This window comes from Oenanthe melanoleuca, chromosome 2 (assembly GCF_029582105.1).
Source record: "Oenanthe melanoleuca isolate GR-GAL-2019-014 chromosome 2, OMel1.0, whole genome shotgun sequence".
NCBI classification, from domain to species: Eukaryota; Metazoa; Chordata; class Aves; order Passeriformes; family Muscicapidae; genus Oenanthe; species Oenanthe melanoleuca.
In genome coordinates this window covers 53447170-53591348 of record NC_079335.1, presented here as the reverse complement: position 1 = coordinate 53591348, position 144179 = coordinate 53447170, and the positions used below count along the sequence as shown (strand labels likewise).

The window sequence follows — 144179 nt, the reverse complement described above, 5'->3', positions numbered from 1 at the left end:
AAGGAAAGTCAAGGCCAGCAGCTAGTAAGTTAATTATCTGAACACGTCAGACATTTATTAAAATACCCAGAACACAAGACTTGCAAAAACCACAGCTTATTTTTCCTCTTTCACCTCCTAAATCAGAGTTCACAAGATTTTGATACATCACAGAGCAGATTCTATCCTTTTTTTAATTGCTAAAAATGTGAAGTAAGTATATTGGTTTGAATGGGGGAGCTTACTTTACTGAGATTTTTAATCATGAAATGTATAGTGATTTGGGGTTCTCTTTCATCTCCTCTCTCTCTCTAATGTTGAATGCAAAGCTCTTTTGGGAAATCCAGCTGATCTACAGAAGATTATTTCAAGTAACAACAAAAATACCATATGTCACTTGCTGCTGTGCTGACAAAAGCAAATTCTAGTCAGAAAAGCGAGGAGCTTAACAAAGGAAAGGCCAGCTACATGATCAAAGGGTTAGTGCAGTTAAATTAATTTTAGTCCCTTCTAATACAGTGCAATATAGTGCAAATCCAGTTTCCACATTCAGCAAATGGGTATATACCTCCTGCTACATAATCCTGGAAAAAAAAATGTTTTTCGTAGAGTAATTGCATCTATTTCTGTGGAATTATAGAGAAAATACAGTAGATAAAATAAATAGAATGCCTTATTTGGTGGAGAAGGATTTCCAGCTCGGCAAATATTACATGATCCCCATTAATATAATCCCCTTTTACTTTCACCTCTTCAAGTAGAGCTTTTGAGCAGCTATCACAGTGGAACTGGAAACTGGCAAACATAAGATGAATCAGGTCACAGTTATGCTTTTATAATGGTGCTGACAATGCTTTTGACCTTCATGTATTGGCAGGTAGTTTATTTTCACTGCTACTCAGAGCTTTTATTGTCAACAATTGTAAGTAAAATCTCGGTTCATTGTGCATTTTTAGGGCATAGGTAATTTCAGTGGGGTACCAATGGAAGAAAAAGGATACTCATAATTCAATTTATAAATAATGGTATAGAAAAAATGGTCCTTAAATATTCTTATGATTTATAAAATCAAAAATAGTAATTAGACACCAGGCTAAAGAGAAATCTAAATCTTTATAAAGACCTCAGGTGCAAACAGAACAATTAGCCTTTATCATGAATATAATAATAGTATTATAATTCAAGGCATTAGAAGAATAAAATGCTTTTATTTCACTTTGTCAGCAGTGACATTTATTGTGAAATAATCTATATTTTTCATGTTTTCAGATTAACCAAGAAAAACCAAAATCCAAAAATAACTTATTTTCTAGTATTACTAATACTGGTCAAATGAAACAGAAAAACAATTGATTAAAAGCATAGAATGTAATTCTAATTTAAAATTTTCACAGCAATGGAAAAATTATCTTTTCCCCATTGCTTTGTAAACTATATTTCTTTTAATTTCGCCAAAAAAAAATTGGGTGTTTGTTTTGTTGCTTTTTTAATGGGCCCAGGAAGGTATATTTAAAACAGAAAAATAGTCTTACTTCTACATAATTTGTACGAATCATCAAGGAATGAGGAGGAGTAAAGTCTCTTGTTTTGTGTTTCATCATTGACAAATATGAAACTGAGAGCACAAAAACTTTCCAGCTTTGATAGCTAAGCTCTGAGTGTTGGGGCAAGGGAAAGAGTGGGTGTTTAAGAACTATCTCACCTAACTTGTGATTCATTGTCTATGCTGTTTGCCCCCAGTAGGCAGCTGAACATGTACTGCTCTTGGCTAGGGTGGATTTAATTTGTTTCATAACCAGCATTTTGGTGCTGTTTCAAACTTGTGACCATACCAGTGTTTTAATTACTGATGAGTAGTGCTTGAACAATATTTCACTCTCCTCCCCTTCAAAGTGAAGAAGAAGTGGGAGGGGACACATCAGGACAGCTAACTCCAGCTGACCAAAGGGACATTCCTTGCCCTATGGTGTTCAGCAATAAAATTGAAGGAGAGTTTTTCTAGAAAAGTAACTGCTCACAGGTTGTGGGGACATGATGCTGGTTTGCAAGTGAGATGTATTGAGTGATCACTGTGGGGTTGTGTTTTCTTTTATTTTGCTGGTTTTCTAGCTTAATATCTTGCCTTTGTCTCTGGCCATGAGTTTTTCTTGCTTTTGCCCTTTTGAGTCACTCTCCCATTTTTCTGAATGAGAGTGCATCAGTGTGTGTGAGAGCTTTCCCACTGGCTGGAGTCAGTCCACCACTGTATAAAAAAAAAATTAATCCTCTTCTGGGAAGCTCTAAAAAAGGCTCGAGTCTATGCAGTCACATCAGCATCGTCTTCATCATATCTCTTTAGATTTTTACAGACAGGGCAATGATTCATTTTCAGATGTCAAAATAACCTTCGTTTTTGCATTGAAAGAACATGGTCACCCAAGCCATCATTTTTACTCATCACTGCTTACAGAAAAGAGAGACTCACAGAAGAGGTGTAATTAATAAGCCCTAGAAAAGTCAAATAGATTGTGCTAGATCAGCTACGTCAACATGAAAGCAACTACCAGCAGAGCATTTTCACCCCAAGAAAAGAAAGTTGTGATATACTACACATATTAGATAGAAGTTAAAGGCAAATGCTAACTTGAAGTTAAGTGGCTAAACAATAGGTTTAGCACCCTTTCAGAGATCCTTACAGGGTCTGGTATAAATGATGGAAAAACTCCAGAAAATCTCAAGTTGGAGTATCAAGTATAAACTAGGTAGTTTTAAAATGTTAAAAATAGCTTGAGACACTTTCTTTTTGACACTCAAACCTCTTCCTAAGTGCTGCTCATTGCATTTAAATTCCAGGGTTTCCATTTCACAAAAAAAAAATCAAAGCAATAAGGGCTTTCTGCATGGATTTCTGCGTGTCTTTTTCCGTGTAAGATTGCAAGAGCTGGGAGCATGTTAGTCTCATTACACTCAACGTACAAAGTATTTCACATAGAGGACAAGGGGAAACCAAGCAGCACAGAGTCTTTCTTGAGGTCACACTCCACTTGTATCTCCTCCAGTGAGACCATGCCCTGCCTCTTCCACCAGAGCTTCCAGAAGAACTGTGAGTCAATGCACAGCTTGAAAACATAGATACGGTCACAACTAACATTTCCACAGTCTCAGAAAGCTTTGCTGCATACCTAATTACACAAACACTTTATTATGTATTAATGAGTGATTAAATACTTTACATGCTTTTGGCAGGTTCTATTTTAAAGAAAAACTTGTGAAGATAAATACTTAATTTAAGTATTATTTACCATATCAACTAGAGAGCATTGTAGTTATATACATTGCTACAGGACTAGGAAAAAGAGGTTTTCATTGTAATTTGCACCAGTGTGTAGTCACTGCCTCAAGAAAACCTTAAAAAGAATACATAAAGTATTCATATTTTTACTTAAAATAACATTAAAAATTAATGCATTCTTATTACATTGGTTCATTAATATTTTCAATTTATTCACACTGTATTCTCAGTCTTATTTTTAGCTTACATTTTATTATTTAATAACACCATACCACGCCTGAAGTTTCCTTTTACCCATCTAAAATTTAATGCAGTTGATGAGCAGATGAGATTGAAAATACCTTTAATCAAACATGCCTCTCATGTTCTCCAGGAAGAGTTATACATTAAAATCTATAAATTCTTAACCTACTGCAATTTAATGTGTAACTGGGTTTAGATATACTTCAACAAAGTTTAACACATTTTGCTTTTTGTCAAAACTTCCTCGGCATATTATAGATACATAGTTTTTAAATCAGCTGGTGAATTATGTGATTTATTCCCTAGAGTCATGGCATTTTATGCTGGTTAGGTAAAAACAATCTAAAAGTAAAGAGTGTCTGTAAGCAGCTCTGGCATTTAGCTGACCTGAAATATATAAAGTAAGCAAACAGGAAAATTATGAGATTTGAGCCCAGTCCTAAGATTTCTTTAAAAAGGGAAAATGTCCAATATTCCCCATCAGAGGAGCAAAAATGCAATCTTACTTGGGCAAATTCCATAGAGATTTCTTCCATTTTCTTCCTCAGATTTTAGTCTTAGAAATGTTTTCTCAAATTCTTTTGCATACTAAGAGCTCAATACAGAGGCAGAGTTACAGTCAGTTTACTTGCAGAATGCTAGAGTACACCTGACTTTAGTCAAAATTAATTTCATTTTTGTTGACAATAGTCAATTTAAAATCTCTAAAAAAAACCCCAAAGGAAAATATAAATAAAAATATTTGCAAATTATTTGTCCAATACTATGTCAAACATGTTTCTATTTAATTGCCTGCTAACTTGAGATCTGATGTAATTTAGAATGGAAAATTAGTTCATTCAAAACCAATAAGAATAATTCTATTTCACGTAATTTATTAAACTTGTACTACTTTGTGCTGAAACCTTTCATCTGCCATCAAACTTCCATCCAAGGTTCTCTAGAAAAGATAGAGGTTCACCAACTCATTATCTGATTTTAAGATGAATTTGAATGCCACTCAGGAGAGTTTGGTACTTTGCAAATTCAGGATATACAGAATTTTATGTTATGAAAGCAATGCTGTCTAAGGAAGCTCAGACTAAGATATGCTCTCAAAAATAGAATTTAAAGAAAATATGCATTTTTAATACATATTGTATGTGGAAATTTATGCACGAGAATTCTGACATAGGCTGAGATTCAAACTAAAGAAGAATGTTTAACGCACATTTAGGGATCCCTTATTATCTAGCTTAGTTTCAGAAACACTGAAACATTTGAATCATAGAGGCATCACAAATAGTCACTGAGAAATTATTTTGAACCTGATAGCTGAATTTTGTGGGTTGGGGCTGCTCACATGACAGTAATGAAAACATCTTCTTACGTGTGACTGACAGAGTCTCAGACCTGTTCCCTTTGTCACAGAATATATGTGTTTTATATATATATATACACACACATATATACATATATATATATGTATGTATGTATATAACATATATATTGTATTTATATATATCATTTATATTGTATATATGATATAATATATAACATGTGTATGTATCATTCACATTCTTGTAAATGTCTGTATAAATTTCCTTTGTGTGGTATTCTATATTTTACATATATTGTAAAGGAACATTGACATCAAAGTATATCCATTATTCCATATCTTTTAAAATGTATTTACTACTATGACTACTACTACTACTGCTTTGGTATCCAGGATTAATTCCATTTTCACTATAGCTCTCCTCCAACAGTAAAATCATATCCCAGTTTTGCTAGATTTATGCTAGCTCTTATTAGTTGTTATGCCATGACAGCATTTCTTCCTTGTTTAATTTCCTTTTTTTTTTTTTTTTTGCCTGTAGCAGTTATTTTCAAAAGTGTCATCTGGAATTTTTGGTTTCATTTGATTTACTCTCACCGGTTAATTTCCAGCTGTTTCCATATTTCATGTTTCATTTGTGCCTTTGATAGCTGCCTTCAGAGCTTATACATTTTGCATTTTTCTTATTGATGTGTCTCTCCTAAATATGGGTATGGACTTTTTTTTTCCCTTCCTTTTTGCAAAAATTCATACTATTTAATTCCAGAGTTACAAAACATTCAAAATAGAAGTATATATAAAATTACCTTTAAAACTTACTTTAAACATTACAAGTATAAGGATTTCATTCAGGTTCTCCTAAAACTCAATAAAAAAATTTAAATTTTTGAGAATATCCAGCTCAATTTATCTGTAAAAAATTTTATTCAATAGTTTTAAATAATCATAAGGAGGGTTTTTCATATGCCCTTCATGTACATCTTATAGTTCTGGGTTTTACATTATTTCCTCTTAAATTCACACTGTATAAATGCAGAGAATGTGGAAGCTAATGTTACAATGAAATCCACTGTGCTGTTTTTCTAAGAAAGATCATTTGACATTTGAATTAGAGTTTTATATTTTATACAACACATTACATTAATCTATGAAAATCAAAATTAATCCATTGCTATCAAAGAAAAGTTCCTGATATTTTGAAAGATTTTAGCTCTAAATTTGTATCCTTCCTTAGCTTTTCTGTTTTAGAACCTGTCTGCAATCTTCAACAATTGTTAAGTCTAAAGATGCTCTATTTCCATAAAAACAAAACAAAACACAAAGGCATCAGTAACAAAAACTGGTGTTGGTTTTAAAATATGACTGCTTTTATGTGTTCTAAAGCACTCAGGTTTCTCTGCTTGAAATCCTGTTACCTGCTGGAATTATAACTTCATACTTCATAAAGTTTATCTTTTGAAGTGAGGAAAAAATACTAAATTTTCTAAATCCACTGTACGTACAGGCCTAATAATGAACATTTCTGTGGAGGGAAATGAAGGAGAAGGTGGCCTGAAAAATTGAAGGCAAAGAGAAAAGTTATGAAACTATGTACAAAACAGTGGGAAAAGTCTTAATTGTGGCTTCATAGCCTGGACAAAACTCAAGCATCAAAACCCTAAATATAATTATATACACAGAGAAAAAGAATGATGAAAACATTATCACTTTCAGAAGACCTCTACAAGCAGAGTGACCCTTTTAACATTTCAATTGTTCTCTGACTGCCTGCTTGTTTCAAATAAAGTGACAATAGCCTAACAAACCCCCACACACAAATTAAACCAAATATTTAGATTGACTTTTCACAAAATCTCCAAACAAGAAAAATTTCTTTGTGCCACTGGAAGATACATTTCTACATTTTTCATTTGCATGGATTACACCAGCTATGGTGATCAGCTGATCCTGTTTTCCATTTCTTTAGGCCATAAACTACCAGCAAGCAAGTTTAATAGTAATTGTTTTATTTTGGAATTATTTAGCTGGATCATTTTTTGCTGCAGGGTCAGATAACCAAAATAATCTGATTGGGAAAACAAATAGAACAAGAGAGAAAAGGGGGTTTGAGGTAAGTTTCAAGCCATTGCTTCAGCTTAGGCATCTCAAAGACTCTTGTTCTTCCACCATTTCACTGTTCTATGAAAGCAACAGCAGTTTTAAATCAGGTGAGGATGCAAAGGTGTATGTTTTAAACACCTGGATTACAACAAGCCTCACTTTTCAATCTGCAGCCTCTCCAGTTGCCAGGTCATTGTGTCAAACATAAAGTGGCACTGCCTTTAACCTGCTCTGACCTGTGCTGGATCTTTGCAGAAGGCCATTAGGAGGTTGTACAGGTTGTACCTGCTACTTGAACAATGGCAATCATGCTGGGTAGAGCACTTAACTGAGCTCTCATGTCTGATAATCATTAAAGAGAACCCTGTAAAAAACTTGCTGAAAGTATACTGGTAGAAAAATACAACTGTAATATGCCCACAGAAAAGGAAGGTAAAAGGTCAATTTTATATAGTTAAATCTGAGGTTTTGATTGTGCCTCTCCATTCTGAAATTGAAAAGTGGGAGAAAAGGCCCTCCAAAACACAGAAGTGGAAGAATGTTAAGTCAATTTCAGCAGCATTCTGGAACTGCTAAGTCTTGGAGAATCAAGCAATCAATGGGAGTTTGGAATGGATATGCATCTTTGCAGAAAATCTGAGAGAACAGGAGCCATCAGATTCTGGCAGTACAATCAGCTCAACAAGATTTGTGGAACTGTGATTATACAGGGTATTTTTGAAGACAAACAACACAGTTTAAGAGTCCTTTGCATCAGATTTTTCAATCTCACCTTTGTATGCCTTTTGTTCCTGCATCATCACAGCTATTCAAGAAACTTTTAATGAAACAGAATCAAAAAATAATTATCCTAGAAAACTATATCCCTCAATTTCTGGTTCTGGGTCACTTTTCAACTAATTTTTTTGTGCCAGTACAACAAAAACTGTTATAAGATGTAGTGAAAAGATGATTTTATAAATGTATTACCCTCAATCTCATCTCAAGAAAACTTCACTTGACTGCATTCTTGTTTTGCTTCTTCCAGCATTATCCCAAGTCCTGTCAAGTATACTAGAACTAACATATTTCTTTTTTTTTTTTTTTCCTTTAAAATTGGCTTGCATTTTTAGGGGATTTTCTCATCAGTAGTGAAACACTTCATTTATCTTTATCTCTCTAAACTTCATGTGTGTGTATTCTAAGAAGAGCTAAACTATCTTTCATCCAAATAAATATTTAAGGTGCTTGTAAATTCTTAAACTCTTTAAAATTTTCCCAGCCTCAAATACTAGTTCTCTGCTTGCTTAAAAGTAGAATTTATCTGCTAATCTTCCTGCAACTAATAACCTTTCATTATGTTTTATTATTCTGGGTATTTAACTAGTATCAGAATTAATGTCACACAAAAGTAAACTAACCTGAGAAGTTATGTATCCCTGTTAAGACATCTGAAATTCTACATTCACTCAGATTGTCTTTTGCCTAGATTATGTAATACAGGGATGTTACAGCTACCAAATGTCTCTTCAATGGCATACTTGGTTCAGTCTTATAGTAGCTCTTAAATCTATCCCAACTTTAATGGTATGCACAGAAGATTTTTTTCTTTATCCTAAGAAAATGGAGATACTCTGTGACTTCAGTATTAGGTGAGACAATATTTTAATTTTGTCAAGTTAAAATCTAGTCTCAGTTTAGCTTCTAAACCTAAAATAAATAGCTGCCAAGGCTCAAAACGTGAAGTAAAACTCAAGGTACAGGGTCCTAGCCTCAAAACATTTAAAAAATTGATTATTGTTTTCAGTTTAGGAGTTTTGTTATTATATTTGGTAGCTTATAATTGAACCTTTACCTAGTTGAAACCTGAGAGGAGAACAAATGCTTTTTCAATTCCACTTGAGTAACTGGGAAGAGAAGATCAGAAAATAAGTGAGTTGAAAAATTTCATTTTGGGAATTTCTCAGAAGTTAGAGGATGAGTGTAAGTCTGCTCATTTTACTCTTGAGCCCTGGACAATGGCTTTTGTGCCCTGGACCTTTAGATGACATTCAAAGGAGAGCTCATGTCACAGGCCAGCTCAGGAGGTCTCCAGTCCAACCTCCTGCCCACAGCTGGGCCACCTCTGAGGTCAGACCTCCAGGGGCTCAGGACTTTGTCCCGCTGGGTCTAGAAAGCCTTCAAGGATGGAGATTGTACAGCACCCCTGGGCAGGCTGCTAAGCTATTCTCAGAGGTTAAATTTCCTTAGATCTAGCCTGAACACCTTTTTAATCAATTTATACCCATTGTCTCTCCAGCTTACCTAGGTCCCTCTGCATAGCAGGCCTGCCTTTAAGTGTATTGACATACTCTGTGAGACTCTCAATAATTATCTGTATTATAGGTATATATCATCTCAAGCAGAAGCTTGAGGTTTTCTGCATGCATAAATTTCATCTATTTTGCACAATATAAGTAAAAATTTTTACCTAGTCTGTAGAATATTCAAAACACTTTTAGTATCATCACCACACTTTCCTTAAAAGACACTTTCCTTCCAAATGTCTTACAATTTAATTCATTTTTTCTTCATATTCCTTTAACAGGCTTAAAATCAGGAATTTGGAAGACCTATGCAGAAGCCCAGTATAAAAATAACTTTTTCCTGTTTAAAGTAACCAAGCCTCTTCCAGATTTTTTGGGCCAGTTTGTAAGATTTGCAAAGCTCTGATTAAGACATGAGTTGAGATTTCACCTCAATTATTGTTTGCCAACATTTCTTTCTCTCTGATATATTTTCACAAATTACAAAGCTAAATCCAACAAAAATCTTTTGCTTCCCCCCCAAATAAGGAAGGGTCATGGTTGCAATTTTTCATTCATGCTTTAAACTCAAAGGTTAAAATACAATGTTTAAATGGTGACAGGAAAGTCTCAATGAAGAAATTGGGGTCTTTGACCTCAATCTCTGCTGCTTGGAGTGGGAGGTGGAAGAATCATTCTGTGTTTGCTAGCTGAACTACAGTAACCTGCACCTGACAATTCAACCTATTAGGTTTTGAGCATTTTTCAGATCAGATCAAAAGCATCAAAGTCTGTGTAAATAACACATTGCATAAAATTTTCTCTCACTTAAAACTAAAAGCAGAAAAACACCAACTATTTAATTACAAAATGAAGTACATAGACTGAGCAAAATCACACATTATGTAATTTTTTAATAGTTTATTCTCCTACTCCTCGATGAGTTTTACTCTACTTCCATCTTAGATTTGCATTCAACCTGTATGTCATGGGAGATCAGGCAGAGTAGGTTTTGTTATCAGAGGAGTAGGCAAGTATAGGACAAGATGAGAGGAAGAAGGGATCACAAGAGGGAAGTACAAGTAAAAACCATTGACTTGAGAACTACTTACAATCCTATTAAAACTGTGCAAAAGGTTTGGCTTTTTTAATGCTATTGTTTAGTGTGTATTGTCTGAAGTGTGTCTGGTCAATACACAGAAGTAAATAGATAACCTTAAGACAGGTTCTCTTTTCTAATATACTAAATTACTGTGCCTGATTTCGCAGTCCAACTTGATAAACTATGAATCAGAAAAAGAAGAGGAAAGTCAGGCATTTATTAATTCCTACATTTTCTTCCAGATATAATGAAATATATACTCAGATGCTAGTGATGTAATTTTTTTTTCCCCAGAAAAAAAAATATTAACTTCAAGAAGATTATTTCAACAAACAGCTTAAAAGTTTTCTGAATCCTAAGCTTCCTTTACAAGCCCTCATGACACCTCTAAATTAAAATTTGTCTTTTGAGTTAGACAAATGGTAATTCCCATAGCAAATGACTTGTTGAAATTCTTCCCTGCATTAACAAGAATTGCAGGCAAATCTGTAGAAAAGACAGTTACCTAATTTACTCCATTTTCTACAGATTTTCTTGGAAAGGTCAAAATTAAATATATATTGTGATACAATAAGAAGTCATATTTTATCACTAGTAAGTCCTGCTTCAAGGCTTTCTACAGCTGTAGGTAAGAGTTGGTACATATAAGGAAGGGATGTCTTTTTTGTTCTAGCATCTCTTCCAAATTATAACTATTCTGTCACAAGTTTATTTGTGAAGAATTCAAGAAGTTCCTTTTTTGCTTCCAACAATTCATTCATACTTCCTGAACAGTCCAGAGATTAGTAGGTGGGGACACAATAGATTATAAAACAAGAAAGAATTGCAGGAGCTGGGCACCTTAAGAAAGTTCTGTTACTGGAGTAACTGGAAAATCAATACCACAAGCAAAGAGTTGGGTTTTTTCCTGTTGTACAAGTATTGGTTGAAAAAGCTACTTTTTGTTATGTTTTCAAATTAAAACTTGTTTGAATTATCAATACTTCAAGAATAACATCCCTTACTTTTCTGCCTTACAGAATGCTGTCACAGTTCTGCTTATCTCCTTTGCTTATATAAAAGAGTCATTTTGCACTTTTGGTGTCTTTCTCTTGGAGTCATCATCTTAATAAAATTATAAACCCAACATTTTAAAATAGCATAGCATAAAGCAGCATAATATTTTAAAGATTGTTTTCTAGCTTCAAGCATAATTAGGAATTAATGCATGAACACCTACTTCCTTTGTTCTAAAATTCTCTGACAATGCAATCACATATTCATCAAGGTTATACAAGGGACTTTCAAAATGTGTATCATGGATTTTATTTAAGAAATGAAAACAGAGAGGGGTCACAGTTCAAATATAGCTAGACAGATAATAATATGATCAGCATTTGTTTTGATGAACACTTTTTCAAGGAAGAGGGAAGCAGAAAGGGCAGCAGAAAGAGGAGTAGAATGGAGTTGAAGAAGACCCAAACCAGCAAAGTAGGCATAATTTCTACACAATGTACAGGGTTTGAGAGAGAAGAGAAATAGAAGAACATGAAAGCACAAGTTATTCAACATATGGGAAAAACATGAGAAAGAGAAGAAAATGGGAAAGACAGAAAGAAAGGAGAGAAAGGAGAAGCTAAGTCTAGGATAGTGGAAGTTGTACGTAAAAGAATCAATAACTAATTGAAAAACATATCCTTTTCTTTTAAACTTTACACTGCATTGGATTGCAACATTTTTTCAGCCAAAATTCCCTATAATTATAAAATTCCTGGGGTTTTTTTTCCAAATTTCTTTATTATTCCATCTCACAGGAGTCACGTATGAGCACTGATGTGGCTCATCTAACTAGTTATTTTAATCACTGAAGATAGCAAAATGTCTTAGAGGCATGACAATATTCCTTTTCCTTGGCTAAAAGGAAAAAAGGAAATAATCTACTCTGTATTGCAACAATGTTGCTCCACACAGTCATTCAAGATATGGAATTCAAATTCATAAGTCTGCCTGCCAGGGCTTATCCATGGTGTGATTTTATTCTTCAATTAGAGAAGAGAAATAAGTGCATAACATGAAGGTCAGAATCTAGAGCATTCAGTTGAGATGGACTTGTTTGAAATATTTTTTAATGTTAGCCATGTCAGTCTTTCAAGAGAAAGAATTTGTTCAAATTTTAAAATTAAAAGAAAACCAACTAAAATATAGAATTTGAATCCAAGGGGCAAATCTGAGATGTAAAGAGCAGTACTGTACTATTTTACTGAGCAATCTATAGTTCGATATCTCTGATTTAAGTATGGAGAACTTTTGCTTATAACAAGTTGCCAATGATTTCTAATTAATAAATACCTTTTTATATTTTAATACCTTCTACTTGTCACCAATGTAGATTTTATTTCATGGCTTTTTTCTTCTGTTTTTATGTGATAAATTATAATTTGCATATATTGGTGAGCATAGGAGGATTAAAATAGCTAGACTAAAACATTGAGACAATGAACCACACATATTAACAAAAGAATTGATTAACCCAGTCAAGAGTCCTCTGTAGACATATTTTATTTCACCAGGTGCAATATACTGTCTAAGGTAGTGGTGAAGAATGACAGCTCTACAGAGAGTAGCCAGGGCATTGCCTGTTTTGCATAGCAAATTCCCTCAAAGGTTGGTAGAGACAATTATTTGATCCAGCTAGGTAAGTTCATCAGAATGCTTTGCATGCATTCCAGATGGCATAAAGCATCACACTGATATGTAATTTGTTCTTCCCATGTTTCTCTTTGACAAAAGAAGCTCAAAAAAAGAGATTTCTTTTGGCATCACAAGATTTCCCCAATGTGCAAAGATCAATGGATTACATTCATGCGCTAATTTGCTCAGTTAACAATGAGAGTCTGAGAATAAGAAGCAACCAAAGGGAACTTAAATAATTGCCAATGGATTGTTAAATAAATAGAAGTTTTTAAACTATGTGTGCTGGAAATGAAATTTGGGGATTAAAATAAGGACTTCACTGACTTGAAGATTAATTCAGAGAGGGAAGAAGTAACAGGGAAGTTGGCAGAACATTTTGAAGACCAGACAGTAAGCAAAAACTTTATGATCTCAGTAACATAGAGAACTACTATCAGATCATGAAGATAGTATCAGATCAGATCAATTTTAGAAGAGACTGAGAAATGTTTGGATTCAAAATTTTATGTATCTTTACTTAAAAGAAGATAAAAATATTGCAAGAAAAGGCTCTGAATGAATAATTGTCCCAGAAAAGAGCAGTTTAATCATTGTCAGAGAAGAAAAACTTTAAAAAGATGCAGAAAAATAAGAAAAGCTGACTAGCAAAGCAGACCTATTTAGAAGCCCCCTTCACCAAGAGAAAAATAAACATAAGACTGAATAATCAAAAACTATCAAAGAAAGTAAAAAGTGTTTTAGACAAAAATTCAAAAAATGAGAAAAGAATACATAGGATTAGAATGACAGTAATGAAAATAAAGGTTTAAAAATATTTGTATTAGAGAGAATCTAGGTATAATTCAAAGAAACAAATCAAGTAACTATTTGTGTTCAGGATTCAGAAGAAACAAATAAAAAATATGAAACTTTTTGTAATTTACATAAATCTGTCTTACTGTGACCAAAGACTGTAAGAGGAAATTGTCCCAGATTTGTAAAGTGGGAAACATAATACATGAAAATTAAGGCACATTAGTTTAACATTATTAATATGCATAAATTCAAAATACTAAAATTTTAGAAAAGATTTCAAAGAGTAGAACAATTAAAGGCACAGACATAAATGGAATGTAGAATAAAATACAATATGGTTTTATCAAAGAATGCTACCCCTAGATTAATTTAGCAATTTTTCTTTCATTAGAAAATAATATTTTAATCTGAGCTAATTTTGCACGGAATTGAACATTGCCACATATGAAAAGAAACAATAGATTTTGAGAATTTAAAAAAATTCATAAGGTCAAGAGTAAACATTAAGCAGGGAAGTTGCGGTTTGCTGTAAAATCCCTCTGAATCTTTCTTTATTAATTTTTTTTTAAATGGCTATGAAATAAATAAATAGAATGAGTAGATGAAATCTGGTCAACAAACAACCACAGGAGGAATGTTTCTCCAATGCAAAAGGAGTCTGGGATATCACCAGAGAAAAGCAATGTCAAAGAAAACCTTGATATGCAATCGAATGAAGATTAATTTCAAGAACACAAAGCAACTCTGGACAATAAGTTAAGGCAGAGCAGCCCTGGCAGAACTCAAAGCTTGCAGTCCACAACACTGATTAAATTAATGATATTAATATTATCTGGATGCCATCATTATCAGATGATAAGTAGACAGAAAGCATTTTCAAGATTTTCCAGAAAAACTTAACTGAGATTGTGATTAATTTGTAGTTCTCATCTACAAGAGTGAAAATAACAGTTTTTAATATATATGACTTTTGATCTTATATGAGACAGCTTGTGTGGCTCTCTTGCTATTTCTTTTTCTATAGATAACACTTCAATTTGGTTTATGACAGAAATAGTCTCATAAAAAAAGTCCTGTTCCACTATCCCAATGGCTGCTAATGCCTCAGTGATTTCTCTTTATACACTCCTCATTAAAAATATCTTTTAAAAGGTAAAATTATGACATATGCTACCTATATTGCAAAACTAGAAACCTGTTTCATTTTTATGATTTGGAGGTCCTCAATCTAGACATATTTATACTCTCTTGGAAAGGCTAAAGCAAGCTGGTTGCATTGAGAGATTAATATTTCCTTTTCTTGCCCAATACCTTTTGCTTAAACATCACCAAAAATAGTATTGTTCATTGTACAATGAATATTTGATAAGCAGTTCTACTTTTACTGAGCCATAAATGGAAATGAGCTAGTGAGAAAGAAAATGATCAGATTTTACATATCTAAATTATATCATCAAAGTGCCCCTTTCAGCACAACCCATTTGATTCTAGGTTTGGGGAAGAAAGAAAAAAGTTAATGAGCTTGAGTACTATCTGAAACATGTGAACATTACAGAAAAGGTCTTAAATTTATATCCAAAACTTCACAGTCATTTGGTACTTTCTTTCCAAAACTATTATGTTGGCATTAAGAACTCTTTCTTTTATTTAATAGACTAAAATTTAATAATAAAAGTTCGTTACCATGCAGAGGCTGCCACACTAAAATCTAATGCAGCATTAGCATTTCAGCAAGCCAATATACCTGCTACTGAATAGATGAATAGGAAACTTTAATATATTCAAATGCATCATTCCTCCTAAGTGCCATAAAGTGCTTCATAGAGTTTTTTTACAGAATTAAAACCTTAAGCTCTCTTATCAAAAATTCATACTTTTTTCTTTATTAAAATGTCTTTCCAGAGTGACAAAGATTTTTTTTATATCAACAAATAAGACAAATTTATAATAATATATAATAAATTAGAACAAAACACATGATATCACATGAAAATGGGTAAATAATAATCAAGAAAAAAAAAAAAAAAAAAAAAACAAAAACAGCCCTGAGGTGTTCTTTAATTAGAATGAGGGTATTTTTTCCCAGCTTCTTTTTATATAATCTGAAAATTAATAAATATTTGTAGAATATAGTGCAACAATATACTTCTTTAATCAGGAAAAGGTTTCTCATTTCCTCCCTAGTAGGTGATTTTATTAAAAAAAAAAAAAACTCAAGTATTCGTCATTCTACCTTGAGTTAAATTGTAATTTTTTATGCATTGTTCCAGTAAGACAAATGCTTCCAGTTACTGTGATTCGTATTAACCCTGTTTCTACTCTCTTTTGAATGGATGATGGTGTGAAAACTTAAATAATGTCTGAGAAATTAATTCATTCTACTTTCAATATGTGTAAAATGTCCAAGGTTATTTTTTTATTGATAAAAGGAGACTTGTCTGCCTATGCTCAATTCCATGAGGCAAGAACCACTTCCATGAAATAGCTAAACAATTTTCAATTCAATTCATGTGAATAAATCTATGGATCATGACACAGGAAGTAAAATATCACAGAGAGATGTTTCCAAAAGGAAAAGTAACATATAGGAACAAACATTACAACCTAGTTACCAAAAATGATGGCTCACGATAATGACCATTCACATCCAGGCTACCCCTGTTTAACTAAGATGGGGTAATTTAAAAAGTTCCTCTCTATTAAAGAATAAAGTCTTCTTGATAGTGTTTTCAAATATATTTTGTATCTTAAAATTTTTGATACAGTTGAAGACTGAGTATTTTAGCATTTGTTTTACCATCGAACATTAAACCAATACTTATTTAAGGAAAAACATTTTTAATATAACATTTTCTATAGCAATATATAGTGATTATATAGGAATACAGTAAAAATATCTATACTACTAGTTGCCAAGTTCAGCATTAAACTTTAAAGTGGAGAAAACAGTAGACTCCATCAAGAAATTCCTTACAGTTTCTAACATATTGGAAAGAACATGTTTAATGTTTCACAGATCTTTTTTTTCTCCAAATCTAAATTACTAGACATAAAAATAATGGAACTGGTTATAAGTTTTCAGATTCACTCTTTTTCCTTTGAAATTAACCAAGCTGTAAGCCCCTATGCTTTCCACTTGAATTGTGCTTTATTAAGACTATACATTAAAATTTTTATAAATATAAATATTAATAATATAAATACTTGTCTATTTTATTTTTAGTTGCAAAGACTCAATTTCAACGTTTATTGTAAATAAAATACAGTCATTAATATAAATTTGAATAAAATTTAAAAACCAGCAAATTTTTGACCACAAAAAAAATTTTAATTACTGTATTTAATTTAAAATATTTTATTTGGAATTAATATTATAATTATGGACCCACACAGTCATACAAAATAATACAAAATAATCACCAAAACAACAAACAAATTAACAGGGTAGGAAAAGACCCATCCAAGAACTACTTTGTATGCTGACACAAATTTACTCTGCTGCTCGAATTCTTCCTATACTTTCTTTCATAAAAAAATTTTAAACTTATTTTGGCCAGCAGCATATTTTTTATTAAATATATGACCAAAAGTCACAGGGTCTCCATAACTAAAAATAACAATAAACACCTCGACAGAAATCATTAATTCACATTTATCTATAAGATAGAATATCCTTAAGACAACTTTTTCTATGTGTTTGGAGTTCTTGCCTGACCTATTTCAGCTATTTTAGGAAGTAGTAAATAATATGTTTGGAGGAGAATACTTTCAACTTATTTATTTCATCCAGAAGTGTAACTTGGATCCTTGATGTTCCATTTTAGTTACAAAGAAGCTTCCATGTTTCTGGATGAATGAAAAAGAAAAGAAGTGGAGAGAATGAATATGTTTGTGGGAGAGAGATTCTTAAGTGTTTTTTTCAATGCAAATGATTAAAGTCCTGAAGTCATCTAAAGAAATTCAATGCATACTATGTAAGTGTTTTCCTGTTCTTTCAGTAACTGCAAAAACATATTCATTTTTAAAACATAGTATTTTAGTTTTTAGTTTTTTCCCCTCACAAAACAAGTTTCATATTCCTCCTCAATGGTGTTTTATTTAACTTTGCTTAAATAAAAATCACTCCTATAAAATACATTTCTTATAGAAGATGAATGGTAGTTGTTTTTTAATATGTACCCTATGTTGAAAACCATGGATGTATGGTTCATAACAGGTAACACTCTTAAAGTAACCAAGTATATAAATGGCTTTATACCACCTAGATTCGTATTTCATGACTGGAGATGGCTTCATTACTTGTGAATGCAGTAGGTATTAAATATTTGCTGGAAACAGCACTTTGTTTTAACATTTTTATACGCTTTTTAAATCTGAGAATTTTAACAATGCCTCTTTTGTGGTGACAAATCTGAAGTCTTCTAGAGGATATTGAAGAGGTTGGTGTGTCTGAGAAAAGCTGCTGAACTGGAGCAGCTGGAGCAAACTTTCCTTCATGCAGGTTTGCCTGTCAGGGGAAGCAATGCCACAGCCACTCCCTCTTGCAGAGCCAATGCTCTGTGCAATCATACCTAAAGCACCAAGACATTTCACCAGGTATCACTGCAGCTGTGAAATGCAGCCCTCTGATGCATGGCCACCTCTGCCAATGTGGGAAGTGGGGCATCTTTGGAGGCAGGTTCATAGCAGAAAACAGATGTGAGGTTCAGTGCCATGAAAACAACTGAGATACTATTTTGATTTCAAAATATTCAGTTTGACTTAATCTATCTTGACTGTACACAGAGTTTAAAAATTTCACTTTCTCCCTCTGTGTAATAAACTCACAATATGGAATTATTGACTTTCTTCAATATCCCACTTTAGGAAAGCTTTGTAGCCACCATTAATCTACATAACAGTCATGTTTGATTTTGTAATCCCATTAAAAGAGGCATTCCTTCTTTAAGTTCTCTTATCTTCCATATTTCTTTCTGCATAGTATAGTGCCATGCAGTGCACTGAAATATAATGGACAATTATATTTCAGAATTCAATTTTTGGCAACAAATATTACTTGGATATACATTTTGTCATGCTTTTAAATATATCTGGATAAAATCCCTGGGAAACACTTAGAACTGAAGCTGATTAAGAACATAATTTTCCAAATGTTGAAATTAAAAGCAAAAAATGAAAACTGGAAGATAGTACATTTCTTTTTATGGCATTCCTAAGTATAAAATCAGCATGTAATATATAGCACTAGTCATAATTTTGCCATATCTCTGAGCAGGATGTATTGTAAACAGCAAGCATAACAAGGCAATATTAAAAACAGTATGCATTTTATTGAAGGACATGAAGACAGTTGGCTGCAGGGCTGAAATTTTTCATGCTAGTGCATTAAAAGCAAAATAATTTGTTCACTAGAAAAGTAACCAATGTCACCTACTAAATTTTATTCCTTTTATTCAGTCTAGGAATTAGTTGCCATAATTATGATGGTCTGGTATATAGCAGCAAATGTTGACTTTATTAATAGTAACTAATAAAAAATTTCAAATCAAAATACTTATGCTACCCTGCTCTTCTCTGCTAGTAATATTATGAATAAAAAGGTGAGTTTAAAGCTACTGAAACAGTAAGTTATTTTTTTAATAATTTTGCTGTAGGGCAGCACAAATGCCAACAGATAAAATAAAAATGCAAAGATGAATCAGAAGCAAACAGGGAAATTCTCATTCTCTGCAAACTCACTGTGGCCAGCCTTCCCACTCTGTATAACTTGCATACTAATGTCTTCCCTCCGCCAAAAGACAGTTTCAGAAATAGCTAGGAAATTAATGACATACCCTTCTGTTCTGCAACACTGAGAAGGAGCCTGGGTTGGGCACATATCTGGGACCTATGTGACCTCAGACATACCAGTTTCAGCAGCTCTTGTTAGCTGACTTCAGCCTAAATCTGAGGATTTGAGTTGCCCAGCAACTCAGCTTTGGATTCAGATTTCCTTCCAGAAGCACAGAATGTTGGAGGTGTCATTCCTGCCTCAGTTTTAACAATCTTTGTTACCCAGGAAGTGACACAAAGTTCCTCTCATCAAGCTGTATATGTCATTTGTTTTCTCTTGGTGTACAATTAATTCAAGTAGTTTGTGTTGTTTCTCTTACTCTCCAAATGTTACACATGTAGAGCCAAATGGAAAACAAAAAATCATCTCATACTGTTGTATACAGCTAGCTGATTCAAGAGGGGAGCATATATAAATAACAAACAATTATTAAAAATCTTAGGTGTCTGAGAGTGCAAAATGTATGTAGCAGAATCATAGAAAAATTCAGGTCAAAAGGGGCCTCCAGAAGTGGTCATCATCATCAAAATGATTCTTTGCTTAAAGCAAGTATAATCAAACCAAATTTCTCAAACTTCTGTCCAGCTAAACTCTGAACATCCCCAGGGCTGGAGACAAAAATTGTATAGGTTCTTGTTCAAATATTTTACTACCCTAAAGATAAAATAAACATGCAAACAAATAAATAAATACTTCCAAATATATATTATAGGAATTTCACACGTCGGTTTCTCTCCATGGCCCTTTTTCTTATTACTTTGGGAAGAGTCTGCTCTGATCCTGTTTGAGCCCATGGCTGAAGTAGTTATAATAATAATAAAATCTCCCAAAGTTATCTGTTCTGCTGTCTATACTGGTCTCAGTGATTCCTTATATGCCAGCTGCTTCAGCTCTCTGACCAGCTTTGGGGCACTCCACTGGGTTCATTTCTCTACGTAAGTCTTTCTCCTGGTGGGGAGTCTAAAACTGGAGGGAGATCTTCAGATAACAGCCCCAAATGAAACACTATGTACATCTAAATCATTTAATAATTGGAATTCATGGAACTAAAAATAATCTTGAAATGCCTTCAGTTTGGCTTTGAAAAATGTAATGTTTCCAGCACTGTAGATGTCAAAGCAATTTCACTGGCTGATTCAGCTTCAATTTTGGCACAATCAGCAGACTGGCATCTTGAGCACTCAGAACTCAACCAGAATATGAAGAAAGAACAGCTTGTTAAGCAAAGAGAATTCAAGGGCAAACAAGGTCTGGTGAGGCAAGAAATGTTTTAAAATTGAAACTGAACCTGCATGGATAACAATAGAGCACGCTGAAAAAGCTAGAAAATGTGCTGACCCATCTCAATGTTAGTGTTTAGGTATGTGGAAAATTATTTGTCCTTTGAAGACCAATAAGAAATATCCACGAAGATGATCAGGGGGCTGGAACACTTCTCCTATGAAGACAGACCAAGAATTGTGCAGTCTAGAGAAGAGAAAGCTCCGAAGACTCCTTACTGCAGCTTTCAATATATGAAGGGAGATTACAAGCAAGATAAAGAGACTTTTTAACAGGGCCTGTAGTGACAGGGCAAGTGGCAATGGTTTTAAGCTAAAAGAGGGTAATTTAGAACGGGCATAAGGAAGAAATTTTACAGTAAGGTTTTTGAGACACTAAAAAAATTACCCAGAGAAATTGTGGATTGTCTGTGATTGGAAGCATTCAAGGTCAGGCTGGATGCAGCTATGAGCAACCTGGTCAAGTAGAAGAGGTCCCTGCCTATGGCAGGAGTGTTGGAACTCAATGAATTTTAAGGTCCCTCTCAATAAGCTCTGTAGAAAGCAATCTGTGAAAACATAAAAAGGTTCTCACTGATTCATAAAGGTCATTTAGATTCAAGTGCTTTAAATAAATGGATTAGCATAAATGGATTAGTTAGCCAAGGTTTACAGACTACTTTGAAGATATATAGGCTTCATACTTGTTCCTAAATGGCCTGCATAAGTCATGCAGAAAGTATTGTTCTCTGAGTCAGTTAACTAATGAGATACGACTTGGTTCTTGAGTACCAAATACTTTTGAGTTAGATATTATATGAATCTTGTGTCCATATGTGCCTAAGTTTATAGGTTTGTTTGTGTTGATTATATATTTACATAAATTTTGTGATTAATTTGCTAGCATCTTTAGTTATAGTTATCTTCATCTGCTAACAGATAGATATTTAAATTAATAAGCAGACCTTCAGTAAGATTAATTTTCGCAATGTTTCCAATTAGCATGAATCAACTGGTTAGTTGGAAATGTCCAACTCCACGCACATAGTGGAATTGTTTCATATTTGTCAAAGATAATGCACTAATGTGATCATGCAATGAAAAAAGATTGCACACTTCAATGAGATTAAAGATATACCCGGAGAATTCTGAGTAACTCAATGCCTTCTGTAGAAAAAAAGCAGAGCTCCTTAGTTCCTCAGATAAAGACCAAATGAAGAGTATTTGCTGTTTCATTTCTTGTGAATTTCCTTAGAAGGTATTCTTGCAGACTTTTTTCAACTTATTTGATCCTCCTCTGTAGCAAAGCTTTCCAACAGCAAGAGCATATTTAGTAGAAAATTCCTGAGCAAAGTATTCTCTGTGTATCTAATCTTCATTTCGTGCTTTGTGTGCCATTGACTTTGACCTTGTAACTAATGGTAATAAATGCCAATAGTTCTCTTTCACTGCATCATATTTCAGTGCATATTCTCCAACAGAATGTCTAAGAAGAACATTACCAGTATATTATGGGACATATTCTTATGCCTCTATTAGCCATTACAGAGAAGGGAGTGAAATTGGACTCTGGGGAACAGTTTAACCATTGTCAGAGAGTTGTACTGGTGAGCAAACACCTTACAGGGCCTCAGGGTTCATGCTGAGGGGACAAGGCACCTAGGAGACAATAATGTGACACTCTGCAAGAATGCAAATTCTGTTACATCAGTGACAACGGCTGAAGATTTATAAGTTCTACTTTGATTCTGGTGTCTGAATTGAATCCACTCCTGCATAATACCCCCACAGATTTTTTTTTAATCTAATATTATTAGTGGGCCTCATTCTGATGATATGCTGCAGTGATAAGGCATCAGTGTGCTGCTGCTCTGATGAGCAGTTGCTTCACCATGCCATTGAATCTGTCATGCAAATGATGTATTAATGTGGCATACTGATAGTGTGTTCTGCAAAAGATGGCACTGCCCAGAAAAAAAAGGTTCAGGAATGCATTCAGTAAGATTGCAAGACTGAAAATCAGTCAGCACAGTGTGCTAAGAGCTGCCTCCCCAGCTGCACTAAAGGAATTTATTTTTCTGAACTACTTATCTTGATATTTTTTAGGAATCCTAACTTGCAGGAAAGAGGCAGGAGAAAACAATTTTGTAAAGTACTACTTCAGTTGAGATGAAACAACCAGTATAAAAAACAGTTTCCTGCCTTTTATCAGGCGTGAGATATTAATTTCACTCTACAAAAAACAGGGCAGAAGGGAAAGTACAGAAACACATTAGTTTAGTTCTATGATATAACCCTATTAAAAGGAGTAGAAAGCCACTTTAATAGATAGGTAGGCACCTTACATGCACATTTAACATTTTCCATAAGTAATCATCACAAGACCAAATTTTTTGCTGTGTCCCTTAAACTATGTCCATAGTATAAGTAATATGACAAGAAATCTCTTAACAAATGATCATATCTCCCTCCCTATCCTCTATTTTAATCCAGATGGAAGAGAAGAAAATGCCTTAACTAACAATAAAATAAATCTGTGATCTTTGTAAGCACGTTCCCAAGTATTAAATTAAGAGGACAATTTAAAGGCCATAGAACATTTCAATTTTCAGCCTATCTTGGCTTTTTTACTTGAAAAAGTAAGTCTTTGAATATGAGATACCTTTGAATTCTAAAGCTTTTGGATACTTTCTAACAGACCATACTAATTGAATCATGTCTTTAAAGAAATAAAACAAAATTTAAAAAATTATAAATTTCACTCTAAAGTTCCTGAAATCTAAATTAGGAATCTTTTAATCTAATTTGGGAAAGCACTTTATAGAAATTTGAACTAACAAAAATTTATGTGACACAGTATTTCAGCAGTCTTTAGATTATCCAATTCAATTTTCCAGAAGAAAATGAAAAAGCCCATTAACTTACATTGAACACAAATCTGCTATATTGTCAAAAAGTATTGAGTATTATATCCACATATAATATTATGGGTGAAAAGCACATATTTTGTATTGCAGGTAATACAAGATTGAAAAATTGTGATAAGATTTGTTTGTACCATGATTATGCAACTAGTGGTGCAGAATGGTGCTATGTCATGTATTTGCAAATAGGATAAAATGTTTTCCAACTACCAGCATTTGGAATGCATTAGTAACACATAAGTAAAAATAATTGCCATTATTTTTTCAAGAGACTACTGCCTGCTAGTGATAACTATAAGTTTATTCTTCCCTCTTTCTTATATTATTTATTGTGTTTATTGGTTCATTTTTCTGCCAATTTGACAGTTTTTAGAAAAGACAGAAGAAAAAAGTTTAGCATGAAAAATCTGTATGTCTAGCTCTTGTTTATTGCTTTAAATTACATCTTTTCACTGCAGCATCAGAAATAAATACAGAGAAAAATCGGAAAGAAAAACAAATAAACTAAAATAAATCCTTGACATCAAACAGTAACGTTTTAGAGTAATGTTTGCAAAATGTTTTGAATATTGAAATCGTTGCTACTTCTGTTGTTGAAGTGTGCTTGCCTATCAATGTTAAATACTCTCTGTCTGAATGCTGAACACTTTTTTTTTTTTTTTGCAAGTACTATGTTTGACTATGTTTATGTTTTCCAGGAAATAAATCAATATCAAATTACAACAAAGACAGGCCTAAAGTAAAAATTGGTTTTGCCTGGCCATAGGCTAGACAGCTCAGTGGTGAACATTTAAAAACATAAACTATCCTTGCAACGTATAATTCTATGAGAAACTTAGCAATTCATAATAATGATTTTCTGAAACTATCCAAATTCTGACATTTAGAAGGAATAGTCATTTCTTTGAAAGGTCTGCCATTTTACCTCTTTTTCTGGACAGTATAATTTAAAATATTTTTTGACATTATAGCATAAAATCAATACAAAGACACTAAAATATCCAAGAAACTTTCTTCCCAATATAAATATTTACTACTTCCTTAATATCTAATACAGTAAATCAAAAGGAATATGAATTATCAGAGGAACTAGCACCGAGAATAACTTAAAATCTAAAATACAGAAAGAATCTGAAACTAGTTTTAAAGGGAAATGGTCTTAAACAAATTAAAATGTAAATTTCTTCTTAAGGAGTCTAAAAGAATGCTTTGACACTTTTAAACTTTCTTTTTTTTTCACTGAGTTTTTGATCAAGGCAATATCTTTCTGGGAATTATTTCAGTTTTGACAATTCATTTACTGTCAGAAACATTCCAGTAAAAAATTTCCAATCAATCACCCCATAAGCTGTCTTCTAAATGCTAGCATCTAATTTCCCCATAATATGGTGTCCATCAAAAATGTAAATGTAGTTTCTCTCTTTAAATATAGACCTTTTTTTCTCCTAATAGAACTGTCAAGATTGGATGAAGAATCCCTGAAAGAAGATGGTTTGCTCATTTTTCATGGCAGACTCCATCCAAGATTTGGATTGCTGTTTTCCTTGTGACAAGATCCATATGAAATTTCTGGGTAAAAAAAAAATACTGCTGTCATTGATCCTGCCTCTTGACATCATTTCTGGATGGATGGCTTCTTGATCTTCTTTTTGATTTATGAAGGTTTATGAGGTTCTTCTGATAGCACTTTGTTTTCCTAGTCCCCGAGGCAGAATTCCAAAAGTTTCCTCTTCAGAAAAACCTGATGACTCTATCCCATCTCTCCTTCCTATGAAAGAAAGGGGGGAAAGAGAGAAAAAAGTGCAAGTCTTTGCAAGTCTTATTTCTGTAATCATCTGAGTGACAGCTGATCTTTTTCTGAAACTGAATTCAGGGGAGATATTTCTATATTCCTTTTAGCTGATGAAATGGATACTTGAAGGATCATAACTAGTGTGTAGCCTGGCTCCAACTGTCAGAGAGTGTAAAAGGAGATTTGAGAAAAGATCAGCAGCTTCTCTCCACCAGAAGTATTTTGCATAGCCATGGAAGCATTAAATGCTTCTGCTTTCCTCTTCATTCTTGAAAGCATTCTGAGTAACTCTTAGGATTTTTTAGGACTTTTGCACCAGAGGGAAAGCCCACTACCAAGGAAAGAGAAAAAAAACAAAAACCATCTGTCAATAATATTTAGGAGGAAATTAGAATTTTTGGAATTAATCACACCATAACATTAAGAAAGTGGACTACAAAATCATCAATCCGAGTTCCTTTAGTTACAATATTCCAAAATCTGGGTAGAAAAATTCCTATTTTCTAAGAGTAAATTTCAAGAATATATCTGAAAAGGACATTGGAGACTGATGTCTAAAAAAACATGAGTAATTTTTTTAAAACAACGGCATAAAATTCTTTATATAGATTAATCTCTAGGGCACTTGACTCTGGCTTTTTTCCCATCATTGTTGACAGATACAGTGTATCTGGCCAATATTCTGTAGACAGCTTCGACATTATTTCAAGAAATGAATTATTTGTTTTTTCGTGTTCTGCAAACAGCAAAAACAAATAAATGTGGACACTTTTTTTGTAATTGTCAAAGTAGGGCAACATTAACTCCTAAAATGCTATTTTTGATAACCAACACCAAAATCAGCCTCCAATGAGAAAGATTCACATTTACTGAATAAGAGCCACCTACAGTATCAAGTGCAACCAATAATTTATTATCTTAGAATGTCTGTCTTATGCATTCATAACAATATTTTAAGTATTGCTTAAATATAAATGGTTTCCATTATTAGTGCATAAAGGAAAAGATTGTTGAAGACTGCTGATTCTATGGCAACCAATTTTTCTCCTAATTAAAATGTTTAAATGTATTAATTTAATGTTTAAATGTATTTAATGATTTAAAAATACTCCTCTCCTCTCCTCTCCTCTCCTCTCCTCTCCTCTCCTCTCCTCTCCTCTCCTCTCCTCTCCTCTCCTCTCCTCTCCTCTCCTCTCCTCTCCTCTCCTCTCCTCTCCTCTCCTCTCCTCTCCTCTCCTCTCCTCTCCTCTCCTCTCCTCTCCTCTCCTCTCCTCTCCTCTCCTCTCCTCTCCTCTCCTCTCCTCTCCTCTCCTCTCCTCTCCTCTCCTCTCCTCTCCTCTCCTCTCCTCTCCTCTCCTCTCCTCTCCTCTCCTCTCCTCATTGGAATGGAAGTGTTTGGCAATATTATGCTAACTAGTAGGCAGTGAGCCACTATGAGATGCCTCTATGATGTAATCTGTAGCTCACAATTTACAGCTTATCTTTCTATGAATATTCCCTGCAGCAAAAACATACAATTCTATTTATCATACAGTAAAATATTAGTTTAAAAAAATATTCTGCCTGCATCCCTTAGTATAGAATGCATTTGTTTTGATTGATCACTACTGCAAGCCTGGAATTCAGGTTTCATTCTGTGCTAATCTTCTTCCTTTTCTACTCAGATGAAGCTTGAACTATTAGCATGACTCTGACAAAGATGCTGACATGAAGTGATTGAAACAAAAGTTTTTGAATTATTAATGAAACTACAAGGACAAAATCAAATGATTCAATGGAAGCTGGGATCTTAAAAAGACCAATAATGGGTACTAAATTTTAATGGAGTTCCTGAGAAACACTGAAATGCACCATTTCATTTGCCATTAACCTTTTTGATATGCTGCTCTTTGGACTTTAAGATCTTTTAAACAGGATGTCTGTTAGTGATAAGGGCAGGTGACTGTTCCATTTAAGTGAACATGCTTAACTGGAACATGGCAGAGGAGTTAAAATCAGTGTGGGCTAAATATGAAGGGATATTGCAGCTTTAGAGACAGAAAGTGGAAGAAGGAGCTGTACAAAATAGATAGCACCTGATGGCCCCCCCAAAAAAAGAATAATTCAGAAACAAAACAAGTGTAACTTTAATATAACTTAATATAGAGGTCTGTATGTCTCCTCTGAAGAGGTGCTAAGGAATATCATTCTTAGAGCTCATCATGCACAAAAAGGTCTAATCCTAATGGAGGAAGAGACCACACAATCTAATGTCACTTGAAGCCTTGAGGATGAGCATTAATCTCATGCTGTGATGCAGGACCTGCATCTACAGAATCACAGAATCACAGAATATGCTGAATATGAATATGTTGGAAGGGACCTACAAGGTTCATGGAGTCCAGCTCGTGGCCCTGCACAGCACCATCTTCGAGAGACACACCATGTCCCCACAAATGTTGTCCAAACACTTCCTGAACTGTGTCAGGCTTGGTGCTGGGACCACTTCCATGGGGAACCTGTTCTACTGCCCAACCACCCCATGGATGAAGAATATTTTCTTAATATCCAATCTAAGCCTCCCCTGGAACAGCTTCAGACCATTCCCTTGGGTCCTGTCGCTGGTCATCACAGAGAAGAGATCAGTGCCTGCCCCTCCTCTTCCTCTCATGGGGAAGTTGTAGGCTGCCATGAGATCTCATCTCATCTCATCTCATCTCGTCTCGTCTCATCTCATGTCAGTCTTCACTTCTCCAGGCTGTGACCAAGTGACTCAACTGCTTCTCATAAGGCTTCAGCTCCAGAAACTCCACCATCCTCGTGCCTCTCCTTTGGATATTCTCTAGTAGTTTAATATTTTTCTTATATTGCAGGGCCGAAAACTGCACAAAATATTCAAGGCAAGGCTGCACTACTGCAGAGCAGAGTGGGACAATCCCTTCCCTATTGCTGGATTTCTCTCTTACTGAATGAATCCAACTTGGTTAAGTTTTTAAAGCTAAACTGTAGGGATGCTAATGAAATTTTATAAGTGAAATAATTTTATAGATTAAGTGATAAAGAACATTTCAACAGTAGTCAGAAAAATGTAGAGTCTTCATTGACTGAAGTTTTCCTGAACAAAAAAAATCACCTAAAGTTCCTTCTGCTCTCAAAGAGGCTGTTTTATAGTCTTCTGATTTCTACTGAGAAGTTTGTTGAGTCTGTAATTTGGGAACTTTTGGGATGTTACTTTTCTTGATGATGAGAAAGGAAAGAAGAACTGACTGATGAGAGACTGTTAGGAGGTATCTTACCTGATACTGACCTTTATCCTTCAAAAATTTACCCACTACAGGAGACTTTCTTCTGTTCTTTCAAACCATAAGCACATATACATAGCTGCAACCAGCAGTCACAAAAGCAGCTTATTTTCATTTTTTAATCACAGGCTTCGAAAATACCCCACCATTAAATTGTGTTATCACCTTATTAAAATAATATTTTGTATTCATTCAATTCATCTCCAAAACTTTTTTATCTGTGATCTTTGAGGGAAACTTTTAAAACTGTTTTAAAACCATATTTTTTGACTCCTCTAACTCAGCAATAATGCCAGGATTGTGGGCTCATGTAGGGGTCACTCACTTAAGGGCTGGACTCAATGGCTGTTGTGTGTCCCTTCAGACTCAGAATATTCTGTGATTATATGTCCAGACAAGAGTTAGCATTATTCCTTCTTTAATTGCCAGGTTTTTATTAGGTTTTTTTTGTTGTTTTTTTTCCCTTTTCTTTTTTCAGTTTGTTTTTTTTTGGTTGGTGGTTTTGAGATTTTTTTTGTGTGTGTGTGTGCATGTGTGTATAATCCATATTTCCTATTTCTTCATTTTGACAAACTTCAAGATACAGAAGAAAGTTATACTGGAACAGTCTCTGACTAAACTGCTAAGAAATTATGTTCAGTTTTTATTTTCTCTTTTTCATTCTCTAATTTCAGCCTTTCTGCCTTTGGAAAATCATAAACTCTTGACCTATATTGTTTATATACTTCATAGCCTCATTGAAGGGTTTGAAAAATGTAGTTACTCAAAAGAGGCAAATAATATTAAATTTTCTACAGCAGATGTGATTAAAAATAATCTCGGTTTTGACATGTGTAAAATCCTTACTCAATATGAATGAGGAGAAATAAGAATACCAAGGAAGAGAATCTCTGCTGCACCTGTGTGGGGAGATTGAAAGAAAAATTACTATGAGAGGCATTTGGAAATAAGAGTTACCAAAGCTTCTGTTTCCTGAAGTCTCCTCTCTGTGATTCCCTTTTTAATAGTAGATCCAATAGTGTGCCTGGAGATGAGAAGCTGTCTGCTTTGTATTAGTGTGTGTTAAAAAGGGAGAGGCTATGAGTTCAGATGCTGACCAGAGGAAGGATTCAGTATCAAATATGGATTTATCTTGGCTTAAAACCACTACCCACTCTATTCAAGATGTCTCTTGAAAGTGTTTTGTTTTTTAAAAATAATTCTGAACAGTTGTTAATTAGGACAGATCTGATACAAAATCTGCATAGATTTCTGCTCCAGACCTACCACTGTTAATACATAAAGTAAGTGTTTTTTGTCAGTAGTGACATAAATATTCCTTGCTAGAACTTATCACAGCACTCAGACACAGGAAACTTTTTTACTGTAATAAGAGCTGGTGCCATCTTATAAGAAATTCATCTTCCTCACATCACTTTTACTGTGCTGCAGAGCAGAATGGGTTAAATGACAAGAGCAGCACAGCTGATTTGTCAAAGCTTGTGCAGCAGCAATTTTGAAGCTAATGGTGTGACATGAACCATGTCCTAAAAGAAGAAACATCACATCCTGTTCATGCATGCAGTGCAACCTCAGCATGCTCATTTCACCAGGTGAGCACAGCAACATGTGACCAATAAGCATTAAGTGGAGAATCTTATCTCAGCTTTGGAAAATATAAAAAGAAGCACTTAAAACCAGTAAAAGTCTTTGCATCAACACTGCAGAGTTCGTGCCTTATTCCACTGGCATTACAGGACATAAATATTTAAATCTTTTCATGGTATCCCCTCTGTTGTATATCATATGAGCCTTATCTCTTCAAGATAAGAAGAAAACCTTCAATTTTGGTTCAATGACTATGAGCATGAGAACTGCTGTTAAGAAACAGCTTAACATTCATAGCTTCCACACATTTGGTAGGAAACTGTCTTGTGAGACTAGAAATATAACAAATAATAAATATAAGAAAAACCTCTCTAAAACATGTCTCTAGTCAAATACAAGCTCTTCTATTTTGCAAAAATATATTTGATTCCTTGTAGCCATATCAAATTAGAAATGATTTTCTAGCAGTGCTTACAGCAGGAGGTGACAAGTAGGTGTAAATAAAGTGGGATTATAACTGATAAAAAGTCCAAGAGATTATACTCTCTTGTCCCTAAACATATGTTCTGCATCTTGCAAATGGAAACTGAGTTATTTACAAGATGAATTGCAATGCTTACATCCAGGTTTCTCATATTATTATTTTTTATTTCTTGCAACTAGAAAAAGCAAGCCTTTCTTGCCAGCCTTCAGTTATTTAAAATATTTGCTTAATTTTTTTTGCACCTAAAATCTGTCATTGTCAACATAACTACTGCATGAGATCATGTAGGAGGATTGCTACTTGTTAAAAGGAGGGCCAGCTGCAAAACTGATGAAGGGATCAGGCAGTTCACAAATAAGATTTGCAGTCTTGGGCTCCTACCTGTATTTACTCTCCCAAAAAATTAGCCTGCTTTGCAAAATTTTTGAATCCCAAGGATTTTGTTGGGAAGTAAAAGAAACTTTTTAATCTTCATTTCCATTGACGATTAGCATTCTTCCCATACCTCTTACAGAAAGCTAAACACATTTTTAGTAATTCTGTATTCAACAAGGGTTTCTCCATACTCATCTGTAAGACCTCTTCAATATTTATCTCTGACAAAGGAAATACCTTTTTCTCTTCCATATCTTTAGGGGTGCAACAAAATATTCAGTAGTTACCTGCTTTGTGTGATAGGATATGTAAATATACAAAATGAGATTACTTAAAACTCTTGTTTGGGAAAATAAATTACTGAGCTCTTTATGTCTTTATTTCTTCCTAACCCAACATTGCAGCAAATATTCTCCCATATTAATAAATTTTAGAAAGTAATACTAAACTGTGATTTATAAGTTGGTGCCCAAAGAGGTCAGTAATGTTCTTTCAGTGTCTCTAGGGCTTCTAAAGACTTATACATTCAAGAGAGATTTGATTGCTTGGCAAAAATAATGATAAAAAGGACTTGAAAAACTTGCAGAAAAAAAAGATCAAGCTATGAAAGAGGAAATTTGGTACAAAACATACCTGCCACATTTTCTTCCTAGCTACAGCACCTTCAAAAGTATGAATTTTCTATGTATGATGTGAAGGGAAATGCACAAAAAAAATCAATAGCTTGTTAAGAAAATTGTTGGGATGACAGCTCACAAAAGGATATTTCTTTTTTAAGGATTTTGTGAATGACAGCTGTACCTCTCACCAGTAACTGATGAAAAGGAGGTGACTGCTCACAGAATAGTAATGGCAATATGAGGGGCAAAGGAAGAAATGTGACAAAATGTCCAAGTAATGTAATACTTGGCAATCAGAAGAAGAAAAAGGTGGTAAATATACTAATTATTGCTCAGATTTTTTATTCTTATGTTACTTTATCAGCAAAATAAAGCAAGGTGTCAGATTAAATACCAAGTAGAATTCCATTTAGTAATTTAAAACTAGGGATAAAAATAAATTTAAAATGATGAAGCGTCCTCAGGTTTTTTGACAGTAAACATTGAATTCACTATTGAGCAGAGGCTTGTCCTTATCAAGTTCATTATAATTCATAGAAGCATACATGACTTTAGGTTCAGCTAACCAAGCCTTCTACTGAAAGCAGGGTTAAATTCAAACTGAGATCAAATTGCTCATAGTCTTGTCCACCTGAATTTGGAATAACTGTCAATAATGATAGCTGGACTGGGAAATTCCAAACCAATAAACATGAATTTCAACAGCTTGAGCTAAAAAGCCAATCTTTTGGCAAGTCTTATGTACTTATATACATTCATATTTTTTGTGAATTGAGGGAGGTTGAGTGCTAAGCCCATATTCACCAGTCTGCTATACTGTAACTCATCTCTAAAAGAGATTAGGTTAGCTCCAGCCTGTACTATGAAATAAAAAGTCTTGTGCAGTACAACTTGGGCTTGTAATGCTGGCAGTTATGCTGACGAGGGCAACTTTAAGTGTGTCTGTACCTGACACAATATACAAAAGAAATAAAAGCCCAGCAGCATACCAGCTGATTGGAGGAAATGCTCTGACTCAGAAGGAAGTTTCAGAAATAAATTAAAGGAATCAAAGGTGAGCAGAAAGTAGTTTACATTTTAAAAGTGAGGAAGACCTGATGAGGCAGCAAATATCCACTAGAGGAAATTCATTGCTCTAACATCTCAAAAGGAAGACATAGAGGATAAGCTATTGCTAAGGAATGCTCCATATTCTGAATTCAACACAGGCATAGCTTTAACATTAGAAACAGCTGGGGAAGTTATTGTCTATATAAGAAAAAAACTCACCTATTATTATTATTATTGAAAGTATTATTAAAATGAAAAGGCTCAATAGGGTATTCTTTCCATGTTCCATCCATGCATTTTGCCCCAACCTGCCCTAGGGCAGTTCTTAAGATATCTTAGGTAAAAATCACTCCTCCTTGTTCTGAAGACTGAAATACCTTTCCTACTTCTCCTATGTCTGCCATTCTTTTCTGCCTGAGAGAAATCAAGTCCAAATGCCCTAAAACCAATAAACAGTAACAAAAGTTAATTTTAGAGTGCATTTGGATGAAGGCCTTTCCACATTTGTTAATTCCCAAGGATTATCATTATCCCAGCTTGTTTGACTCATCTGGTATATAACAGTGGCCTACACCACTGGCCTACAAGCATTTACTCTTACAGATGAGTCCTCCAAAAGTTATGTGAAGGACCATTCAAGAGGGAATAGCCAGGGACATAAGAAGCCAGGGGAAGGTGTATGAATGCTGATAGTCACAACCAGTCTGGCCTTATTCTGAATTCAGATGCAAAGTGGTGGTGGGTTCAAAAGTTTCATTTTCACAAATACACTATTTTTTTCTAGATTAGAATATTACTTGTCATGGCAGTCCTGTCTCACCTTTATACACTAAGTTTTGTGTTCAAAAAGTGCTGGGTTCTCTGCATACATTTTAATTTCAGAAAAAATATTTTGATTTTCAGTTGCTAAAATCCTATCTGGAAATAGAAGAAGTGAACAGTGGTTTCTGAAAGCATGGAGGAGAGATTTTGGGGTTTTTTTTCCTTGTATTCTTGTAATAAGATAAAAGTATGTTTGCTATAAAAAACTTCATGAAATATAGCTTCCCAGAAAGCTTCTGTTTTTCCATTTGTGACTTTCCTGGAAGTGGGGATCGCTAGGGTGAGATGATGCTCAACAACAGTGCTGTCCTTGCTCTGTCCCCACAGCCCTGCCTTGGGCACCAACAAGACAGAGGTGCCTGATGCCAGGGGCTGGAGCTGCCCCAGTGCCCTCCTGGCTGGAGAGATGGGATGGGTCCTGGCTGCCTTCTCCTGGCTGGAGAGATGGGATGGGTCCTGGCTGCCTTCTCCTGGCTGGAGAGATGGGATGGGTCCTGGCTGCCTTCTCCTGGCTGGAGAGATGGGATGGGTCCTGGCTGCCTTCTCCTGGCTGGATGGTGGGATGAGCCCTGGCTGCTTTCTCCTGGCTGGATGGTGGGATGGGTCCTGGCTGCCTTCTCCTGGCTGGATGGTGGGATGGGCCCTGGCTGCCTTCTCCTGGCTGGAGAGATGGGATGGGCCCTGGCTGCCTTCTCCTGGCTGGAATTATGGGATGGGTCCTGGCTGCCTTCTCCTGGCTGGAGTGATGGGTTGGGCCCTGGCTGCCTTCTCCTGGCTGGATGGTGGGATGGGTCCTGGCTGCCTTCTCCTGGCTGGAGTGGTGGGATGGGTCCTGACTGCCTTCTCCTGGCTGGAGAGATGGGATGGGTCCTGGCTGCCTTCTCCTGGCTGGATGGTGGGATGGGTCCTGGCTGCCTTCTCCTTCCTGGAGTGATGGGATGGGTCCTGGCTGCCTTCTCCTGGCTGGAAAGGTGGGATGGGCCCTGGCTGCCTTCTCCTGGCTGGAGAGATGGGATGGGTCCTGGCTGCCTTCTCCTGGCTGGAGAGATGGGATGGGTCCTGGCTGCCTTCTCCTTCCTGGAGTGGTGGGATGGGTCCTGGGTTCCCACACGTGTTCAGCCTGTGTATGAGCTTACTATAGTAGTATAATAAAAATTAAATAAACACTGAACAGGAACAAGAAAATGAGAAGTCCTTAATTATTTTCGATTAATTTTAATTGCTGACATTTTAAGCAGCAATTTAGTTACCTGAGTTCTTCCCTTGCCTGTCTCTGGATGACATGGTGGCTTCTGCTACTTTTTATTGTTTTGAGTTCCCTCAGTGCTGTTTAAAAAAGAAGAACTTTAACAGGTGAAAAGTTTAAAATCCATTTCAGTCAGGTGACTGCACGGAGACAGGATAGCATTTGAAAGCTTAGCAGTTTATTTCAAGGAGAGAAAAGGGATAAAAGGAGGCAGCTCATCAGCAGTAGACTGAAATCCATCCCACCAGTTTTGTGTATTTGTTTTATATATAGCCACTGCTGCCACACACACATCACGCACTGCAGAAAAACAGCCTTTGGAACCATTTGGACCAATAAAAAGAAAGAGGTCTTTCTGACATAAAAATGGGCTTGGTTGTTTTTTTATTTTGGTTTGGCTGGTGCTGCTGTTGCTAAAATAGGACAAACATTTTAAGGTAAATCTTATTAAACAAGATGGAAGAAGACCAGCAGCCCAAACTGACAATAAAAGGCATATGGAGTTTTAGATACCATAATCCATTTATAAGTACAGTCATTTTTCAGATGAATATTTCCTAAGATGCCATTTGCAAACACTTGCAAAACTCCCTGCAGTTGTCAGCTAGATTTGTCCTGCATACTTTCCTATCCTTCACTGTGTAAATGCTGACACCATGCTCTTTTCTTAAATCCACAAGCCATTAATTACTGACAACTTGCCTTCTGCCTCTGAGGTACCTTAGTGACTATTAGATCTATTCCAGGTTCAAAGTTAACCATCTTATGCTATGTCAGGGGTTTGCTGCTGCTGCGGTTGTTTGCAGATAAATAATTGAAGTGTTCCAGCTATCTCTTCTGAATCAATGTCTCTGTCTTATTCTACCTGTGCAGCTCACACCACTGACAGACTTCTTGGTGCCAGTGTTTCCAGCATTATAGCCTGCATAGCTGTTTTTTATGCACATTAGCCATTATGATCGAAAACTTTGATAATCTGCTTGTTTCCTGTCAAGACATACTGCAAAAAAAAAAACAAAACTCTATAGCCCTCATGGTCAAAAATCACTAAATGATCAGTGATGTGTTCAGTGAAAATGGGAATGAGTCAGATTGATTTTCCTGAAAGGCAGAATTTTTATGTATTTTGAATAAATAATTAAAAATTCCTATAACTTAATCCTGCATTTTAACAATTAAAATATGCTTCCACTAAATGTCCATATTTATAGAAAATGGTTACATATTGTACTTAGATAAAGGTGCAGCTGGATCTTTATGAGGCACCAGTTTTCTATAAATATAAAAATTTGGTAATTATCACTGTTGTGCAGCAGTAATAAGCACAGCTGGGGAATGCTGCTGCAGTTGTTTCTTTGGCTACAAAGCTAAATTTCAGACTTGCAGGTTCTCTCTAGTTTTCATCTGCTTTTTTTATTCTACATGGAATAAAACAGCTCCATCATATCAGACATAAAGCTGTGCCTGGTCCATACATCTGGCTGTCAATGGCATGTTCCTAGGCAGTGAAAATGGAGTTAGTATGACTGCCTCTGTGCCTGTGGATCAAGTCACAGACATCCTTCAGAAGTGAATTACTGACATATCTAAGCAAAAGATGAAATTAAAAACAACAGCACACTTGCCTCCCTCTCCACCCTCCTCTGTTGTAAATTTCTTAGTTGTTACAATAAAAATCTGGAATCATCTCTTAACCCTTTCATGCTTTCTTCCTACCTTTGTCTCTTTCCTTTTCTCCTTCTCTATTTTTTATTGAGCAATAAAAGACTGGTGATGCTTACACTAATGGGCAGTATGGAAGAATGCTAACTATGCAATGATAGACAGCTAAGCTGAACTAATATTCAGGAGGCTCTAATTACTTTGAAATTATCTAGAGACATAGGCACCTGGTTGCTAACATTCTAAATTGTCACCTGCTAATTAAATGCGAGACATTCACGTACAGACTTCATTTATAGCTTGTAGAGCTTGAACTACCTGACTTGGTAGAAATTGCAGTTGTTTTCCTTGTTTTTTTAAGCAAATAGGCAATTAATTGAGGTACTTCTTTTTACTTACTGTCACTTTGTATTCCTGGACCCAATATGGAGCTGTTTCGTCTAGTCCTTCCAACATAAGAGGGTCAGACAGCCTTATACAATTATTCTTCATATAGAATATTTATAGAATATTCTATAGAATATAGAACATTATCTCTGCATCTCCCTTTGGAAACAAGATATCCCCAAAAGCTGATTGGAAGAGTATCCTTTGTTGCCTCTCTGCACTGGCCTTCCAAGCTGGCTGGCAATGCAGAAGACAACTGCATTTCATACTGTGAAAGCCATTGTAGGTGTACTTAATTCCTCATCATTTTCTGGTTTCATAACCAAGAAGCAAATCTTATTCCTCGAGTCTATGCCTTTGATACAATTCAAATTTTTTCCAAATTACATTGGTAGAGAAGTCATGTAACAACCAAGTCAAACTAACCACTGAACCTTTACTGAATTTCACAGGATTTTCAAGAGTTCAAGGTCTATGAAGTAGAAAAAGCCAGAGCAAATCGTATACTCTTGACAGAAGGCACTTGTTTAATTTCTGTTAAAGAACACATTTTCAAAACTTATACATAGTCTGGCTGTTCTTCAGCTTCTGGCAATCTTTCTTTTAAACCTCTATGGCTGTAAAGTACTGTCTGTAAAACAAATTTTAGGGATTGCATCCTGATTAGTTATTTGAGTTGCTTGAGGGTGGTTGTCTATTTTGTCTTGGTCTTGTTTTGTTTTCAGCTCATGCAGAAGGAAAATATTTGATGAAATAGAAAATAGAAACAAAACAAAACCAGAGAAGATAGGAAGTAATGTCATAACTTAGTTGAAAAATTGTAGGAAAATGTAGTGCAGACCTCATGGGAGAGAAAGATTATTTTATTAAAAATTAAATAAATAAATAAATAAATAAATAAATAAATAAACCCAATTACATTAGCTTACATTGACACCCATGCTCACATACTCACAGGTCCCTAGATTTCTGTAGTTTAGCATCCTCAGGTTCCAAAGAGCATCAACTCATCACCTCCTCAGTTTTCTTAGGTGAGTGACTTACTTGATCATTTTTCATGTGTCTGTTGGACTCTTCAGAGATTAATCTCTCCATTTTGTTCAATCTCTACAGTCCTTCAGAATTTACTCATTTATCTGTCTATTGAATCAGATGTTTTGCAAATCAATGCTACATCCTATCAGCACATGCTATTCTTATAGGCTTAGTTTTCTGCTTTTTCTTCCATTGCTTCTATAGCAGAAAAATCCTGTTAATTCTCAGTTTACAGCAATCCTAGTGATTTTACTGCAGTTCCATAGTAATGAAAATTGCAGAACCAATTTCCTCTTAACTAATCGTGTCAACTAATAGACTAAAGTCATCTTTCAAAGTGCAATAGCCTGTTTTTTCACAGTTTGCAAGCAAACTGTGCCAATAAGTAAGCATTATTCCTGGTCAGATATGACAGCTGAGGAATATGCATAAACTCATAATGGGCCTTGGTTCTCTGATGAGTAAACTTATCATTACCAAACAATATGAAGTCCCTGAAGTATGTTTATACAACAATGGGTAGTTTGTTTTGAAGAAAACAAAGTATGAGTGGGATAAAAGGCAGGAAGAACATAAATGCCTAGAGATGTGAAAGCACTTTCCATTCTTGACTTTCACCTGGGTAGTACAGACTAGGACATGCCGTATGCCTTGTGTCCTGGAAATACAATTCCCATCTCAAGCCTAGGAAAGGTTGTTGAGAACTTTCAGCACATAATCTACTTGCTGAGTTTCTTCTAAACCAATTTTTCACTTTTGGCTACAGGGCCTTTATTCTGAGCTATAGCCATTCTTAACATTTTTATTGAACTTTATCTCATCTACGTCCTAACATACCAGATTTTCAAGGTTTTCTTGAATGATATCTTCTTATCCAAAAGGCTGATATAGTATTAGAAATTATTCACATAATTATGTTGCAAAATCTCAAAATTACAGCAGAACCTGGATATTTTATATTTGCTGCAGTTTCATCCAAACTGTGGTTATTACCACATATGAGTAAGACTGTGTGAGGGGGAAGGAAAACATAAATCATGGATGATTACTCTCCATTATAGTGCTGAAAAGCAGCCAGTTACCTCCTTCTTTGCTGTAGACCTCTACTTTCAATCTGTGAACAAAAAATGTAAGTATGAATGAGAAACAGAGAGTTGATCATACCTTGTAAAAGGTTTTGTGGGACCATATGCAATAACAAACCCTGTTGAAATTGCAAACCTGCAGTCCTTCATCATCACTTCCTTTGAGTATTTGACAAATTGATTAAGGTGCAACAAAATGTATTCAAAGACTATAAAAGAATAACAGATCTTTTAATTAGATGTTGTATAATCATTCCATGTATTCTTTGATGTTTTTGTCCCCTAGCACTCTGAACAAAGTACTAACAGGTACATTACAGCACCCCGAAATAATGCAGAAGGAGTCTAGTTTTCTAAGTATGTGTACAGGTTTTAAATAGGACTTTTGAAGAGATGAGTAAGTAGTATTTTATACAGGTATGCCACAAAAATGTAATTTTAAATTGATTTGAATGCATTGGTAATCCATTGGAAAATTTTATACAGTTTGAATATTTTGCCACCTGTCTGAATTCACAATTAAAAAATGCTTAATGCTATTGCAAATACTGGGAAAAAAAGTGAGTACTTATGAAAATGCATGTGTTACTTCTTATTCTGTATTTTCTCACTTAAATATTGATCATAAGGAAAGACTCTTCCCTGTCTTTCTTGGTCTGATTCCACAGTGCCTTAGGTAATCACTATCTTGTGTGCAGAGAAATGTGAGCATGATCAGAATAGTAGCATTTTACATGCAAACTGAAAAGCTATAAGAAATTACAGAGGCTTCAGGCAGTAAAAAATTGGATTCCCTGACTGTGTTGGATTGTACACTGCTGGCTGGAGCCCAGTTTTGCAAAGGTAAAAGATGCACAGAAGATTTATAGACAGCTGTTCTGTCAGGCAGTGAAACTTTAAATCCTTACTTCCTCTTGCTCCTCCTGGTTTCTTACCAACTTATTTTTATTCTTGTTTTAACTAACATACAGAACCACAGATCACCCTACAGGAAGCATATATAGAGTTTGTCAGAAGACTGAACTTATTTTCCTGACTAACTTTTGCTAGGAATAATTAATAAAGCCTATGTCAAGAAAAAAAATCACCTAAAATAACTAACTGCTGGTGTTACAAAAGTTATAGTTCTGAATGTCTTTCTGCACTGACTCATCCCTTGAAAGTTACACCTGCTTTGGGGAATTACTGTTCAGAAAAGCACATTGTGTTACCTCGGAAACAGCTGCGACTGCATGTGTATATTTAGATAGAAGGTATTTCACTTCCTTCACATTTCTGTCTGATATGCCATTTACTTTGTATTTAAGCTCTTAATGCAGTCAGTCCTTTGCTATCACATCTGCTTTCTTTTAGTCTTAAATCTACCCAGCTGTAAAAGATGGTCTTATAAGTATGTACCTCTTCTGACACTGCCACATTTCTGTTATTTCCAAATTTTCTACAGAAGAAAGAGTAACAGAATATTATTAACATATTTAGGACCAGAAAGATAAATTCTATGCACCATCTTTAGAGGGTTCAATATTTCATTAAGACAGGTCATCTAATAAAATCACACAAGGTGACTTCATTTCCTTTCATTTCACTTCACAATTGAGAACAAGGGTACCTGTCTGTAAGACAGATGCTTGGCAGAAATGAAGTATAGCTAGGTATAAAGGAGATTAGAATTATGGAATCTTATTTTTGTTACTGGAATTGAATTGTTGTGTGGCCTTGAGTAAGTCATTTAAATTGCCTGTGCCCTCATTCTTAGTTTTCTGCATCAACAGAGTTTTAATAGTTGGCTAAATGCTACTGAGCTTCAAAAATACTTTGAATTCTGCACACACAGCCAATAATATATATCTGAAATATTTTCATTATAATTTTTATTTTTGTTCTACACTGACCTTTCCCTAATTAGGGGAAACAGATGCATTACTGATTTAAATGCAGCATGATTCTGCTGTGAGTGAATCTAATATTTTAAGTCATTCTGCTTTCTATATATAAATGATATTTGCTTCAAAAATATTTATTGCATAAAGCTGATATGTAAAAATTAGTGTTTTAAAATAGATAACAAAATAATTGAGAAAATATATTCAGCAATTTCCTGCTATTGTCTTGTCATGATAGAGCAGAAAAAGTAGCAAAGAAAAATATTAAGAAAAATTTAATATCATCATACAAATCTGTTCCCAAACTAGTCTGCATTTTTTTTTTTGCATTTAAATATAGTAGTAAGTATTAAAAATATAATTTTCTTCTTCCTTAATTTGCCTTTTTTTCTCCCTAATCTAAGAAAACCCATTTTTCTTTTTTCCTCATTTCTCTTTTAGTGTCCAGTCAACAAAAATACTGCACATGTCTTCTGGACTTCTTGCTCTTTTCTGTTCAGTGATATATATAGAGCAGCATCAGTCATGATAACTTAGTGATGAAGACTCCTGTGTGCAAATATCATGAGGCTATTCCTGCCAGCCTGAGCTGTCTTTTCCCAATTAACTACTAGGAAAGCAATCTTGAGTGACATACAGTAGAGGAGTGATAACAGATAGTTTCAGATATCCAGCCAGAAATGAGAGAAACTGGAAAAGGTAAGTTTCAGTAAAGAGAAAAACAAACAAAACAAACAAAACAAACAAAACAAACAAAACAAACAAAACAAACAAAACAAACAAAACAAACAAACCAAACAAACAAACAAAAAAAAAAAAAAAAAGAAAATTCAGAGCAGCTTAACTAAAACCAGTGATTATAGAGGTATAAACATTTACAGTGTTTAAGGCACTCTAACTTCTAGAATTTTGTTCCTTGCAATGTCAAAATTGTAAATTTCAGAATGTTACTTTTAGGCCCCATCAAACAAGAATTGCACAAATTGGGATATTACTTCTGTAATCATGTTGGAAAAAAAAAAAGTCAGTAACATAGCTTAAATAAATGCAAACAAGTAAGGGAAGAGTACTTGCATGGGAAACAGAGGTTGATGCTCTCCAGTCGTAGATTGAATGGCATCTTCTTGGAAAGGCACTGGAAAACCTAAACTCAAAAGTCATAATAGCATATTCTTTCAACCAACTGGAGATTTCAGTATTTCTACATCAAATCAATAGCTACAAAAATGCACAGAAATAAACCTGAGAATATCAAGGACATTGACACTGTCCTAGATTACAGGAAGAATATGAGCATTTGTCAGATGAAACTACCTAGGTAAGGAGATTGAAGCAAATTAGAACAAATTTTCAATGTTTTCTGAGAGTCAGTCTTCAATTTCTTCCTGACTATTACTTTAACGATTCATGATGATCACTTCAGCATCTAAGTATGAAATACCATGTGGACACAAACAATTATCAGTATTTCTAGACCTACTTTTGAAACTGTACTGTAGTCAGTGATCAGTCTGCAAATGCTTTTTGGGAAGAGTGAAAGATGGAACACCAAAGGAAAAGCAAATTTATTTGTCTGGGATGCAGTCTTGTTGACATGTAAATTGCATGTAGTATCAAAAAGCAGGACTGGCATTTTTGTTCAATTAAAGACTTATGTTTATTTCAACAACCTTTGAAAATTTACTTGAACACATTAATTTAATTGAGTTTAATACATATAATCTTTCATAATGAGAATTAGGATTTTTGTTTTATATAATTTTTTTTCCTCTAATCTTTTCAACCTCAGTGTTAGAGCCAAAATCATTAGAAAAACTATCCCAGGACCTTACATAGAAACACTTTTCTGATTATGATGACAACATTATTCATGACCATATGAGATGAGATATATAGGCATTGTCTTCTAAGGCAGATCATTCTTATCCTACTTCCATATTCACACTTGAAGAAGGTAATCTTCACTCCACATGTTTTACTATCTCTTCTAACATGAATTCCTAGGGATTTTTCCATTTTCCCAGTCATCCTTACCATCTTTTTCTGCGTTAAATTCAGGTAAATTTTATCCTTATCAGCTGAGCAATATTGTATATAATATTCTGAGTAGGATCATGACAATATGTTCCAAAATAAGAGTAATATTTCCCTATCTGTAATGAGAATTCCTTGTTTGATGCACTTCAGGATATTATTATTTTCACAGCCATGTCACAGTAATCCTGGTACTTAGTGATGTATTCAAGCTTTCCTTTCTTGCATACAGTGAATGTAGTTTACATTTATAGGCTCAAATTCTCATTAATTATAAGTATTTATCTTTAGAATTTGTATTATACATACAGAGTGAATCTACTGTGCTAGATAATAATTTTATAACTTAATCAAGGGTCCAAAGAGTTCCATAGATTTGGCAGTTTTTTCTCTAAAACGTGTTCTAGAACATTATACAGCACTGAGGCCTGTTATGTGCATATGTCTGATGTACTTACAGAGCTGTATTTTCTTCTCTTCATTCAGAGAGCATTTCCATCATTCATTCATAGTACTGGACTTTCAATTTCAAATTATGATTCTTTAAAGGACTAGATTCTTCAAGACAGACACTAAGGGACTATTCTGATCTTCTTTAGAATTTGAAATCTAAGTTTTTACTCCATTTCATATATTCTTATTTTTGCCACATAGTACTTTTTTGTTGTCATTTCCTTGGTATGGGTTTTTAAAATTATAATTGCTTGTTATTATTTTTCTGTATAGCAGTTGCATTGAAAAAAAAAGTCTGTGGCAAAATTATTCCTTTGGCAATTGGAATAGATTAACATTGACCTTTTCTCCTTTCTAAGCATGTATTAGTATCACTTTTCTTGTTTCCTTTTCCTGCTGACCCTTTTCTATTTTTATCTTTGTGACGGATAGATGTAATTTTTTTTAAAAGACTTAGCTTAACTGTATTCTGGTTATTTTCACTTTTTTTCTGTACTTCCTTGAAATTTTGTCATAGGAAATTTATTGGAGAATCTTTTTCCATACTTTGTCATTAATTTCCTAATAATTGCTTGGACATAATTTATGTTGTTTTGTGTTCGTTTTCGTTTCATTCAGTAAGACCGACACTTCTTCCAAATAAATGGCCTCCTGCTTTGACTGAAAGATCATATTCAAATTTGCCCTTTTTACAGAAAGTAATTCTTTGCTCACTCCATTCCGATACTTGTGTGCATCATTCAAGCTAATCATCATCCTCAATTAGGAATAAAAAGTCAGAGGCTAATGTTGATCTTATATTTCAATATATCAGATTACTTTCTGTGGATATCTCTGTTTTAAATATGCTTTCTGATCTAAAATAATTTATTTCTCTGCTTCATTTCATCACTTGGTAGTGATATCTGCCCTCTCCATGTGCAAGAATCTTTTGTCCCTAAAGTTATTGTGGTATCTATTTTTAAATATATGCCTAGAGAATAATAGTGTTTCAGACTTGTTTTACTTGTTTCTTCCAGAATTTTACTGAGCTTATTACACAGTGAGCTTCTGCAATTTCTTATAGCTGAGAGGAAAAAAAAAACAAGGAAAAAGGAAGACTGTAACTTTATCAAAACTTGGATTTAAAGTCTATTTAAACACATATCTCATTTAATGATTACTTTTGACATGATTTGAGCATAACTGGTGATTTGAAAGTTGAGCATGGTAGGATATTAAACATCAGGAGGTTTTATCACTGACCTTAACCTGAATTATCTTTGCTTAGTCAACAATCTTCTTTTGTTTCCAATGCTATAAGAAAAGTGCTGAATAAACAGTTCATTAACATCTAAAGCTTTCTTGTTTTTGCTCTGTGACAGCTAATACAGCTGGTGTGACTAAAGAAAAAGGCCTGAAGGAAACATTTTGTAATCAGAGAGAGGGGTATTTTACTCTGTGTTTAGTTCTTTTTTGTCTTTACTGAGGTTGCTGGAAAAGTTGTTAAAATAATGGTCAGCAGTTATGTGAGGACTTACACTCTATGACCTAGTTTCTAAACAAAATGCATTTGACATAGGCTTCCTGATTGCCATCTGAGTGTAATGTAATGCCTTTCAAATATTATTGACTAGCAACTCCTTCCTACTCAAAACCCAGTTCTTATAGGTTCTTATAGAAATGAGGTTTTTCTTCACCATTAACTTCCTGAGGCAAGAAGTCCATGGTCTTACTCCATCCTTATGTTATGTAGTGTCACAGCTACTCGAAAAGCTTTCAGTTTTTAATTCATAGAATATGAATATATTATATTCATGTGTACATATATTCATAGAATACACATGCAGAGGAAGAAAACATAAGGCAGCATATTGGGTTTATGTCTTTTGCCTGCCCTTTATAAAAAAAGGAAAAGTTCTGACCATGTGTAAATAGTGGTAAAGAAATTTGTTGAAGGTGGATTTAGAAGGCAGCACTACTGGAAGCACTGATTACAAAACCCTTTCCTGAAATCCAATTTTGTAACTCAAATAGTGAGAGTGCCTGGTATATCTTATCCTTTTAGAGATTGAGAGTTGAATAACAAAGCAAATTTATTAAAGGAAAAAATAAGTGACGGGGAATAAGAAGAGAGAAATAACAGAAGAAAGTGAAGGATTATGGCTTTAACAGAAGCCTGTAAAATCATGTGAAAAGTAATTTATTTTCAAGCTCCAAGCATGACTAACCTCCATAAAACTGGTGTACTATCATTGCTAAATACCTTTAAATTGTATGCTAATATTATATTTTGTGTATATTTTAGAAAGAGGAGAAGGTTAAATTTATTTTCTTGCAGTCTATAATTTATATATTTATCCTTTCAAGTTCAATTGCACTTTCTGAAGTGCTCTAAGTTTAATAATTCATACCTAACAGCTCTCTGATGAATACACTCAGTTGTAAACAAGATGTGCTGTTTCTAAGCTGGTTAAGTTGCATTCTTTTAACCTAACATCATGTCGTCTTGTACACACTCAGTCTTCTGCCTGTTAGATGTAAATAACACTTCTCTGTGTCCTTGGACAATATATATAAAACCCATAACATTTGCTGTCTGTCTTGTAATGCAAAAGTCAATTTGATCTCGCTTATAAAAAAAGCATTTAAAAAATAAAAATAATAAGTTGTTTCAGTTACAGTTTTATCCTAAGTCCATGTAGTTTGCTAATTTTTGAAACACAGGGTACTCTGATTTATGCATCTGTTCATATTGTCAAAAAATTAGATTTTATAAAAGACTGAATAGTAAAAAAAAAGAGCTTTATTTCTGTATGGTTCTTCATCCAGCACATGGAGTGCACTGGTTTAATGCTGCCTGGGTGCAAGGTGCCCACCAAAGTTGCTTTATTACTTGACCCCCAAAACTGGTCAGAGGAGAGAAAATGTAGGAAAAGGTTCAGGAGTAAAGGGCTGGGATTCACTCTCTGGTTTCAGTCATGGGCAAAGCAGAATCAGCTTGAGGATATTAATGGAATTTATTGCCAACAAAATCAGAGCAGGATGATGACAAGTAAAACAAATCTTAAAAACACCTTTCCCCCACCCCTCCCTCCTTCCCAGCTCTACTTCCTCCCACCCAATTCTGCAGGGAAACAGGTAATGGAGGTTATGGTCATTTCATCACACCTTGTTTCTGCTGCTGTGTGGGGAGACAAATCTTTCAACATAAACTTCTCCATTGTAAATCCTTCTCACAGGCTACAATTCTTCTCCTACTGTAATTACAGAGAGTCCTCTTTGAGAACTTTGAATGCACGTCTTATGCTTCTCTGGGTATTGTTTTTATTTTTTTGTTCTCTTAAGCATGTTGAAAGCAAACAATAGAACACGTTTTGTGAGATCCCACTCAGTTCAGAAAATTAATTTGTTGTCAGAGTATTGGCATCATTTTTAATTCACTCTGAAAAAGTACAAGGAGTCCAGATTTATTGGCCTGAATCTTGATGAATTATTTCACACATTATTTTTGGACAGCATGGCCACCTTTAAATCTAATAATGTGTTAATTTCTTCTGTATCAATTGGTTTACATAATTTCCATTCACCAAAAAATTACAGAAATAAAGTGATAGGCAAAATCTTGTTTTTCTACTGAAGTTGATAAGAGCTTACCTGAACTGCCTCCACTTTGGTTTTCTAAGAGAGTAGTGATTTTGCTTTTCTAACCTGATGATTCCTTAGGCACATAGCAGATTAATCTTAGAGATATCATTTGGTGAGGTAGTCTGTTCAAGGCCATTAGCTCTTCTCACATATTGCTTTGCCAATAAAACTTGCTAGTAAGGGAGCCTTTAATTTCTTTAATTTCTGATTTCCAGAGAGGACAGATTTTCAAATTTACAAAGCCATTGGGTTTTCTTATGATTAAATGGCAAGAAAGATTAATTAATTATCTCTCCTCAGGCAGAGCTTCCATATCAATAAAGTTGGTTTTTTTTAGTCATATTAGTTAAACCATAAGGTTATAAATATAGATGTTTTACTTTAGGATTGGGTAGTAACAAGCTTCAGCTATTGAAATAAGTTAGCTGAGGATAAAATACATTCCTAAAACCTTTCTGGTTACTTGCAAATATGTCTTCTTTCATATTAAAACATCAATCAAGTATTTGTCTTTTCCTCCTTGTATACTCAACAGAAGGCTATGTAGCTTCATTTTACTTCAGTACAAAGTATACTAGTCTTATAAAATATTTGTATGCTAATATTTCATTGGGGATTGGAGAGAATGATTACTTCAACAACAGAATGACTAAGCAAATTAATTTAATGGCTCTTTCTTTGAAACTCTATGAATAATAAAAAGTATGAAATCAAAGTATTGGAAACCATTTTGTGTGCTTTTTTTTGTTGTTTCTTTTTTTGCTTTTTTTTTTTTTTTTTTTTTTTTTAGGGCATTCCATCCCATTGGTGTGACTATCACATTGCATTTGTATGCCCTCTTGATGCCAAATATTTTTCAATAGTTATTTTTTTTCTGAAGCTTCCTGGCCATCCTATATACAGCATTGAAATTACATTGTTGCTGACATTGGCTAGGGAATAGTTTACTCCAGACTTATGCCAGAAATGAAATAAGTTAATAAAAAACAGAAAACCAGTTACATGAAGGCTGCCATATTACATTCATTCTCCAAAATATTGAAAGTGCTCTGTTCCTCTTTGGGTCTTTTTGTCAACAGGTGCCAAAAATGGGTCAACCAGTGCCACAAATCAGATCACTGACAAAGCTGGGTAGATAACTTGATATTCTGATTCCAAGACCAACAACGTCTCATTGTTATTAGTAGTATGAATAATGTCAGTACTGCTGTTCTGTTTTTATGGTTTAATCAACATCTGTGGTCAGTGATATGAGCCACCATACCCAGGGAATTCACAGTTACAGCTCTCCTTTTAGAAATATCAGCTAGAGAAAGATGAGCAGTGGAAGGATGAAGAGTGAGGCATCAAGACATTTTCATTCATTGTAGGGAAAAGACTGAGGCAAAAATTAAAGAAAACCAGGAAGTTGTAACAGCACGAAAAGAATAGAGGGGAAGTGCAGTTGCTGCTCCTTGGATGGAATGTGGTACACACACCAGATTTCCCACACACAATATATGCATGTGGGAAGGGAGGGATGAAACTGACAGTGTGAAGCAGCAGAGTGAAGAAACAGTGACCAAGCTCAGTTGAAATCCTTGCAGAGGGAACTCAATGATTCTTTTTAACTTATATGCCACTTATTAGCTGCCTACCAGGGGAGATAAAAAGAGGTGTCTTGCTGTTGAACCAGAAAACAGGGAGAAATCACTCTTGTCATGTATAATTCTGATGCCCATCTCCATCCCAATGTTACCACAGATGTAATACTGATCCTCAACTCCATCCCAAAGCTGCCTGTCTCCAGGGTATGATCACCCCTCTTTGAGCATGATGGATGCCTAGAGTCACTCAAACTCCACCCAGACACAAAGAAATATTATAAAAATTAGTTAATAATTGGGAGCAGTAAGGGAAGACTCCATGATAACTGCCAGGACCTGTTGACAAGTGAACATGTCTTCTCCCCCATGGGATTCCATTGGGTAAGAATCAAACTCTATGCACACTGAATTATTACTTCTAGCTAACTCTTCCAGGGAATTGGAGCTCATTCATATATTGCTTTGAATACATTTTTGCAGTCAAATACTATCATCAGCAACCTCTGGACTTGTTAAAATGTTCTGTTGTGCTAATAATATTATTCTGTAAATTGTTCATGTGAGTCCTTCAAGGGTGCTGGCACTCACTGGCAGTTGGTAACACTCCAGACTGCAGGAATCTGGGAGGGGTGTCCCCTGTGCTGTTGGTGTCTGTCCTTGACCAAGTTAGTTGGTCTGTCCTCTGTTCCAGGGGACTGCTCAGTGGAGAATCTCCATAGTGGATACTGACCAGCAGGTTGGGCACAAGGATCTTGGCTTTCCTGAGCTCTTGACACACAGATCAAGCACAGGGGGTTTGAGGAAATCTTCCCTTTCAGCATGGCCTCCCCACACCATCAGCCTTATCTGTATTGTAGGTGAGGCCAGACTTCCAGACTGCCAGTCAGTCACAGCTTTGGTCTGTATTTGCTTTACCTCGTCATGAACACAAAACTGACCAGAAGGCAGCATAAATCTTTTCAGTTTCTGAAGTTGTGTCTTTTGTAGTACACAAAGCCCAAACTGAAGTAAGACAACTCTTAATACAGATGACACTAATTGGCTAAATTAGGCTGATTAGAATGAATGCCATTGACAGATGCCTCCTGGGTTTCTGTCTTGCTTTCAGATGTAGTCTATTGGATTTTCATCCATCTTCACTACAGGTGTTAAATTCAAAGAGCTTGCCCTTTCTGACTTCTCTGGATATATCTACCTGTTCCCAGAAAGACAAGCAGTATTGATTGTTGTTTACGTCTGCTTATTTCCAAGGAATGGCGGCTTCAGAATATTTAAATAACTCCACATTTCACAGTAGCTATTTGAATTAAATTCCCTTCATGGGGGTGCTTTATGCATGAACCAAGTTGGTCTGCATTAAACTCTGAGTCCCAATAAAGTATATTGACCTTGGCTAAGCCACAGTAAAAAAAAAAAAAAGTGATACATACTATGTTAATCCATTTTTCATGATCAGCTGCTACTATGTATTGTTTTTCATATAATTTTATTTTGTTATCATATACTAACTTCCACTGAAAGATAAGTCACACACTACTAGAAACTGAAGAGGGAAAAAAATGAACAAATATCCAGACAGAATCAATAGCTGCATCAACAGGTTGTAAGTTCTATGAGAGCTTTATTCATGTGCTCCCCTTCACCTAGAACTGGAAAACTTAATCTCTTGACCAACTAAAATTTCTTATTAACCCTCTCACTTATGTGTGTAATCTCTCCTCTTAATAACTGTTTCTTTATATTTGAATAAGAAGATGAGGCCAAGCCAGGCCAAGCACTGCAGACTGTTGGAAAATACTGTTCCACAGGATGCAAATGTTATTACCTGAAAGGAAATTGTATTCCAATAGCAGCTGGTAAAACATTACTTTCCAAATCATTAGATTATCTATGAAACACTAAAAATACCAGAAAAAGCTTGATACTTATAACCTCGCTTTTTTTTTTTTTTTTTTTTTTTCCTTTTCTATGGTTCAACAAAATCTGAAGTATCAGCAAGATAAAATATTTCAAAACAAGAAGATTATGGTTAATTTGGATTGCACCTGCAGTTCCTGAAGTCAGTAAAGCTACAGATGGTCCAGAGTCTGAAGAAAGTATAATAATTTGACAGCCTGAAAATTCTCTATGTTATTTATTTTAATAAGAAACTGTTGTTTGTATTTTGTTTTATTTTGATTTTGTTCTCTAGGCAGTATTTTACCATTGGTACTTCATCAAATGTAAACCTTTCCTAACACTGTCTGTATTTAGTGTGTGCACAGAAATGATCTTTATGAGTGAGGGTACTATTCAGGACAGTCAGGTTATGTGTCCAATGCTGATAGTAAGTAAGTAGCTTATGCCATTAAAAACATCCAATTAAACTACTTGCATTATCATTCTAAGAGATTGTGTCTTCCAAACTGGGAAAGTCAGTCAAAGAGATTGTGTAAAAAGAAAAGGTATCCAGCTCAAAGCAACAATCTCCCATCCTGATGATGCAAGTGATCATTTATCTGTCTCCCCTAACAAGGTATAAATCTTGACACCTCTTGAAAGCCATAGGGACATCTGTCAAGTACCTCAACACGATCAAGATTTTGCCTAGCATTTGCAGGTGAATCAGTAAACACTTCTTTCTCCATAAAATTTCAACAGTCTGATGAGAATAATAAAGGATGTTCTGATCATTAAGGAAAAAGAAGGGCATTAAAATTCAGAATGAGCATTCTTGTCAGACTCAAATGGTCTCATGTGGCTTGAATATCTGGCTTGATATCTCACTATCTTAATTTATTAGTAGTTAGTCTCAAAAAGAGGAAAAGCTATCAGTGTATAAGGAATACTAAGGTAGAGCAGTAATTAAAATGCTGCATTAAATGTCAGTGCACATGGGGGCATTTTGTACTAGGGCTGTTTTACTTTGCAATTTTTCCTTCTTTTTCTCACCATCATGATATAAATAATTATGGTGAAACTGAGTTACAGGTAACAAACCTTGACAATTCTAAAATATGATTTCATTAAATGTGTAAAAGTTGCTGATAGCAGTGCCAGAATATTTTGAGATTAGATCCATGTCATTATGTGAATGGTGGTAATGGCGGCTTAACTATGGAATTTGAGAGTTTGTGTTTCAGGAAAATGACAGACCAGTTTCACTGCAGTCTGTTGATCCTCCATTTATCTTTTTCTTCATAACTTCTTGACATCAAAGAGAGGGAACACCTCAGGACTTTTTGCTTGTAACAGTACAGAAAATGGTAGGTTTGGAGTCAAAATAGAAGAAAAGTTAAAATATACATGGCTGGTATGATTTTGACCAAAGAAAAACAAACCCAAACCAATCAATTAAAAAGATCAGCTCATTCAAACATAAGCATTTCAGCAAGAATACAAATTTTAACATTAAAAACAACATAAACAAACAAACCTCACCCGCCTCCCCCCACCATCAAAAACCGTAACAACTTCACAGGTCTCAGGTAGAACAACCTAGGCAGTCAAGATATAATCAGAAAAGAATATGTGACTAGAATGTCAAGGTAAATGGTCTTTTAGCATTGAGAGGAAGAGACAAGATCTCATTATCTACTGTGTTCTTGGACTCAACATGATTTTGCTTTGGTGGACCATGAAATTCTGACTCTGACCAAGATACTGGTGAGTAGAAGAAGAAAGTAAAATCCTTGAGTTTTTTAGTAGTGACTCAGCATCCAGCACAATAGGTTTATGACCTTAGTTCATTATCCAAATGTTAAATTCCATTCAATGTTACATAATTTCTAGGAATGGGAATTTCAATCTGATACCATCTCTTAAAAATTCACGGAAATCACAGTCCTCGATGTGCTTCTAACAGCTTTTAAACTACTTTGGGTCAAAACATGACACCAATTTGCTTTCATTGTGGGGGCAATATTAAAAGTTTTGCCTGGATCTAAATTACATTTTTCTTCATCAGTCATTGATGGGGATAAACAAAGCTTTTGAGAGTAGGATTACTTTTTTCCAGATACTCTCTGATTAAAAAAAGGTATTTTAAAATAAGTGTTTTGGGATTGGAATGTTTAAATATACATATAATCTTAGATCATATGTGTTCACATATGGAAAGTGTTTGCAACACCCCACTGTGGCCTCAAATGAGATTTTCTTCTGATTTCCCGAAAATTCTTATGCTGATTTATTCTTTCATTGTGTTTAATTCGATATATAAGGCTTCACATAAAGATTTCATTACAACCTAGTGTTATATAATGATGAGGTAAATCAAGTTTTTCAACCAACATATTTCTGTAGGCAATTGTATGGTCTAAGGTTTCGCAGATTTTAGGCACCATATGGAAAGATTTTTTCATTCTTTTGTAAAAAAAAAAGTAAATTATAGTAACAAAGTAGAACTTGAAGTTTGTAGAATTTTTTTTCATTTTTTTTATGTAGAAAATAGATTATATTGTGTACTGAGATTCCTCTCATTCAAAGAACAAAAGTTAAGGAAGAAATCCATTTTAAAAAAGCATTTAACACTAAAACACATTTTTAGCTGCATTAAAAATGAACTGAAGAATAATTTTTGTGGGGAAGGAATCATCCTGGGGTGAAAAATATATCTCAGGATGTATCTGAAAAACTTAGATGTAGATCTGGCAAACTTAAGGATGGCATAGTTAAGAAAGCAATTTGTAGACCTCTTAATATCTTGTAGACTTTCCTGTTTCTGTCAAATAAATAAAGTGCCATTTCTATCTTTAGGAATTCACTTTTAGAACCACAGACCACTAAAAATATACTTGACCCCTTCTATCACTAATGAGATGAAGACAGTGATGCCTCAAAGCAGTATTACTCTACATGGATTCTCAAGTAGACAAAAAAATCTATTTGTAAAAATTAAAATCCGTCACATGAGGGACTGCAAAAAAAATTTAATACTGGATTTGATACAGGTAATTGTGTTCACCTTTCAACTCTTCAAGGATCTTAAAATCCAATATAATTGTATGGTTTATTTATATTTATTTTCTTTTCAAAGTGACAAGCTATGACTTTATATCATACAAGAGTATTTGTCCATAAAAATAAGATCCTGCAATTTTATATTTTATAACATGCTTTCACCCAAAATCTCTAAAATAATAAAATGATAGGAAACATTTTTTATTAATTATTGCTAGCACCTAAATGGTAAACAGGAAAAAAATTGGAAGAAGACCTTAAGTAAAAAAGGAACTTTGTGATGAATAGTCCCTCTCCCTTTCAAAAAACACAAACAAGAGTTAAAAGGAAGTTGGGTATTTTCTCCTTTAATTTTTAAGACAGTTGGAGAAATTTCAGTTGATAGCATCAAAGTTTATGAGTCCTACCATGATTGTACTAAGTAGCCATCAGAACTAAAAGGCTTAGGAAGGTCTGTGCTGTGTCTTAGTGGGAATAGAACCTAAAGTACACTACCTTTATTCTTTGAATAAGGAATTTAAGGCAGAATGTCCATTGTTTCACTCTGTTGTATTCAGTAGATTTCACAGGGGTCAAAACAGAAAAAGGTCTTTACCTCAAGTCTTCTTTGAACAGCTTAATTTTATGCAGGGGTATTTTAGTAGCAATCCTAAAACTTCACTTTTCAAGATTCCTGGAAATCTCAATTTAAAATAAGCCTATTCAATTGGCATATGGCAGAAGGAAAGACATGTTTTTCTACTGTAAGATGGGAGAGATTGCAATATTTGACATATTTTTTATCTAGGATTTGTGGTCTTTAGTTAGATACTAAGCTCTTCAGAAAGTTAAATAAATAAATGATTGGAAGTCTTTTTAAAGGGCTGTTCTAATTAATTTGCCCAAATAATTTGATTACCTTTCTGGGACAGAGAAAATATTTTTTTTCATTTTACACTATTAAGTAGTAGAATATACTTTATGCCATTCAGCTATGCAACATAAATAAGACTCAGTGAAAGCATTTGAATCAGACTACAAATTGCAAAACCTATAGTCATGGTACTTTTTGGTGAGCATTATATAGTATGTAGATAACACACACCCTTATGTATATGCTATAGTAATATCTGTCATCAGATATAAAGGATTTCCACCTTCCTTTCTTACTGCAACCATACAATCAGTAGGTAAGCACGTAGAACATAACAGGAAACAATTAAATTAGAACTGTGCAACTGAAAACATAGATATGCAAGAGCTTTATGGTATCAGAATAAAGATTTTTTTTTTTCTTTAGAAAGCACACTAAAAAAACCTCACCCAAACAGAGTTGCCTAATAGTGGAGGTTTTTGGGTTTTTTATGGATACAGAAGTTGGAAAAGCAAGAAAATTGAGCTGTTTATTCTAAACCACATTTAAATCTCCTGCAAGTGTTATGTGCTAAAATCAGCAATTTTGACATCTTAATCCAGATGCATGAATTATCTTCCCACAAAGAATAAGGAGATTAATGAAAAACTGTTCTCTCAGAACCTTGATTTAATACCTGTTTAAATTCTGCAGCATATCTTGTTCTCATTAAACTGTATACACATGGGTTTTTTTTATTTTTTAATATTTTTATTGAAAAATCTTACATGTATGACTAAAAGTCATGGACGATATCTGTCAGTTCCATTACAAAATTTGTCATATATATATATATATAAGCCTATATATATATATTTCGTACAACTAGAAGCAAATCTACTGAATTATGAAACAATGATTGTCTATTAAAATGTAACTCAAGTATGTTGTAGATGATTAAAATTGTTTTTCTTTTCTGATGGAGCTGAAGGCCACTTTCACATAGTAAATTTATAATGCTGGGCTGCAAAAATTACAAAGCCTTAATGATAATTTCCCATCCCCCAGCCTCACATCATTCATAGTTTAGGATTTTAGTACAATGATCCTTCTCTCAGAAAGACGTACTTTTAGAGTGAGCATCAATCTCTGTGGAGGACCTTCTGTTCACAAACACAATTCTGTAAACAATTCTGTGTACCTCTCAATATTTGCAGGCAGGTCAAGTAATTTCAAATTAGGTACAAGAAAAAGTTTGCAGGAACACACTCAAATTTAGGAACTCATCTACATTTTATCTAAAGCAAAAAAAAAATCTGAAATAATAGCTAAACCCACTATTTTACTGGAATATATGCCTTATTATCTAGTAATAAATCATGAAAGATGAAGTATAAATATTGCCAGAATCATAAAAAAGTTGTCTTATTCTAAGAAATCCTACTTCAAAATGATACAGTATATTAACCAACAATAGTTGTCTTTCTGTTTTGGCACTCCTGAACCAGCATAGAAATTATGTGTAGTGTGTTAACACCTTGAGGAAATAATACTTATGTGCAGCAGGATCTAAAGATGACTTCTGAATTTAATAGTATTACTTTGCTTAACATAAGAAAAAAATAGAAAAAATCTTTGACTGTGATTCATCAGCAGCAAAAGAGAAGTGGAAGGAGAAAAGCAAGGTGTTTACAGTCTTTGAAGCACATAGCGTGTTTAACCTTGAAAATTAAATCTTGCATTAAAGACACTCCCAGCTACCTCTGCAGTCATCTTTCAAAAAATTCAATGTACAAATGTTTTCTTTAAATGTCTCAGACTTTGTAATGGCTCAGAAGAACAACTGCACATCCTTGGAGCTGCTCTCCTTTCTGTGAGATGAATGGCGGGTGGCATTGTTTAGTGTAATTTCTCCACTTCCATGCTTCATTTCCTACATTTATCTGAGACTGGAGAAAAATCAGCATGTTCTGACAAGTCTAAAACCATGAGACAGTAAAATGGACCTGAATTTAGTGGAGATTGGAGTTCCAAAATAAATATAACACTTTATGTCAAACAATAATAAAAAAGCATAAATTCTCCTGTACAAATCAGAAGAGAGAATAAAAAACAGCAAATAGATAGCAACACCTTTTCTATGCCTACATGGGCATCACAAAACTTCCCAGCCATAAGACTACAACTCCATATTTATCATTTTATGTGGATTTTAATCTACTTCGTAAGGTGATGACACACTGTGGAATTTCTTAGTACAAGCAATCATTTCTCAAAATTATTGTCAAAAACTACCTGGAAAATTAGACTGATTTCTAATTAAATAGCTCTGACAACAAACAGGGAGAAACATAAAAAAAACCCCACATTTCCTGGGCTTTTGTTTGTTTTCATCAGTCCTTCTGTATGCACACAGTAAAAAAATTTGTTAAACAAAACCTTGCCTGTGTGAATACTACGCACTGTAATACTGAGTTGTACATTTGAAAATTTATTTCTTCTTAAAACAGAGACTCTGTATTCTCTATATAGCAATACTGTGAAGGTTTCTACAGAGTATCACCAGATCACTGAGGTGACTGCATAGCATACTCTTGAAAGTGAGTTGCCTCTGCAGGTATTCGAGGGTTGCTATCTATTTGAACGTGGCTGAGCATTCCATTTTATCAAAAATGCCACCAAATGCTCATATTCTGCATGGTCAGTGCAGTCCCTAGGACAAGTCTAATGAAGATATGTTCCATCAAGGCAAAAAAAAACAAAACCAAAAACCAAAAAAAAAAAAAAAAAAAAAAAAAAACCACAAACAAAAAAACCTAAAACTTTAAAAATGGAGAAATATTTACAACTTTCCTCAGTCTGTTAGGTTTTGTGTTTTAATATTCTTCAGTGCATTTTCAGAGAAAGGATCCAAGGCTAGGAGTACAAGCAGTCTGGCCCGGTGCCATACATGTCTGCAAGCCTTTTAAAGCGAGGGCCCCAGTCACTGAGGTAATCGTAGTTCTGGTCAGAGTTTGAGCTGATGGAATCTAAAGAGCTGAGCGACTCCGCCACCGAGCCGTTCCCCTCGAAGGCGTACGTCTGCAGCGAGTCGTAGGGCGGCGCGCAGGGGTCCACGTCTGCTTCCTTTAGTCTTTCCCAGATAAACTCCCTAAAGATCACGTTGTCTGGGATACTTTTAAAAGTTGGTCTGCTCAGGAACTGAATCTCAGGTGTCACGTCCCTCCTGGCCTTGGTGTCGCGCATGATGTTGAGGTTCCTCAAGGCAGCCATGTCAAAGGCCTCCGTGTCTTCCTCTCCGCCACCCTCATCGTCGTACCTGACAATGTTTTCTCTGATGTCTCTCTCCTCATCGAAAATGAGGGGCTCTTTTTTCCGTCTCCTCATGGTGACAATCAGCAAGACGAGAACTGGAACAAAAAAAAGCTAGAGTTTTAGCAGTGCTGAAGTTTTCTTGTGTTTTTCCTAATGCTGGAAGTACTCATTAATTTATATGGCAAAGACCCAAGGAAATAGCAAGCAAATTATGCAGTTAGATTTGAAACCTAGCAGATTATGTAATAACTTTTAAAACATAAGCTTTTTAGGCCCTAAAGAATCTATTTCTCAAATCATTCAGGATTAGCATCTCCATCTCTAATTCTAATATCCTATACAGTCTGATAAACATAAATTTCAATACTGGTTCAGTCTGACTATGAAAATTTCACAGCCAGCAAATTATAATAATAATAATAAAAAAATAAACAGCAACAACAAAAAGGAAAGAGATGAAATAAAAAGGGAAAGAAATAAAAAGGTAAAGAAATAAAAAGGGAAGGGAAGGGAAGGGAAGGGAAGGGAAGGGAAGGGAAGGGAAGGGAAGGGAAGGGAAGGGAAGGGAAGGGAAGGGAAGGGAAGGGAAGGGAAGGGAAGGGAAGGGAAGGGAAGGGAAGGGAAGGGAAGGGAAGGGAAGGGAAGGGAAGGGAAGGGAAGGGAAGGGAAGGGAAGGGAAGGGAAGGGAAGGGAAGGGAAGGGAAGGGAAGGGAAGGGAAGGGAAGGGAAGGGAAGGGAAGGGAAGGGAAGGGAAGGGAAGGGAAGGGAAGGGAAGGGAAGGGAAGGGAAGGGAAACAAAAAGAAAAACCAAACACCAACCAACCAAAAAAAAAAAAACAAAGAAAAAAAAAAAAAAAAAACCCAAACCAAAAAAACCCACCTTTCCTGAACTCTTAAATGCCCAAGTGATAAAAGCACATCCATATATTGACAGAATAGAATTTAAAAAACGTGGTTTGGTAAGTGACTGATTTAAAGTGTATGACCAATATCTGCTGAATTAAAATAAAGTTAAAAAATTTATATTGGAGAACAACAAATTTTAAAGCAATTTGTAAATAAGACTGTATTAGTTTATGGAATAAAACCACCTCTATATAAGGCTTCACTTTCCTGAAAAGGGCAAAGTACTGCACTTGAGATTTATGCCTTACATCTAATGAGAACTGCTGGGGTTAGAGTTTACTGGATGAACCAGTACTAGAAATGTAATAGGTTATTTAATTTTTTCCCTTAAATTTTCTTTCAGATTTCAAGTTAATACTAAACTACAGTGACAGTCCAAAGCACTGCAAAAAATTAGCTCAAGGCTCCTCTTGTTTTAATACAGTTTTTGGTAGTGAAACATCACTGGTGACACAGAAAATATGGAACCAATACTATGAATATTGCACCCATCTGTGGGACATGATGGAGTGTGAATCATCCTCCTGGAAAATAATTAATACTATATTGTAGCATCTGGATAACATTTGCTGAGTTAATGATACTCTTAGGAAATCATAAGCATCACTATGATTCTAAAAATAACAGTACGTTAAAAAATGTCATTCCACATTTAATTAATCTCTTCTGATTTTATGATTATTTTTAATGTTAAGAATTGTGATTATATGCATTGATTATGTCTTCAATTTTTACTTACAGTGCCAATTAAATGCTGTAGAAACATATGGAAAAGCAAAAGCTAAAAGGTGATAGAGATAAAATTAGGCTTGAGGTTCCCTAGGTATTTCCTACACAAATTGCATGATGCAATGATGACTACCATTCTTGAAAGACTTTTTATGGAGGGATCTTAAAATCAGTATCAATCTAGTCATTGTGAGGAATGACTTAATATTAGGATCACTTGGCCAGAATAAATCAAAAACTTTTACCTGCAAGAAAGTTGTATATATCTACAGATATTGTGGTACTATTTAGAATTGGCTGAAGCTGGAGCTGCATTTCTGCATTATTTTTATTTCCCTTTGGGACCACACATATCTAAAAATAAAACTGCAAATACATTTTTTCCCCCTAAAATTTTTGACAGTTATATTAGGCAACAATTCCTTCCTCTTAGTAGCTACCAAGCACATCTTCAATAATCCATCTACTAATAGGTGTCTCGTGACTATGTTACTACATAATCAGCATCACGCTTTTATGTTTTTTGCCCCTGGCATCTACCTGATTCATCCTTTATGCATTGAATTCAGAAGCCACTAGTCTGGGGTATTTTGCTTTGAACAATATTTACATAAGCAGTTTAATAATATGAAATATTGACCTTTAAAGTGACATTCGGGAAATTTCAAAATATTCTGCTATTTATATAATACAAATTAAGCTGTAAATTATATGGCAGATAATATAAAATTGTGATCAGATACAATTGCACTCCACTCTTAATGTTTTTCCTTATTGTAAAAGATATTTTAAAATGAAAGTAGCTTGCTGACAGTACAAATAGATATTTAAACCAAGATTTCTATTGACATAACTTCTTTTTAATTATTATTTTTAACCTTTATTGCCATATTTTTATTACCATATAAGTAAGCAGCTAATCATTTTCTTTACTCAAGTGTAAATGCATTTTTACTCTACTGTCCCTCTTAACATACTTTATGTTGAAAGTTAAAGGCATGCTAATAAGTGTAAAATAAGAAACTTAGTAGGAAGGTCTGCCTAAAGGTACTATAAAAATCAAGATACAATGAATGTTTTATATAGTGTTCCTTCTACCTTTCACACTTGCTTGAAGCCAAGAAAAATATGGAGTCTTTCTAAAGGTTAAATATTTTAGCATTTAGATGACTTTATAAGATTATTAATTTCTAGCCTTTCCAACAATAAAGTTTAACCTCTAAATGAACAAAGCTTTAGCTGCATTGCAGAAGCTTCAGAGATGAATACAAGCCCTAAACAATTTTCATTACTATCTAAATCAAATGCAAATAGTTTCAAATTTTTTTTTCTTCATTTCTCATTAAGTCATGGTGGGTTTTTATTTCCTACATTTATGACAAAAGCAGAGATTAAGTTAGTAATTAGGGACTGTCTGAACTTCTAAAAACCGATTTTCATGATTCTTTGAAGAGAAATAATACAGTGGAAATCCTTTAGGCACATATGAATTGCACATTGAGGGTACTACATTAGCTCCATACTGATACACCCAACTCATACTTAAGGAGATGAAGTGACAATACAGATTTTGCATGTGATGTAACAAATAAACCAATCAATTGATATTTTAAGCAACTAATTATAAAGACTTAATAACCAGAATTAACAAAGACAGATTTAAACTAACCTTTTAATTCTTCTGATTTACCTGAATTTTTAAAAATATTGATTTCCTTTAATAGGTAAAATAGCCAAGAAAAAAAGTCGTTTGTGTTTATATTAGCTGTGGTAATGCACATTCTTATCCTTGTGTCTAGTATATATTTAATGCTAGTGTTTGCAGCTTCAGTACACCCAAATAAGTCTTTAAACAAGCACCTTAGAATGCAAGAGTGGATTTTTGCTTTGCCACTTTTCAGTGTGCTTTCTGAAATTACCATGAAATTTCCATTTTGGTGTGATCTGGTAATAAGTCAGGTTTAGTTCACCTGAACATATTTCTCTGGGTTAGTATTAATTTTTCCTTTTGTACTCAAGGCAACTGGAACATAATTGTGAGGAAGCCATAAAAGTCGTGAGACACCCTGAGGGAGAAGGCTACATGCAGAGCTGTAGAGCAAGGCACAGAGCTAAATGACAAGCATTACCATGCTTTGTACACACTACAGCCCTAAGCCAGGAATTTACTACAGCAATAAGCCACATCTGAGACCTGCACGCTGATTTGTGCCTTAGGTGTGTCATGATTCATAAAGCTGATGATTGGAGATCCTCAGCCATCTAAGCAGCACACTAATAACCTATTTAGTTATACCTTGCAGTTGCCAGTACAGTCAGATAAGGTTTGGGGATTGCAGAGGCCAAGACTCAGGAAACTTGAATTTAATTCCCACTTAAAAACTCCTTTTATACCTGTTGTTTAATCAGTTTGGACTGATATTTGCAAAGTGACTCTGACCTTTAAATGCCCACACTGAGTGACCCTAATCAGCTCCCTAACTTGCAGAAAACAGCTGCTGCATTTCATACTCAACCACTTTCTGGAAGTGTTGCTTAGGGTACCCCTAGTTAAATGTTCTCCCTCAGTTACACATTCATCACTTTTGAAACTGCAAGGACAAACCCTACACAGATCTATTCTATTCTACATTATACCTATTTAGAGAATAGAATTCTTATGAGTAGCACTGTTTCTTCTTGATTACAAATCACAGTTATTTGTTCCAATTTAATTTGGGTTTTGCAGATATTTTGATAATGATAACAAATTTTTTTTTCAACTGGAAACAAAATTATTTAAAGCTATATTTTCAAGTTTTATCAACATATTATTCTTGCAAACTCTAGTGCCACACCAATAGGAAGCTTTCTTCAGTCTTCCTAAGAAAATAGATGACAGCAATAGGTTATATTCAGAAGTATGAAATACAAAAATAATGAAAAAGTATTATGACAATCTCGCTTTCCATTGCATCAATACAAAGAAAATACTTAACCTCTCAAATGTGATTAGGCTATCTACAGGTGAATATTCTGCGTGTGTGATTTTATGTAAACATTTTGTGCTAAACAGCTGTTACAAAAGCAATTACTGTTTCTGGAAGATGCTAACTGAAAAACAAATTACCTTGAATTAAATTACCATATAATTTTCAGAAAAGTTAAAAAAATTCCTACTTACTTTCCTTAAAATTATGTGCAGTCAAAAATTAATCAAACTATCTTTTCATATGCTTTTTTATGATTTTTTAGATTTTTTTCCTTCTGTAAAACTTAGCCTTACTGCATAATTGGAAAGCTGTTTTGAATAATTAAAAAGAACTGGAATTTTCCTGTGAAATAAAATTTACAATTTAAACTCCATCAGTCAGTATGAAGATAGAAAGAGATTTTGTTTTTAAATATTTTTAACTTTTAAAAATTAGTTTAGTTTGAAAAAATAGTCTATACCATATTATATGCAATTATCATAAAAGAGTGTGATTTATGTTTATGAATAATCTTCCTTTTTAGAGACAGTGAAATCATTGTGCTTATCTAAAATTGATTGATTAAAAGAATCAATAACACTACAAAATCCCACTGAGAGAATCTTTGTCTTGGTAAAGACAAATGGTTAGATATCAGCCATAGGGATGTATGGGCAAGATCAAAAAAGCATATCATGCTAACTTTAAGAAACTAAGAGCTGGTTGAGAATTCAAGACACTGGTGCCAGAATGGATGCATTCATTCCATCTATGCAGATTTCATGCTTTCTCTGCTTTACAACTGGCACCCCACATTAAGATGGCATTGATTAATGTGACTGGATTTGCACTGCGTGTTAATTTTGGGTTAGGAAAAGATATTGATCCAGTAGACTGTATTCTCTTTTCACTGATAAAGTCTTACAGAAAAATGTGTATCCCTTGTCCCAGTCCTGGAACCACTTGCCAACAGCTGAAGCCTTTCTCAGGAATGAATGCAAAGAGCAAAAGGGAAAAAGAAAATTCCTAGAAATACCACCATGCAGCTGGCCCCAGAAAACATTTTCTAGGAGCAAATGAGAGAAGAAAGGCTCAGGGACCAGACAAACAGCTGAGTTTCACTGGGCATCAGTGATGCTTAAGTACCTCTTCCTTGTGAAAACTGGCATATGTCTGAGACTAAAACAGGACACAGTACCAAAGTGCAGCACTCAAAGCCAGGGTTGTCATACAAACCTGCTCTTACAAGCCTAACATGTTCCTGCAGCTTTGACCTGTACTCAAAAAGAACAGTTTAGACTAGAAGTGATCATACATGGCACATAAAAATCTCTTTTTGGATAAACAGTGTTGATGCCTTCAGACAGGTGACTTTGGAAACCCAGACTTTGACAAATATAATCAGTGGTGAGGTGGTAATATGCAATTACCAAACCCTTTTTAAGGCCACTTTAAAAATAACTGAAATATAAGCTCAAGTTTTTTGGTTTATTGGTTGTATTTGACCCTTGGTGTGACAAGTAGAATAAGCAAGCTATTTGGTGCCAACATGCTGTGTTTCCACTCAATGGTCTTCATGCAATCCTACTGCTTCTATTTAAGAAAAGTTTATGACCAGACCAAAATGCATGGTACCTACAGAAGTTTCTTATGTAATCTTCAGAAATGCTCTTTTCATGTATAACAAAGATGGTGACATTTCATTTTGGGATCAAATGAATTGCTGTGGTTCCAGGACTTTTACTTCTAAGTATATTGGACTAAAGTTTAAAGTGGGTGTTTTTTCACTGATACTAATGCTAGTTGATATAAGGGAATATTTTTATATCTTTTTGAACTCTAACATTTAGCTTCATGTCCAAATAAAGTTCAGTTGTGTACATAAACTGGCTAGAAATGGCACTGGAGAAATGGTATTTAAAAATGTTCATTAAAACTTTTGGCAATAATTCCCTTCCATTTCTTAAACTTAGGCCTAACCATGTGTTGAGCGAGAATGCAGTCTTATGGTGTTAGATTTTTTTATATCATGGAGATGGAAAACTTTAGAAATGCCACCTCCTATATATATATATTTAGCTATTGAGTAAGTTGGTTGAGTTCATTGCAGTGGTAGTGATTTTTATTATTCTGCAGAAAAAGTATGCAACTAGTTTTTTGTTTTGGAGTCCTTCAGAAATATTTTAGCAGAAGGAACGTTTCCTTCTAATAGTTTCCAGTGACATAAATCAGAGCTCACAAGAAAATATATCTATACATGGTAGAAATATTGCCATGAACAGAAGCTTGGACACAAGTCTTTTGATTTGACCTATCCAAATTACTTTGATAAGAGTGGCAGATAAAACACCACTGGATTATTCCAGCATAAGAAGACTGTGGTCTTCTCCCTCCTTAGACTGGTATATACAAACAGGAAATAAAAAATCTCTTAATTGATAGCAACATTGATGAAAATTATGAAATTACCCTTGTTCACATATGAATTTTCAGACAAAAAGCAAAACTTCATTTTTGCTCACCTTATCCTTCATCTTTATTTCTTGATTTGACCCTTTACTCTCTCATTTACTGTTTAATGACTAGGTATTACACAAGAAATGCTAGGCAAACTAGGATGTTGACACCATTCCACTTCCTTTTAACTAGTTGTAGTTTCACTGCTCAACATAAAATCCAGCTGTGGTACCATTTGCATGAGTAACAAAAGATCACTCTGTAGATATTTAATGTCAATTAATTATAATTCTCATCAGGAAATTGCATCTGTTTTATTTTCTGAATATCTTTTGTTCTATGCAAATCAATAAATGTTTAAAAACAATTATTCTTGTGGAAAAGGGACCCATTGATACTGGTTATATGGTGAGTGTGCTAAACCAAATGCTTCCATTAACTGCATTGTCTTTCTCTTATATATTGCATTTGATGCAAGTAATTTTTTTTCTTTTACTGTTATTTCTTTTATCTGTTTGGAAGCAGGTTGATATAGAAACAAAGTATCTAAATTGATAATCTAAATCTAATGTTTTTTTTGTGTTAATGATACAAAATGTTGTTCTTTCCTGAATACTATCTGTGCCTGTTTACAAAAATCAGGGCAGAGGGGAATGTTGAAGCCCTTATGCATGCATTTTTTGGTACAATGCATTGAATGCAAAATAAGGGTAACAGAAAGAAGACATACCTAGCAGTGTCAGGACACAAGCCAAAATTGCTATCAGGGCTCCAGTGCTAAGTCCTGCAGGCAAGATATATGCTTCTGCATTGCATGTCTGAGCAATGCCATCTGCATCACAGTCACAGACCCTGATGGTGAGAGTGTTAGTGCTACTGAGTGAAGGGGATCCACTGTCCACTATGAATATTGGCAGGTAGAAAACAGACTGCTCCTGTCTTCGAAACCCATTTCTTTTGGTCAATACTGTCGCAGTATTATCTAGATAAAGGGATAAAAAGACAAATTATAAAATATGTGAATTTTCTAAAACACAAGCCTATAAATACTACAGCCTTTTACTTAAAGACTTCATAACATTCATATTATTTCAACAAGTTTACCTTTCCCAGTCATATATCTTTGAAGTTGCAGAGGTAAGATCAACTGAGAAATCACATACAACTAAACAAGAAGATTCCTATTTTCCACAGAAGAATATTTCAAAAATGCAGAGGTTCACTTTTTTTTTTAGCTAAGCTCATATTTTCACAATCTGGATAGACAGCTGAAGATGAGATCATTATAAAAAGAAAAAATACCCTTCAATGATCAGATTAGGTATCTAAATACATGTTTCCACTTAATTTACAAGCAACTATTTCAATTATTTACAGATATAGATATCATATTAAAGGAAGCAATGACCATATTAATAGCAGAATAAGTTCTGAAAATCAATGAAACATTTTTTGAATGCAAAAATATTCCAGTATGTGAAAAAACAAGGTAAGCGTGCATGCAATAAAGACATGCTGTTGTTTTCAGACTCTTCAGAGATTCAAGATGACTATTATAATCAGTCTAAAATATGTAGTTTGACACTGGTCTGATTTGTGTGATTAAAAAGCTTGTGTGCTCAAGAAGACATGTAAAACTCACTGTGTACAACATAGTTTCATAGTTTCTGAGAGGTAGGGAGTTACATCCCCCAGGACACATAGAAATGTTCATTCACTTGGTTTGTCTATCTGTCTACATACCTATCTATATCTTATCTATACTTACCACAGACAGATATATTGCTAATCAATAAAGTTATCTTATTGTGTCATCTATTATGATCTATCTGGCAAAATATGCAAGCCCCTCTTGATGCAACATCAAATGAGAGATGCATAAAATTAACTAATGTTGAATTAGACAGCTGCTGCTGTGTCATGTGCCTCCACTGATTTTACAGGCACTATTATTACTTTTATCAAATTATAAGTTCTTTGGAAGAGTGTCTCTTTTCATGAATGGCTTTACAGTTCTCATGATGTCAGATTTCTGAAAAGTCCTATTCTAATGCACTTTTATTATTTTGACCATTGCTACTATTAGTCTTCAGTTTTAAAATGCAAACTGTTTATATGTAGAAAATTAAGCATTTCATTAACTACACATAAGGTAAGGCAATGAAGACCTCCATGAAGGAATTTTATTAGGTCACACATTATACCTGCTGAATATTATTCAAAGTCTGCCTGTGTAGTGTCCTTCAGTGCCCATATGTTTGTTTTTCTTGTTTAACTAATAGGATGACTTTGTAGCTCTGGTTAAGTACTGATCCATAAAAGAGCAATGCTAGAGCAATACTCTGTCTATTTAGTTCTGTTTACTACAGCTAATGGCTAAACTGCCTGACACGTGCCCAGCTGCTGTATTGTGCAGTGCAACTAATGAGGGCAGTAATTAGTCTGTGTTCTCAGATATTCTAACAGAAATGGAATGTCATTGGGATTCTTTGAGGAAACAGTTATAAGAAGTCTGTGTAAATATTATAGACAGCTTTCATTATCAAAAGCATCCTTCAAAAGGGACTAAGTTACTGAAAAGATGTGTTTTTCTAAAATCAAAACAAAATCCCCACAAATCACAAAACATCTCCATCTATTGTGCACTCATTTTTTATGCCCTGGGTTATATTAATAAGACATGAATTCCTGGATATTTTTCAGTCACTGCCACAAGGTGAAATCTAATTTAGATAAAAAACTTGAAATACGGGGAAAAAATGTGAAGAGTGGCTGATGAAAAAAAAAAAAAAAAGGAAAGATTTAAAGATTTGATGCTGCTCTGTTTGGCTCAAGGCTTTAAATGACTCAAACAACAGCTTAATTCCTTTGACAAATAATCTAGAGATAAAATTATTTGGCAGGCTGATTGTAGTTTAAGTCCTTATCAGAACAGAAGTTTATGTAGGTCATAATAAGCATGCTGCATCGAAAATGGAAGGTACTAGTGGTGAATATTTACCAAATCAAAATCTTCTTACCTTTGTTGTCCTGCAATGTAAAATTGTGGTTATTTGCTGCCTCTGCTGTTAGACTGAAGTAGAACTGATGGCCATTTGGTGGGTCATCCTTATCAATTGCACTAATTTTTTGGATCACCTGTTTTGAGATACATCAGGGTTTCATTGAAGCATATGTACATGTTCATTACATAACCCATCTGCTGCCTATCAAAACATCAACTCTCTCTCAAGTTCTAATCATCTTGCATCTTGGTTTCCTAATCTCCTAATCAGGCAGAGACTGTTCATGTGTGACTCAACTCATTACCTGCACCAAATCTATTGGCCAAAGCAATGCTCTGCAGGGTCTGGGAGAAAGTTAGGTCCTGTCATTCACCAGAGCTTGGAGTAATAAACTGCATAGAGTAGAAAAGTGTATCCTCTGGAGAACTCTTTGTGTACCTATCAGTGGCTACAATCAATGTTGTAAACCTTCACAAGGAAACCGTGATTTTTTTGAGGATTTGAATTCCTGTACTTTTTGTTTTTAATACAATGAAAAACAGAATAGCACATCATAAGTATACTAATATTTCCTGGAATTTCATTACTATTATTTTTTAAATTTCATTTTCTAAAACCCTGTCAAAATATACCTCTAAAGAAAATGTCACCACTGCTTAAAATATTCAAAAATTGGAAATTCCAGTTCTCTGGTCCATTTCTGATCAGAGCACAGGGAAAACAGAGAACAAAAAGAGAATGCATAGTCTGAGTTTCCTGTGAACACAAGCTAATAAACATAATGGCTTTTTATCAGAATTTAAATTATGAGGTGATATTGAAATGTGCAATAAACATCTAACACAGGAAGGACAATACACTGGGAGAAGGTAAAAAAGACCAAAGTCTTCCAGGAAATATATGGGATCTATGGAAATGCAACATCTACTAGTTCTCAGGAAGTGGGAGGAGGGACTGAGAAAGTGCATGTATTTTGTAAGGTCTTCCATAGTAGAGAGGAAAAGGCCAAATATGAGGGACACCAAGAAGAAACAAGAGATAGATTTAGTTAAGTCTGGAACCACTTGGAAGATATTTGGTATTTGAAAATATAGTAATAAAGAATAGGAATATATTCCCCTTGTGAAACTCTGTCCCTAAGGTCCATATTTCCTAGGGGGATTAAAAGTGTGTACTCATTTTCGGAATGGTGGGTGTTTAGTCTCAGAATAACCTTTGTGTTACTGCTTCCCAATTCCCACAAAAATTAGAAGAAAGTATGCTTTCTCAGTATTATTCAAAATTTGGTGAGTTAAGCAAAATGTATCAGTTATACATGTAAGAAAGCCAGAGATTTTAAAACTACTTTCAACCAATAATTTTTATACATGCATCTTTTTTATTGTTTGTTTTTTTATTATTCATCAGGGCCTCATTTTTACTGTTATAAGATGATTTTTCTTTATCTTAAAGCTGGAAGACTTTCATAAGGAATGGCTTATTATCTGGTAAAAATAAACACAAAACCTATCAAGACATACCTGACCAGGCTGAGCATTTTCACAGACAGTTGTCTCATATTCCATGGCAAACTCAGGGGCATTGTCATTGATGTCAAGAATTGTAATGGCTACATAGCCTCTCCCAATCTGTGCTGGATTCTCTATAGGAAAAAGTCCAATAAAACAATTAGGAGGAGATTCTGGCAAGTTATTCTGAAGGTCATTAGCTTTTTCAATCATATTCACCTTTTGGATATGTATGTCAAATCAATTATAATCCCTCCCTCAAATATAAAGGAAGCTCTTGTCTTGATCTTCTGGGTCAAAATTTATGTTCTTCAGCTGCTTCATTTAACCTAAGATTTTACTCTCAGGATCTAACTCACTAATCACAGCACTGAATGAAAACACATGGAAGGATAAGAGCAAGAGCAAGATGTGCAAAATCATTGCTAGCCAGAACAAAAAATCTAGTCAGAATATCATTACTCATACTGGGAATAGCATGATTATTGTGGGTTAAACTTTTTCTTTCCTGAACTTTAAATGGATCAGAAGTCACAACCAGAATTTTATCAGCTATGTGTAAGAGAAGAGAAGGCTGCCTTCTGAAGCAAATCCCAAAGTATTTAAAGTGTACACACAACTGAGTATTTCAATATTGTCATTAACATGTTGAACACTTAAATATGAATCACATCCTCAACTGATACACATCTCTAGCTAAACTATGAGTATGTTCAGTGCCCAATATCATAATTTAACCTTAAAATGTTGATATTAATGTTACAGCAGGACAAAATTAAAAACTTTCCAAAACTTCAAATATGCATCTATCTTTTTATAGTGTATTGAAACTACATTTTAAAATACATTTTAAGCATCCAAATGTAAATCAGAAGGTGGGGTTTTTTTGTTTGGTTTTTGCACCACGTGTGAAATACCAGAGAAACAAACCATTTTGACACCAAATTTTTCCTCCTCTGGACTAAGCTTATTGAAAACCGATCAAGGATGAATATAATTTAAAGCAGTACAAGTTTTTACTTGTGCTCCTAGACTCTCATTTGTGTGAGGTATGCCCCTTATCTGCCTCATCAATTTTGCTACCATCTAGGAAAATTTTTGTTTTATTTTTTGGATTTTTTAAACCAAAATTCTACTTATGATAATACAAGAGAAATTCATAAAGAAGTTAAATGATAAATCTTAATTATCAGGTTTAGTGTTAAATTAAGCTCACTGAAATCAAGAAGCGATGATTTTTACAATAGCAAGACAGAGAACTTTTTTTTTATTATCACAACCAATAGAGTAGTAATAAGGAAAAAATTTGAAGATATAAATTCTTCAAATGTAAAAGCACTTCACAAAATGTATTCAAAGCAGAACAAGTTTTGGTTTGAACCTGCATCAGAAAACTTCTTGTATCCATTTAAAGCATTACATTTTTTAAACACTTTTCAACTTAAACCAGAAAAAAATACCAAGTACAAAATAATTTCTGCAGTGATATCTTAGAGTCAGGAAAATGAAACCACATTAGCATTCACATCCCCTTTTTTTATACATTCTAAGAGTGCTGTGGTTGACCAATAGCAACCAGCTCTGGGTGCCCTCACTGAGATGGGCTAACAACTCTCCTCTATCTTCCATATCATCTTTCCTGTAATAACTAGTGTGAGAATGCTGGCTTAACATATTTTATCTTCCTCTATACTTGTATTTCAGAAGACAAAATAATACATAAGGTGTGAAGCAAATGAAAGAGCAAAGTATTTTAAAATTTTTATCATACAGATTTCTTTTGCATTCAGTAATATGTTATTTTTATTTGCAACAGTTTGCAAGTGCCAGAATTTGTCAAAATGATGTTCATCAAAAGCAAGCCTGAAGCTTTACACATAAACTGTGGATAAAAATCTTTCTATGGATACTTACGACTTTCCATGGCCAAAACTGTGATGTTATGAACAGCATTAGTTTCCCTGTCCAAAGATTTGGCAGTTGTAATGACTCCACTGTTGGCATCAATATTGAAATACCTTTCCAGGTCTGTGTTTCGATCTATTGAATACCTAGGAAAAGGATGAAAGAAACTTTTTATGTTCAATTACAGCTTGTAAAAATATTTCATTGATTTCTTATTAGAGGGAAACTGTTTCCACTTTTTCCTTAGCTTGAGCATTGCTCAGTGCAGTTTTCCTAGTGCATTGAGAGAAGAAAAGCCACATGCAAAGGAAAGAGGATTGCACAGTGACTTGTGCTGACAGTGGTGGGCTGCACCCCCACAATGTCAAGTGAGGTTGTAGGTATTCCTCTGTCTTTTCTTTCTCCTCTCTGCTGTAAAGCAAACTCAAGAATTAATCAAAGAGCATCCTCCTGAGAGCCAGCTAAGAGAAGGTGAGCTGGAATTTGCTAGGAGGCTGTACCAGCAGGCTGATCCCATGGGGCTGGCAGTCTAAGCACAGAGATTTCTATCACCAGCAGAGCCCCCGAGCCACCCCTAGCTGCAGGGCAAGGGGAAAAAGGAAAGATGATGCAGACTAGGGTCAAGAGATTGCATGTCATCACTGTCAGCTCACAGTGCTTTACTGTCATTAGACAAACACAGGCTCATGCCCTTAACTCTTTGGCTTAACATATCTTTTCCTCCCAATTTGTTTTAGGAAGGGGAGCTCCTAAGGAGCTCCTTAGCAAACTGAAAATAGCATAAGAGAAAAGGTCAAAACACCTGTGGGGGATTTGCTTAAATCCCTTTTGAGAGTAAGGGACAGTTCATTAGGCAGATTTAGATTTACAACTGGAATATTCTTGACATTAGATTTATTATTGGGTCAGATTCTTGCACTCTCATTTAGGTCAAGTATGTACTCCAGAGCACTTCTCTGTGCTCAGGATGAATTAAAGTGTCTGAACCAGATCAAGTGTGATCATTGCAATTACTGACACATTGATGATATATTATATTATTGATATAACATAAACCAAATTCTTTGAGCAACATGGAAAGAAAGAATTATGCAAGACAGAAAATGAGACTTCCTAGATACAATGATCTTATGAAACGATTTGTTTGTTCTGTGTTGCAATATACCTTCTTCTTTTCTGTATTACTGTATTTTATCCATCCCTCTTAACTGTATAATCGAAGTGCAGAGCCTTGTTACATAATTAGAATTGTTTTGCTGAATTATGTCACAGTGAGAGAGAGAATAACAAGTTGTAACAACAACAGTATCAGCAGTTTTTGTGGATTACTGCTTTCCCTCTTTCACTTTTCTTCTTTCATTTTGTCTTAACTGTAGGCCATTTTTCACTTTATTTTTTTCCAGCACTGCTGTTTATTTGGTCAGCAGTGCTCTACAGCTGCTTTTTGGCTGGCAAGTTTCCCCATGAGACTGTACCTGTCACCTCTGCTATGTAGTCAATCTTGGCAGGCCTCATAGCTGAGATTCAATCTACTGCCAGACTTCCCTTAGAAATCCATAGATTTCCCAGTTATTAAGACTATCACTATGCAACTTGAAGAGTCAAAGAAGGAGGAAAAAAGAGAAGGAGAAGGAGGAGAAAGAGAAGGAGAAAAGGAGAAGGAGGAGATGAAGAGGTGAGAAAGACAAAAAGAAAGAAGTAAAGGAGGGAGAGAGGGAGGGAGGAAGGGAGGAAAGCAAACAAGTTATATAAATTGGATGACAGACCCTTATGAAACAATGAAAAAAATAATTTTATGCATAGGAAGCAAGCAGTTTCCCTTATTTATAAGCATTGTATCCATATTCAAATTCTAAAAAAAAAATATTTTAAATACACTTAATCCTTTAATTCCTCACAGCCATAGTACTTGAAAATCTTTGAGCTGCAGGAGTTTTAAATCCTTTAGTTAAGCTAGTTCAAACATCAATAGTTCTCTGGTCCATATTTTCCTTATTTCCTCTCCCTCTTATTTCAAAATGTTTATTATTTTCCCTAGCCCTTGGTATTTCCAAGGTTCTGTGTCTGATCTTGTAATTTCAACATTCTCCAAATTATAAAATATCTAGTTTTAATCAGTATCAATATAATCCAATGTTTGCAAGTTGGAATACTTATTTATAGATTAATAGTTTAAATTCCTTAAACTGATCATGAAAAGATTTATGCATTAATCCTCCTTAGCACATTCCAATTTTAGGTGAATTTGTCTCTGATGTATCATAGTGTATGTAGAACAGCTTTAAATTATATGATCTTTCAGTGCCTTTGACCATGTACATAGCAGATTCACAAGAATATAGATAAATCCTCACTACTTTCCTTTTTTGCTCTCCCTCAAATTTCAAGAAACTTTGAAGCAGAAGGAATCTTCAAGATGTTACCAGGTGATATAACTACTTTTTATGCTGGAATTGTAAAAATTAACCACATCAAGGCCTAAAACCTCATCTTTATGTTTATGAAGGAGTCAAAAGCATTCTAGGCATGGTCTGTATTAATGGAACTGTGTTTAAACCTATTCTAAATTATTCTGGTAACCAGATATTATACACCAGATGCTAGCATCAGTGCCAGCAAATACTGCCACAGCAAAGATAAATTTCACAAGTAAATCCATGCCAAACACTCATCCAGGACTTGTTTATACATGATAGGAATCAGCTATTTTGAATATGTAGCAAATATATAATGAAAGAGATAGAACACTTGCATCACCTCTAGGAGTGAAACATATGCTTAACTTTTGCAACATAAAATCTCTGATTTAGAAATTACACTAGCTCCCAAGTTCATTTTCAATGCATGAAAGGAAAGACTTAACATTACCAGAAGAAGTGACACCCAAACAAGTACCCCACAAAGATCTTTCTGACACATGGCCCAAAGCAGCAATAAAAACAAATGAAACTAAGCACTAACTTTTAATTGTGTATGAGTTAAACCCTGTGGTATTTAAATTCACAGAGTTCCTAAGTTATAGCCATTACTCTCTAGATCCTTTGCATGTTCCTTTGAGAATTAATATTACTACTCTGCATAAGAAAAGTAACAAGTAGCTCATTACTGGTTAAGCTAAGGTGGTGAGTCTTTGCCCTTGAGCTCTGACCTTAGATGCAGGCAAACATAAGATTGAGAATTTGTGTTCTCAAAATTCTTACAGTTTCTTAATGATCTTGGAAATTATATTGTGGAAGACTTGCAGGTTTTTCAGACACTGAAGACAAAGGAAGAGGGCCTTGACAGTTTCTGAATCTCCAGTGATCATACCTCTTCCCATTCAAATGGAAGATATTTGGCTGCAGCAAAATTTACAAAACAAAAAGCTTTTAACCATCCTGACAAGAACAGGATGCATCTCATCCTTTCCACTTCTCCCATGTAAAGATTTTTTACAATTGTTTCCTGCTCTGGGACCTCATCTCCAGTTTTCCTGTGGGAATTTATGTCCTGTTACATTCTGATTCCCAGGGCATATAGACTATGAATCATTAGTCAAGCATACATGCATATTATAGATATAATGTTTGATCCTGGTTGATTTAAGAGAGCATAGATTGCTGTAGATAGGAACAGACTCTTCCTAAGCTTAGAGAATAATAAATATGAACAATATTTTTAGGTGTTTTTTTTTCCTTTGAGATTCTGAAACTATATCTTCTTTCCTGTGTTTCACAGAGAACTCAGGTTATAAAAGTTAAAACATGCAAACTCATAGAACATCTGAATCTCCCTTCACAAGGGAATAAAGTTATTAATTACTTTCGGTGTAACCAAAACCCATCCCACCACAAGAAGAACAACTTCAATGCAAAGGCTGAATAAATAGCTACAATTCACAATTACCTGACAGGACTGTTTGAGGCATCTGGATCATGGGCTGCTACAGTTCCAATGATGGTGCCAACCTTTGCTGCTTCAGACACCACCATGGAGTACAGACGTGAAGTGAACACCGGCGGCTCATCAACATCCTCTACAATTATCTTCACTGTTGTCATGTCGCTGAAGGGCCCCAGACTCAGGAAACGAGGGTCAACATGCATATTGGCTGCTTCTATCCTCAAGGTATAGCTTGTCTTAGCTTCAAAATCCAGCTCCTATGCAGGCAAAATTATTTGGAAATGTTGTTATTCATAATAGTATCTTGAGGCAAAACTGTTTTGCTTAAAACTTTCAGTTATGCTTTAAGTATAAAATGAAATTACCTTTGCCATTTGTATACAACTAGCACCTTTGACTGAAAGAGCACAGTCCATGTTTAGCTTTCTCAAAACACTATTTGCAGTGTCTCACTAATGAATATTCTGCAATGACTTTAGTGATAAAGATAGTTTTACCTCGTGAGTGAAACAAAATTTTCTATAACTTCTGTGAGGACCAGATTCTCACTGATTATTTCCCCACTGTGAATTAATACTTATTTTTGTCTTATTATCATTTTATCTTAACTAATGGCAAGTACAATGTGACACTACCCAGACATAAGAACTCAAAAAATCTTTACAGGTTACTTACAAGTGAAAATTGTGGGTGGGATTTTTTTGTTTTGTTTTGTTTTAATTTTTTTATTTTTTTATTTTTTGGTTTTTGCATAGTATTTGGACTGAATAAACAATTTTTTCTCGAAGCTCTTATAAATTTGTGTAGAAAATATGGCAATGACTTAAATGACACTGCTTGTATCAGAATATTTTGTGCTGAGATACAGCCTGAGGGTTGTTTTGGTTTGTTTTGCTTATTAAGCAAAATACACATTTTTTTAATACCTTCCTTCTCCTTTAATTTTCTTCAATGGAAGTACAGCTTCTTTTCAAATACATACTGTATTAGAATCAAAAATTACCCTCTATAACAAAGGAGATGTCTGTAATCTAAGGATATTCAGACTCTTCAGAAAAAAAAAAAAATTGACGAAAAAATAATTTTAGCTCACAGGCCGTTACTGAAAGAAATCATCAAGTTTATATTAGAACTAATTACTCCATTCCTGTAATCTTAGTTTGTCAGCTTGCACCAAATGTCCAGCTAACCATTCCTTTGTAATTCCAAGTTTAATCATTGAAAACAGCAGCAAAATACTGAAGCACTTCTAAAGCTGCAGTCTGGTTACTCAACTATATCTTCAAACTATAATTCTGAGTGTATAAAACAGATTAAAGATGTTTTTCTGCAGTTCTGCTACTGAATACATCACAGGGATCTGAGATGTGCTTGCAAATTAATCCTCCAGCATCTGCGAAACATTCCAGTACTCGCTCAGAGGAGCAGCAGAGGTGAAACACACATCTGTTGACCTACAAGGGCCTAAGTTCTCCATCTAGTTACAGTCAGATAAATCCCAAATGAGCATCTTAAAGTCAGCGATTATGTTGATGCTATAATACAGCTGCAAACAGCCAGATCTAAATATGAAAAATGAGCTGCAGCGCAGCACGCTCAGAAAGGCACTGAACTTCTACAAACTCTGTGTGGCAGCAAAAGGCTTCTCCAAATGGGAATACAATGATCCTCATATTATGCAAGCACTTCTTGCATTGAATCAAAGCTGCAGTATCCACAGCTCTTGGAAAACAGGTATGCTGGAATAGAAAGTTTGTGTGGATACTGGTCCCTGTACTGGATACAACTGGTCAGTATTCATTAGTAAAGCTCCATTATTTCCACTTAGGTTTCATATTTAAAGTACAATACGTGTGTGATGAAACAACCTTTCAGTCATAACAGCAAATGCAATGTGATGTTGGAATGATGAAAAATGCATCAGAAACTCCATTCTATGGTGATAACAATTAGGCAAGTGATATGACCAGATGAGCAGCAAGGTTAAAGAAAAGACAAACAAGAACACAAATATATTAAGACATCATATTATCTAATAAAAGCAAACTATTAATTAAAAATTGTAACCTGATAAAACATCATAATAAATAAAGAAACGATAACCTGAAAAAGGCAAAAGGATGACATTTGTTGAACTAAAAATAAACCCAAAAAACACCAAAATCAAAACTCCCCCTCAATAAACAAAAACACCGACCCTTTCACAAAAAGTATCTTTTGAGCCAGAATGTACAAAAGTATGTAGTGAAGAAAGGAAAGATAATTTATCCACAATAATTAAACCCTCATTAATGAGTTTCTGTTGAAATTGGGTGATTTAGATTACAATGATACCTAATCAAACAGATCATGAGACTGCAGAAAAGATAGCTTCTTCTCATACACTAATGTCAACAGCACAGTCCTTCAAAGTAAAAAAACATAAATTTCTGGTTTCTGATAGACAGAATGCATACCACATATGTAATTTAAAAAGTTATATTAATTTTAATTTTATTTTAATATACTAGCATAACAAAATAAATACTTTTTAAAATTAAGACAACCCCATGTTTCTATATTGATTAAATGTTGCATCAGACTAAAACTTTATTAATTGAAATAATAAAGAAGTGTTTTATCTATGGACGTTTATCATGAAAGAGTGTTAGACTAGTAGGGAATTCACCAAAAATACACATTCATTAGAAAAGCATTTCCTCATGGAAAAGGATGAAAAACTAACAGTGGTGTGGATACATACTCTAAACAGCCTTACTTACTAACTGCATGTTCAACCTTCTCTAACTTAGCCCTGTTCATCTGAGAAAATCACCATATGGTCCTTAGTGTGGTTGTAGCAAAATTCTTCTGGGAAAGATATCAGCTGGTGAGTGCTTGGTTTCACCAGTCACTAGTAAGAGAGTGTCAATAGCTGAAGGAGTAAACATCTGCTCTCAGGAATCCTTCCCTAGCATTTCCTCAGATATCCTCTGGTACCCAATGCTGCTGGCAGTACCCAAAATATATAAGGATCCTTGGTAATGAAAAATAAATAAATAAATTTTAAAAATCTAATTTATGTACACATGCAGTGGAGAACAGTTGGTGTTTAGAAGAGGGTAATTCTGGATTGATGAATGGATTTTACAATATCAAGTGATTTTATTGCAGCAGCAATGTTATTTTCAGTTCTTTCTAGCAGAGCCTGTCTTCTGTGGGGTGTGGCAATATCTACAAAAACTACAGTCACCCTCAATCTATTGCTGTAAAATATACAACTTCAGATCCTGTGGGGAATACAGAGTTATCAGAGTTTGAGGCAGAATATAATCTGGGAAAAACAAACAAAATATCTATGATATGATTAATATGCAAGAGCTCTTGACCCAGTGTAAATATTTCAACATTTTTTAGCTAATATAGTGAAGAAATTGCATGCTACATACACTAATTAAAGACTGAGAAAGTGAATGGAAAAGATTTTCTGTTTTTGTTTCTTCTTATCTAATTATCATTGGTGTCTGTTATACAGAGCATTATTTAAATGGCTTTTGGATCATGCCTTCATTATTTCCTGCTATAACAAATGCACAAGATTCCAGTGATGGAACACCAAGGTAACAGACTGCAAATCACTACATCAATGGTGAAGGTGAAATGGACAATGTATACTCCAGTCCTTCAGTACCATGAATAGAGCTTAACAGCTTCATTAATATCTGTGCATTAGTATTATCTGATTAGATCCTGTGCAGGATCCATTAATCATTCCTTTTGTGAGGTCTGTCTTGTTTCTCCTTCTTCTTTTCCTTTTAAGGGATAAGAGTTTTATCCTCTCTGAAGGAAATTGCAAAACAAGTCTTCTATTTTAGAGAGGCTGGATATGAAGTTATAACTCACAGAAAGCCCATTTTTATAATGTTCATTTTTATTGCATGGTAACTTTGTAATAATGTACTTTTCAGAGGTGAAAATCCCATTTTTAAGCCCAGTTGAGGTTTTATATTGAAAACTGCACTACATCAAACAAATGCACACAGTCTCTCAAAGGAACCAGGGAAGCCTCAAGTTCTTACATTGTAAACTCTGATACAGAATTGAAAGAAAAAATTCTAGCTAAAAAAAATTTTAGAAGAAATGTTAACAGTAATGGAAAGATAGCTTTTCACTCAAAGGCTTATACATAAACCCTCTCCTCCCTCCACCCCCATTTTATAATTACTAATATTGCTTTTAGAATGAACTCAGGATTTAAAATAATCTCTTAGCAGTAAATTTCTGTGAGGAAGTACTTTAGAACATTATTTTTCCCTTTAACATTCATACCAGCTGGTGATCTTGGTGGTAGGGCTGTGTATTGAGAGTAGAAATGAAGGCAAAATGAACAAGAACTCTACCGTGGGAAATCTTAATGCTTGTCACTTTCTGCACTAAGACATTACAACCTTCACTCTACAGAGTATTTAGGGGATTTTGGTCTTTCCCCCCCCACACCCATTGAACCCACTAAAATCTCTCCATAGACTTCTAATTGGCTTGAATCATGTCTCACAACATTTCAAAAGCTCACATATGATACATAAAAATATACCTTGCAGTGTTTTTTTATTATTAAATTACCATAACTACTTTAAGTACCAAGTATTTGATAAAAGTGTAGGTGGATCCAGAGCATCATGTTTTTATCTTTAGATGTTTTGCTACTAAGCTATTAATAATACTGAAGTCTAACTTTAGCCAGCAACTTTGTGGATAAAGTGAGATCTGTCCTTACATGATGTTTTCTTTAGTACACTATTTCTAGGAATAGTGCTTTGGAAACCACAAGAAATAAGGGTTTGTGCTCAGAAAACACAGCCAAGACTCCATTCATGTGTATTACAATCAAGATTCTGTCAAAAATCAACATGAATTCACTTCAAAATTGTACATAGGTTTGCATGGACACTTCAGGATCTGTTGTATTAAATGAATCATCATTTGCTTCCATAAATGTTTCTTCAATTCTAAGATTTCTACTGTAGAAGAAAATCTGACACATTTTTTAAAACTCCAGTATATGCAGAAAAATTACGCTTTTTCTCCAAACACCCTCACCACTGTGAAATTGAGTTATGCAAATGATCTGAGTCCTTACTAACAGATCATTGATAGCAGTATGTAAATTACAAATGAAACCACAGGAAGGAATTGATCCTACTCTACAGATGGAGAACTGAGTCACAGTGTGAACGAAGAAAGAATTTTGAGATTCTTCTAAGAAATATAAATGCCTGATTCCTTTTCATAAACTCTACAACTCTATTTTTTTTTCTGATAAGATCACATCAGTTGGGCATTTTCCTAGATCGAGTTTAAAGGTAACTTACACATCTAGTTTAGTTTTACTTTGGACTTGGCAGCCCATGGCTTCAACCTGTGCACTCTTCACTGAGCTAAAACTGGCCAGGCTCAGAGAGCTGCTAGTGAATGGAGCCACATTCAGTTGCCAGCCCATCACCTGTGGTGTTCCCAGGGCTCAGTGTTCAGTCTAGCCCTGTTTAATATCTGTAGGTAATTTGGATAAGTGGATTGACTGCACCTCAGTAAGTTTGCAGGCAGCACTAACTTGGGTGGGAGCATTGATATGCTGGAGGGCAGGAATGCTTGCAGACACATCTGGACAGGCTGGATCAAAGGGCTGAGGCAATGCTCTGAGGCTGAACAACAAAAGTGTGGGGTTCTGCCTGAGTGACAACAACCCCCCTCAGTGCTACAGGCTGGGGACAGGGGGCTGGAAGACTGCCCATCAGAAAAGAGCCTGGGAATGCTGGTCTTGAGCCAGAGTGTGCCCATGTGCCTCAAAAGGTCAATAACTTGTATCAAAGCCTCGTGTCTGGATGGACAAGGACAGGGAATGCCCCCCTGTACTAGCCACAGGGGAGACCAGACCCTGAGTCCTGTGCCCAGGTTTGTGCCTCCCACTCAGGAGGTGCTGGAGTGTAGAGGGAAGGGCAATGGGGATGGTGAAGGGTCTAGACAATTAGCTGTCTAAGGAGGGGCTGAAGGAACTGGGGTTGTTTAGCCTGGAGAAAAGGAGGCTCAGAGGGAATATTTTCTACAACTAACTAAAAAGAGATTGTAGTGAGGTCGGGCTCAGCCTCTTCTCCCAGGTAGCTGGGGATAGTACAAAACCACACAGCCAAAAGATGTCCCCAGTAAAGGTTCAGGCTGGACATCTTGAAGATTTTTTTACACTGAAAGAGTACTTAAGCATAGAAACAGACTGCCCTGGGGATCATCATCCCTGGAAGTGTTCAAGAAATTACTGAAAGAGGCACTATAGTTTAACTGACAGGGTGGTGTTCAATCCAAGATTGGACTTGATGAATTTGGAGGTCTCTTCCAGCCTTAATGATGCTATCTTATGATTCTATTCTCTTCTATTCTGTTGTATTTTATGATTTACCACAGAGACTGTGTTACAGTGCTGAGATTAGCCAAACTCTCACATTATTTACAGCATCAGAATTGTAACATGAACTGCTCTGAAAAGGATAAAAATGAGAAAGATTTCTTCTCTTTAATTTGACAAGGGAGAACTTTTAATTTATTTGTTACTATTATTTAACAAAAGAGAAAGTGAATAAATAAAGAAGTGGGAAGATTTCCACAGGGACTTGAAAATGCTAGGCAACAAATTGCATGAATATAGTAGGTTACAGGAAAAGACCCTTATTAGCTTTCTGACCACTTTCCCACCCTTCATTTAAACTGAGAACATTACTTATGGGTCTCATTCACTTGCTATTTATAACAACTTCTGAAGACAGAGGAAAGACAAAGAAAAAAGAAAGTCAAAGTTTGTCATCTAGAATTTTTCATATCCTATTTCAGGCAATGAAATAGCTGAAAATAGCCTAAAAGTGATTTACACATTTTTATGTAACATTGTAGATACATGCTGGATACACTTTTTGCATATGAAATCAGTTCATGTATTGCAGAAGAAACTAGATTTTATTTTTTCCTACCAATAACCAAGTAAATGGTTCAACACTGTTTTACTAGCTTTTGTCATAAGATGAACTTTTAGCTTCTCTAATCTTACAAATATCAGTTCTACCCAGACATAATATGCTGTTATTATGCAAGACATAAATTCATGAACAAAATTAGTCCTTGTCTGAAATATTTTAAAATTTTTGCGGGGGGGAGGGTGGGGGGGGAGGGGATTGTTTATTTATTTTTGTTTGATTTGTTTATTTTGGTTTGGGCTTTTTTGGTGGGCGGTGGTGGATTTTTTGTTTTGAAGGAACTTTAGCTACTTCCTGGAATATGTGAACTACTTATCTCATTCATTTAATTTTGATTCAAGTATCCTAACTGGGATAAAATAAAATAAGGTGTGATGAGTATGTGAAAGCCCATATGGCAGCACAAACTACAGTGATACAGCACACATGCTTCTTAGTTTGCTGCATAAGGTAGTACAACCCTACTCTTTACTCTTTGAAAGGACAAAGACCAAGCAGATAGAAACATAGAGAAAACATTCTTCCCTTGTCTGGTTCCATATGGTCAAGGGAGCAATTACAAGAGTGCCAGACTATTGCCAGAATGTTATTTAGAGCTGAGGTTTGGTCTAGTAGCTAATCACTGACATTAGGCACTAGTAGCAGCAGAACTAGCACATTCAGGAGGATATAATCCCTAGTCTTGTTATGGCTTTAAGAACTATGAGCAGGACTATCAGTATTATTCAGAAAACAGTGCTGCTCTCAAAGTGTTAGGAGAAAAATCCATCCCAAACAACCTGCAAGCCAGAGAGATATCTGTCCTTATAGCAATGCAGATTTATAAAGGACAACTTAGAATACTCCATATATTTCAATGAATACCACTATTAATAGTAAAACCACTTTTTTTTCTTTCCAGTGACTCATGGTGTTTTGAAGTCTCTTTGTTGTAGGGTACAGAGAAGAAATGTGTTCAAACAGGCATGGAAAACAATCCAAAACAAAAAATTAAATGCACTCAAATCTATTCACCAGTAATCTTGAGATACACCCAACCATGTGACACTTTTCTCATTCAAATATCATGGTATTTGGTATCTCCCTATTTCAAACCAGATCATTTTCCTGCGATTTTTGCTCATCCTTGAGCCTGTTTTTTTAAATATTCCATAAAATTATTATTGTGGAATAAAAATAACAAAGAAGATTAAAAAATCCATCTTTACACTGTGAATTCTTAAATCTCACTTCTCTTCCTACAGTTTTCTTTCTTACAAAAACTCTCTTTTTTAAAATTTAATGCTACTTATGTGTTAAAAGAAGTGTTAGCTTTGAGTAAGGAAGTCAACTTTCAAAATTGTCTTGAAGTGGTTATCCTTCTAAAAACAGAATGCAAAATCCTCAGCTTGTGTGTGGAACTCGGATAAACAGGTGCCAAACTTTCTCCAGCAGCACCCAGCACAAGAATGAATGGAGAAGTGCCTTCAGCTGCTCACAGCTACTGACGGTGATTTTCATGCCCAGCCTGCTGAGCTTTATGTACAACTGCAGCACAAGTATGCAAAACTAAAGCACCCATTTGCATTTAGAACCAAAGCCTGCCTTTTCATAAGTCTTTGCCTTGGCATTTTACTGCCTGATGTGTACCCAGACGTGTCATCTGAGCACATCAATAATCAGAAGCTGAAAAGGATAGGCATGCATTTTGAGGCTGAGCTGTTTCTCAATACCTCAGCTGGTTTTAGGGCATGAAAAGGAGAAAGGTAATTGTACTCAGAGGAGAACAGAACATCATGTGCTGGACAGTAAAACTTTTAGGCATATTCCAGGCTACAAACTTAATTTCTTCCCTTATTTCTTACTAACAAGCACACATTATCTTGCACGGATAATCTGGCTCCATAGTGATCTGGCAGGTAAGGCTCAGTGATTGAAACCTACTTGACCTGCATAGGAGTTATTAATGATCTTTAATTCAATTTATTGTCCAGAAAACAGTACAGTGGCCTGAAAGGCACGGGGTCTTCAGTTCCTCACTTCTGTCCTAGACAATGTTCTCTTCAGGGCTGGCAGGGAGGGTCCTTCAGCACTGGGCAAAGCACCAGGTTCCCTGGAGTAAAAATAAAAAGCTAAGGGCATCCTGAGGTTTGGGAGGTGGCCCTCAGCATGGGGAATCACCTTTGGGTATGTCAGAGTGTGTTGGGTTTGGGTGAAGGGCAGCCAATTTTCCCCACAGCAGACCAGTGCTGTGCTTTGCATTGCTAGCTGGAAAGGTATTGACAGCATGCCAGTTATTTGGCTACTGCCAAGCAGTGCTGGCACAGCATCAGTGCTGTCTCTCCAACATTTCCCACACAGATGGACAAACCTTGGGAGGAGACACAGCAGAACAGCAGACCCAAACTGACCAAAGAGATATTCCGTTGCCACAGGGCTTGTTCTCTGATATAAAACCTAAGAGAAGGGCAGGGGATGGAGTGGGGGAGTGGACATTTGTTATTTAAAACTTTTGCCTTCTGAGGCAACTGCTACTTGAATTGAAGCCTTTCTTCCCAGGAAGTGACCAGGCATCTCCATAATGAATAAGATCTGGTTTTTCACTTTGCTTGGCATGCACGTGACCTTTTTGCTTTTGTAAACTGGTCTAATCTTGAACCACAGGTTTTCTCCATCTTATTTTCTCACACTGTCCCACTAAATAGGGGGTGAAAGACTGGCTTGGTGGGCATCTGGCACTAGCCAAGGACTACCTACCACACAGAGGAAAATAAGTCAAAAATAGCAGGAAAATTAGAGAAAAGGTCTAATGTTGCAGAGAAAGAAGTCTGAATCCTTGTGTCAAAATACATCAGTGTGTAAGTATAAAAATTATTAACAGAGTAAACTATTTGATCAGGTCAACAATTTATACCCTTTTAACATAGTCCAACAGCTATTTTATACAGCACTTTTCTGGACAAATATTTAGTAGTGAAAATTCCGGTTCAGCTGATGCCTTGGTTTTTAGCCCTGTTTAGTTTCTGTTCCAGGTCAGCCTTTCCAGACATCACAGCTCCCTAGCTGAAATGATTGTAAAAATAAAAAATGTCAATTATTTTGTCCACTGTATAACACTGAAATCAGGATACTCCAGGAACAAATACCATGACTGCAAAGCCATACTAAAAAAAATTGGAAATGAACTCACCAGATATTAGATCACTAAGACCCTGACTGATTCAGTGTTGCTCATTGTAGCACTGGTAAATGCTCTCCCTTTAGGATAGGGATATTTCTCCCAAATCCTTGCCCAAAAACTTTAAATGAGCAAACTGAAGGAGGCACATTGAATTTGGCTGTTGAACAAAAAAATCTACTAACTTTTCATCACTTGTATTTCAAACGTGCTAAGCAGAAGTACATTTTGCAAAAAAGCCTAAGATGGGTGGTTTTTTCCTTGAAAAAAAGATGATTCACATTACACATATTATGATCTTTCAAGGGTGAATATACTTCATTTGTTGTGACATCCATGGGTGATTACCAGCTCTCCACAGAGGTTAAGGGCATCAGAGAAGTAGCCCATTGCTTTGCAACTTCTTGCAGTCTTAACTTCTTCTAAAGGAGAAATACAACTGGTGCTTTGTATTGCTTGAAGAAGAAATTGATACACCAGAGAAGAGGAAAAAACTCCAACACAGGACAAAAAAGCCCCCTAGCCAATAGGTAAAGCTTACAAAGATTAAAGAATATATAGGGAAGAATAATCTGTTACAGAATAATATTTAGTACAAACATTGGTCCTTGTTTGGAAACACAGTTACATGTATTCCAAAATGCCAAGTCATTCCCCCATTTCAAGGATATTAAATTGGTGAGGAGTACATTCAGTGTAGGTATCTGGGCAAGGAGCTGCAGTGGGAGCTGCAGGTTGAGCTCTGAGTGGGAACCCCAGGCTGTGAAACACCACCCTTTCCATAACAAAGATCACAGGGACCTTGCCAAGCATTCACACATTAAGGGTAGGAAATTATATGAGAGATTCCTCTAAGGCATTGTATTTCTTTTACTGTTCAAAAAATTTAAATTTCCTTGAAAAATATTTCAACCCTTTTTTCCTGTTTAAAAAGGGTAGTTTAAAAATATGTCGCAGCAATGTAAGAAATCTTAGTTTTAATAATTTTGCATCAATGTGATTTTTCAATTTCATAATATTTTCTAACTGCACATGTAGAAAGCAATGAAGAAAAAAATACTTATTTAAAATTTCCAGGGTTTTTTTGAAATAATATTTTTTAATAATACATGATCTTGTAAACCTACTACTTTTATTGTTACATAGTTTTAAATTAATAATGTATACTTTCTGAATAGTATTACCTCAGCCAAAGACATTAAGATAATTATTTTTAAGGTTCATTTCAGGATCTTTTTTTTTTTTGCAGCTTCCGTTTTTGCTGCAAGATACATTTTAACACTTTCTACTATTTAATTCAAAGACAAATGAGACTAAAGTTTTGATTCCCATTCAAATGCAGTACTTTAAAACATCCTCCTTACAAAAAATGCAGGTCTCGTAAAAGAAAATGCAGAATAATTTTCAGCATAAGTCATTAAAAACCTCAAAATCACAGAGTGAAGTCAAGATGAAACATACCAATGGAAACATTTACAGCAGACAAGGCTTTTATAAACAGAATTCATACTCTCATTACCTGCCATCAACTTGAAGAGTTCCAAACAGAATCAAGGGGTAAAATCAGACTCACCTTCTGAATAGTTATGATTCCCTCCTGGGTGTCTTTGTCAACAGAAATTTTGAATACTCCCAAACCATCACCATCCACAATCTTGTACTCCATTTCAGCATTTGGTCCAACATCTGCATCTGCAGCTTTTATTCTGGCCACCACAGAAGCCACTGGCAAAGACTCTGGGACATTATACTGGTATGATCCTGCAAAATTTAAAAATTTCATGAATTCAGAATCTTCTGGAACTGAAAGCAAAAAAATAAATTAAAAATATATCTAGATTTCTTAAATCTACCTTCATTAAATCATGTGCCTGAACATTTGCTCAGGCTACAAGAATATATTCTTCAGTTTTGAAACAGAATTGTCCTTTTTTGCTATATTTTCTTTGGGACAGGCTCTAAGTAAAACAGGCATAACTTCCTCATATTACAAGAGAATAAGGCAAAGATGCAAAAAAAAAAAATAAAAAAATTACAACTTAAATGCAAATCATGATGTGAGTCCCTGAAAATACAGATAGTTTTACTTTGTTTTCCAGAAAAGAGGAAAGAAAAGCAAGTAAGTAGATAATATAATTATAAAAACTTAGTATTCTATAGCTTTATATTTTGATTAGGCAGTTCACAATATAAATATCACTAGAAATAAATATATATTAATTTCTTTACCAGCAAGTGCACCATCTTGAGAATTCTAGCTTTTTTTATTCAGTACAAAATGATATATATGCTGTCAAAAGTGTATCAGAGTGCATTCTGTAGCTAATGACATCCTCACCTTCAAAAATAACTTCAGTTATTCCATTGTTATTTTAAGCAGTTGGTGGCTTGAAATAACAGAAAATCTACTATGTGCAGGTCTATTTTTTCCAACGTTGGAGGTGAGGCTGGAGCCAACATGAAAATATCCTTCAGATTATTTTCATTCTATGTTGCCATGTAATTTTTTTCTTTTTTTTATTATTATTAAGAAGAAAGCACTCCAGAGAGAATGCTATGAAAAAAATGAGCTCTTCTGGTTTGAGCATACAGCTGTGTGCTCCTTTCTTTAGGGTAGGAAGAGACCCACCTTGGTCAAAGAAATCAAATGCAGGGAAGGTGACTTCCCAGCTCTTTTGTGATTAACTCTTTAGAAAGCACTGCAAGCACAATGCCAAAGGAATACAAAGGATTAAGTGTCAAATTAAAGAATCCAGAAGTCTAACTGGCAAAACCTAAATATCTATTAGGATATTTTTTATCTATTTATTCATAGAGGAGAAGTAAAATACATTAATAAATGTCCCTGCTGCTGTAGATCACTTCTTTTCAACTGATCTGGTAGGCATGAGGCAAATAAAAACAATGTTTACTTAATAATAATAATAATAATAATAATAATAATAATAATAATAGTAATAGACTAGCAGTCAGTGTTTAACAAAGTACATAACATGGAAAATAAGGACTTTTTGTTTAGAAATAGCACAGTGTGCAAAGAAAATAGCAATGTTTAGGAACAATATTACAAGTCATGTGTTTACAAAGTAACTTACTGCGCGGAAAGCGGGGCGGGTTGTCATTAACATCAGTCAGGGTGACAGTGACAGATGTAGTCCCTGACAATCCCCCGTTCTGCCCAACCATGTCCTTTGCCTGGATAACTAACAGGTACTGGTCCTTGGCTTCTCTGTCCATGTTTGGAAGGGCAGTCTTGATAACACCTGCAGAAACACAAGGTGTCAAGAAAAATATACAACTGTGGAAGCTGAGTTTGCCTTTGAAACGTAACAGCGGATCAGTGAGTGCAGCAGGAGTGAAATGAATTAATTCCATCACTAATATAACAGGTTTTGACTAGGAGTTGCACAGTCATGCCATAATCTTTTTTTAAATTGTCACCAAACCCACCAATTTTTATTTAGTACTAGATTCACTGGGTAATGCAGTGCATAATTGTGTTTTTCAAGTATCTTCTCCCTGAACTAGTCTTCATAATGTCTTGGGTATCACTTCCTTCCCTGGAAGATGTAATCTGTGTTTGATTTCCCATTCTTTTAGAGCTACTAAGAATAGAATATTCTGCATTCATTTTTAAAATTCTAATGTCAAGATTCATTCCAATATCTTTTGAATACCCATTCAAGACATTAACTCTTACCAAATATGTCACAATTTGCAGATATATGAAATTGTCTTATTTTGCTAAATATCAGGTTTATCAATATCCACTTCTAAATCGTTGGCAAAATCAAGAGATTTTTTTATGTATTAATGAAATACTTAAATATCTGAAGTATTTTTGTTATGTCCATTTCATGAGCTGCATAATTAATTAATTTGTAATTATTTGACATGAAAACTAGAGGAAAATTCCATATTTCATCCTTTCAGCTATGCTGATATACATCAAAAAATAAATATGCCTTCTCAAAATATGATGATTTTATGAATATTTCATGCTCAGTACATAGTACAGCTGCTAACCCTGATTTCCAGAGAGGCAGCCGTTTGCTCCTCCAGCACTTAGTGTCAGCAGTAAAAGAAACATAAACAAACTAAATAAAGAAGAGGCACATTGGGACACATATCTCTTCATATGCTATTTGTTGAATGTTTGCTTAGAGTTTTATTTCTTTTTTCCCTTATGAATGCTGGACTTGCCATTAATCATCTCTAGTTTGAAACATTTATTTCACAAACAGACTGCCTGGCACCATTTTACCCATTTTACAAAACATGTAAAATGCCATTAATATACAATTTAATAGTGTTATTGTTTCTACCTTGCTTTTCTTAGCATGCTTTTTTTTCTGTCATAGTTAAATTACCAGGCAAAGTTATCTAATAATTTGGAAACAAACTGTCATGAACCCAGGAAATTTGAGTATCACATCAAAGGGATGAAAATGCATGCAAACATTTCAGTCTGAAGTCTTCAAGGTATTTATTTAGCAGAAACTACCATATTACTGTTCAAGGGCTGCCTGCAGTCATTATCACAACATACATGGTACATAAGCACACATGGAGAGGGAGAAGCAGAGAGAAAACAACTATAAATCATATAAATCTTTGGAGGCAAAAGGACAATGCTATATATCCCTGCTGAGCATGGATCTGTTGCAATATGAAGATAATTATAGTACTTATTTCAGCAAATTTAGATGTTGCTAAATAGAGTGTGACCTTTCTGTCATAACATTTGGATTCAGGTCTGATTCACATCACAGGTTGTTTATGATAAAAAGGGTAAATATTTTTTTTCTCTTTTGTCTCAGCTTGATTACATCCAAAATTAAGATTATAACTCTTCTTCTTCATAAGTGAAGGCTCAAGCGCTAAACTGAAATGAGCAGAGTAAGAAACTACTTTCCTTCTTTATGTGATGATATATCAGGATGGGCAATATTTACTAGACCAGCAGAGGATTAAAGGTTGCATTTTTTATGGCTTAAAAATATTCACAAGATTTTTAGAAAATTATAAAAACAAAGTTTCACAAGTAATATGCTTTGAAAGTGGCAACAAAATATTATAAGCATAAGAAGCACAGTGTTTTCTTCTTCAAATTGATGAAGAAGGGATTAATGTCCTACAACAAATCTTTAGTTTGAAAAGTAGAATGGAGAATAATTGTGCCTTTATTCTTATGGAATCTGGCTATGTGACATTTAGAAATTTCTGAAATCTGAAAAAAAAAAAAAAAGTTCAATTAATTTTGAAATTTTCACTGATAAGAGAGATGAAAACAGGCAACAGACCAAGCAGCTGGTAGACTGAAGAGACAATAAATTATATTTCAGCAAAGTCTGTTTATTGCATAGCTCAGATGCGTGGCTTTCATAATCTATTCTAAAGAATGAGATTAAAAGATCAACAAAACCCAAATGTATTCAATTAACCAAGACGTCATATTAATAACTTCTTAGCAAGTTTTAGTGCACATCTTCCTCTTTTTGTCAGCATTTCTGCAAAGGGTTTATGTAGATTTACCTGTTTTGGGCTCCACAGAGAAGTAGGGCTGTCCTTGCAATATGCTGTAAACCACTCGAGCACTGTTGCCATACGTAGGATCATCTGCATCAGTGGCTGTCACTTGAACCACAGAGGTACCTGTAAAATGTTTGAGGGACTATTGCACATGAAAGACAGAAAAATCTGAACTACACTTACTCAGTATGCTGTGCCAGTACATATCTGGAACAGTGTGAGGTGGCTTTGTCACAACTGTTCATCATTTCCATGCTGACTCTGTTTAGTGTATCAGATTCTATTTCTAAACTAGTAGTATAAGTTATTGCAGAATTCCATCTTCCCAAATAGTCACAGGCATTGACTCACAGCAGTAAAAACCATCTCACTCATCTGCTCCTCCTCTTCATCTCTGCCCTTCGTCGGTGGAGGACATGTCAGCAAAATTTCTGTATAATGATGGTGAAGCCTGAAGTCTGTTTGAGTATGAAATGCAATAATAGTAGTTTTCTTTTTAAGAGAAGTCTGCATGCTGAAATTGTAATGTTTCAAACATACAGTACATATATGCTTTACAAATTTTGATAATTGTACACAAAAATATTGTTAGCTTATAAAACTATTCACTTCATAAAGAGATGGATGAAGAGTTTCTTTCTCAGCTCAGAGAAAACCTCTTGAAAACTGTCTCTAAATTTCTTTAAAAACAGTAATTTCGTTCAGCAATCTGCAATACTGATTTCCTTCAATATGCCTGCAATATCAATTTTGGTAATCTATTGCATAAAGATTACTTGAGAAAGAAATCTCTCTATGTTGACAGGAATAAGAAAGCAAAATTTCTAACTGGCTAACAAGAAGGTTATATCTTGTGAGGACCTCATTCTGCATTCAGCTCCTATTCATTATGTTCTCCATGTCAGTTCCCATTTTTTTGTTCTAGACAACAGCATTCATGGTTTATGCTGAGAACAGAATAAAAAGAACTCCTGGGAGCCAGGGCCTTGGCCATGATTACCATCCTTTAACAAACAGAAAGAATTATTTTTTTCTCACTGACAGATTGTCTGGAGCATTCAGACCTTCCATTGAACAGACCAGGAACCCATCTGAAGGTGAGATTGCAAACTAATATTGTAGCAATTTGATAGATGCCCAGTAAAGGTCTTCAAGAGAAGATCAGACTGCTTCATAGACTTTATTTAGACCCATGATCAGAGAAAAGCATTTGTTAAACACAGTGTTCATTTTCTGAAAGGTCACGTTTTTGAACTGTGAAAATGAGACCAGCAAGTCTTGAAATCGCTTTTTAAGAACAATAATAGCAAGTCTCCAGGGTGAACTTAACATAAATAATATTCTGGTCAGTTTTACTTGGAAATTTTAGGAAATGGGAGAAAGTTCTGAAATTCATCTTATATAGTATATCTTCCATGTATTTTCCTCATCTTTTCCATTCTCAGTTAAGTAGAATATCATAAATGGAGCCTGGGACTAGGCTGAAAGTTTGGAAAGAGGAGTAAGTGCAGCCCTCCATAAAATGGAATAAAGGATGGGTCCTGCTTGAAAGAATTCTGACCAGAAATTATCATTTGTAAGATAAATTTATTCAGGTTATGGCCTAGTTAGCCTACATTCCTGATCTCTGTTCCTGAAGTATCCATGACAAAGTAGCATGGTTGCAATTCTATTTAAATGCAATTTTTCTCTTTTGTGACCTGTCTAATATTTTTGAACAGGGAAAAGGCTCTTCCCAACCTGAAATTTCACATTCAACTATTAAGTAGATGGAAAGTTTAAAACGAAAATTGGTAGTTAATCCATCAAGTCATTTATCATTTATCCATTTTCTGCTCACCAGTAACTAAGAGCTTTGATTCAGTATGTCAAACTGATTTTACAGATTACTCTATAATGTAATTTCATACAGGCACCTACTTTAAACTTGCCAAAATCTATGCAGCTTTTGGGAACAAGGGTATCATAATGACTCTTTGACATCCTGTGTTCTTTGTGCAAGCCAGGCTTACCACACTTACAAAGTCACTAAGCCCTGCCAATGAAGCTTACAACGTCTGCAAATATTGGCAAAAGTGCTTATAAACCTCACACTCAGTTACATCTTTGCCCCCTGCTCTTGCTGTTTTCAAGGGCCTCAGACCAATACAAGATCAAAGAAATTACAAGCTCTGCAATCTCAGCACAGACATTTTTTAAATGCTGCAAGTTAAGAAGTGCTTGTTTGCTGTAAAAATCTATTGATGTAGCAAACAAACCCTCTGCATTCCAGGAGATGAATAAAGTCATTATCTGAATTTGATTTTCTCTCTCCTAAAACAAATGAATCCTTCAGAAAAGGGTGGTTTTTAAGTAGAAATTGTAACATCATATCTTTCTGCCATAATTCCATTTAAATGCAGGCAGTAACTAAAAAACAATGATTCTTTTCCAGTCCCTCTGTGCTAATCAACTTCTTCTGAACATCAATGGTGGAAAGATCTGAAACTCATGCTATTGTCATTATTTCTTTACTAATTGCACACCAAAAAAAAAAGCTTCTGAAGCCCCATACTGAGAAGGAGATTTCTGCACAACATTTTTTTTAAGAATATGCAAGATAACAGAAGGTATTCTAACTATGTGAAAAGTCCTATGTGTAGGAAATCTGTTCCAAAGAAACAAAATGCAAAGATCAGTGTTTGAGGATTTCCAGAGATTTTTCCAGAAGAAGCAGATTGCTCTTGAAGAACAGGAATTCCTTCAGAGTATGATAATTGCCATGAACTGCTGTCCTAATCTTTCTGCAATGGATTGATGTCAAATTAAAACAGCTACCTCCCTTTTAAAAAAACCCAAAACATAAAGCCGTGGGGATACTTATGGATAGTAAATCAATCTAAAAGTGTGAGGAAAAATGAGTAGATGCATTGCAGTCCCAAGTACATAATTTTAGAATAGTTTGTGTTCCTGCACTGAAATTGTCCTCTTTGTATCCATGAAAGCTTTGCCTCTAGCAGGGACAGTCAGCTGTCAAACCTGCATCCAAGATTAGGACTTATGGGTATCAGGGACAGTCAAAAAAATGGTACCACACCTTTATCTCATCCAACAATAAATCTTATGTGCTCCAATAAATCTTGTTAGTCACCATTGCTCACAGCCCTGGAGTGCAAGTGTAGACAGGATATTGACCCTACCCCAAAATTTCATTAGTGACTTAATATAAACTGCAGCTTTTCAACTATAACTTAAAATATTACTTACAGTCTGTGTATTTTATATGGGTTGAAAAGCTAAAGTACATTATTTTAAACATTTTAAAAATAGCTTTCTCTTTTAGATATGGATTCCTTTAAAATTATCTTTCTCTACAGTTGCCTTTTTAACAAAGCTTGAATATCAGCTCATTAAAAAGAATTCTCCATGTAGCAACTTCATAAACTTATTCAGCAGTTGTAACAAGTACTGAAAAAAATCTGTGCTGCTTATCAAAGTGTTCCACTTAATTTTATTTTTTTTTATAGTAGCTAGCAACATACTTAATTCTTTGTGACTGGCACAGATTTCTGGTTTTATTTTCCAGAATTTTTAAGATAATTTGTAACATAATATTTAATAGATATTAGTAGAGATTACTAAATTGCAGTAATCTTAGAACTTTCTTTATACTGATATTAGGATAAAAGGACCAGAGGATATTTGCAGAGAAGACCTTGAATTTTTGAATGCTATTTGTGCTTAAATCTAGCCAAGTCAAGGCTCAGCAATGTTTCTGACACACTGCAGAGATTGACATTTTCTATGATAGGAAGAGAAAAAGCTAAACTGATTGCTGAAATTTGAGTTGGAGATCCTTCGAAGGGATCCATTAAGAATCTCTAAGTGTATTATTTTAAAAACATCTACAGAGCTTTTTAGAAAGCTTGCAAGTAACTTGCAGTATATATTGTGCAAATTTTGAAATAATGCTTTATGAGAAATGATTCTGTGACTTTTTTATAAATATTTGTGAGATCATTCAAAAGAAAACTGTTTTCTAAAACTAGATTAATTTAGCAAATGCCTAAATTTGAAATTGCACAAACTCTTATCAATTTAATTTTAGCCACATTTACAAATTGAAAATAGAGCTTTAAGGCGGTTATTAAAAGTATTAATTTATATCAATTAAGGATGTGTACTATATCTAACACACAAAACAATTCCATTATGGCATCACATTTCTGCATGGTATCAGCTGCTGCTAAAAACATTAAACATTTTACTATCAAGTTATCCAGAATTCCTGCATAATCCTTACAAACAGCAATCCAGACTGGTGCTGCTCAGCACCTTCTGGCATTTCTATGCTTCTGCCACTGAGTCTCACCCACAGCTGATGCAGCAACACCTCCTCAGCCTTTCCCCCCAGGAGTGTGAAAGGGGAGATCAGGACCGTCTTCACCTCCTCCCTCGCCTCCCACAGCCTCATCATGTTGCTTTCACTTGGTGAAAAATCTCAAGAATGGTCCCAGCTAAGCAGCAAAGTCAGACAGAGGAAAGCAGAGGAGGCTTGTGATGGAGAGAGACACTTCATGCAGGCTCTCAAAGCCCACTACACACTGTATCAAAGATCTAAGCCTGATACAGTGCTTTTGCTTTCTTTTCTTCTTATATAATTCAGATATTTCTATCCATTTCAGTCAGGGGTAATAAACATGGCAAGAAAGATATTTTTTGTGCTGGGTAGCAAGCAAGGCTGCTGATATGGCTAGAGAGCAAAGATTAAACAAACCAAAAACTATGTTGGGCATTGGAATTCTCACCCCTACTTCCCTTGGCTATAACTCAAACAGACCAGTATCCTTTTGTTTGAAATATAATGCTGCTCAGTTTTTTAAGTATCAGACACAATTTAAAACAATTACAACAAAAAGAAATCCTTATGATTTTCAGATAAGCCATATCTTTGGCAGTTTTGTCATGAATAGATTTACAACCCATAAAGATATTTACTCTGTTCAGGATAATCAATATAATTGGGCCTGACCCAAATATAATTTGAACCTGACCTGAAGTCATTTCAAATAAAAGAAGAGATTGACTTCAATTAGCCTTAGATAATGTCCAAAAATATTTGTCAAATAAAACACAGAAACATTATACTTGCATAACCAGCCTGTAGGTTAAAGGTTATAGTTTTCCTAGCTTTATAGTTAATTTGGGTTTATAATCCTGTGATCTCTTTAATTTCCTTTAATATCCAATTAAAAATCCTTGCCATGGATATAATTTTAAACAAAATAGGAGAGAGATACTTTGTATCTCCTTAATATTTCATGGATGCTCTAGGTGATTAATTAAAAATTATGTTGTATGAATAAAGTATGAATTGCTGTAACTATGTAAGACAAAATGCAAGAAAGTGTGACAAAGGAATTTCATGGTAATCCTTAACTCTGTAACAGTACAGTATTTGGTAGGTGTGGGATACTAACCATGAAGATGTGTAAAATGTGGAGTTTTGGGAAGTTCATGAATGTGAAACCCCTCTTAGTGACACAAATCTCAGAGAGTGCACAAGTCTCTGTTAATAATTTTGCATAATACTTCACCTGAATTGACAATACATTTGGTGTTGTATGGTCAGTATGGGAGAGAATTTCTTTTACTCCTTTATGATGCAAAGATTCAACAAAATATTCAAAGCAGCTCATTTTGAAAAACAGTTTGTATATTCTCCACTGCACACAGTGCACTCCCCATAGATTGATTTCCAATGTATTTTTGGAACAAATGGAGCATAGGAAGGAGTAGAGGCATGCATTTGTATGTGTAGGTAAACCTCATATATCTGTAGTTGTTGTCTGTACATCAATATGCCAGTGAAAGAAAAGACAGAGGTGAGAAATGCAAAAGTGAAATATGGAGATAATTTCTATTCAGATCATAAGACAAAAGTGAAAAAAAAAATCTAATAGTTGCTGCATGTTACATCTTACTTAAATAATCTCATTCTAAAATAAAAAGGCAATGAAGGGAAAAAGAGATGTATTTTAACTCAACATATTTTTGAAGTGGATTATTTAGGTTTTCCAGTCTTAGATTATCTGTTTCTAGATTTTTGCAAACTTTGGAAGTAAAAAGTTCCCAGCAGTATATCACAACTTCATCTCCTCCCTGTTATTTTGCAAAAGCTGTGGTTCTGTCTTTCTTCCAAGGCTAATATTGTCCCCTCAGCCAGCCACAAAGTGCTCAAGTGACAATGAGCAAATGCCAAGTATCAATGAGAAATATTGTCTATGCTCACTGCTTAGTAAAATAAATGTATAGAAAACTCATTAGCAATGGTTTCCTTATCTTCTATTGACTCCTAAACTGAGTTTCTAATATACAAGCAATGTGTGCTACTGATTGCTGCAGGGCACTTAAGCAGGGAAGATTATTTTTCTCTCTCCAGCTCCAATTTAGATGCATTGTTTAACATTCAAAACCACAGGAGATCATAGTGAGGAAACTGTAGCAAATTTTATGCACAGCCTTACTGTAAGACTACCACATTTTAATATGGTTTAAAATCAGTCAAGCAAAGAAAATCTTTATTTCAATCATCACAGAACTCTCCCAAGCTGAAGTGAGCCTTCCCATATACATAATTGCAGTAAAGAAAGTTGGTTTTCTTGGTTTGTTGGTTTGGCTTTTTGTTTGTTTTTTGGTTGGTTGGTTGCTTGCTTGCTTGCTTGGCTGATTTGGTTTGGTTTGGTTTGGGTTTTTTTGTGCTTGCATATATAATTTCATTTTAAAGTAACATTTACAAAACATCTCTGGGCCAAGCCTTAATCTGGTCTGAAAGAGTCAGAGCTTTCAGAGGAACAGTTGCACCTGACGATGGATGACCATTTGGTCACTTTAGAATAAAGAGATAGTGGATTTGATTTTGAAATTCTTCCCTAATTCAAACTAGGAAAAAAATCAGCATTTTTTAGTTTCCAACAATGATATTTTCTGATTTCAGTAGAACTTTAAACTATCTCAGGTTGCACCCCAGTTCCTGCTGCTGACCTAAATTCCCCAGAAAATGGTATTTCAGCGTGAGAAAAAAAATCCTATAAACTATTACTAAAATGTGCAAAACTTACAAAAAAAGATTATACTATTTACCAGAAGGAATTTGAAGAGTTTGTTATGAACAGATTTTATCTGAATGAAATTATAAATTATAAATTATAACCTCTGAGTACCGTAACATAGGTGTGAAACTTATTACTGTTAATGGGAATTATAAAACAAAGCCTCTGGACCCTGGAATGAGAAATACACCATAAAATGGTTATCTGAATCCTTGCATAGCTATTTGAGTTTCACAACATTTTTAAAAGGGTAAAAACTTAATCTAGCATGTTATTTCCAGTTAAATCATGAAATATCTAACTGTTGCAGGTGCCTCATAGATAATTAAGTAAGTTAGTGTGAAACAGGAAAAAATAATGAAACTTTTAAAAAGGCAATGGGAACAAATTTCCCACAGCACCAGCAGCGTGTTTTGGACTTACCCACGGGAGACATCTCAGGAACTCCGGCGGTGTAGGGACCATCCAGGAACTTTGGCTCGTTGTCGTTGATGTCCTGGATCTTGATGACGAACTCGGACTCGGGCTCCACGGGTTTGTTGGTGAGCCGGTCCAGCGCCTGCGCCCGCAGCGTGTAGTACGCCTGCTCCTCGCGGTCCAGCCGCTTGGTCGCGTGGATGTCCCCCGTGTTCTCGTCAATAATGAAAATGGAACTCGCCCCCTCGCCCGACAAGATGTACTTGATGGAACCGTCGCCTTTGTCTACATCAGAGTGGAGCTGGTGAAAAATTGATGAGAGACGAGATTAACCGGCAAGAGAGTCAGTGGCATGGAGGTATGTAAAAATAATTCTATGTTGAGCAGTAGTACATGATTTTTTTATTGTTCCCGGACACACAGCATGTGAAGGGACTTTAGAATATGTAAATTCACTCCTTTAAGCAAAAAAAAAAATAAAAAAAAAATCATTCTTTCCTGCAAACAATCCCACTCTTCTCCTGCCAGATTTTTACAAACACGTGCACACATACGATCATAACTGAGACTTTATTCCTACCAGAATTTAACCACATTGCACTTCAGCTTATAATATCACTGAAGGGTGAGACTTCAAACAAATGTCAGTATAAACTTAATGTCAGTGTGTGTTTGCTCTTGTGGGTATTTACATATTTTCTCAGTGTTTACTGTGCAGAGAAGTAAAACATGTCAAAGGTTTCTCATAAAGGAAAGCAGCAGGGCAGGTACTGATCTCTTCACTCTCATGACCAATGACAAAATTCAAGAGAATGGCGTAAAGATAAGTCAGGGGAGGTTAAGATTGGATAGCAGGAAAGTTTTTCACCCAGAGGGTGTTTGGGCACTGGAACAGGCTCCCCAAGAAAGGGGTCACAGCATCAAGCCTGACAGAATTCAAGAAACTTTTGGACAACACTCTCAGGCACAGGGTGTGACTCTTGGGGTTTCCCGTGCAGGGCCAGGGGTTGGACTTGATTATCTTGATGGGTCCCTTCCAGCTCAGCATATCCTATGATTCTATAAAATGAGGTAAAATGTACTGGCTGATAAATTGCTCACTGCTGTCTATCTGATGGGCCTGTAACTTCAATTCTTCACTTCCATATCTTGCTTTCCATTATCTAATTACAGAAAAATGTAGACTCTGAGAAAGACCAAGGTGTCCTGACAGTTTTGGAAGCACACAGCATTGAAAGCCACGTGCAGGTTCCCTGGAACTACTTTTAGTATAGAATATAAGAAATATACTTCAGTAGGTCAAAATGTATCTTCCATTATAAAGGCAAGATAGATTTACAGAAAAAAAATTATTTTCCTCATCACTCAAGGTATTTTAACTTACAGAGCAAGATTCCATAGATTTTCTAGCTCTTTTATGTCCACTGAGTTTCATCTTCCTGTTACAGAGCACAGACTCAAACACCTCTGACATATTTCTCAAACCTGTATCAAGAATGTAATTGATCTGAATATCATGTTATAGTAACATGCACCTATGACATATTTCATACTGTACAAGTGAAAAGAATATTCAGTAAAATTTAAAGTACTTTCTTGCTTGTTAAAAATGGATTAACTTGAAAATAGCTGAAGACAATTTTAAATATGCTTGGATTTTTCTATCTCATATATTCTCTGTACCTGTCCTAATTCCATGTTGTCTTGAGTTTGGAGGTAAGTTCACTGTCATCACTCACCATCATCACAATTTCCATCACATACTTTTTCTCTCTGTTAGGAGTATCACTGTGACAGTATTCACTTCCCAAATACATGCAGAAAATTGTTATCTTGGGCATGATTTAGCACAGCTGCAAAATTGTTTCCTATTTCAGCAGGGAAGTATTCATGCTCAGTTTTGAATTTTTCAGCTGGTAAAAAGCTGCCTATTTCTTACACATTATTTCACTTACACTGTTTGGACATCTCATACTTATGCAATTACAGTGCACTCATCTCTTTTAAGACAGAAATGGAATCTGGAGCTTTGGACTGGATTAGAAAAACAGAACTAGGGTATCTAAATGAGATTAGCTGCATTATTTTGAAACATATTTTATCCTTACTCTGCTGCTACCTAAATCCAGAGACACCTAAACAAGACTGAGATTTCTTTGGTGGAGTTCACCAAACATTTAAAGCCCTACTTCTCTGCACATTTAGGAAACAACACTCCTGACACTGTGAGCAGGCCAAGCTAAGATGTATCTTACACTCATACATTTCTTTCAAGATCCACAGGACTAGGTATTCCTCAGTCCCAATGGCTGGGATTTATTGAACAAACCATACCTCTGTTCAACTCACACATCTGACAGCTGAGGCTTTCAATGCTTTCTCAAACTTGACTGGGAGTATCCATCTTCCCTACAGAGGAGCAGTGGCCTGTACAAGTAAGAATCTTTTTAACTTGTCTTTGATTTTGGTTGACCTTTTTTTGCTTCCCCTTTTCTTTCTCTAATACCTACTTCAGGGTACATAAGTCTCCTGTGTGCTATAGAGGGGCTGTGTGGATTTCTCTACATAGCCAGAATCCTACAGTCTAGGCTGAAATGCTGAACATCACATTACACAAGAACTGAGCTTATGGGATACAAAGATTCTATGCCTTTGTCTTTCTTAAGGGATTCTGTTTTCTCCATACCCCATATTCTATCTGGTCTTTCTGTGATGGCTGAGACTCTCACATTCTCTCTGCTCCACCTTTTCTGGCATACTTTAGGATGGATGCTGGATGAGGACACCAGCACACCCAGCAGTTCATCAGGCAGAGCAGTTTTCTGAATGTTAGAGAGGTACAAGTAAATCTCTTCAAGCAGAGAAAGGAAAGTTTCCACATCTCAGTTGCTGAGAGCAGCACAGTGCTGTCCCTTGGGGATGGAGCTGAGCCCATCAGCACACTGCAGTGATCTCAAACTGCAGGAATGAACAGCCCACCTTTCATCTTGTATCTACATCCAGCCCTACCCAAATAACTAACCAGCACTGCTTTGGGAAAAAAAAAAAAAAAAAAAAAAAAGAGAGACCTTCAGGGGAGAGGCCAGTAAATCCTTGAAGATGCACTGAGCAAGGCTTTCACATCCCAGGGAAAGAAGAAATTCTGTAGCTTCAGCATTTCCCATTTGCTCACTCAGTGGCTTACTGATTAACAACACATTGTTCTTTAAGGAGCTCCACTTTGGGGTCCATAAATCTCCTCATGGATTGCACTACAGTGGCTGGTGACCTGGAGTGAAAGGCTGAACAGAAGCCACTTTTTGGAACGATGCCTTGGTAAGAAAACTGCTACCGCATGGATTAGCAAAGTGATTAGTGAGAACCTTTGTTATTCCAAGGTTAAGGCTCTGGAACTGCAAACTTCTTTGTTCTTTTATCAAAACTTTGTTCTACTAAGCATTTAAAAACTATGCTGGCCCATGCTCAAATTAGTAATGTACCATTCTCTACCTACTTAACCCCAGGAAGATGATGTAGCTCAAGATTTAGTTTTTTAGTCTTTGGCACTATAGAACAATCAATTCAGTGTACAGCACTCTAAAGAGTTTTTTTCAACACTTTTATATGCATTTTAGAGGAGATCTGAGATAAGTTAAAAGCACAGTAGAAGAGAACAATGCAAAAAAGAAAAAAAAGCACTTTGCTGAAAATATGAAGAATTTTTATGCAGTTTTCATGTCACCTATATTTCAGTTTCACACAATATAATTCTTCCATACAGTGATCTTCAAAGTCATTAATGCGAAGGCATCAATGCTTTGCAACTACAAACAAAATTTTTGAATGTCCTGTATCATATTCACAGCTCTGATACTACCAAACATGACTGCAAAGTACCTGTGGTTCCAGTTATTTAATTTAACATTGCAGGAAGTGAGAAGTAAATTTCCATATAATTTTGGCTTTAGAAAACATTTTGTACATTTTTTGTTGCTGTTGTCAGGTTTTCTTGTTTGCTTTTGTTGTTCTTTTGGGGTACTTTTTAACCCTTTTTTAATAGAAGAAATACATGAAGTAATAGGACTTGGGATTTTTATTTGTTCTTGTTATTAATTTGGCAACAATTATATAGAATGATGTTATTCCTCAGGACAGTAGTACTTTACAGGAAGGTTCCAGAAAGCATCTATGGCCATGCCATCTGCTAGCTTGTCTTTCACTCCTCCCACTTTCTACAGGGCCATTCTTGTAGGAGACAGAACTGCAGCTCAGTGTGTAGCTGCACATGGAGATTACCACTTTAGAAGTAGATAGGCTCAAGGCAAAGTCACTTTCAAATTATTGTTTCAAGAGACCTGGAGGATTCAAGTATTCACCAGGTAAATCTCATCTGGTTCCATTCTGGATCATTCCAGACAATTCTTTCAGAATGAGTTTGCCATAGATATTGTAAATAAAACACAGTGTTTTCAGAAAAAGAAATTATAGCGACAGTTGTATGCTTGGAATTAATTTCATCCATTGCCATCTCCACACAATATCCATGATGGATATCCAAACTCTCCAGTTTGCCTTGGCTATTAGCTAGGCTTATTTTCAGTATAAGATTCGTGATCCAAATCTTATATGCTGACCCTGTAACTTTTTTGTTACATGCCACATACATTTAACATGAAGATTCTAAGAGTTCTGGATTCGGATGATCCCCCACATGTGCAAGTGTACATGAGAACAGGAAAGGGAAACAGCAATTCTCTAGAGAGAGATGATGTATTTTTTACCAAGAGAATAACTTTTGATGTGCTAGGAAAGTTGGCAGAGAGCAAACAGGTCTAATAATAAAAGCCACATAAGCCTTGTTGAGGCAGAAGGACAATGCACATAAAAAGTGCAGTTTTCTTGTTCTTTAGAAGATAATTTACTGAGTGCCCTCTGTTGACTCTGAACTCAAGCTGAGAAAGCACTTAATTCTTCTAGGCTCTCAGATTTAGAAAATACTTGTTTGGATGTGTGCAAGAGAAGAAAGCATTCAGCTTCACTAAACAGCAAAGGTTTTATTACCCTAACTCTTTTAATAAACCCTATTTTTTTTTCTCACTTTTTTTTTTTGCTCTACAGCAATATAACTTTAGTCTAGGGTCTCCCCTAACACATTTATGCCTATGTGGACCTTTAGGGAGGTGATTATTCTAGGGAAACCTAAACAAAGCATTTTTTTCAAAGTTCATTATACTCTATAGTTTCTAGATATTACCTATTTGTACTTTAAGATCTGTAAAAGAAAATATGATATCATTTTGTATCATTTGCCATCGAAGTACTAATGCAGTATTTCCAATAGACAAGGAGACTTATTTTTCTCAGTAAGGAGAGATACTGCACTGCATTATTAAAAGCATTTAAAGTATTAAAAGCAGCTTATCTGGCCACTACTCATCTCTTGCATGTCTAAATGGGAGGTTTGCTTTTTTTCTGATTTTCAGTTCAGGCTCCTTAAAAGCAGGTGCTATGTTCATATACCTCCCTTCTCTGATTTCTCTTCCCTAAAGATCTGTCTTTGATTTTGTTTCTCTCTGTGCCAACATAGTTAATGATTCATTGCAGAGTTTATAGATTATTGGTGAAGAAGAAAATTGAAGGGAGAACATGAGGAGCTGATGTTTTTTTGTCACTAGCAGAATGAGAGAAGCAATGGAGAGGAAGAGAAGGACAGGAGAAACATTAGATGCTTCAATACAATATAGCTTCATTGCTCTCTGAGACCATAGGAAATGTGCCCTTCTGTGCAGAACTGAGAAGTTTTCTCAAGGAAGAATTGCCTTGTTTGCACCCCTTCCTTTCTGTCTATGAAAGTAACTACAACGGGAGGAGAGGAATGAAAACTGCCCCCCCTCATGCCCTGTGCAGCATCCATAGTTATTGGTGATATTCCTGCCTCCTCACAAAATGCAATAAGGCACTAAGAATCAAAAATAACCATGAAAAAGAAATAAAGAACTCCAAGCCAGAAGCAATCTTCTTGTCCATTTTATAACCACAATTTACCATCACAAAACAACTGAGAACAGATTGTAGGAAGCAGAAACTTTTCTTCATGCTGCCTTCTCCCCCTCCACCTTTCAGGGAAGGCTTAAAAGTGCATATAAAGATTAAACATGTAATTTCTAAAAGATTAAAGAAAACTGGCAATTTGAAACAAAAACTCAATTTTGCAATTTCTTTTAAATTTTGGTCATTGCAACCCCTAGATTCTTAAAACTGCTATTCTTGGATTTTCCTGGAGTTGATATTTACTATGGTTACACATACAAAGTTTTCAAAATCCCTTTCCCCTAGATTATGATTGCTAGCATCATTGTTAGACTCATAAAGTACTAGATATTTATAGGAGTTTTTTTGTTGTTTTTGGGGTGGTTTATTTTCTTTCTTTCTTTCTTTCTTTCTTTCTTTCTTTCTTTCTTTCTTTCTTTCTTTCTTTCTTTCTTTCTTTGTTTTTATATAATGCTGTATTTCTCAACTACCAGGATAACTAAGGGTTCAGTGTTGTTGCTTTATAACAATTTCAGTGCAAATAATATCTATATTTGAAATTCAACCTAGAGAATGGAATTAAGATTTCAGTAAAATCTAATATGTTCACATACAACATTTCTGGAATGACTAAGGGCTTCACAATTTACTAATAAAGTAATTTTTTTCAGAGGGAGCCATGGCACTATCATTCTATAAACTGAAACCATATTTCAGTATCAACAGCCTAAGACATCTTTTATAAATTTATCTTTCAGTCTGATTATAGAAGTCATGTGGGAAAGAAAAAGATTCCTCAACATTTTATTGATGTCAGCAAAGGCCTATGATTCATATAATTGACTTTATAGCCAGGCACCAGTGAAAGTATTATTCAGTAGGTAATGATTTTCTTATAAAAGTCTATTCTCCAAGAAATGTTGAGAAAGTGATAAAGGAGCTCCTGGAGGGCTTTTGTTTGCTTTTGGTTTTATTAATTTATGTAAAACTATAGTATAGGCCTAGGCTCAGAAAGAAATATGCTGGTCTACATTCTGTGCTTTCAGCATAACAGATAATACTGAGGACGAGAGATCAAGTCAATATAAATGGCTAGACCCAAAACTCCAGCACTTTTAATTAGAATTTGAACAGAAGGAACATGCTTGTAGTGCTGCCAGAGTTTCCTTGTCTCAGCAATGTTGTCAGCACAGTAGGGAGCCAGCAGAGACAACTGTGTCACTGTGGCACAATTTGCCATGTTGATGTGCTGGCAATTTCATGAACAGTTTTGCTGCCTTCAGACTTGCTCTTTGTCAGGCAAGTGCAGAGACAGCCACAAGGGAATACAGCAAGGTCTCATGCTGCAGACCACAGAATAACCACATTATATTTATCTAACACAAGCTGCTGGTGACAGGGTTACTAAAAATCTGGTCAGTCCAAACAAGACTTTTCTGAGTTGATTTAAAATGTCCAAAACCATATCTGTTGTGCTCAAAGCTGACCCAAGACCCAAGAACATCTGAGACAATTGAGGTCCAGGACATTTCAGAGATCAGATTCAGCACTGACCCTACAGGCTGCCTGAACTCAGACTGCCTCTGAGTCATATTTTGTTTCAACACAGGCAATACTAGATGCCTGTGAAATACCACAAGAAGATATATGTATCTGCCCAGGATCACCACAAATGAGATCATCAGAAGTTACCTATCAAATGAACACATTTCAGATTCAAGGCAAAACCAAGGCACACTGCTTTGGGACTATCAGCTTTCATGCCACAGATTGTCCTTAATAGTCCTCCTGCAGTCAAAATGTATGACATTTGGGGTAATTTGAACCTCCAAGAATTTCATATTCAACAGTATATAAAACCAGTGAAGATAAAGCTTCATGTACAATCAAGCTATTCAAGCATTATTAAGAAAACACAGGATGAGCCAAAATAAATATAAATGTTTAACAGGGAAGTAAGAAAAAAAAATTAAATAAAAGGTAAAAATATTCACAAACCAAAAAGCCAAAGTGAATGAGAACATGGATACATCTGAAGTGCAAGAATAGTACTTCAGAGTAATGTTATGTAAGTTTACCAGCATCTTCTTTTCAGAAACTGCTTAATGCAACAGCAATTAAAAAAGATGGTTACCTGAATCTGGGGGTGGGGAGAAAAAACAAAAAAAAAAAAAATAAAAAAAGCTTACTATGGAGGTGAAAAAAAAACAATCAAAACAAAAAAGAGTTGAAATTTAAATTGCCATTGATTTTTAAGTCCTGAAACCAGAGGAGAAAACAAACAAAAAAAAAAAAGCATGATTAATGGGAAGGGAGAGTAGCATAACTGTCAGCTGACTTTGAATGAACTAGGCATTTTTCTTTAAAGAAAACCTAAGCAATCCTTATTTCCCCTGTTAATTCAGTTTTTGAACTCCTTTTCTGTTACAGAGTGCATGTTTCTGTGCCTAAGGAACTAAAATAATAAGAATTTGTATTAATTTACTTATTCTCTTCCATCATCAAACTTGGAATAAGCAGTTAGGTTTTACTATTCCCACCTTCCTCTGCCCTGTTTCCAAAATAAAATGCTCAGAAATATTGGTGAGAGAGTTTAGTTAAAGCCCTTATACAGCCCTTGTGCTTTAAAGTGGTGGATCAGTGCTTCAGGAGGATAATAATCTTATCACCTCAGCCACACGAAGTGAAGTGAATATTTAATTTTGCCAACCTTTCAAAAACGGGGGTTAAAGACTAAGGGGAGCAGTGAAACTTCTTTATTTCCTTGATGGCTATTGTTCAAACAAAATTCAAATTAGGAGTACCAAAATTCCAAAACTTTCACTTCATAATATTCCATTTAGCATCTAAGGAAGCCCTCAAGGCTTTTAGGTTGAAGACAAAGTTGAGATGAAAAGTTCCCCTAGGAATAACTGATACTGTCATCTAAAGGCTAGTGAGTTGAATAATTAATAGGAAATACTGAAAACCTAGTGTGATAAGAGCATCTGTGTCACATTTCTATGATTTTTTTCTCTTAATAATACTCAGATGTCTCTGTAATGCCCTGTCTCCTCGTGTATACTTATATAATGTAGCTCTTTATATAGGAAGAGGTTGTAAATCTGTACATACATTCATGTACACACACACATGTGCATTCACACACACAAACACGTGTACCCTTCCCTTGTCTGCCCTCTTCTTTTCCAGCCTCTGCATCTGCTGTAGTCACAAATCTGTGCCTTCTCCACTCCCCAGTTTTAATAAGAGCACAGAATGCCCTGTGGCCACAGGGAATTGTGCAGCCAGCCCATTAAGTTACTGCAGCTACAGGAGGAGCTCAGGAACAGCTGCTGCTGTGGATGGAGCTGAGTGGGCACATGTAGCTGGCTGAGTGTTCTTGGGGAGTTTTAATGGGCCATCTTCATGACATCTCACTCCCCAAAATGACTATTTGTCATTCACATTCTTAAAAAGACAGTTTGGCAGCTTTGGGAGGTAAAAACCATCTGCATATTGTGCACCATCATGTACTAATTGCATAATATTTGTTGGGGGTGGGGGGACAGCAATACTGTATTGTAGCACCACCAAGAGCCTATAGATAACATAACATGTTCATAACAAGAACTGGAAAAAAGGGTCCTGCTTTCCCCTTCAAACTTCTCAGGATTGGGCTCCTTAGAATGGAAAAGACCACACTGTCTGCAGACAATATGCATATGGAATCCTCATGGAGCTTTTCAATATTCAGTTTTGTGTGTTTTTCTGTTCTGTTGGTTTTGGGTTTTTTTGGTGGTGGTGGTGGTGTTTGTTTTCTTCCCCACACTGTTCTCAGTCTATCAGTATTTATTCCTTGGACTACACATTCTAAATATCTTAGTAACAAAACAGCATTATTGACAAACCAACACAGAATGGATTTGCCATCTGACTCACTTCTTTATACAAAGGCAGCTGTTTTTTCTCAAATAGATTTAATTTTTGATTAAAGAAACCAATGACTCAAACCTCATTTATTCAAGTGCCTAAAACAATTAAATCATGTGAAAATAGCACTGCAGTGAAGCTCTATTTACAAATTCCTGAATGTTTATTCTTACTAGCTGCATTTTGGGTCTTAATTCTTCTCCAGAAAAGGGCCTAAATTCCCTTCCATACATGCCAACAACATTTCCACATGATCCATATCTATTCATAATGCACCATACAACTTGCTGTTATATACTAAAGCAATGTATTTTCTGGTCCAGTGGTTTGATTTATTTTGTTGCCAAGAATCACTGAAGCTGTAAGACAAAATTCTCTTAAAGTCACTACACTCTATTTCACCAGTATAATAAACTTGTTTTAAGGATGCTTCCTTCCTGCATTCCCCACATATGGCTTCTGCAAAAGTGTTCAGGCTTAAAAAAGTAGCACAGCAAACAAATACTAAAGTCCCCAGCACACTTCATAGAAGAATATCTCTGGGCTAGCAGATGTCCACAGGTTTGAAAAGTTTATATATGTGTAGCAGCTTGCAGAAACAGAACCTTCAAGAAACTTTGCTAATTCTTCTTCTCAAATTACTTCCTCACTATACCTGAAACAATCTCTGTGTGCACAGTATTAACACACATACAGTGAAGGACTGCTTATTGTGTTTTTCTTGGATGAAACACATACAAAGGTGGGCAAATATATCCATTTATAGTAAAATGAATATTTTCTTTTCTTATACCACTGTACATACTTCTATTAATTGTTATTTCAGTATAGTTTACTTATTTATTTTTAGTTAGTTAGTTAGCTAGTTAATTATTATGACCAGACAATGCATTAATACATTATCCCTTATATCACAGAAAGAAGGGAAAGAGGGTAAATGAAACAAGAAAGGCAGTAACAGAATTTATATACCATCAATAATAAAAAAATTAATGCTTTTACTTTTTTTATCTGTCCTTGAAAACAGAAATAAGAAATTAGAATACAAATATGGTAATTGGAAAGTTGTTTCTCCCGTAATGCTTTTTCTACTCAGCCATAATAATTTGGGCCTAGGATTTCAACCATGGAAAATGAGACCACATTAGAGGATCTATTTTTCCATCTCTAACTCTTTAATCTATAGAATTATCTGTAACAGCACTGCACAGGAAAAATAATCATACTCACTTCTTGTTTGACTACCATATCAATAACATCAAATTTAAAAACAAAATTTCATTTGGCATTAAAGTATTTTCTGAGATAAGATACATACTTATACTGAATGTATTTATTTTAGATTGGAAATTATACCTCCGATATTGTCTGTTCTTTGTCAAACTACTGATCTATAGTTTAGAGTGATTATCCTCTCTGCTTCAACTATCCAAAATAGCTTGCAGCATTGCTTGGCTGATAATGATTTTTCTCATAGGAACCTGTTTCCAAAGAACATTAGCACCAAGGAATAGACACCCAGAGGGTGTAGAGCTTTCTTCGTTTGTTTTCGTTTTGGTTTTATGTTGTATCAATTCCTCACATTTAATTTGCTTTTGAAAGTTTAATGCTACTAAAGATCAACTCACAATCTTACCTTGTGTGCTGGTGGGAAGTGCTGGTGGACTGGAAGACAGTGGCAAAATACCCAACTGTAAAGCAGTGTAAGTAACCAGGGCTATGTGTCTGGAGAAGCCTATAAAGTACTGGACTACAGAAGAGAGTATGATCTGTTCATTTTAATGATTAAAGACTTGCAATACAGAAAAAATGTAGCTAAATGGGCCCATATACTCACTAATCTTTAATTTTCTAAAAACAATTAAGGACTTGTTATAAATTAATAGGACTTGTTATAAATTAATATTTAGGAAACTACCAGAACAAAACAGAATGTACATGTTGGTCTAAATACTAATTTTAATTTTAATTTTTAACAAAAATTACACTAAAAATCCAAGATAACAGTGTTTTTCATTCTGTTTTTCTTCTTAAAAACTGAATTCCTTTTGTCTTTCTTTATAAAATTCTATGTGTTGGAAAAAAACGCAACATTTGATGCTGACTTTTATGAAAGTCAACTTAAAATTGACAGCTCTCCACATGAACAAATTTGGTTATATGCCATAAATATTTCACTCCACCTGGGTATTTCCCAAAGCATTTTCATAAATCTAATCCCACAAGTCTTGCCACTAAGATCAATGAGACTACCCCTAGACCTGAAGTGCAAAATTAAGATTTTGACACAATGCCCACAATGGACATAATTAGCACCTTGGAAGGTTTGTTGTGGAGAAAGTCACAAGTGCCCAGTGCTGACAGTGGATCAAGCAAATAAGTCAGTAACAGAGAATTTGAACACAAAATTTTACTATAGCATTTTAAAATGAGTGAATTATTTAATATGAAAAGGGCAGGAATGATTATCTACAGTAAAGCATTATAGTTTCATTGCTAGCATGACAATGTAAGATGAAAAACCAGTGCAAATAAAGTGGAGTGTTAGATATCTTCATGTAGACACTTATCTTGTGTCTTAAAATGAATTCAGGTAAAAAGAGCAAAAGAATCCCTTGGTTAATTTTTTAACGTAAAACACAGGTAATTGTTGCTAGTGTGTTTGCATTTCATTTAGAATCTCTTTTAGAGTCTGGCTTGATCAAACACCCTAATATTTCTGTAAATGCTTTCCATTAACTACTGTGTCCCATTTGTAACTCTGCAGTTAAGGCAGAAGTAAAGTTAAAACACTGAATGACAAATAATATGCTCTTTTTTTCAGTAGACTATAAGACATTTTTTATTTCCTTTCCCCTGCTATTATGTGTTTCACTGAAGGTAGTTTATCATATTGATTTTTACCCAAAATTATTTCTCAAGTCCATCCATCCACCCATATATATGTTAGCTACTTAATTCACAGCCCATTGTTCAAAATTCACTTCAAAACCTAGGGAAATTTAACCTGGTGCTACATCGAATTAAACCTGTTTTACAATTTTCTAATTTAGGAAATCATCCTTATCTATGTGCATCGTGTCAGGACTTGCTTAACAGTCATGAAAGCTGGTACTAAGCATATGCCTAAGTACCTTTCTGAAATAGTGCCTTAACCCCTGTTCAAAGAGGAAGGTTGCTTTAATGAGCATGTGTGTCACATATGCCTAATTATAAGAAGCAGCATTGAAAGATTAAGGGATTCCATTACAGAAATTCACACTGTAGCTGTTCAGTATTCAGAACAAGATGAAGCAGGGTATGCACAGTAAATATGGACACTTGAAAGTCTGCTTGAAACTGTTCAGTTCATTTAAAGTGATCCTTTGTGAATACATACTTAAAGAAGTTTGATTTCTCCCTAGCTATTTTTTTTTTTTTTTTTTTTTAACCATCCAAACTTGAAGGCCTGCAAGAGTTTTCAGATATAACTGGGCTGATCTCAGGATAGTAATTCATATGTTGATAGGCATTTAAACTCCCAGGATTAAAGGCTGAGAAATAAATGCTCTTAATGCCCATGTTTTCTGCTTGTTTTTCAGAAAATATTTGAGGGGGAGGATAATGCCTGTTTCAAACCCATAAAAAACTCCCTTAACATGAAAAATACTAGGTTAATTGTAAATCCTCCCAGCTTAGAAGGATTTTAACAGTTCTGTGTAAAAGGGAGTGCTCTCCCAGTGCCTTTTTCTGTGCTGGTGTTTACAATGAACATTTAACAAAGAAAGTCTCATCAAATTCCTCTGCAGTCATTATACCTTGTTTCCTTAAATCATATTTTGATATTTCAAATTATGTCAGAAGACATTTATGAGCTAAGATTGAATTTCACTTGTATTTAAGATAAAAAACACAGCAAGGATATGAGATTTGCCATATGTGATGATGATGCCAACCCAAGATTTTTTAATGTTTTCACCATAGCATATGCATTAATATGCCACTAAATGCTGGTGATACAGTCAATGTATATGCCCCTGATAAAAAAAAATCGAGAAAATAGTGAAATAGAATGTGTCAATTTGCAATGTTTGTGTATACTTGCTGAATATACCTTAAAATTCAAATTGTGCAGACCTGCTCCTAATTCTGTAAGCTATCTGGATTCCACTGAAAATTTTAGTGTCTTCTTTCAAAATTACATCTGAGACTTCTGGTATTTCACATACATTGGGAATTCTCAATTTCCATAGAGACCCCTCCGATTATCTAAAAAAACCATGTCCTTTTGGCACTATAAAGAACATTGAAAAGGGTACATAATTCAAATTCTTATGAGGTCTCTGATGAAATTACAGCACTCTTACCTAATGATCATTTTCTTGTTATCCTCTTCTGAGTGAGCTTTGGTTCAATGAAAATAGTGCACAAAGTGCACAGTAGCACTTATGAGAATACTCCCTGCTTCTGAAACATTGTGGTGAACATGAAGGTACAGGTGTTACTAGAACTGTGCATTCTGCTAGCTGCAAACAAGATCAGTCAGTTACATTTACTCTCATCTACCCCAAATGTTGCTACTCAAATGACTGCTACTATTTTTTCCTGTCATATTTCTGGTGTACCATCAAACATCTCCTTAAAGGATCTTTTATTATAGTACCTGCTTGTTTTATTATAGAACCTGGTCCATTTTATAACTAAATCTGAAAACAATTAATTACTCCTGCAGATTAGAGTTTAAATCACTATAATACTTGCCCCCAGCACCCAAGACTGATCTTTGCTAAGTTCCATTTGACACAGAATGTAAACTTTCCACCAGATTGTCTGAGCACTCTCAAAGCTTAATTGATCCAATTTGCATGTCTCATCCTGGCAGAATTGTGCATAATTTCTATCCTCTTGGACTAAGTGAGCACAATCTAATCACTTTGTGTACAAAGCAGATGGAAAGTTTCCAGCTCCTTTGCTATCCCCTTGCATACATTCATATTAAAGCAAGCCTAATTTGACAAACAATCTGATCTTTCTGTATTTTTATAGGATTACTGTTTTATTGATAGGCCTTCTGGCACCAATTGTAATGTTCAGAACTTTATCTCAAGGCATTTCCACTTTTGTCTCACACCTTCTGTGTGGTCCATTAAAATGATCATTTCATTTACAAAAGTCCCCTTAGGGAAGTTCTGTAAAGCTTGGTGTAAATCAGAACAGCTCTATGCACTGAAAAAAGGTACTATTTCTATTAATTGAAGATGCTGAATTTTTAAGGAAAAACAAATAATTAATTATACCCCTATTCATTAGCCTCTGAGCCTTGTACACTAATAGATACTAACAAACTTTTGTATCTGTTAAAAAGAAAATGTTATTTTCTGTAAATATTTTTCAAATAGTAACTGTTTCTGCACATGAAACAAAATTCTCTTATTTATGTTATTTTGCTGAACATTTTCCCTTCAAAATTGCTCAAGTTCTCATGTAAACACAGTGGCATTTTAGTAAATAGTTATGTTGTTCACAAATAGATGAAGGTTATCTTGTAAGAAAAACACAAATAAGAGTTTATGCAAAGAAAAGTCACAAGCAGATTAGTCATATTAAGGAAGGATCTACACAATTCAAATCACTAAAATGAAACTTTCTGAAGTGAACAGAAAGTTCTGCTTCCTAATCTCGCCAGTGATTCACTGATAGAATTTAGATTCCCCTCCTGTCTCTGATTTATATACGTGTTCAGAGGTCGCTGTGTTTCTTCAGCCACACTTTCCACATGTTCCTAGCTGTTTAATCCATTGTCCAATAGCACCCCTGTTCTTCTGGGAGTTTGTGCCTGGCTTATTTTTTTCCTGCATGTGTCCTTTTCATCACTTCTTCCACTTTTCTCCTCTCCATTAATCTTTATTCATGTTTGCCCAACAAAATTTATGAGAAGGCAAAGAGATTGTTCAGGGATTTTTAAAATTTGTTTTCAGTGAAGAATACATGAGAAACTCCAAAGCATGCTGTTCACAGAAGTCATCAGTCACTGTTGGTCAATGTTCATGACAGCTCAAGATAAGGAATATCCTTCAGTTTGCTCTGCATCTACTTTTAAAACTTGTGGAAGACTGGAAGGTAAAATCAGTGCCTGTACAAGGCAGCAAAGGAGCAAGAGTACACTATTAAATCCTGTAATAATTTTTGTCAAAGGTAAAGCATGTCGGTTCACTTAAGAAAGCAAGTTTTTTTGTCCATATATACACAAAAGAGTGGTACGAATGGAAGGGTAGTAATAGTTCAATAGCAAATCTAAAGAATTCAATGTTAACTGGTAAAAAACAAAATTAATTACCCAGTTAAGAAAATTTAATCATTAACAAATGCATTAGGATGGTAAACAGACTTTCTAGAAGTGTGCAGCATGATAAAAAGTGGTAGTATAAAAGCAGCAATGCCTTTCTTTGTCTTGCATTTCAGTCTCAGTGGATAGGTCATATGCAAGCTGTTTATATTGCAATCTTGGTTGAGTCTTACCCCTGGCTACACAAGCAAGTAAAACCCTTGCTATCTTCAGATTCTTTTCTCATTTTAAAAATACAGGGCCCCAAAGCTTAAAATGGGGGTATGCAGGTGTAAGTCAGTGGAACATAGCAAACAAGTCTGTGGATGACACTCAGTTTGCTGTCTCTCAGCCGAGTTAGCTCAGCAGGACTAATGGCAATAATAAGTGGGAAAAAATTATCACTGGAACAGGCAGGTGTGACTCACACATGGAATTCATCTACTGAGTAGAACAGTATAATTTTATGCAGTCACTTTTAAGAGCAAATTTTCTGCTAGTCTGTACACAATCAGACACATATTAAACCATCATATTGTTTGTGTGAGTTTCCAAGCCAGTGTGAAGACAGGGCCCCGAGCAGCCTTTCCCATCAGAACACCTATTGCTTCTTCTTACACTCCACCCTGAATAGTGAGATAAAAATTACACTGAAATACTGAGATAAAAAATTTAGCAGATTTAAATGCTTTTGTTGAGCCCAAAATTATGAGGATGTTCTATTGATTACTGAGACATAAAATTTCAGGAATGTATGCAAAATAACTCTTACCTTGCCTTGCAAGACATCATTTATAAAGTGATGTTATCCTCTGCCAAATTTTATTAAATAGCACCTTAATGTTTAAGAAAACCTTATTTTATTACACTAGTTCTGTTGCAAACCAAAGATGCACTTTGATTTTGAACAAACACTGAATGCACTGATCATCCTCAGTTGTATCTATATTTTCACCAGGTACAAGTTACTATGAAAGAAAAAGAATCTGGTTTCAGTCCATAACTCTCTACAATGGCACACATATAACTTCTGCTGAAATTTTCTTATCAGTAAAGGTTATTTACAAGTACAGGAATGTTTGATTCCAGAAAAATTTTTGTGATATTGCAGATCATTTTGTTCACTCTAATAAACTTTTCTAACCTTGAAGGTGAATCTGCAGCATGCTTCCCCTTTATCCTCCAAATTATTTTACAGAGTAGATTTCCAAGAAATTTAATCTGAGACAAAAATTGCCAGCACATTCTGCTAAAGCCTCAAACTGTACTCCAAAACTATATTTGCATTTTAAATATAATACAAAGCATGCATCAAATTATCAGAACTGGAAGGTGGGCCACTGTCTAAAACAAGATGATAACATAATTTCAGAAGCAAAGGTAAATATCTTCCCTTTTTAATATGGCATACAGATAGAGACCCTTATATCTTTAAATCAGGAAGAGCTGTCATCAGGGTGGACATCTTAATCTTTCCATCTTCCTCACAGTCTCATTTTCTGCTTGGCAGGTATTTTGGAAGCCTGACAAAGCACCTGGGCCCTCAGTCTGTATCATCCCACACAAAAAGCAGCCATTGACTTCACTTTGTGCTACTAGAAGAAAATTGCCAAAAAAAAAATAAATCCAGAAAGATCATTTTTTATCAGACTAGCAGAATGGACCATCATCATCTACTCATCTCTGCTTACTAAAATAAGAGATGAATGGAAATTGTTGAATGTGACTGTGACTTACAAAGCATGGAACAGCATCTGATTTTGACAGGACATTGAAATTAATCTGCACGAAAAAATTCTCATGCAACCTGCAAACAGATGGGAGGAAATTTAGTTATATGAAATGATCAATGTTAAAATATCAGTCTAGAAGGAAAGGTGTCTACTAAAGTTCTGAATGCCATGGGTGTCATTATTTCATCCCTTTAGCTCCCAAGAAAAAAATTGCTTTGTAAGGTGTGAGCTGCCTACTTTAGTGGCAGATCAGAGAACTCATCATTTTGATTTTTGGCTCTTTATTTTGAAACAGTCTGGACATGGTTCAGTTACTTCCCTGGCAGCTGCACATATTTGCATCCTTCCATTTTTCTGCTGAGAGTCAGACTTGCTTGAACACCTCCAGACCTCCATGTTGTTTTTCACTTATCCATACTTTATCTTGACCCAGTAATTCTTGGAACCTCTATGTATATAGAGGCAGAATAGCACTGTATTCTGTCTTGTCCTGTGTTGTTTGGCACTCTGTTCTTCATGTTTGAGGCTTTTTCAAAAAAATTTCAAATTCTTTGGCACTCTCCAACAATGTTTTATAAGAAATGTTTACATCTTTTATTTTCTATTCATTGCTCCTTACTCTCATTAAAGAAGCACAAAACCCTGTTCTACTAGTTTTTGTCTTGATGATATTTGCTTTTGATGTCTTGTGTCACAGATTTTTGCTGCACATGGCATTTTCCTTTTTTGATTAAAAATGAATTTTACTTACCTTTTTATCTCTTTCAAATACATCTGCTAGTTAACAGATCTACTCCCCTGCATATTTCTCAAACCTGGATGTAACTGGATCTCTAGCTACCTGCCCTCCTTTTCCATCTGTGCTAACATAACAAAGCCAGGCCTTCTTTCTCGACCCCATGGGGGGGATTGATGTGACCTAAACCAATGTGCAATCCATACAGATGCATGTAGCTTCTTTAGCAAAGAGCATAGGGAATCAAGACCTAGACATGAGTGATCCTCACCCCAATCCCTGGCCTCATTCAAATTCCCCTGTCTATCCATGTGCATGACAGCAAGGTGATGGGGAGCAGTCAGCATGAATTCACTAATGGCAAGTCACACTGGACCAACCTGAGTGCCTTGGGCAATGAAACAACGACCTGGAAGGATGACAGCAGTAGATATTGTCTGCTTTGACTTCAGCAAGGCTTTCAGTGCTGTCTCTCTCAATATCTTCATAGGCCAGTTCAGGAGGTGTGGGTTGCATGAGTGCACAGTGAGGAGGATTGAGAATTGGCAGAACCAGAGGATTGCAGTGGCACGGGGTGTAGTTGGAGTCCTGTCACTACAGTACAGCCTCCCAAGGTGCAAAACTAAGCCCAGTGCTTACTTTATTTATCAATTACTTGGATGAAGGGGCAGATGTCTTCTCAGTAAGTTCCCTGATGACACAAAGTTGGGAGGAGCCGCCAATATCCCAGAAGAGTGGAGAGCCCTTCTGAGGGACCTCGACCAGTTGGAGAGATGAATGAATGAATGAATGAATGAATGAATGAATGAATGAATGAATGAGTTTGATCAAATTTTCAGTGAGTTTAGAGCCCTGCCCCTGGGGAAGAATAACCCCATGGATCAGGACAGACCAGGCTGACCTGCTGGCAAGCAGCTCTTTGGAGAAGGACCTGGGGGTCCTGGTAGGCAACAAAATGTTCATGGGCCAGTGTGTTCTTGTGGCCAAGAAGGTCAGTAGTATTCTGGCCTGCATTAGGAACAGAATTGCCAGCAGGTCAAGGGAGGTGTTCCTGCCCCTCTACTCAGCCCTGGTGAGGCCATGTGGAGTGCTATGTCCAGTTCTGGATTCCTCAGTACAAGAGAGAGCTCCTGGAGCTCCATGGAACTCCTGGGACAGGTCAAAGAGAAGGCAACAAAGATGACAAGGGGACTGGAGCTTCTCTTACAAGGACAGGCTGAGGGTTCTGTTCAGCCTTGAGAAGAGACAACTGAAAGGGGACCTCACCAAAGTCTATAAGATTCTGAAGAGAGGTGCCAAGAAGACGGAGCCAGACTCTTCACAGTAGTGCCAAGCAATAGAAGAAGAGGCAACAGTCAGAGACAGATGCACAAAAACGTCCACCTGAACATGAAATGGAATGTTTTTATTGTGCAGGTAACCACATACTGGAATGGCTACCCACAGAAGTTGTGGAGTCTCCCTGACTGAAAATATTTAAGGGCTGTCTGGACACAATCCTACACCATGTGCTCTGGGATGACCCTGTCTGAGCAGGGAGGCTGGACCAGAAAACACACTGTGTTCCCTCCTAACCTGGCCCATCCTGTGGTTAGATTGTTATATCGTAATCTAAATTCATTTTCTCATTGATTGCTTTGCTATGTTGCTCTTAGCTTTACATCAGGCTCTAGAGTGACAAAAACAAAGCACAATGCTTCAATATGTTCCTTCCCATCCCACACTTATTCTTCAGCACACTTTTTCTTCTCTTTAACTTTTTCGATTTCTATTTTCCCAAACTAAAACAAATATAGATTAGAATTTTTACATTTTCTTTTTAAAAATCTTAAGATTTTGAATCTAAAGATAAATCTGAAGTAAACAAATGTGTCAGTACAAGCAGGAATTATTTCTCAATACGAGGTCCCTCCATTGTTTCCTAAACATATATACCCTTTTGAGTGTATGCTTCATCACTGCATCCTTGCTCCATAAAACTGTTTGAAGTGGCTTCATTTGGTTTGCCTGTCAAACAAATTGCAACAGCATTTCAAACAACTATTATTTCCTTTGCCTTGGGACTGATACTCACTCAGAAGTACTCTTGATTCAGCATAAAGATAAAATAAACAGAAAAGCAATAAGGCTTTAAGATTCTCAGCATGGTAGTGGACATGAACTTGCAAAGAAAGAAACAAACATGAATAGTGCAATTTGTTTCTTACAATGAGAAAGGAAGTAACCATTTCACTTGGCTTATTTCCTGTTTAGATGAAGCTACAATAGTGGGCTTTTGTTCACAGCTTTTCACTGTCAAGAAGATATTAAAAAAAAAGAGGGGATGAATAAGAGAGCAGTATGGAGAAGCACAAGACTACAGTGTTGACTCAAAAGAAAAATCTTTTAAAAGTATTGCTTGGCTAAGCAACAGCTGAGAGGTAAAGGGTGAAAGATGGGTGGGAAGGATAAAAGTCTACATAATCTACGTGAAGATTATGAGCATCCAGGAGCAAGTGGAATTATTTAAGCAGTTTTTAATATGTAGACTATATAGAATTACAGTCCTGCCAGATAAAAAAGAAACATAAAAATATGCCAAGCATTTTCCAAATGCCCACTCTGCCCATATCATGTGTATAGATTTGGTAAGAAAGACAAGTTAAGCATTTTGCTAATTTATGGCATTACGTTTATGCCATGATTATGGAAACTTAAGAAATGACCATCTGCTTTTCCCAGCTGTGTCTGGAAACTTTTTCACTGTTACAGGATAACAAGCTAAACTTCGCCTAATACAGCACCCGCCCACCTTGTAAGGAAAATGAATTGCCTGATTGCCTAGTCAGCAGGGTTACAATTTGGTACCTCAGTAGGAAGTGTTTAAGCAGCTTATCATCCTTACACATGTACCATCCAACTACCAGATTTTCCATATTTTGGAAGCATTTCAAATGAAAAATAACTTTTTGGGTTCAATTCTTCTCACACATACTCCACAGCAACAGAATTGCATGTCTCAGTAATCCTCAAGGTAATTTCTCACAATTTGCAGAAACAGGAAAACTAAATGAAACAGTATGACTTTGGCAATGTTTTGTGGAATTCATGCAGTAGAATCTTATTATATCACCTAGAAAATGACATTAAATTTCTTTCTTTCTACTCAGAGAGGGCATAAGAATTTTCTGTGATAGGTAGAATAGTATGTCAGACTGTCCTTAGTTGTTCTTAGCATACACCTTTACACCCATATGAAGTGCCACAATGCATCTCTTTGATGCTTTAGGAATATTGGAGTACTATATGAAAGGAAGGCATTATTTCTTCACTGTCAAAAAGTGGAATATGTTGATATATGTTGCAAATCAATCCTCAGTGTTCCTGTTTCACTAACCAACAGAATAAAGTATGAGTTAAAAATTCAATTTTTAAATGACCAGATATTTGTATTGCAACATCAATATTCTCAAATTGTCTCCTAGGGTCAATAAAACTGATCTGAAGATTCTGGACTAAATCTTTAGATACTCTATGAAGAGCATAACTTAAAACACATTTAAAAACTTTTTGCCTTCTTGGATGTTTAGAATTATCTCTTCTCACAGGTGAGGACTCTGAAAAGAACAGGTTGAGACCAAGCCAGTATTTTGACCTTGTGTTTTCTGGTACATGAGTAATGGCACGATCTTCTATATACAAAAGGGCTATATCTGTCTTTTTATCTTGAAGAAAAAAATAAGGCATATTCTTTGCTATATTTATGACTTGTGTGCTACTACCAAACTATGTGCCTTACACCTATATAAATAAAAATATTACTTTTGCAACAGCACAGGACTATAACATCATCAAATATTTTTACATTGACAGAACTATTAATGGTAGTATTTTTTTAATAACATCTTCAGGAAATATATTCTTCAATTTTATGAACCTATTTATTGATTTTGTTGATCAGTGCCTGTTGAGCTCCTTCATTGGCTAGATTTACATTTGCTTGGGAAGATTAAGGGAGTTCCCATTTATGCACTAAGTCAAGTGATGTACAGTTATATGTTCAAAACATTTATTTATATCAAGTAAACAATCCTCCTTGCTGTTTTTAACTGTTTAATCCTCCTTCTTAAAACCTTGAAGTTATGAAAGATTAGGCATTATGACATGCTCAAACTTCTGCTGTTGGTATAGGCTGGTGCTTATACTATGTTTGGACAGAATTAGAGTTTTCCTACAGCACACACTCCACTGTCTTTTCTAAGAGCTACTTGTCTCTAATTTACATGACAGCAAGTGTCTCTTCCAGAGCAAAAGTGACAGAGAAGGTGCTGATAGCCTAAGGTAGCTAATAGTTATCCTAAAATAACTGAGCAACCTAGTGTATTAACATCTTTCTTCTCTCAGCACTTTCACCATTAGCACTTTGCTCAGCTAATGCATAATGGTGAGAGAAAAAAATTATACTGAAGAGATTTTCCAGTGTATTCGTGTAAAAGCCAGTTTATTGTACAAAAAGGAACCATTCCCTGATCATTTTTTCAGGATCTTTAATTATATTGTCCCTGGTCCTCCCTTTAAATGGTTAAAGTTAGCACTGAAAGATTGACATATGTACACAGGTTCTATTTTATAAAGTGATTTTTGGGGGCAAAAAAGGGTGTGAAATGAAATTAAGAAGTGCAGTACAATATTTTAAAAACAAATGTGAAGCAAAGAAGAAATTCAGCAGTAGAATTATGACAAGGCAGCAACAGTCCTGGCAGCACTTTTAGACAGTGACACATGGAAAATGCTTAATACTTGAAATGAATGTCCAATCAGTCTGTAGACAGACACTTATGGCTAACAGAAGATGTATAAGAAAAAAAAGGCAGTATGAAAAAAGTAGTGTGTCTTGTAACAGGCTACAAGACATAAAACTATAAAGTGTATGCAGTCTGATATTTTGAAAGCAATTGGAAAACATCCTTTATCTTAACTGGTCTAAAAGAAGATGTATCCTTGATATATAGATATATTAAATAGGCCTGCACTTAGAAGTTTCAACCAACTTGTCCTCTATAAACATTGGGAAGTAAAGGCAAAGAAAGGAAAGTAAAGGAAAGAACTATCTATTACATGTTCATAATGTTTTAAAATGTTATATGAGTCTCATTTTCAGAAAAATAAATATTCTATCTTCATAGAAAACAACACCAGTGACCCACTGTTCTCAAACAGTGTTGAACACTACAGTTCCCTGAATTCTGCCATTGCTTCTTAGCCTGCTATTAGTTCTTGCTTTAGAAGACCACTGCCTCAGAGCAGGGGTTGTGTTTGCTTGCATTTCAGCTAGCAAAATAATTCATAGTCTAGCATAATAATTCCTTAGTCTTAGAACAGTGCAAATACTCAAAGTTCCTGATAGCCATAGTTTTTACAGTGCTGTATTTCCAATGTCATTAACACAGAACTGTGAGACAAGAGGACGGACATAAAACTGGATGCTGGATGACAGCCAATAACAAGAACTAAGGGACCAAGTACAATCTCAGAAGATGAAAAGGAGAAGGAATGTCAGAACATCACTAAAAATGTCAGCTGAAGCAGCATCAGCTTCACTGACACCAGAGCTCTGAATCTAATGCTCTCCTGAAAATAAGGCATTTTCTGATAACCAACCAAGCATAGAGGAGCCTCTCATCTACATATAATTGCAAAATTAGCTTTTACTCTTGCTTTTCTATTTTGTCAGAGACTCATAAAATTTAGTTTTAAATAATGACCAAAAGACATCCAGAGCAGAGCAGTGCAGGTACAGCCTCTCAGTCTGCTGAAATACAGAGCTGGCATTACAGGATTACATAAATAGCTTGGCTGTGCCATTGAACGAAAAATTGCCAAGAGGGCTGCCTAATTTACTGATGTTGTCATCACCTTCACTAACCTTCCTCTTCTGTAATGGCACGTGTTAGGGATCAATGCTCTATATTATAGAAAGAGATCAAAAAGCTACATGTTCTGGTTCAGTATCCAACTGTAAGTCTTTCAACTCTATTATCACTTCTAATAATGTAATTACATACAAATTGTCTTTTAGTGCTTGGGCTTGTGAAATTGTCACCACTTTAAGTCCCTGGCATAAAACCTTCTCCAGTATCCATTCAGCTATGAGAGAAAAGGACTTCTGGTAAAGAGGGAAAGCGGAAATTGCACTGTAGCTGTGCAGGCTGATGAAATCAACCAGGAAAAGGCAGCAGATTTTAGGTTATCCTTTTGGATAATTCTTCCTGTGTACCTTAATCTCACCATTCTCCCCAGAGACACTTTAGCCCCGCATGCGAAGGAGGGAACATTTGGACTGTCAGTCATCTCTGCTATTCAGGGTAATCCACATAAATTACAGCATGAAATATTACAAAATCCACAGTGACTGTCCAATGTGTGATGTTGGGAGTGGACAGAAAAAGCTGAGATGGAAAGGTATGCCTGTGCAGTATGCATCATTATCCCAAGACCTATTCAATATACAAAGTAAGTAAGCAGGACTTAAACATTTTGTCTGTTTGTTCATTCCATTTGCAGTACTTGTGGTAGGAAAATACTTGACAGGAATGGCATGTCCCATTTTACTTGAAAGGTCAACTGTTATCAATTTTCATAGCACAGAAAAGCAGAGAGTTCCTGAGATGGATAAATATCAGAAATACAGCAGATTTGCTTTTTCCCTTTCATAAATGGCCTTCTGGGAGTATATAAAACAACAGTGCTTCAAAGATTATGATAAAAGTAAAGATAACACAAATATAAAGGGAGGAAAAAATATAACAAAGGGGAAGAAGGTTTTTTCTGAGTTATTATGCTGTCTGTTTTCCACACAGAGGCCACAAAGACAGATAAAAAATAGTTGGTCTGAGTTTGGTTCGTTTGAATGTTTTTTTCCAAAACTACTTGGGGTGGAAAGCGACCAAAAATCTGCAGAGCTGTGGGCACTCTCAACCAGGAGCTTACTTGCAGAGCAGACATGAGCATTTACCTTGCACAGGATGCTTGGAGGGAACAAACCACAGACTGAAGCTGAGCAGAGAGCCCTGGTCCCTGTGGGTGCCTCTGGAAGCAGCAGGAGGGTCAGATCCCCCCAGGGAACTGCGCCTGACTAACCTCCTTCTTCACTATGTGCAAATGAGGCAGCCCAGTCCTTTTCACCTATATTTAGCTTTGCAATGTCACCCCATGTCTTCTCCATTTCCCAAAATGTCAATAATATTCTCAAAGTTCAGTCTGAGTTTGACTGAGTGGCCAGCACTTCCACAGTACTCACTGCCTTAAAGTAGCAAAGACACTTTTTATTCAACTCAGTCAAAATTCATCAGCCACATCTGAAATAGGCTATGATTCTATGAAAAGAACTCTACTGATGACTGCATCTGTATGGCCTGAGACAAGGTCACACCACAGATAAATATAGAATGTGAGTAATTCTGTCACCTTGTTGATATATTCTCCAACATTTTTGAGAAACAAAAGATTAACACAAATCCCAAGTATCCTCCCCTATCCAGCCTCTGTCCCTCCAAAATGAGGAGGCTGGAAAAAGCTAACCACTCTCCATGCTAATAATAACCTAAACTTGTTATATGGCTGCTTTAAAAACCCTTTCCCCACCCTGCCTGTAAATTCTCTTAAAACTTGTAAAACCTGCAAATTCTCTTAAATGACATAATTTTATAGGAAATAGCTTAAGTTCTCTTCTTTTTTTTTGTGTGTGCCCCTCATCCTACTCCAGGAAATCATAATGCAAATATGTACTTTGCTATAGCTTTTATATACTTTTGCCCATGTTTGAAAATTGAATCCAACAGGTTTATTTACCTTAAAACAGTCAGAAGAGGCAGGTAAAATTGTGTTGGAAGACAATGATTGAGAAATCTAGGAAACTACATGCTCTTAGTTCACTCATTTAACCTTTTTTCCTGATTTTACAATCTAGAAAATGCAGGTTAGGACTTACACTTTACTTAGTCTTACATTATAAATAAAAAATAACACTCAGGGCAACTTACAAGTTCAAAGTATTATTTTTGAGAACTACCAGTGAACCTCTCAAAGTTACAAACACATTTCTTGGGTTTGTGCTCAGTCAAAAGTCTCTTTCTTTTATTTTCAGTCCTTCACGTGTTAGTGAGATCTCAAGGGAAGAGTTCAACTCAACAAAAAGCTTGAAACTGCCCTGTAACTGTACCTAAATTTAGAGCCATTGGAAAAGGAGAGTTGGTTTGGATACAAAAGAAAAACAGTGAAGCCAGCTATCAATCAGCATCTCTCATGGAGTTCAAAGACTTGTTTCTCTGCTTCGAGTTTATTTGTGGCTTCTTTTGTTTGTTTGGGGTTTTTTAACTTTTTAATAAGAAAAATGAAACTATTACTGGCAGAGATTTTGTGTCATTATAATGCTTTTGATAAGACTCACACACTTGCAGCAGGGACATTAAAGAAATAATAATAATAAAGCCCCAACCCACACACCAAAAAAACCCCAAACCCTGAATGTCTGATAGTTATGTAACATAACTGAAAAAGGATCAACAATATGTTCAAATTCTACCTTTACTGCACCCCTTTTTGCCAATGTGCATCCATGGAAACTTCAATTACAAGACCATATACAGCTTTTCAAATATTCAAGACAATAGGGTACACTTTTCCCTAATTTTAGGTGCTTATGTTCAAATCATTTAAACTGCTCTATACTATTTTTCCCCAATTAGATTCCATTGACGTCATTTACAAGGAAAATATGGGGTAAGGCATTTCACAAAAACATATTACCAGGCAATAGTAAACATTTTCCAGAAAACAGAAGCCAGCTATGTTTCTAGCTCAATAAGCATCACAGTTAACTGCCTCACCTCCTACATGGCTTGTCTGGAAGAGAACAGTGCCTATCCAAACAGTTTAATGCCTTAAACAGTTAAATGTTTCAGCCCTTCAAGTGAACATAACATACACTGTGCTGACTGACAGAAAAGAATTGTGTATGGTTCAGTCCACAATCTGATTACATGCTAAGCACCTCCCAAGAGGTGCTCAGAATTACATCCAAGATTATTAAAATTCATATCATAAAGAGGAAAGACCTAAATTTTAAAAGAAGAGAATAAAAAAAGGCACCAAACTTCTGTCACCTCTGACTCCTATTAGAGTAAAATTAATGGAACTCCTCCAGAGGTTTCTCCAGAGTCACATGAGAAACAGGCCCTGCTGCCTTAATAAAAAAATACATATACATTTGGGAAAACAAAAAAAACAATGTCCAGAAGGAAGGCTGCAGTATACCTCAGGTATAGATGTGAAGCCTTGTTAAACAAACATGAAAACACTGAAAAATTAAGGGAAGGACTTGTTTTACTGAGGTGAATAGGAATCCTACTACATTATTTACGAGGAATAGAATTTTACCCTGCATGATCATGTAATTAAAGTGTCAGCATGCAGACACCCAGGAGGACAGAGCTAGTGCTGAACATGGAATTAACATCAGTATTTCACAACTCTTGAATGATTTGCCATGTAAACCTAACATCCCCCAAATGCTGCCTTCCAACTAGAATTGCCTAGGGCTTTGAAAAATTGAATAGTGGCAGGGAGACACTATTCCCCATTACAGCTCCATTTGCTTGAGTGTTTCTGAAGCCTTTTTATCTCACAGCCCTTAAAAGCTGGAGGAAGGTCCCTCCTTCCTGGATGTGCTGTTAGATTGGCACCCTGCAAAGCATCCTGAATGTAAGGCAGCACAGGACTGGCCTCCTCAGAAGCAGAGCACTCTGCAGAGTCTGGTTGCTTCTTCCACTTCATTTGATGAGAAAAGTGAGTTATGCCAGCTTTTTGCTTGCTGCAGCTTCCTCACCAAGGGGAAAAAATTTTAAAAGAGGGAAAAAAAAAAATCCATCCTTTCTATCCAAATCTCGGTCTTCTCTGTCCCTACCTGCCTGCAAAGGATTTGAAATAAGAGCACCAATGTTTTTAAGAGGACAAGAGGGGGAGGAAGGTGACTGCTGCTCACTTCAGAGTGGTGTTACACAAAATATGTTAAGACACAGAAAGAAATTCACTTCTTCACCTTTTTGCTCCCCTGTGTGGGAATGCAGCTTCGGTCATGATTGCACCTCAGGAGCCACACAGTGAAAAGGCTCTACAGTGAGAAGGTTAGGAATTGGGCACATCTTATCTTACAAGATGCTCAGCAAGGACTGTGTTTCCAGGAAGATGGGCTTTCTTTGTGTGAGTGAAAATTTTTATCTGCTTTTCCTACAAAATGGATTGCTGGTACAAATTCCTGAGCCAACAATTCATACTTCTGATACAAAAGCAGACTGGGCACAGAATGTTTCAGGGGAAAAAAAAAAAAAAAAAAAAAAAAGGTTGTGTTTTTGAAGATATCTGCTTGTAAATGCTAGGACTTTTGCAAAGGACAGGAAAAAGCAGACTGTGAATCTAAAAATAACCACATGCATGCAAATATCATGTACTATAGCACTACCACAGCTTTTTTGGCCATAATATAGCAATCTACTGCATATGAAAATTACTACAGATCAAAACTAGTCTTCACTCGAGTATTTCAAGATGCTTCTTTTCCAGGAGAGAAATTCAAATTTTCAAGCCACACTTCTTTTTTTATCAATGGGAAAGAATGCCAAATAGGCCATTTCCAGAGCCACAAGAGGAACTCCAATTTGGGGACAAATTTGCCTAAAAGACAAACCCACACAGACAACCAGCAGCTGTGTGGCATCAGAATGGATACTGCTACATAACATAAAACTTTACCAAAACTTTCAAGACCACTGTAATACAAGATGACATTTCTGATTCCAGTATACCTTTCTTAAGGGTTAAATTATGCAAAATACCAGTCCCAATTCAGAAAAGCACCTAAACACAACCATAGCTGCAATCATGAAAGCAGCTCCCTATTTAACTTGATTATTCAGTTGGCATGATTAAATTCTAAGTGCTTAACTGTATTAACACAAACATCAAGGTTTTGTCTCAGTAGGATGAATTAAGTAAGCTGAAATTCATTGCACTGGTATATTTGAAGCAGTGGATTTCAGATTACTTCATCTCTTTTTCTATAAGCATGCTGTAGTGCCAAAAGCTGTCACTCCCTTGTTTTCTATGCATTTGCTGTATTTTAATGAGAAACTCTATTTATTGATTCTGATATTACCGAGAAAATGGGTTTTCCTTTCAATAAGATGATTACACATAAATGTTACAGAGAAACACAAGAGGGGGTTTTGTTTTGTGGGCTTTTTTTTTTCTTTTTCCCTGCATAATTGCTGAAGGCAGCGTATTACCCACTAGCACAAGGCAGTAAATGAGCTGAGTCCCGGATCCACAGCTGTGCTCAGCGTGCTCCATGTGCAGAGACAGGCTCTCAGAAAGAGCCATTTGGGATGCCCTGGTGTAAAAGGGCTCTGTACTGGACCCGTGCCCATCCCAGGCGAGGTAAAGCCACGAGGCTGTGCTGTGCACAGAGGACAGAGAGGCCCCCAAGGTGCCAATCTGCCAGCCAGGCAATGTCAAGGAACAGCAGTAATGCAGACATGCCCTCCTTTCCACTCATCACACCCACAGACGCCTGATTCTTTCTCTTGCTTTCATTAAAGACGAGTTTTAGGGAGCAAACAACATAATATAGAACTACTCTTTTTTTCTGGGACTACCTGTTAACTCTTAAAAAAGAATACTCATCATTATTTTCAAACAAGAATACTCATCATTATATCCCTCTTATAAAACCTTGTATAAGTAATAAATATTTTCTTTCTATCAGTGGTGGCAAAACATTTTCATTACTGTACTCTTTAAACAAGCAGTGCTAATATGTAGAGCTCTTATAGAAAACTGCAACAGGAGCCTTGCATTCTTACAGGAATGCAGTGTGATGCTCTTCTGGGCTCACTGAATTACAGTTTTTAGGTTGCATCATATAAGCACATCAAAAAGCAAGCATCTGAACCCTCCAAAGTTTATTTAAATCCCCTACCTTTCCTACATAGAGTGGGTCTGTACCCATGTATTCTTCCAGCACAAAGAATTGATTCCACACCCAGCTGCGTTTGGTTCTCGTCCTCCCTGATTGAAAATAGGGCTTTGACCTGGACCTTGTGAGCTCTGCTTGATTCATCCCAGAAAGACACAGGAAAAGAGCTAGTATCTGAAGAAAATGGCAAAACTCCACTTTGCCCAACTTCATCTTTTTTTTTTTTTTTTTTTTTTTTTTCTAATTTTCCTCGGTGAAAGAAAAAACCTTGACCAAAGCAGGCACAATTCCAGTTGTCTCAGTAGCTCTAGCCTCCGGCAGGGTGTCAGCTGGGAGTCCAGAGACAATAATTTGCAGAGTGGTCGATTGGAAGATGTCACCAATGTTGAATAGCCTTCACCAAAGAAATGGTGTAATGGGTACCTATCCGGGAAAAAGACAAGAACTGTTGTCAGAATTTTTAATTTTCTCAGAGAATGCAAATTCTTTGCAGCTTTCACATCATGCATCAAAACTGTTTGTTTATTTATTACTTTTCTCCTCATCAACACCAACGAGTTTACTTAAATCTCTCAGAGTTTATAGCATACCTCTTTGATAGCATTACTGCTGCTGATACAACTGCATTTATAGCCATAAAGTTTTATCCTGAATGTTCTCTTAATATATCTTTTTTTTTTTTTTCCAGTGTAAATACTCAAATTGTTTCTCTTTAAAATAATCAGAGTAAGTGTAGTTATCTACAGTCATTTGGTTTGATATTTTCTCTTCTGTCTGCTGTGGTCTGCTTTACTTGCCATTACCATGATATAATTACAAACCAGCTACAGGCAGCAAGTTGTATTAATGGCAGGGACATACCTTACCTTAACTCTCTCCCACATAACTCAAAAGTAAAATGAAGGAGAATAAGATTAATCAGAACAATTTGATTGATTCTTAGTCACAGTACACCAGATGATATGATTTGTTCTGATCTCAACCTGACCTGGTGAAAAGCCCTGAGTCTCCCCACTCAATTTCACTACATTCCTAAAGCAAATGTCAGGCACCATAAGAAACATGCTAGACTACTTTATATATTTATACAGAAATATGCCCAGAAAGATCTGAAGATAATGTCATTTTGTATTTTCCATGAAACCTTGATTTAATAGCAAATGATTTTTCAGCACTAACACATGTAAATCAGTTTTTATTTAAAAATTTAATAATTTAATAACTCATAGGACTTACTAATAATTTTTTTTTTTTTTTAGTAACACAAACTTCAATACTTAACCAAGACTCTTTTCTGCATTTTATGACTGAGAGCCTTCTTTGCCTATGTAAAAATGTATAATTAGCATAATGTTTTTAAAAGTATAAATTCTGTCAGTCAGAGCCAAACATAGCTTTGCCTTTTGGGAGAATCACCAGGTAACCAAACCTGTCTCTAAAATAGACATCTTCCTTGTCCAAGTGAGCAATAAGGGAGAAAAGAAGCATTTATGAAGTGCCAGACATGAAGTGGAAATAAGGGTGAAATTAAAATAGATAACAGCATTAATTTGGAGTGAACTGCTGCTACTTAGGAAGCCACGGAAGAAAGAAGATTTCATCCTTTATACTTTTAATTAATCTAAAAAGGCTAGACATTAAATCACACACACATTAAACACTCTGGACTGATTACCATAGTCCTACTCATTACTACTAAAACTGAGTGAAATGTGATATCCACTATCTGTTTTCAGTATGTCAGGCTCTTTCAGCTGCAGAATGCCTTTGCATCGTGCTGCCAAAGGTACCTAGAGGGCAGAAACATGAAACAAATAAAAAGCTCTTCTGATTACAGACTGTATTTAAAGCCTTTTTATAGTAATCCCTTCTGTGGTACTGCCCTGCACCAGAAAAGCTTTGCTTGGAGGCTGGTGGGATAAACCACAAACCCACTGAGCGTGTTTGCTAAGCAGCAGCAATTTGAAAGCTTCCATATAGGAAAATCCAGTGTCTCCCTACAGGCAAAATGAAGAGAATAGGCAAGCCTTACCTAAAGACCCTAATTTTGAAAACATGATGCTACAGTTATAAAAGACATCACTCCAACATGGACCAAAATTCTTCTCACAGCAGGATTAGCAAGCAGGTGTCATCCCCGTTAGAAGAGCCTAGTTTGAAATGATTAATCCCAACTAGTCATAGCTCAGTTTTGATCTGGCCCTTTGGGTAAATCATGACCATATGACAGTAATTACTGAGAGGGCTGCCAGTGAGTGCTAAGGAAGTAGCTGTGCTTTCCCTGTGATATGTTCACTTCCTATGCTCTGTTTAACTACGGGAAGTGCTGTTTGTAGTAGAGGCTGTTTATGCATCCTTGATTTCCCCTCTCTGTGTCTAAGTTACATCATGCTAAAGACATCTGATATTGATAAACTGTCAGTTTATTTCAAAGAGGCAGCAGATTGTTATTTAACAGAGATAAAAATACAAAATGGATTTTCTTAAGAAATGTCAGTAAAACATTTACAATATGTTAGAGTCTTTCCACTAAGCAGTTTGAAATGTCTTGTTCTTGCTCAGAACAGACATTTCAAACCTAGAATTGCTCTAACCTTTATCTCGAACAGTGTTCTCTTATATCCTTTCTTTTACACCTGCAGGAAAGTATGAAAGCCACCATATGGAGTGCCATGGTCCCGAGCCACACGCCACAGCACAGAACTGAGAAACGCACCCAAAATACCAACTGAAAAACAGTCCATATGCTAGACAGCACAATCTGATGGAAAGCAGAATACTCACACCTCCTGGAAAAAAAACGTTGTTGTGGTTTACTCATTCTCAAATACTTTCACCACACAGACTCCAAAATTCCAATTATTTTATTCAGCTGTGTGGCAGCACTTTCTGCTCTGAAACTCTCTTCCCTCCTCTTTTTCTCTTCTTCAGGATAAGTCTTCCTGAATTCCTCTTAGAGCCCTTTTTGGTTTCTTTAGGTTTTTATTTATAGCTCTCCCAGAACACTACCTTTTATATGTGATAGCCCCAAAAGCAGAAGCCTCTTATATTTAAATTCACTTCTGTTTTGTGAATAATTCTTTATTAAATTGCATTTCATTAACTTTCTTACTGAGGTAGACAGATAGTTGGATAGATAGATAGATAGATGATAGATAGATGATGGATAGATGGATAGACATGCATTTGATACAGTTTTTTTTATTTATTTTGTCCAAGCATAACTAGCACATCAACATCACCTGTTCTATCACGTCCATAGGTATCAAGTCCACAAGACCACATAAGCATAGTCATAGCATTCATAAAACTGAAAACTAAGAGGTACTGTTGGTGTTTTTTTCCTCATTAAGGCATAACTTGATTGTTCAGGGTTGCACTTGCAGCAGTGGATAAAACTGACAGTGACACTGACAGAGGGTATTCAGTGCTCTGATTCCAGTGTCTTCACTGTCATCTGTGTTTACTGACTTGAGTGTGAAGACAAAACTGACCTGCAACCACTTTGTACATTTGTTTAAAGATGCTCTTTTATGAAACACTATCTCTTTTTACACAAACAAGATTCAGAGTGTACAAAACTGAGAAATATTTACTTTTTCAATTAACTACCTTAAAATAAAAATGTACCTTTACATCTTTTTTCTGATCTCCCAAATGCTATTCCCTTCTCCAAATAGGCATAAACCAAATCATATCTCCTCATTCACACTTTGCCAACCTAAAAAGTAACTTAGGCCCTTCAAAATAAAATAGTCTGCTAGTGTATTTAAAGCCTTAGCTCTAGCTTTCACATCTAAGCTTTTCTCCCTATTTGCTTTACCTGTAGTCCTAGCAGTCATTAATATAAAAATGCCTAGTAAAAGTACTGGTACATAATTTGGAAGTATGCTATGTGATCTGGACAGTACAGGTAGCATATCTTAACTGAGCAGTAACATGCTGTCCAAGTGAACAGCTGAAAGAATAAAAAAAAAGCCAGAACTAAACCCCCAAAAACTAAACATTAAATATAGCCACTATATATTTAAACTCTCATGCTTATGTTCTTAAATAGCTGGCTGATATATAAAACTTCAGACTGAAGAATGCACATTTGAAAAAAATAATAACCTCTTCATTCAATACACATTATAAACCTTACATTTTCTCCCATCTGCTGTACAAAAATTAAACTATATTTAAGCCACAGTGTGCTGGGTTACACTGCTAATCTGAAAAATGTTACTACTCTACTTTGCCAAAACAATCTGCTAGTGTCAAAGAGACACTATTATGCACTGTCTCCAAGGGGCAATCTTGATTTGTTGAAAACATTCATATCATGAATAAGATCTTCAGCTTAAAGGAATAGTCCCCCACACTACAAGCAATTAAGGGTAATTTACACCCACTGAAAATCTCTCTGAATATTTTGCTTCACTCCATAATTTCTAAAACAACTCATCAAGTCTACTGTTCATTGTTTGTGCTTCACAATGAGCACCAGTAGATAAGGACAAGTTTTCAGACTCAGAGATATTGTCTTGGAAGCCCTCCTTCCCCACGTCTGCAATTTCCCCAGCCCCACAGAACAGTTTGCTGAAGGCTCTTGAGATCATCTTTGCACCACCTAACCTTTGCAGCCAAAATGCAAATTCCTGCAGACTTCTGCTCACACATTGCTACCAGTGTCACAGTGCCAGCTTAATCTATGAACCATATCATTTTCCTGTCAACCTCTTCAACCCAACAGAGAATTTTGTCCTTCAGCATATTTTGTCCTAAAGTGTTTCTAATGTGTAAAATGCTTCAGGAAGAAGTGGAAATCCAAACCCTTTTCCATTACTAAACTCCACCAGTCTGGATTATCCTAGTTTTAAATCTCACTGACAGCCACTCACTGAAGTTGTAACTGAAGTTTACCACTCCTATTTTACTGCCTTCTCTTCTCTCATCCTCCCCCCTGCCCCAATATTCTTCTCTCATCAAATTTTTTCAGTTTTTGATGCCATTGCAGAATTTACTGTGCAAGTATGGACCTCACTGACTCTGAGCAGTCACCACTTGATAGTAAATCTTACATTAGCTTCGTCAACAATGTACAGTTATCCCATGGGGGGTTTTCTTTGTTTTTTCTCTACTTTAGTCATTCAGTAAAATCAGACCCAGAGTGTTGAAATAATTCCAAGGGTGACTGTCACCACTGGATTTTGAACCATGATCCCTTAAACAAAGTAGAACCAGCAGGTGAGCCCCCTGACAGCTGGACTGCCCTCACTGAAATATTTATGCTTTGACATTCAATTTTACAATGCCCATTGGACAGGGTGTTACATTTAGTGGCAGAGAAAATTCCCCTTTGTTACAAGCCTGCAGCTCCTCCATGTCACACATCCTAAATATCACAGAAGACTCCTTCACAGGCACATCAACAGGAATGTGATCCTTGAGAAAAAAAGGTTTTGAGAAGATAACATGTCTAATTACGGTGTCAATTGCAATGTCTGGTTATCACTTTTTTCAGGGAAAGGAAAAAAGAAAAGGAGGGTACCTTGGAGCAAGTGAGGTGGGGACCCTGTGACGAAATGAAGCTCTGCAAGTCAAGGCAGTACCATGAAACCTATTAACTCCCTGTGCCAGATGACATTACAACTACAGACCACAACCTCCTGCAGCTAACTGGCCTAAATATTCACATGGGAGTTCTGTAAATGTAGTGCACATCCTGCAGTCTGCATCTGGTTATCAAGCAAAAAACTATCACTGCTCCAAACATATGGCACTGTTACACTAAACTGGCTCCAGTACCCTCTGACTCAGGTGAAAGGACCTGATGAGACGACAGAAAAACACAAGGCACACTGCAATAAATTATATGGTTTTAAAAAATGCACAAAGAAAACCAGGTAACAGCTTTTGGTCTTTTATACTGCTCTGCAGTTGGTCATAAGATTGCACATGTCTAGAGGGCTAAATTGTTTGGGTTGTTGGTAAGTTTGTTCTGCTCCCCAAGAAAAATTAACAAAAGAAAGATTTTTTTTCTAATATCATTTTCTCCACGTGAAAGAGTTTTATTGCTTTTCCACCCTGCCATGGTACATTTGAAGGATCTAAGTTGCTGGGAAGGATTATGCTAATTTGATCAGTTATTGAAAAGAAGTGCCAGCAGTATTTGTGGATCTAGGACCAATCAAGGCAAATATTTAAATTTCCACAAGCTCAATTTCTGCAGCCTCATTTCAGCTGAAGAACGTCACATAATGCCTAGGAATGACTTTCTTGCAGAGCTGCTGAATTCCCAGAGGAGGCACTCCTGCATTACTGCTTAGAGTTAAGCCTGGTTTGAAGGAAGAACTGAAGTAGCCATCTATTTTATGCATCCTTCCTCAGAAAGAATTTAATGATTTTTATTGTCACAAGAAAACAATACCCAGTAGTAGCATGAAAGCATACATGAAAAAAATGTGTGTGATAAACCAAAGGAAAAAGAATGGCTCAAGAAAGGCCTTCACTGAAGAACCGCTGAACATACCAGATACTGAAGCCAATAGACTGAAACACACACCAAAACTTACTAGACATCACTAAGACTGACTCTCAAGCAGAATATTCATCTCTAAAACACTTGAAGTTTAAAATATTTTCTATCTTCCTTACACATTGGAGTCAATTTGTGAGTTGAATGCCTTTTAGAAAAGGCTTAGCCAGGTTTATAACAAAGCAGGAATTTAAGCTGGAGTAGAGCAATATAAGGTCTTGCATTAGCAATGATTTTCTTCAGTCAAGTCTCTGCCTGCTGAAGAAACACAGAAAAATGTGGGCACAACGTGTACATGCACACAGTCATACGTGAAAAGTACAGGCAAAAATCTGTGGGTATTATAGCCATTCTCCTCATCAAAAAATTCACTGTTAATCTGCAGCTGTACAAATGCTTAACAATTACCCTTTTACATGAAAAAATAAGAATACTTTTCTATTAAATCAATAGCAAATATTCAATAGTGCCTTGCTATTAAATCAATGAAAGTAGACTTAGGAAAGTTGTGAGGCTGGCATCTGACTTTTAACACAGTTCTAATGACCTACATCAGCCTTTAATTACAGTGAAGTCTCCCATTATAAGGGTTCAATGTTCCTTGATCAAAACTGCAGTCTTTAATGGCTTTTTGCAAGAAAATAGACATTATTATTGATGTTTGTAATTTCACCCATATTAACTGATATGCATTTCTAACATGCAGTGGTAGCTCAGATTATTACCTTTGATATTTTCTGGTATTATCTTTGATATTCCTGGTAGTTTTAAACCTTTATCAAGTACTCAAATCCTAGATATTGCACGTAACTAATATTAAAAGCTGTCAGAGCTAGGCCCTCTCTTATTGTGGATTTTATCACAGTTGTTTTTTAAATCTTACTTAGCCTTTCTTCATGACCCTGAAAAAAAAAAGTGCGTCTAGATGCCTAGATTAGATCCCTTGGTAGTTGCAGACTGAAAAGCTATAAAATTGTGTAAAAGGACTTAAAAAGAATAGCACATTTGGTCTCTGGGTAGTTCTTTTGGGTTGTTAAGTGGGTTTTGTGTTCTTTTTTCCTCCAAAGATGGTAACACACCCGTTGCACTGAACTAGCTCTAATGAGGCACAATCGTACAATTTCCAAATATCCTCACTTCACTTCTGCGTTAAAACTGTTACAATATTGCTGAGAGAAAATCAGCATCACTTTACAGCTGATCTTTATCTCTTGACCTGTTGTACCTTCAGAAGCTACATGGTAAGCAAACTTAATTTAGTTATGCAACTTTCATGCTACTGCCCATCTGAACAGCTCTGCACCTGAGATTATGTAGACTCACCTTTCTCAGAAACAAAGTCCCTAGATTTCACCAATAACAATTCCCTGAAAACTCAAATAACGTAACAGAGAAACAATTAGCAGATATAGAAAAGATAGAAGAGTAAAGTCATGCATCAGTGCCAAGGAGAGACTGTTTCAGAAACTGGCATGCTCAAGAGTTTTGCTCTTTTATGTATTTATTTATTTGTGCTGGAAAAGCAATTTATTTTCTGCAAAGCTGCGCAATCACCTATGTTTTAGCTGAAAAATGGCAAGTCAGTATGTCTTGTTAGAGAGACTATGAAGTATACTCTGCCCTTTCAAGTCTCTGGTTTGGCTTGAGCAAGTTATCTATCAGAACATAAGATTTTATCCTTGCAAGGGGAAAAGACTAAAGTATCAGCATTTCAGTTCCCAGAATCAGACACATCACAAGTATCCATCTCCCATCCTTTCCCACATCCCGGGGAAGACATCGTTTGTAGAATCTTGGCTCACCTGAACTACTTCACCTTTTGAAAGCAGTAAAAAGACTAAACCATCTCTCAAAAAGGGATATTTTTTGCCTCCATTAGCAACTAGAAGTCTGAGGATCCAGATGACAAACCTCTTGCTACCGGTGTACACAGCCTATTGTAGGAAAGCAGGACATGCCCGTGTGTGGATATGTGGATGGATTGGGGGACGGGGTGGAGGGGGAAGGGTCAGCATCAGCCAAGCACTGCAGAGCTAGCCTTACCAGCTGAATACTAATCAAAGAAACAGCTCCCATCATTTCAACATTTGCAAACTCTAGAACATCCTTGACATAGAAGGACGAAAGCTCTGGGAAATAACTCGGGAAATTTCCTTGTCTCTGTAATCTTTTGCACAGTAGCATCACCGCCAGACTTCGAGCCCAAGCAAGACAGATGCTTTGGCTTGGCAGAAAGGACTGAGGCAGTGAGGACTTCGGGCTGCCTGTATTTTGCAGAAGTCTGTGGTCCTCCCTTCCCCCACCCCACTTCTCCTCTTGTCTGTGAGACTTCTCCAAAGAGTCAAGAGTGATGCTATTGTTCTCTTATTTCTCAGAAGGTGCACACGCGCCCATAGTCCCATACTCTCACTTTCCACGGTTTCCCCACCGCCCCCGGTGTTGGGTGCACCCACGGCCGGTCCCAGCCGCGCTGCCCGGGCCGCCCCCAGGCCGGGGAACCCCAAACTTACGGCGGCGGCCGCGCCGCCCCCGGCGGCTCCGCAGAGCCGCGGCCCCGCTCGGGCAGGAGCCGCTCCGGGTGCGGGGGAACAGCGCGCAGCCCCTTCCTGCAGCCGCTCTGCCTACACCGGAGGGAAGGGGAAGGAAGGCAGGGAAAGGCACAGGTGCAGCCAGCACTTACCTGCTGCCCCTCTCCCTGCGCTGCCCGGCGCGGCGAGTATTTTAATCCCAAGGGCCGGCGGTGCCTCGGCGGCGGAGCGCCGGCGGGATGCTCCCAGGCGGGGGGGCGCCCACCGGGCATGGGGGCTGCGCGCCCGCCCGCGCACTGCCCGCGCCCGCCGGGATGCGAGCGCTGCCGCCGCTCCGCTCCTCCTCTCCGCGGCACGGCGCGGCACCGCACGGGCGCACGGCGGGAGAAGTGGGTGCCGGTGCCAAGCCCAGCTCCGACTGGGTGCGGATCGTGGCTGCGGGAGGAGGAGGAAGAGGAGGGAGGGAAGGAGCGGGGAGGGAGGGAGAAGGCAGAGGAGGTGGGGATGCTGCTCTGGGCAGGGGATATCACGGCTCGGTGGCTGGAGCCGGCTGCCAGCTCCGTCCGAGGGCGCGCGGAGGCGGCACAGGGACTCTTTGTACCTCCCGAAGACCCAGCGGTGGCTATTGAAGCGGGATCCAGGGAGCAAGCAGCCTGCCCGGCCCCACTATCCCCCCCGCCTCTTCTCCTCCTCCTCCTTCTTGACAGGATATACAGATGGAGTCCTTTGGATAAAAATCAGGAGCCGGGCTAGGGGGTGGGGCGGGAACCAATCTCTCTCCCTATTTGCATTTGAAACCGAGGGTTGAAGGAGAGACTTCAGGATTTGGGGCTTTTTAGGTTGGTTTTATTTTTCTTGTTTTGTTTTTGGTTTAGTTTTTTTGTTTGTTTTTTGTTGTTTTTTTTTTTATTTATTTTTTTTATTTACTTCTCCCCCCAAAACCCACCACGCAATTTATCCTACAAGCTGCGACTGAGCTTTTCGAGGCGTGAAGACAAAGTCGCAAAACTAAACCGAACTTGCGGAGTCCCTGCTGTAAAGCTTTGCCCTTTCAGCCTGCCCAGCCTGCCCCTTGTGAAACCCGCACTCTCTGCCCTGGCCCGTCCTCCTGCCTGGCGTGGGGCAGCCACCGGGTCCCCTCTCCTGGTGCCCGGCAGGGCGCGGAGCCGCCACCGACCTGCTCGGGGCACCCAAAACCTCGCAGCCCTGCTGCCCTCTGCCTGCCCGGCTCCTGGTTACACCGCGGGGCGGTGAGCGGGGAGATGGGGATGTAAAAAAGTGAAAGCCACGTTGATGAACTAAGGCAGGCGCTTTCCCAGAGTAAAGGATGGCAGAGTAAAGGATGGAGAGAGCGGAGTGGCGCAGCGGCATCGGGAGCAGGCTCGGTGTCACGCTGGGCTGGTGCCCGGCAGAGCCCCCGCACAGCCCCGGAGCTGCTCGGGCAGCCGCTCTGGGAAACGAGCCCCTGCTCCGTTCGGACGTGGTCCGGCTGTGCGAGCCGCAACACAAACTTTCTGCCTCCCTTCAGCCCTGCTGAAGCCGTCCGGGTCTGCAGAACGAAACAGATCTACAACTGAAACCAGGAGTCAACACGCCTCCTGGGAAAAAAAAAAAAAAAAAAAAAAAAAAAGGCAAGCAGTGGTTCCAAATGTTGGCAGAGCTGCTGAACTGACATTTTCCGCGGACAAAAATATTTTTAACACGTACTGTTTTTAGAACAATGGACTGTACCAAGGGCAACTGCAAGATATGCACCTTGGCCAATGTCTTTTGGTTCATATTTACCATGAAAGCATTTTCAAACATGATAAAAACAAACTAATAATGTGAATATATAGTTACTTTTCATTCCTACTATACATTTTATTATGAAGTGTGTTGTCAACACAGATGTGTGGATAAAGTCACTTCAATAAGACAAAATACAGCACAAAACAATTGGTTTGGATCACAAAGGGTTTTTTTTTAATAATTTCAACTTCTGAATTAGTTTGTAGCCTTTGAATACACAAATGCAGCATGCATGGCTATTTTAATAGTGTAATATGTAACTGCTGTATGTTTCTTGTCTTTAAGAGTCACTTTCAGATATGATTTCCAAAGTCACCCTTCTAATCAGAGGGAGGCAATTCAACATCATGGCGTTTGTGAGCTGAAAAAGTGGTTTAAAGAGAGCAACTAGAAGCAATCTACATTCTCCAAGATGTAGAGTGTCTGAGTGCATGGTTACAACTTAATAAGATGTATTCAGGCAAGAAAATCCTGAAACATGATTGCACACAGTTGCTTAAGATTGTAATTAAGGATTCGCCTTTCCTTTGTTCTCCTTCCCCCAATCCCTAATTCATCTTTTACAAGTTAATCAAAATAAGACTCTTTGCACTGATCCTTAGAGGACACGGTTCAAGGACAGATTATCCTTTTTTATCATGAAATATCATAAACACCTCTACTTTATCTTCTTTCAAATTCATTCAGAAATGTAACCATGCAAATTTATCTTTTACCACTTAATTCAGTAGCTATGACTTCAATGATGAAAATAGAAAAGTTAAAAACAGAGAAAAAAAAAATCTCTGCTTGAAAATTGGATGACATAAAAAAAGAATCTACAAGGGGTAAACTTCAAATAAGATCCTCAAACTTTGTATTTGCTCTTCAGGTTCAAAATAGGGATTAAATAGTTTTACAATCACTTAAAATCATTATAAAGGAAGGACTCTTTCTTATTAATTTTGATTCTGATCCAGATATTACTAATGGAAAAATAGAATAGTCAATTATCACCCAATTAAAAAGCTTTCATGTGTAGCTTCACAGAGTATTTCATGATGTTCTTCCTAACAGACCACTCTCAAGGATGTGCTTTATGTTCCAAAAATCTAGTCTCTCAAGCAAAACCTTTTGTTAAACTGTGTGCCAGTGAAAACATTTGGACTTATTTTTACTCTCTTGAAAACAGGATAGATACTTTTGTCTTATTATTTTTCTAAATGCTTATGTTGTCATATCAAAATAAAATGTATGAAACCCTTTGACTTTCATGGGAGTAAAACAGTGACTCCAAGCAAAATATGTGACTAAGCAGACCAATTTAATTTCATTGCACAGGCAGAATAAAATATAAGGAAGCAATTATTCTTAGTCACTTTTGGCAATCTACCATTTTTAGTAGCATAAGCAAATGTATATTTTTTAATACAATTTGTTCTCGACTGTCTTGCTTGTGGGTTTTTGCCAATGAGTCAGTCCATTCCAATGCATTGACTGGATCGTTTTGGCAGGAATCCTCACCTACAATGCTGTTGTATTTCTTTCCAATATGTTCTGTAGTGCATTTACTCATCCTGAGAGGTACAGGTGTACCACTTCCAGAGGGAAGATTGTACAAACAAGCCTTGGACCATGCTAGACTCTCTCCTAGGTAGGTGCTGTAAAGAGTATCTGCAGGCATCAAAACACATTGGTACTGGATCCCATCTTTTGAATTCTGAAACTCTCAAAGATGCTTCTTCATATTACAAGTTATGTTGCTGCTTTGTAGAGTGCATCCATAGGCAGATTTTGGTCCACAAGGCCTGAAACTGCATGTCTTGAAACATGCTGTTAAATGCTTCTTAGGCAGTGAGAGTCTTGGTGGCCACTGCTTATGGAGGATTTTGACCTGAAACGCAAAACAAATTTGTTTAATGGCTGTATTCAGTCCCCGAGCCTCTCAGTATTAACATTTCTATCTGTACACTCATTGCACACGTTCTGAAAAAGAGCAGTGTCAGGTAACTGCTACCTGGGTCCTGGTAATTCACTGTGTTGGAAGAAGCAACTTCCATTATGTGCTCAGCAAAAACTTCCTTCAATATGAAAATGTATTAAGCTCAGAGGCAAAATGCTAACTTTTCCTTTTCTTAAACATTTATGTGGATATTGGTCTTTCATAAAGCAAGCAGGAGAGCTTGCAGTTGAGTATCTTTTTCATAGGAAAACATTTCTCAACACCATTAACACATGGTTTCTCTGTACAAGTACAAATGCCTCTGTATGTTACTCTTAGCTAAGTGCTTCAGCTGTCAAAAAATAATGTTTACAAATGGCTATAATTCTGATGTGAGTATCTTTCCTTCAGTATCACAGGGGAAGTCACTGTCCATTGCTGTGGTTACACTAGCTCTGATTCCAGTATAGAAGTGAGCAATGTTTTTCTTCATTCTTCTTTTTTTCTCATTTCTACAAATAGCAGAAGGCAAAAAAAAAAAAAAAAAAAAAAATAAAGTGCATTGAAATTGAAGACACTCGTGGCCTTTGACAAGATATTTAACAGAGGGGTGTCTCTGACTTTCTGTATCCTCATAGTTATGGTTTAGTTTCCTATTTAGTCTTCAAGATTTTTGAGACAATTACAATGTTGTCTATATTCCAAGAGTGTTTTCCACCCAGTGTAGAACCACAGGGGACCTGCTTAACAGTAACAAGTTCAATAACCTGTTCTGTAGAATATATTTTGCAGAATAGTCTCTAAATATATGTCAGCCAAAATGACATAATAACATGAACTAAATTGGAGTAAATAACTGTGGTGATTCAGCTGGGGAATTTATGAGGTCACTTTGTGTATCCACAATCACCATTCAGCTTAGGAATTGTTACCTTATCAATTCAGCATTACCATCATGGCTCCATCTGTCCCTCTTTGGTTCCTCTCTATCTTCCCTTGAGCTTCCACAATCTTTTGATGACATATTTGGTCCACATATACTGGCAAATCTGAGTAACTGATATATTCACAAGAGTGGCATTCTTCAAAAGTAAATCTAGTTAATCTAAGGAAATGTAACAGGAAAAGTAATAAGAAGTCACAGTTGGCTGAGTTAATAAAAGTAAATGCAGTTAAAAATGGAGTTTATGTTGTCAGGAAGAATAGAGAATAGCAACAAAGGGAGTTGTAGGAGAAGAACTTGTAAAGTTAAGAAATTGTAAATTGAAAATAAGTTAGTTTAATCATAAGGAAGCTGCAAAATTAAAAGATTCTACTGTTGAGGGTAATTTATTGGTCACATGCCAGTAAGAACAGCACAAGAATAAATCAGTTGAAATACAAACACATGGAAAGAATTTTGAAAATGTCACAGGGTGATGGTGGCAAATGGCAGATAGGCTGTCAGAAGACTGAAAAGAGAAATGGAGAATTTCATAGTGGCCACACAGGAGTGGGCTGTTTGTACAGGCAAGGATAGATGGCTTTAAAAAGCCCTAAGACCAGAATGGAGGCTGTGTGGCCAGGCTCCAGATGCTATTCATCGTATTATAAGTGGATATACCAAGCTGGCCAGCAGAGAGATACAATACAGAGTGACAAAGCTGGCCGTGTGGTGCAGTGAGTATTTTGCAAGAAGTATGAATTACCAATGGAGGAATAAAAAACACCCCATCAACAGCCAATAAAGAAAGGTGTTGATAATAAAAACATTAATATTATTTTAAAACATTATCATTAAATAAAAAAGGGAGGGCTAGGAATAAGAGATAGGAAATTAGATAAAAAGATTAAAAGGGAGGCAGAATGATTAATTTTTTTATTCTATTTAATTCAAGAATGTTGTACAAAAGAAAAAAAAAAAAAAAAAAATCAAAAATGCAGTCAGTGCAGGAGCAGAAGAGAACCCAGTTTCTGGATTCCCTGGATGGAGAAGAGCATGCAAAATGCCAACTACTTTTATAACATTGGACCCACACAAGCATTGTAATGGTGCAAAGTAAAACAGCAACTCTCTATCAGATGTCACATAACTGCTTTTATGAGAATCTCTTGATGAACAAAATAATTCAAATTGTGTTCAGAAAAGCACATGGGTCTTTATGGTGGCAAGATCCTACTGGTGGAGAAGAAGCATCACTGTTTTTAAAATCAGCACTCCTCTCTTTTTTTATATATGCTGAAAAAATAGGTTAGATTCACTTCTGCTGGATATTAAGATAAATTTTGCCAGGCATTCATACTGTGGCAAAACTGATGCAATTTTTTCAGAGGAATTGT

At 35.9% G+C, this 144179-nt stretch overlaps 1 protein-coding gene across 1 annotated transcript; it reads right to left on the bottom strand.

Moving 5' to 3' along the window:
* Window positions 1-55319: 55319 nt before the first annotated feature.
* On the bottom strand, window positions 55320-129514 carry CDH7 (cadherin 7). The gene is made up of 11 exons (XM_056483914.1): window positions 129104-129514; window positions 98403-98697; window positions 90892-91011; window positions 88452-88619; window positions 86930-87117; window positions 75205-75458; window positions 71329-71465; window positions 69427-69548; window positions 67922-68039; window positions 65632-65883; window positions 55320-57953 (listed from the first exon to the last, which is right to left on the bottom strand). Exons 1-11 carry the CDS (start codon window positions 129311-129313, stop codon window positions 57460-57462), a joined length of 2358 nt encoding a protein of 785 aa, XP_056339889.1. The 5' UTR covers window positions 129314-129514; the 3' UTR covers window positions 55320-57459.
* Between the last annotated feature and the right edge of the window lie 14665 nt (window positions 129515-144179).

Excerpts from the sequence above, each read along its gene's own strand:
- CDH7 (XM_056483914.1), bottom strand. The coding sequence starts at position 129,313 with ATGAAGTTGGGCAAAGTGGAGTTTTGCCATTTTCTTCAGATACTAGCT. Across the intron at positions 91,012-98,402 it reads TCCTGAGATGTCTCCCGTGG|GTACCTCTGTGGTTCAAGTG; the intron begins GTAAGTCCAAAA and ends AACATTTTACAG. Across the intron at positions 87,118-88,451 it reads CCCGCCCCGCTTTCCGCGCA|GATCATACCAGTATAATGTC; the intron begins GTAAGTTACTTT and ends TAAATTTTGCAG.